A 144,179-nucleotide genomic window follows, 5' to 3' on the forward strand; every position below is an offset into this window, starting at 1 on the left:
CCCAAGTGTGAATGGGGTGAGCTCCTATAAAAGCCAACTAAACCTAATTTTTACACATTCTCTCATTTGTGCAATTGAAGAGTGCTCTTGCTCCATCTCCATCTTCTTCTTCTTCACCTCCTTGTGTGTGTGTGTGTGAGAGAAAGAGAGAGGGAGAGTGTGTGTGCGATCGAGCATTACGAAGGCACGACAGCGGCGAAGCGGTTGAGCGCGGCACGACTGCAGCTTCTTCTTCATCGCGGCGAGGAATCCACCACGAAGGCGAGCGTAGAGCGGTGAGTGACACACCCTTTGTTTCCTTGAGCTTGCTAGTTTAGGCTTGTTGTGTGCTTGGAGCCGTTTGTGGCTCGCATACGGTGTATTGGCAAGTCCCTTGCTTCGACAGTGCGGCAAGGAGCGCACAGTGTGTGTGTGTGTGTGTGTGTGTGTGTGTGTGTGTGTGTGTGTGTGTGTGTGTGTGTGTGTGTGTGTGTGTGTGTGTGTGTGTGTGTGTGTGTGTGTGTGTGTGTGTGTGTGTGTGTGTGTGTGTGTGTGTCAGAGAGAGAGAGAGAGAGAGAGAGATGTAGGAGCCCATTCTATTGTCCAAACTTAGGGCACGCATTCTTCTCCATGCTCTTTCTCACACACACCCCTCCCCCATCAGCAGCAATGGCACTTCCTTGTACTTTAGAGCACTGTGGGGGCTGACATATTGAGAGTTATCTATCTGTAGGTTATGATGGTGATGTAGTAATTAAAGAAAAAATTTAAGATGGGTCCTTTTCTTGCAATGATAAATACAAAAAAAGACCTTAATTGGGGATGCAAGGATGCTTAGCATCTTTTTTTTTAACTCACAATTGTGAGTGGATTGTATTAAGAACATCAGAAATATACACCAACCTCGAGCTCAGATCGAGCCTTGAGGGTTAAATGATTACAAGTTTTCTGCTCGACGGAGCAACCACAACTACTCCTAGGCTTTACTTATTACAAGATGTTATCATGACATGTATTGTTATAGACCAGTCCTCTAGGGCTTGTTTGTCTCCAATCATGTGGATCGTCACTCTGCTCTCTTGTATGATTTCCCAAAATCTTGCCATAGCCAGATCCCCCTCAAACACGCGGCGGTTCCTTGCTTGCCAAATCTGGTGAAAGAAGTAGTACCTGATTATTTGGGTGCAGACAAGAAGAGCAAGACTTCCCAACCTGTTACTACCAAAGAACAGATCAGTCTTGAAGAACTTAATTTGCCATGTCCTTTGAATTCACTTGCATATTTTCCCAGCCATGCCACTGATTGCCTGGCATCCCATGAAAAGGTGGGCTAGGTCTTCACTAGCTATTATGCACCCCGAGCAACAATTGGACCCGATTCCTAGCATTAGATGCCTTTGGGCTTCTTCTATGATTAGAAATGTTGTTTAAGCTTCTAGGAGCCATTGCCGTCGACTACTTTAGCTTCACATATTTGGAGAATTTGTAGATGTTTTACATCTATCCCAAGGAATGTGTGAGTGTGTGTGTGTGTGTGTGTGTGTGTGTATGTGTGTGTGTGTGTGTGTGCGTTTGCGCATGCGCACGTGTGTGTGTGTGTGTGTGTGTGTGTGTGTGTGTGTGTGTGTGTGTGTGTGTGTGTGTGTGAGAGAGAGAGAGAGAGAGAGAGAGAGAGAGAGAATAGTTTTAAACAACATAGGAACAATCCAAAAAGGGACAACTCTGTGTGTGTGTGTGTGTGTGTGTGTGTGTGTGTGTGTGTGTGTGTGTGTGTGTGTGTGAGAGAGAGAGAGAGAGAGAGAGAGAGAGACATTGTTATCTTCCTAGAGTGATTTCAAGGGTTGCAGTTTCATTCTCCTCACATGTGGACACGCAGATACACCACACACACCTACCTATATATGACTTCGCGTGCGTGTGTGTGTGTGTGTGTGTGTGTGTGTGTGTGTGTGTGAGAGAGAGAGAGAGAGAGAGAGAGAGAGAGATCCAATAACTATGGTTTTCTTGGCCGTAACAGTGCGCAGGTCAGATACTAGTACTATATATAATGCAGCTTAAAATTGTCAAGTAAGGAGAGGGCCTCCATGTGTCACTCCCTGGTTCACTTTAAAAAAACCTTACAAAACATCTTATCTAAAATGCAAATTTTAAGGGTAAGATTGTAAGAAAGGACAGCCAACCTTACAAAACATCTAATCTAAAATACAAAAGTAAAGTGTAAGATTGTAAGAAATGGCCGCCTTAGCCTTTACACAATGTAACAAATGACAAGCTTTTTTAGATGTAAAAGTCAATATATTTTCTATTCTATATAGAAAATAAATATTCCACATGACAAAAACAGCATAATTTTAGTAGAAGCTTTGCTACTTAATGCAAATGTACTTTTTAAAGATATAACAGAAAAGGGAGAATTTTAGTAGGGATTTTGCTATTTGATGGAAATTTAATTTTTAAAGATATATTTGGCTTTATCTTTTCAAGAAGATTTTATCAAGACCAACATTGATATTTTTTATAAAAAATTGGAAGTGTATTTCTTTAAAGAGCCTGAGAAAAAGAAAAAAACTCGCCTAACTTCTTGGGGCTGTCTTGCATTGAGGACATGCATGACATGCAAATATAGAGGTAGTTATGCACATTATTGACCATGACAGAGAGAGAGAGAGAGAGAGAGAGAGAGAGAGAGAGAGAGAGAGAGACCACTGCATTGCCTTTGTGTGTGTCATCTATACTTTTCATTTCAAAAAAATGAGAAAAAGGAGTTCGTTTCTCCTTTTGTAATGTCCACTTGGGATCATCACTTCAACTAGAACGCCAATTTGTCAAATACTATGCCACGATGACAAGTCGTTTGTGTATGCACACATGAGCTCCAAGAAAATTGTTATCCACCCAACATGTGTGTGTGTGTGTGTGTGTGTGTGTGTGTGTGTGTGTGAGAGAGAGAGAGAGAGAGAGAGAGAGAGAGAGAGAATTTGGGGAGGGGGGCCGAGGGGAGCAGAGAAATTTTGAATGTCATAGTTAGTGTATTGGAACAATAGGAAGGTGCCTCAAGACCTATGTGATATATATATGTGCGTGTTGGGGTATAAAGCCCAATGTGGTCGCCCAGGTAAGTGGGTGGGCCGCAAGGTATGTACACATATTCTTTTGTAAAAACCTAATAAGAATTCACTATACTCTACACATTACAATAGAGCGAATTCACCATATCGTCGTGCTCTTCTTCTCGCACTCTCTCTCGCGTCGCACTTCCGCTCGTACTCCTTCAACTGGTATCAGATCTCAGATCGAGGCTCGGGGCAGCACTGCAGGAGGCTAGAGTCACCAACTCATATTGGAGTGAAATTCGACAGGCGAAGACACGGCCCCAAATCTCGTGGGAAAGCGCGAGGGGCTTGGTGTTGTCAGAATTTCATTTTGAGGTCATCTCGGCCACCGTTCGGCTTCGACAAAGGTCTGCGCAGGCCATTTTCGACTACGTGGTCTCGACGGGTGCAAATCCGACTCTGCAAATTTGGGGTTTTTGGCCTACGACTGCAGGTGCTGAGGATATCGACACTCCCAGAGTGTTTATTTGTGGCTGTCTACACATCGAAGGACGGCCCACAGTTCTTGGAGGCGTATCACATACGACACGGGCGCATCTACACACAGACTATAGGCGACATCCACTAGTTCATCAGGTAGCTTGTGTTTGCTGCTTGATATTCCAGATTTCATCCTGACATTGCAGGTACTTCCACATGGGATGTATTGTCAGAGATGATGTATGTCTGTTGAGGGTTTGCTGGCTGTGAGTCACGCAGCAAACAATCGCCGCAGCGGTTACAGCATACAGTGGGAAATTTGTGGATGTATGACTTTGTGGGAAGTCTATGTACTGTCAGATTTACTGCAGCCTTTGTTGAGGGTTGAGTGAGGTTTTATTGAGCTAGGGGATTCTCAAATGTTGAGATCCTTTCGGTGATACAGGTCTTGGAGCGATCCCTTGAGCACCCTTAGATAGGCAGCTAGGATGTATTGACTGTGAGTTAGACAGTCGGGATTGCATCTTTGCTTTACTGCCGTTGAGGCATTGTCGCAGTCTATGCTTATAGGACAGTGACAGGACAGTGAGAGACAGTGCAGGTGCAGGACAGGTTTACCCACAGCTTACAGTGTCAGAGAGACACTGTTTTTGAGCTGTTTTTGAGTACACCAGAGCCATTTTACAAAGGAGACTCTGCCGAAATTTATGCAGAATCTAAAGCTTTCTTGGTTCATTTGACAGGTTGATATTGGTTCAGGAGGTTAGTTTACAGGGGAAACTCTGCCGAACTTTTCCCAAGAAAGTAAACTACTGTGAAGCGTAGTTATGACTAGATCACAGGACACTGCTCTTTACAATATCAAGAAGCTGGATGGAACCAATTTCCCATTGTGGAAGAAGCAGATTTGGCACGTGTTGGTACAAAAGAAGCAGATAAAACCTATAAAGCTCAAAGGGATAAAACCAGAAGATATGGACGAAGATGAATGGAGAGAAATGGATGAATTGGCACTTTCTACCATTATGCTGACTTTGGCAGAAAGCGTTTACTTCAATGTAGCAGACGAGATGTCGGCTTATCAAGCATGGTTAAAGCTGAGTGATCTTTATGAGAAGCAGAGTGCAGCTTCACAGGTATACTGGCTTAAGAAGCTTGTTGACTTGAAGATGAAAGAAGGGACACCTATGTCCAATCATCTGAATGAATTCAACACAATCTACAGTCAGTTGTCAGCTCAAGGTGTCAAGTTTGATGAACCTGTTAGAGCTATGTTCCTGTTGATCACATTGCTGGAAAGTTGGGACACTTTTTGCACAGCTTTGAGTAATTATGCACCTCCAGATGGTTTGAACATAGCAGGTGTAGAAGGAAGTCTGCTTACTGAAGAAACCAATAGAAATACAATGGACAAAGGCAAAGGAACATCCTTAGTGGTCAAGGGAAGGACCAAAGAAAAGTACAAAGGTGGAAAGAGGAATCAGTCTCGTAGCAAGTCCCGCAGTGCTAAAGGCAAGAGTGACATAGAATGCTACCATTGTGGCAAGAAGGGTCACATGAAAAGAGACTGCAGAGAATGGAAAGCAGAAAAAGGCAAAGAGAAAGCTGAAGACCATGGTGAGAAGAACAAGTCCTCAGTGAAGATTCAAGAAATAAATGTGACAAACACTGTTGCAGAGGATGACAGTCTAGTGTCAGGAGACATCTACTTCTTGAAGAATACAATGGACTCATCTCTTCTTACAGCATCTGATGGAAATGCATTGAGTGACTGGATTATAGACTCAGGGGCATCACTTCATGTGTCTCCAAAAAAGGAGTGGTTTACTTCTTATGTGACCACTAAAGATCATGTTCGGCTAGGCAATGGACAGACATGTAAGATCTTAGGTGTTGGAGATGTTCAATTGAAGTTTCAGAATGGCTCTTCTTTCACGCTAAAGAATGTGAGACATGTTCCCGCAATTACAAAGAGCTTGATCAGCACAGGTTTACTTGATGATGCTGGCTACGTCACCACTTTTGGACAGAACATGTGGAAGATATCCAAAGGTTCTATGACAGTAGCACATGGAGTAAAGTCTGGAGGACTTTACGTGATTTATGTATCAAATGTCTCTAAAAATGTAATCAATATAACCGAGCAGCCGAACGTTTCTTTGTGGCATAGCCGGTTAGGACATATGTCCAAGAAGGGAATGGAAATCTTGTCTTGTTCTGGTTATTTGCCTGGCTTTTCATTTAATGATTTTGAATTCTGTGAACATTGTCTGTATGGTAAGCAACCACAACAGCCACATAAGCATAGAAGCAGTAGAAGAGATACACAATTGGCACTTGTTCATAGTGATTTGTGTGGACCTATGCCTAACCTATCTCTAGGGGGAGCTTCTTACTTTATGACATTTATAGATGATTACTCGAGGAAAGTATGGGTTTACTTTCTCAAGCACAAGGATGAAGCGTTTAGTGTTTTCAAAACGTTTGTGACACTTGTGGAGAATCAGAGTGGCAAGAAGCTTAAATGCTTACGCACTGACAGCCTTTCACAACTTTTGTGAGTCAAAAGGTATAAAACGTGAACTTACTGCTCCTTACAATCCTCCTCAAAATGGTGTTGCTGAGAGGATGAATAGGACCATACAAGAGAAGGTCAGAAGTATGTTGTCTAATGCACAGCTGCCAAATGGGTTTTGGGCTGAAGCTGTATCAACAGCTGTTCATCTTGTAAATAGATCTCCTAGCAAGGTTTTGCAGAAGGATTCAGTGCCAGAGATGGTATGGTCAAGCAAAATGCCCTCATACAAGCATCTCAGAGTCCTTGGCTGTGAGGCATATACTCACGTTCCAAAGGAATTTAGGAACAAACTTGATCCAAAGAGTAGAAAGTGCATCTTTCTAGGCTATGGTAATTTTGGTGAGATAAGGTACAGACTTTGGGATCCCGAATCCAGAAAGGTTGTCCGCAGCAATGATGTTCACTTTAATGAATCCAAATATCATTCTAAACCAGAGAGGGTTGAGGAGATTAGAAGAGTTGTCTTCCAAGAAGATGGACCTGCACGTGCAAGACAAAATGTCAGGGCTCAAGAGGAGCAAGGACAGGATAGAGTGGAACCACAGGTTGTGGCTGAGGCTGAGCCACCTATTGTGCGTAGATCTGGACGTGTCACGCGACCTCCTGATAGGTTTGTTCCATCTATGAACTATGTCATGTTGACTGATTGCAATGAGCCTTCATGTTACAAGGAAGCAGTGCAAATGAAGGACCCCGGGAATTGGCAATTGGCCATGCAATCAGAGATGACAGCTCTGCATAAAAACCAGACATGGAAGCTAGTTAAATTACCACGGGGCAAAAAGGATCTACCCTGTAAATGGGTTTACAGGTATAAGATCACCACTCATGATAGTCAGCCAAAGTACAAAGCAAGGCTTGTTGCCAAGGGCTTTAAGCAAGAACAAGGCATTGACTTTGAGGAAGTCTTCTCTCCGGTGGTCAAGATGACTACATTGAGATTCTTTCTTGCATTGGTTGCCATATTAGATTTGGTGTTGCACCAAATGGATGTCAAGACCGCGTTCTTGCATGGTGATTTAGATGTGGAAATTTACATGCAGCAGCCAGAAGGGTTTGTTGAGAAAGGCAAGGAAGATTGGGTATGCCAGTTGTTAAAGAGTCTTTATGGCTTAAAACAATCACCGAGGGCATGGTACCATAAATTCCACAAGTTTATGCTTTCTCAAGGCTACAAACGTAGTGAGTTCGATCACTGTCTATATACAAAGAAGGCTAAGGATGGCAGTTGGCTGATCCTTATTTTGTATGTGGATGACATGTTGATTGCTGGCAAGCACTTGGAAGAAATTTCAGCTTTGAAGTCAAAGATGGAAAAATCGTCTGACATGAAAGACATGGGTGAGGCAAGTCATATACTTGGTATGCGCATTGAGAGAGACAGATCAAAGAAGTTGATTTGGTTATCTCAAACAGAGTATATTGACAAGGTTTTGCAACGTTTCAATATGGAGAAGGGAAAGGCATTGAGTGTTCCATTGCCACCATATGTGAAACTTAGCAAACAAGATTGTCCTGTGTCTAAGGAAGAACAGGCTGAAATGGATAAGATTCCATATGCGTCTGCAGTGGGTAGTTTGATGTATGCAATGATTGCTACTTGCCCAGACATTGCATTTGCAGTGGGAGTAGTAAGTCGATACATGTCAAACCCAGGCAAGAAACATTGGGAGGCAGTGAAAGGAATATTGAGATACCTGAAAGCTACAAAGAGTATGCGTATATGCTATGGGAGTCAGGAGCTAAGTGTAAAGGGTTTTACAGACTCAGATTATTCAGGTGACTTAGACAACCGAAGGTCTACGTCAGGGTATGTCTTTACATTGGCTGGTGGAGCAGTATCATGGCATTCTAGATTACAAGATTGTGTTACTCAGTCTACTACAGAGGCTGAATATGTTGCAACATCAGAGACATGCAAAGAATCAATTTGGCTTAATCGACTAGTAACAGATTTGGGAATCAAAGAAGAGATGCCGGTGTTATATTGTGATAGTCAAAGTGCTATACAATTGGCTCGCAATCCAGTTTATCACTCAAAGACAAAGCATGTGGATGTGAAGCATCATTTCATCAGGGAAATGCTCGAGGATAAGCAACTTCAGCTTGTCAAAGTTCACACCACAGAAAATCCTGCTGATCTACTTACAAAAGGACTTCCCTCAGAGAGCTTTGCGCATTTTCGCAAGCAGTAGGTGTAGGGTAGTACATCACTTCTCTACATCTCTTGTATATTAGCTTGTATAGTAGCTTCTCTCACACTTAAAGTACCACATTGGACTTTAAGTGGGAGGTTGTTGGGGTATAAAGCCAATGTGGTCACCCAGGTAAGTGGGTGGGCCGCCAGGTATGTACACATATTCTTTTGTAAAAACCTAATAAGAACTCACTATACTCTACACATTACAGTAGAGCGAGTTCACCATATCGTCGTGCTCTTCTTCTCGCACTCTCTCTCGCGTCGCACTTCCGCTCGTACTCCTTCAGTGCGTGTGTGTGTGTGTGTACTATGTGTACATATAGATATATATGTATACACACACACACACACATATGTATGTGTGTGTGTGTATGTATATATATATATATATATATATATATATATATGTATGTATGTATGTATGTATGTATGTATATGTATCTCTCTCTCTCTCTCTCTCTCTCTCTATATATATATATATATATATATATATATATATATATATATATATATATATATATATATATATATATATATACACACACACATACACACATACATAAATATATATATATATATGTGTGTGTGTGTGGGTGGGTGTGTGTGTCTAAATACACCCATATACATACACATATGTATGTACATACATAAATAAATACATACGTGTATGTGTATGGGTCTATTTAGACACACAAAACACACGCATATGTGTGTGTGTATAGAGAGAGAGAGACACACACACACATACATATATATATATATATATATAGAGAGAGAGAGAGAGAGAGAGAGAAAGAGAAGAGAGCTTAACTTATGTGAGTCATCTCTATATCATTCCAATTTTATCAGATGCTTCAAATCTTTGAAATAATTTGAGACTTTTTCTATGATGTCAGAATATTCTATAGCTTATTTATTGACTTGAAAAGTTTCCTAATCTTACCTTCTCCGCAAGTAACCCTCCCCTTCTACTATTGCATAGTGTTGACGAGAGAAGACGCTCGCACCCCAGTGTATCAACAAATAGCGGTGGCCACATGTGTGCCTCCCTTGACTAGGTTATGTCCCCCCCCCCCCCTCCGACATTCTCTCTCTCTCTCTCTCTCTCTCTCTCTCTCTCTCTCCCCATAACCTCTTGGTACCTTCCTTTTTGTAGCCAAAATGGCCTTCACTTTGTTGATGTATCTACCATTCACATCTCCCTTCCATTAAGATGCACACCAAAAGTACTAATAATCTTTAAAATCTCCAATCTTAGAGCATTTTTGAATATTTTTACTCAGTTTACTTCCTACTAACTCGGTTTGAGACCAGTTAAATTAAACTAAAGAGACAGCTTTCTACTCTTAGAATAGAGACGATGTTTACTTTGCCGAAGCAATGTGCGGGTAACATACTAGTGTGAAGTATTGTTTCAATAATTTTATTTCACATACTTTCACTTGTAAAGAGTCCTTTTATTTGAAGACTCCATAAAGATTCATTTTATTAAATTACTAAATTGATTTTTTATTTTTTAAGCTTATTAAATCTATCTTTTTTAATGAAAGCGTTAGTATATTCTTTTGTTTTAGTTTTTAGTGTGTTTTTTATTTTATTGCTTCTATTTTATTTTATTTCATTTTATTTTGTTTTCAAGTTAATGTGTAATGTGCACCTTTAGTATTAAGTAGAGCCTTTGTAATATATAAACCATTCAAGATTATGGTTGGGTTCACAAGAGCCAATGAGAGACTTTCAAAAAGGAATGGTTGTACATTGACACAAAAAAAAAATTACACTTCTTTGGACCCACAAAAAATAGCAACCCTTTCCCCCTTGCAAGAGCAGTTCTATCGTCCACTTTTCAGCACAAAATGTGGATCGGTGTGATTGAACTGAATCCAACATCTACGTACTGAACAACACTACCACTACACTACAGTTCATTGGATGGCAAAATCGTACATAATAAATTTTATAGAACTACCCCATCCCTTGTGAAAGAAGAGAGAGATGGAAGAAAGAGTCCGAGGGTTTTTGCCATCGACTGTTGTGAATTTAACTTGTGTATGTATAATGAATAATAAACTATATTTTTAATTTTTTTTAAAATCTATTTATTTTTCAAATGATAATGTGCAATTTGTATCTTTCACCTTATTATTTAAGTGGGGTCTTTTTTAATATATAAACCATTTGTGATTATACATTTTTATGAATAATATAATTTTATTTTAAAACACAATAAAAGTTTCATGTGACTATAGACACTCATCTATACTTACTTTCCAAAAAATCTCATTCCCCCTTTAACTTAGCAAGCCTTAGTGCCTCTTTACCTTGTTTTCTTTACAATGCATAAAGAAAATCATTGTGTGGATGCCAAAATATACACACACACACACACACACACTAAATGTTCAAACCCCTTCTCCATCTCTTTTAATTTCAAAGAGAAGAAAGAAAGGGGACTAGAAGGAGAGGGAGGAGGAGGCTTGTTTATTTTGGGGGGAGGGGGTTTGTCTTGTTTATTTTGATTTAAGGGATGGGATGGGGCTTGTTTTTCATGTTAGAGAAAGGGTGAGGGGGTTGGTTATTTTCTTCGTTTGTGTTTTTTTGGGGACATTTGTGACGATTAAAAGGATAGAAAAATTCTTATTTCAATTAAAAATGTATGTGGCACATATATATTGCATTGCGGGTTGCCATTCTTGATCAGAATCTTAAAGTCATAGTGAAAGATATTTTTACATAGACATGTACACACATAAGAGTACGTGAGGAGAGAGAGTATTAATTTTCAACCACCTCTCCATCCCTTTTAATTTCAAGAAAGAAAGAGAGGAGACCTAGGAAAGGGAGGGTGGGAGGCTCTTTTAAATTGTGACTTAAATTTTTATCATTTTTTTTCCTTTGTTTTTTTTTTGTAGGAAGGAGGGGGGGGGGGGGGGGGGGGGGGGGGGGGGGGGGGAGGGTGATAATTGAAAGGATAGGACAGAAGTTTATTTTAATGAAAGGGTGTGGATAATCATGTACCCGCCCTGTATAGAGCCTCTCTCTCTCTTTTACCTTTCACATAAAATGTTTGCTTTCTTCTACTTTCTTTTACTCTTGGAATCCTCTACATCCCTTAAAGAATTGTCCTCTTTTTTTTTGGGATCAAGTGGTGAATGTAGGATACACTAGCTCTTTTAAAACATGTTTAGAATATCCAAGAAGTGGATCTAAGATCTCACCCTCACAAAACTTGGTGAAAATGGGCAAGTGATAGATCTTTGATACACACAAACTTTGACACCTTGATGAGAATGGCCAATTTATAGAGCTGGGATGATCCATTCTTACAAAACTTATTTGCAGTGGGCAATTACTAGATGTAGTTTGCACTCACTTTTTCACAACTTGTGTAGAATGGTGCATCACCCTTTTATGAACTTGTTTAGAATGGCTATGTGGCGGATCTAGGATATGCTTGATCTTCCATAGCTATTGTAGAATTGCTAACTGATGGATTTATGATGCTCTTCTTATTTAAAAGATTTTTGAAAATTACCAAATGGTGGATCTTAGAGACACTCTCTTAAACAACTTGTTTAGAATAGCCAAGTGGTGGATGTGGGATGCACCCACATTTTCATAGCTTTTTTATAATGGTCGTGGTTGATTTAAATACATCACCCTTCTAGGAAGTTTTTTAAAATGGCAATGTGGAGGATCTATATCCATTTGATATTCCATTAAAATGACTAAATGGTGAATTTAAGATGCTTCTTCTATTCAACAACTTGTTGAAAATGGCCAAATGGTCGATTTAAAATGTGATCACTCTTATATAACCTGTTTTTAAGGCAAAGTGGTGGATCTAAGATACACAAGCTCTTTCATAACTTGTTTACAATGGCCAAATGGTGGATCTAAGATGCAGCGACCCTTTCACAACTTATTGAAAACGGCCAGATGATTTATCTAAATGTGTTGCCCTTAACTTGTTTATATTGTCCATGTGGTCAATCTAAGATACACTTGATATCCCATAGCTTGTTTGGAATAGCTAAGGAATTTGGATGAGGAAACGTAACTCTAATTTAGTTGCAAGGATGCTCTGTCAATTTTTTTATAAAAAAAAGAATAGCCAAAATGTTGGATCTAGGATGCGCTTGATTTTTATACTAGCCATGTGGTGGATTTGAAATGTGCTTAATCTCCCATAGCTTCTTTGGAAAAGCTATGCATCGAATCTAGGATGGTCTTCCAAATCAAAAAACAAAAAAGTGAATGGCCAAATGGTGGATCTAGGATGCACTCGATCTTCAAAAACTTGTTTAGAATGGAAAAATAATATATATGGGATTCACCCACCCTTTTTCACCACTTATTGAGAATGCTCAAGGAGTTGATCTAAATGCATATCCTTCTATTGATTTTTTTAGAATAGCCATGTGGTGGATGTAGAATACACTTGATCCTCCATAGTTTGTTTAGAATACTTAAGTGGTGGATTTAGGATGCCTGTCCAAAAAAAATCTTGTTGAAAATGACAAAATGTTGGATCTATAATATGCTCGCTCTTTAAAAACTTGTTTATAATGGCCAAGTGGTGAATGTAAGAAGCTTTCACCCTTTCAGAACTTATCGAGAATGTAAGTGGTCAATCTAAATGCATCACCCTTTTAGAACTTGTTTATAATGGCCATGTGGTGGATCTAGGATACATTTGATCTTTCATAGATTGTCTAGAACGGCTAAGTGGTAGGTTTAGGATGCTCCATCCATTCAATAATATATTTTTTATGGAAAAGTGGTGGATTCAAGATGCACATGCTCTTCCACAACTTCTTTAGGATGGCCAAGTGGTGGATCTAGAATACACCCTCTCTTTCACAACTTGTTAAGAATGGCCTAGTGGTAGATCTTGATACATTATCCTTCTATGACCATGTTTATAATGGCCATGTGATGGATCTAAGATACACTTGATCTTCCATAGCTGGTTTAAAATGATCAAGTGATGAATTTGGGATAGTCCATCTTGAAAATGGCCAAGTGGTGAATCTATAATGCACTCACTCTTCCACAACTTTTTTATGATGGCAAAGTAACGGATTTAGGATACACACACTTGTCCACAAGTTGTTAAATTGTGAATTTAGGGTGAAAACCTTTTGTGATGGCTTATTGGCATTGGACATTTTGTGGGACATGTGGTGGATTAGGATGCACTACATATTAAAAACACATGGATGCTCAAAGAGGCACCTTCTCCTAAAATTTGTAATAGGAATACAGTGACAGGAGTAGCTTTAATAAAATAAAATTAATTTGGTTTTGATATGATTCGTTTCTATATTGAGATTAATTAACTCAAATTGGTTCATTCGTAATGGATCTTCAATATGGAGCAAAGGTGGTTATGATTTTTGAGAATAAAGTAGTTGGTATGGGTGGCATTTTCAAAACACATCTCCAGATTATAGTTATGGTGGCACAAAGAGTGGGCATGGAAATGTTTCAGTGCTGGTGGAAGAATGTTTTAAGGGTGTGGCATTTCCATTTTTCCTACATCTCTTCAATTTTCATTATGGGGCAATGTTTGTGGGCCAAAGAATCTATTGAGACCTTATGCGAGGGAAGCGCACTTAGGAGAAGCAAGTGAATGTAAAATGATGTCCACGAGGAAGATAATGTGAGTCCTATGATTATAGATGCAACACCAACAACATCTCCAAATTTTGAGAGGTTAATTCAAGAATCTTGAAAAAATCAAAGATAATGCACATTATCAATGACAGAGTCATTTTATATTTGTTTCCTTTAGAATGTGCTAACTTCCAAGAACTTGGCGATGATTGTGTGAGGGTGGGTATTGAGAGGGAAAATGAAAGTGCAGAATCTAAAACCATGTGTCATGCGGATAGTATCACTCTAGTTAAGTGGCCCATTAAACATATAGCAATGTTGGATGGCAGTCTGTTATAGTGCTATATTCCCTCAATGGAATACACACCAAATTTAAAAATACTTCTAATGATGGAGATAATGGACAAAAAAAGAATCAAGCTACAACTACTTCTTTGTCTAAAAAGAGGTGTTATACCTTATAAATAGGAAGCAAAATATATATATATATATATATATATATACATATATATATATATACATATATATATATATATATACATATATATATATATATATATATATCGGCCATTTATATTCTCTATTTAGCAATTAAATCAGTTCAAAGTGTTTCTCACATTGATTGTTGTGCAAAAAATATTGTCAGTTTGCAGATCGTGACATGTTGATGAGGTTACATCAAGATTATTGGGAATAGTCTCACAAAACACTCACAATTTATATTTATAATGTTCTTTCTATATGTAATCATCGTGATGGATCTAGTTAGAAAATGTAATATCACTTTTGGCTAAATGGGATGTCAGAAGTTCCTTTTATCGCTACAAGGAGAAGTTTGTCTGGTGTATGCCAATATGTGCATGGAAACACAACCACATTTAGAAGAAACCTCGAACATACTAGTTTGGCAAGAGCATCCCTTGGTGAGTTTGTAGATAACAACTCCGACCGGATGCCACACAAAAGTAGAACACTAAAAGATGTCTCAAGGGAACTTAATTAGTGATTCCATCAATGTATAAACAAGTTGATATTCTAGTTGAAATCAACTCAACACTTGACCAGAGGGATATGAGAAAATGTTATGCAAGTCCTCTTTTTGTAGGATCTAGAAAAACTAGTATGCACATGTATCCCTAACTATGAAGAGTGATTTCTCTTAAGTGAAACTTGTGTAGCTCACTCAACGCAGAAGCAAAACCAAGCTTACAAGAAAGAACTATGCTTCTCAAGGAAAGAGAAATTCACATGGCACAACAAAAAAATTGCAAGAACTTATATTATGCATGGCACACTTTTTTAAAACAAAGCCACAAAAGTATGTATGCATCACCGATGATAAGATGGACCAAAAGAAAACATCCATTTCAAGACTACGTGTTACTCCTAAGGGCATAGATTCAAGGTATAACTTGTAGGTGGCATTGATTGGTATGATCACTCATGGATATGCATAATTATAGGCACTTTGTTTTAAATGGTTTTTGGCCATCTGATCCAAACCTTACAATTGGTTCAATTGCAAAATATTTACTTAACTTAGAGAGAACAGACAAGCATCCTCTTGGTGACCTTGTAAAAATGAGCTTCCAAGGAGCAATGTATCACTTCTTAATGCTTTAAACTCAAAGGATGCATTGGACCATCATATATTAAGTAATGGTAAACAATCCATTATTAGTGGACCATCTTCACTTATAGAGGAGAATCCAAGTACACCATTTTGTCGATTTCTAGAAAACTTGTTTCTTCAATCAGATAATTGTGTGGGAGAAACAAGCCTAATCGGTTCTTGTTTGCATATTTGTCATTCCTTGTTTGCAAGGGGTGTTTCCAAACTATGCACTTGGGGTTTCTAATGATTGGGCATACACATGAGGATATAGATGCAATGTTTAGCAGATTCCTAGAGAAACTAAGAGTTTCACAAACATATATGCCACATTTGATGCATACATTGAGAACAAGCTTAGCTTTTTCTCTAGCTCCCTTCTTGCTCACAGAGGTGCCTGACTTCAAAAAATTGATGGCTATATTTGTGATGGGCAAGAAACACTTGTGGGTCGCTCAAAACCACTACAATTCAGGTTCTTGATGCAAGATGACACACCAATGATGCAATAAATCACATGTTGGTGTTCCTACTTGGAGTAGAAGCTTCCATATTTGAAAGTGTGATGCTAAAGGTAAACCAATGCTATCATAAGAAAATCCACATCTAGTACTGGGCACTATTTGTAAAGGCGCATGAGAAACTAAAATCACGATTGAAGAACTACATACGGTTCTGGCAAGGTTTGAGTAGTACTAGCTTAAATGTGCCAAAGTACTATAAACGTATAATAGATTATTGGAATAGTGTAATCCAAGAGCTTGGAAAGGCAATTATTTAGAGGAAATATTCTACACAAATGTTTGGCCAAAATCTCAAGGATCTCATTAACTCAATGGGAGTACGGTGACATCTGAACAAGATGCAGATAGATTCATTGGTTTTGAAGTACAATGGTCGTTATTGTGGTCCTCATGGTGTAACAAAACAAAGTCTCCTGGCCCAACATCTATCAAGGGATTGTATCTATCCGGTTGATAATGATACTGTCACTTAACTGCAAGAGAACATTGATACAATATTGGGCACCTTGTCCAAGAAAGAGTGGTATGACAGATGCCCAAGTGTATGCTAACTATTAGAATGGGTTTTGGACCATCAATGAGAAAGATCTACAAGCGTGGGAAATGCAGATGCAATTGTTTGGACTGAAATAAACGTCCTTATATTAGAATCAAGATACCAAAAAGGCATGCAATAAAGAAAAAGCTTGCTTAGGTCTCTTTGGTGGAAAACAAATCTGATAATGTTGACTCTATTAAAGAGTAGAGTCGTGCAGCTTGAGTCTTTTCAAGGCTTTAGTTACATTTATCATAGTATTTCTAGTATTAGATTTCTTTATCGAACCTATTTAAGTTTGGATTATGTCATAAACCAATTTTTTTTTGTTGTTTTCAGACTTAATAATCATCTCTCTTTTTTAAAGTTACATTTTGCTCCTTAAATTCATTCCTTGGTACATGTCCTTAAACAGAGATCTTAAATTGCTTGTTTACTACTGGTGTTTATAAACACTACCATTCTACATGTTATCAATCTCCCTTCAAGTTATTACAACAGAGAAAATACTTTAAGTTTCGTAATAACATGGACATTGAGCACTAACTCGTCTTGGGAACTTCAACCTTCTCACAAAAATTGCTCAAACATGATTCCTTAATTTTCCCCATAACGATCAAGAAATTCTATCGTGGTGCTTGAGCAATGTCCAACCAATGTGAACGAGCCCCGAGTGTGAACGAGCCCCGAGTGTGAACGAGCCCTTGATTAAAGTGAGGTTAAGAAATTCCATTAAAGGATTCTATAAATAGGATCCTCGGCTCATTTGTGAGCTATCTTGTGTGATTGCCACAAGTGGACTATAGACCCTTTTTAGTGCTTGCGCAGACATCCAAGATAGTCCAGGGCTTCAATGCAAAATATACAAAAGCAGGACTTTTAAAAACTCTCAAAGTTCCACAAGATGACAAACATTTGTCAAGGCAAAGTTGACAACTTTTATTCACCAGGCTACAATGGGTTTTCATCTTTAAATTTGAAAGTTCTCCCTATACGTAAGTGTTCTATAGAATTTACCCTGATCACACCTTAAACCTCAGCATTAATTCCTCTGACACTAGTCAGTAAATCTGTAGTGTTATCATTCCAAGGTGTAAATAGATCTTTTTTGCTTTATTTTTACACATTGAAGCTAAAACCCTGCTAGTTAGCTGGGTAGTATGCCATTTTTCATAAATGCAGGACTCCCCTAATTTCTCATTTACACCAGAAATTCCCCTTCTGCTCCAATAATCTAAAAGGAATTTTAGCGGAAGGCTTCAATTTAACAGCCAAAAGCTGGAAACCACACCCCAATCTCCCACAAGTACCTACATCTGGCATTGATCCTATAATTAAGTCATACTTCCGTACACCCTAGTAATATATTCAGGGAATGGGTAGAATAAAATGCTGAACAAGACACCATTCAATTAATAGACAACATCTTTACAGCTTGAGTTGATAATACAACCACTTCAACCAGATTGCCTCAAAATGGCAGATGCCAGCCTTCCCAAGCTCTCAATGGCAACATCTAGAGTGTGACCTTTTATACATATCTATACAACAAAAGATTATTTTACATATGATTTAACAGAGCTAGAACTTAGGTTCTACCCCAGACTGTTGCTCATTGTAGCGGAAGTTTTGTGGGATGGGTTAATCGTACATCTGGAAATAGCAGACGAGATCTTGGTGGATCAAGAATAGGACTCATTAGAATGCGCAACACATAGATGTATACCAATCATGAACTGCTCATGTGCTTAGCATTGGCATCCCCTGGCAAAGTAAATGTGGCAGTAAGGGCAGCATGATCTGACAAAGAATATTCATCTGGCCACACCCCCGCTTCGACTGCTTGAGGAAAAAGAAATGCGTCCTTGATAGTGAAGCTTTGACTTCTGCTGAGTTTCCTACATCTGTCTTGCAGAGAAGCGTCACTGCCTTCTAAAAACTTCTCTGATTGCAATCTCAACATCAGTTCTCTCATTGTGCCTATCGATGCATTGCAAAACAAGCTTGAAATTGATTCCCTTGAGGGTATCAAAGAGACCTCTTCCTCAGCAAGTAGGGCCTGCGTAGAAAACAGTACATCAGAACATGGGAATCCAAGTGGAACTGATGTTCTCCTCCTTGATACATGCCTCAAACTCGTTGTAATCAATGACACCGTTTCCGTTAATGTCGATCACCTGCATCACCTGATCAATCTCTTTTCTGGTTAAACCTTCTGAACATGCATCTGACCAGGTTTCTGTAAGGCCGAGCTGTAGGAAAATATACTCTCTCTCTCTCTCTCTCTCTCTCTCTCTCTCTCTCTCTCTCTCTCTCTCTCTCTCTCTCTCTCTCTTTTAGAGTCTTTCTTTCTCTCTTGGAAGAGTTTCCTACGACGTTAAAACTCCCTTCTTCTCGGGTGTGTGTGTGGGTGTGAGTGTGTGCGCTAATAAAAAGAGGAAAATGGGATAACCTTTCTATCACTCAAGTGTGGTAGATTGGTTATGCCATTTCCCTCTTGAATAACAGGTCTTGAGTTCAACTCTCCTCGTCGGCTAGATCTTTAAGGTCTCTTGGGATAGTTTCCTACGACGTTAAAACTCTCTTCTTCTTCTTCTTCTCTCTCTCTCTCTCTCTCTCTCTCTCTCTCAATATGGAGACCAAGAGCAGCTCACCCGTGTGCAAGTCTCCCTCGACGGTAACAAAGGAAACATTCATGGTCACGAACAAGAGAATAACACAAGTGAAAAAAGAGATGAAAGAGTGAAAAACGGAGATGGAAGGATGGTGGAAAGAAAAGGCCAACCTCATCCAAAGTGCTCCGGGAATGGGTCTCAACCCTCAAGTGAGAGCTTGCCGAAACTAGAGCGGGGAGTGGACTTGGAGGAGAAATCCAGACCTCGATGATAGAGGAACTCAAAATCATCAAAGAAGAAGTGCGGAAGATCAAAGACGAAGAGAAGGAACATGAGGCCAAGACGTCATCGTGGGTAGATGTAATCACGAAAACATAGAAGAAGGTAGATGAGGCCAAAAAATGGATAGAAATCGCCAAGAAAGCGAAAGGGAAAGAACCAATAGCCATCCCCACTCCCACAATCATCAACATGACCCTAGAGGAAGAGCAAAGGAGGAAGGCTAGAGCTTTACATGTAGGAGTGACCGGTCTAAAAGACCGTGATGATATGGAGGGGAAAGTCAAAGAACTTCTAATTATGATGAGTAGTGAGGCCACTCATTGTAAGGTGCAGCGGAATGAATGTTGTATTTTCTCAAGATTAGTGATCTTTATTGCTCAAGGTTCCTTTTAGTTCTTAGGGAAGGAGAGAGCCTTCCGTCTTGTAGAGTGCTATGATCACGAACAAAGTGAGTGGATATTGTGTGTGCAAGTGAATGAGACTGAGAGAGGAGAGAGCCTTCCGTCTTGTAGAGTGCTATGATCACGAACAAAGTGAGTGGATATTGTTCGTCGCGCTCGTGGTCCTTGGCTGCTTGATCTGCGGCCATTCTTGCAATTCTGTCGTCGCACTCACAGTCCTGAGCAAGGCGATTTTCTTCTTGTTTTGCGGCAAGAGCAATGCGCTCACGCTCCTGAGCAAGGCGCTCGCGTTCTAAAGCAAGGCCCTTGTCTTCCTGTCTATCCATCATGGCCATCATCTACTTAACCATTGCCTCCATAGGGTCTGGCGTAGATGGCGAAGGGGAGGGTTGGAAAAATCTCTGGGTGGGGAGAATCCTTCGTCGCCTCTCTCATGCTCATCACCTGAATGCGAAGTATCCATGCCGCTTCGGGTGACGACCATGCACTATGATCTTGGGGTCTTAAGCTCGCGAGGAACTTGGGTTCTTGAGGGTCTTGAGGTTCTTGAGGTCCTTGGTTCGTGAGAATCTTGGGTTCTTGAAGTTCTTGAGTCTTGAGGGTCTTGGGTTCTTGTGGTTCTTGAGGTTTTCTTTCGCTTGCAAATCGCGTTGGAGAAGGATCTTCTCTTCACCCGAGTTCTACCCTTTTCTGCGGGCGCACCCCTTGGCCGCCTTGCGCTCACACCAAGGTTGCTTTTTCCCACCTCACGTCGATTGGCCGGCAGCTAAGTGCACGGTCCGCTCTCAATGAGTGAAAAGAGACACAAGAGGAGACTGGACAAGCCCTTCTTTCTTGGGATTCCCGTCACTCTTCAACAAAACACGATTAGGAATCGCCACGCCCAAGTAAACTTGGGTTCATGCGATCGCAACAAGCAAAAAAAATTCTTGTGTTCTTGTGGTTCTTTCCTTTAGTAATGCAGAACACTTCCAAAGCTCTGATACCAATGAAAGGTGCAGCGGAATGAATGTTGTATTTTCTCAAGATTAGTGATCTTTATTGCTCAAGGTTCCTTTTAGTTCTTAGGGAAGGAGAGAGCCTTCCGTCTTGTAGAGTGCTATGATCACGAACAAAGTGAGTGGATATTGTGCGTGCAAGTGAATGAAACTGAGAGAAGGAGAGAGAAGAGATACGACACCGAGAGGTTGTAAAACCCTCCTCCGAAGGCCCCACTCTCGTCGGCGAGAGTGGTCTACTTTGATTGCACGAAGGTGTACAATGCGAATGCAATGGACTGATGCAAATTGGACTATGCCGATGACGACGACGGTGGTGACGACGACGACTTGATGACTGAAATCTGAGATCTTCTAACTGCTGTTTTTCAGGGCTGTTTCGCTGGCTGAAAATGACTGTTTTGGTTGCGTTTTGATGGCTGAAAATGGGGGAGCATCTGCAACCAACTTGGGGGGAATTTGCTACTGTGTCATGGCTGAAAAACTGTGTGGATCTGCTGTAGATGAAGGCTGAAAGCAAAAACGCTGACCTGCTGCAAAAACGCTAGCAAAAGCTGAGGTCTGCTGACTTATCCTAGCGTTAGCAAAACGCTGATGGGCTGAAGTGATGATGAGGCTAAAATCGTTGACGAAGATCAGCCTGTTGAGGCATAAACGCTAGCAAGGCTGATTTGCTGGGGTACTAACGCCAGAAGGAGGAACTCCAAGGCGAGGGCTGATGCTGAGGAAAGAAAACGCCAGGTATGGGGGACTGATGGCGATGCTTACTGCTTGGAGTGCTGAGGGGGGGGTACTGCTGAGAAGTTGCATGTTGAGCGGAAAGCTCCTGCTCCCTCTTCTGCCAGAAAGTGCTAACTTGGGTTTGCTTATATATTAACTTAGCAAAATTGCCCTACCTACTTTCATTGGAAAGTCACTTAAAAATAATAAGTGAAAATAACCAATAAATAGGAAAATAGGCTAAATGCATTGGAAAATTCCCCTAACTGATGCTAATGAATTCTGATGGGAATTCCGATGGTCATGCTGTGTGCAATTGGAGGATATGCATCTATGCTAAGTGACTGGGCATGCACGGTCTACGAATAGACTCACAAAAGTGCTAGATCACTGCTAATCTAGACTTGACTGAACTGAGTGAACCCTGCTGTGGTGTAGCTTGTCTACGGACACATAGGGTTGGGATGTGTCACGTGACATCCCCTCCTTTTCAAAGTGAGGTACTGGTACCGAACTGTATGGCGTCGAGGGAGATCGCCAACAGCATCCGGAATCCTGGAAGGGACTCTTCGCCGGCCCACTCTGATGTGTGGGTCGTGCGGTACTTGGAACTTCATAAAGGTCTGCAACGCTTGCTTCTTTGGGCCGCGCCGAAAGCGACTCAAAGTCTTCTGTGGCTCCTTCGATGCTTCAACTTTGTCTAGAGACCTGCTTCCTTTGACTTCAAGAATCTCCATGGCTGAAAATTCCTGAAACCATCTCCAACACAAAACCATGAACATACCCATTCCATGTAAAGTGAAGGAAAAAAATCTTGTCTTCTCTAAAGACTGTGTATGCAATGTAGATGAACAAATAGATGGAGTGACAACCCGTTCATCAAACACATGCAAACAATGAGGTCGAATCTTTTCTGTTTGATCGAAATCAATCAATTGTGGCAAATCACAATGGAAATGCCCATGCTTGGTGCTCATACTTTCATGAGCTCGTTCGGAAACTGTGTCATGCCAAGGAAGAGACATGAAATGCAACTTCCTGACATACAAACTTTTTAGCTTTTCACGAAAAATCCGCATACATTCGTGCTCATCCATGAGAGAAACGTGCTCAACATACAATATGTCATGCCTAGGAAAAGGGATCACATAACGATGTTGACTAAAATACAGGAAACTTTCACGAATGAAACACTCGAACAATGCGTGCATATCAATCATGCGAACACATAATACTTCCTGTGAGGGTTCTTTGGACCAAGGCTCGAGAGCCAATATCGGTTCGTCCTGAATGATCGAATCGTCTTGTGAGGGTTCTTTGGACCTCGACTCGAAATCCAAGATCGGATCTTCGTAATTGATCGAATCTACAACGAGGTTAGCTTCGCTAGGAAAAGCATCCACTAACACATCATCCTTGTGAACAATCGCATCATCTTCATGCAATTCATCATGTTTGTCTTTTTCATCCAAATCATTATCATTCAAATCATCATGCTTCTCATAATCATGCAAATCCTGTGTGTCATGCTGTGGAGAAAAAGAGACTGAGAGAGTCTCCTTATCTCGAATCCTTTCAACCTTGTCCTGCATATTAGCAATGAGAGATGGAGAAGGATTTCTTGAAGAAGCGTCCTACACGAAAGAAAACAAAGTAAGGAATCTATTTGTATGAAATATCGAGCTCGCTGCTGCTGCCCACACACCCCCCTTTCGCCCCTCCCCCCCCCCCCCCCCCCCTTTCGCCATCGCTGCCTGCCCCCCTCACCCTGCGCAACACCCTCACCCTCACCTCCCCCGCGCAGCCCACCTGCCCGCCCCTTGCGCAGTCCTCCCTACCCACCCGCTGCCCCGCCCGCTTCCCAGCCAGCCCCGCCTATAACCCTCCCCGCTGTCCGCCCGTCCCGTATTTTTGCCCAGCCCGCCTGCCTTTCCATTCACTCACCTGCGCCTGCACATTGCCTTTAGCCCTCTCCCTCTCCCTTCCTGCTTGTCGGGCTTCGCCAATACCATCGACGTGTTCGGTCCAGCAAGGTCCCTTCCGTTCATCGACGCTCCTTCGCTTCTACGTCACAGCAGCAGACACAGATGGAGGCTCAAGCTCCACCGCAGAGGGACTCCAATGAAGCCCCCTCGCCCGACCCCGTTGAGCCCACCATTCAACTTGCTCTCTCATCGACAGAGCAAGCGAGCCTAGCCGCAGAGGTGGAACGCCTGCACGCGACTTCCGTCATCTGCAAGATTCTCGATACCAGACCTAGCAGAGGAGAGTTGTATGATCTTCTCCAAGCCCGCCTTCTCGCAGAGGTGGGCAAGATCTTGGACGTTCAGTTCCTCGGACGAGACTACTATCAGATCGAGTTTGAGACCTCAGAGATGGCGTCCAAGGTCATCGCCATGAGCCCCATGACCATCCAAGCAGCTTGAGCCCACTTTCGACAGTGGAGACATGGTTTTGACCCTGCTTCAAATGTTATGGTAGAGGAGGCAAACCTTCCCATTTCCGTCTGCTTTCCTGGTTTTAGGAGGGAGTACCTACCACTTTTGTCCAGGATAGGCTCAGCGATTGGGACTATCCTAGAGACACTTCGCACGGAAGCTATAGTAGCTGCCAAGGTGGCCTGTATTCCCTCAGTTCGCGTTCTGGTTAGGGACACCCACACTCTCCCGAAGGTTGTCCTACTTCCTCGGGTGAGTGGGGGTTGGTTTAGACAGAGCGTGGAGTATTCGGGCCTCCCGAATCAATGCTTCATTTGTCGACAGATGGGCCATCTTACGAAGGCCTGTCCACGGAGGAGGCCCCGACCTACACCACATGCCCAGCCCGAGCCCCAGCCTTCAAGGACTGGCTAGCAACAGGAGGCAGAGACACAGAGCACACAGGCAAAGCCACCCTCCAAGCCTGGGGCTCCAGCGGAGGAGGGATGGCAGCAGGTTCGTGATCGACAACAGCAGGGGCCACAGCGACAGCCTGGCACTCAGAGTGGTCCTCAGGCGCCTGTCCAGTAGCAGTGGGTTCCCACAGGGAACCAATTCGGTCCTCTTAAGCAAGACGAGGTCCTTGTCCTAGCCTCCACCTCAGCTTCACCCTCGACAGCCCCCCCTCCCCTTCAAGATGGCGTCTAAGGTCATCGCCATGAGCCCCATGACCATCCGAGCAGTTCGAGCCCACTTTCGACAGTGGAGACATGGTTTTGACCCTAGCTTCAAATGTTCTGGTAGAGGAGGCAGACCTTCCCATTTCCGTCTACTTTCCTGGTTTGAGGAGGGAGTACCTACCACTTTTGTCTAGGATAGGCTCAGCGATTGGGACTGTCCTCGAGACACCTCGCACGGAAGCTATAGTAGCTGCCAAGGTGGCCGGCACTCCCTCCGTTCGCGTTCTGGTTAGGGACACCCACACTCTCGCGAAGGTCGTCCTACTTCCTCGGGTGAGTGGAGGTTGGTTTAGATAGAGCGTGGAGTATTCGGGCCTCCCGAATCAGTGCTTCATTTGTCGACAGATGGGCCATCTTGCGAAGGCCTGTCCACGGAGGAGGCCCTGACCTACACCAGAGGCCCAGCCCCAGCCTTCAAGGGCTGGCCAGCAGCAGGCAGGCAGAGACACAGAGCACACAAGCAAAGCCACCCTCCGAGCCTGGGGCTCCAACGTAGGAGGGATGGCAGCAGGTTCGTGGTCGACAACGGCAGGGGTCACAACGACAGCCTGGCACTCAGAGTGGTCCTCAGGCGCCTGTCCAGCAGCAGTGGGTTCCCACAAGGGAACCGATTCGGTCCTCTTAAGCAGGACGAGGTCCCTGCCCTAGCCTCCACCTCAACTTCCCTCCTCCCATTTCTTGATTTAGCCTCATTGTACATATGCTGTTTTTTCATTGGGAGAGTCTCCCCATTATGTTTGTTGTAGCCCTCTCTTGAAGAGGTGGGAGATATGGCTTAGTGGCTGAGCACTTCATACATGCCAAGGATCTGCTCTCAGAGCTTCTAGCAGTGATGTTCAATCGTGCCATGTGTGAGGGTTTGCCTGACACTTGGAGTTTATCTACTATTGTACCTATCTTGAAGTCAGGAGACCCTATGGAGCTTGGGAATTATCCCACTATCATGATTGGACACACATTGGTACGGTTGTACGTATCCATTCTTGAGCAACAGCTGAGTAGATGGGCAAAGAGGGAGGGTATATGCGTAGCCAGGCAGGCAAGGTTCAAGAGAGGTTTTTCTACTCTTGACCACATTCTGACACTCAGAGCCACGGCAGGGACATGGATTCCACTATTGTTATATGCTGATGATATTGTGTTGATCTCCGACTCTCCGAGGGGATGCAGCGTCACTTGGATGCTTTGCATAGGTTTGCCCATGACAGTGGTTTGTCTGTCAACCTTGGTAAACCAAGGTTATGGTGTTTAACACCACCTCACAGTGGACCAGGAGATCAGCACCCGCATTCACATACGGCCATAAGACAGTGGAGTATACAGAGTACACCTATCTTGGGGTGGTCTTTAGTGGACCAGCATTTTCATTGAGGAGAGCAACAAACACTAGGCTGACTAGAGCACATGCAGCATTGGGTTGCATGGAGAGGATGTGTTCACATATTCAGTTTCAAGAGCCTCGGACGAAGCTCTGGCTTTTTGACACTCTAGTGGCTTCCACACTGCTCCATGGAGTTCAGAATGGGGCCTTCATTAGACCATCACGGGAGGTCTGGTCGCACTGATGGATAGGGAGACATGGAGAATCCTCTAGTCTCTATGATCTCGCAGTTTATTAGAGCCAAGGCTTCAGTACCACATGACATTATTCGGGCAAAGCTAGCTGCCCTCCCACTAGTGGTTGAGGCGCTTACCAGATCAGTCTCCTTTATACACCGCTTGTGGGACATCCCAAAGACAGATATGCCCGCCTATCACTTGAGTCCTCTGGACAATTAGCTATGCAAGGAGATACAAGATGTTGGTATGGGGAGATGACATTATGATTTCAGGTACATGGCTTCAGCATGGACAGATTGCCCCCCTTCCGGTACTCATTGGATGCACCCTTTTTGACTTTTACACAGTCCGAGATCACCAGGCTCATCTGCAAGGACCTGACTCGGCTAGATACTAGGAGGACTTGGATACAGCCGGCACAGGAGTTGGACACAGAGATGGCTTTCTATAGAGAGCATCTTCTCCAGCTTACTGAGGATGGTTTTGTGACGATGCCCAGATACATGGACACGATGTGCTATTGACCAGATACGCACATCTTCACACCAGCTTCGGATCGAGACTGGTAGATACAACAGAGTACCAACAGAGGCCAAGACATGTCCCCTATGTCACATGGAGCTTGAGACAGAGTTGCACTACACATGTCACTGCCCAGTTTACTATGAGATACGAGGCCGCTTTCACTGCCTGTTCAGAGATGGCTTTGGACCACTCTCTAGAGTCATGGGGTATGAGGACCAGAGATGTCTAGGTCTGTTTTTGTTGGAGCTGCGCAGACATAGAGAGAGCCTAATGAGAGGAGAGGCTAGCCAGTCTCAGAGATAGATCACAAACTTCTTTAGAGCGGACACTGGGCAGCCGAAGGAGCAGCTACCACAGCATAGCTCACATTCTCCTCACACAAGAGGCACGTTGATCGATCGAGCGACCGAGCTAGGGAGATCCAAACGCCCATGACCACGGAGGACTAGACACAATCGACAGAGGCTGCATCAGAGGATTCCGATCACTTTGGCACGACATGCACGACGCCCGGTCAAACTACTGACCATGGAGGAGATTGATGAGATCCAGCAACGACCGATGATGGATCTCCTGTGATTTAGCTCTTTTGAGGATTGTACACCCTGCTCATCTTGTATCAGCCTTTGTATCAGTTCTCACCCATTATATTCCCACACGCACACCCACAGTGTGTTGTATTATCCCCTAGTTACTACTTCAACCCCCGCCCCCCTCCCTCCCCCCCTTCTTCTCATATCCTACACAGATTTCTAGCTAGCTACTTAGTTCACGTCTAGCAGTTAAGATTTTAGTTTTTCACTTTATTCATTTTATTTTTGTACCCAGACATTGTATTAGATCCACCAAGATTGTATAACTTTGGTCTCATAGGTCATTTTGGCCTTTTAAAGACGTTTAATATAACATCTCTCTCTCTCTCTCTCTCTCTCTCTCTCTCTCTCTCTCTCTCTCTCTCTCTCTCTCTCTCAGGGCAGCCCTTGCTTCTGACCCTCCCATGTACTACATTCTACATCCCAGTACACGATGGAGCTAGCTAGATTGATGCATTTGAATGGTTGTACTACCCTGAGCATATAGACATGCACATACCCCTAGTACTAGAGCTCCACACGGTGCCCATAGATCCCATCATCCACCAAAAGTCCTTTTCTTTTATTTTGTACCAGTTTGAACTATTTTGTCTTTTTTGATAGACGGAGGATATACATGTATACTTGATTTGTCTCATAGGCTGACTTCGGCCTCATATAGACATTAAAAAGCTCTCTCTCTCTCTCTCTCTCTCTCTCTCTCTCTCTCTCTCTCTCTCTCTCTCTCTCTCTCTCTCTCTCTCTCTCTCTCTCTCTCTCTCTCTCTCTATGAGAGGGTGACGGGTCGGGTTCGTTGCCCAGGCGGTTTTTCAGAGACCATTGCTAGCACCATTGGTGTTAAGCAAGGATGCCCACTCTCCCCGACACTCTTTGGGCTATACATCGACGAGATCTCCGACTACATACTGCGAGCAGGGGGAGAGGGGAGCAACTTAGCAGGTACTCCGGTCCACATCATGTTATATGCTGATGATATTGTGTTGATTTCAGAGTCACCCGAGGGCTTGCAACGCCATCTTGAGGCCTTGGACGAATTCAGCACACACAGGGGGTTGACTGTGAACCTTGGCAAAACCAAGGTTATGATCTTTCACACATCCAGTGCAGTGAGGAGCGCCGCCACCTTCACAGCAGCAGGAGGACAGGTTGATGTAGTCACCTCTTATGTCTACCTTGGCATCACATTCACCAGCCTACCAGGACCCTTCACTATGAGGCAGGCTGCTGTTGACAGGCTCACCCGAGGATATGCAGCTCTGGCCATGCTAGAGCGGAGGTGCCACCAGGCACACTTTCAGGAGCCCCGCACGAAGGGGTGGCTTTTCGACACCTTAGTCACCCCGGCCTTGATGTACTCGGCGGCAGTATGGGCACCAGGATTGACAGCTGACCAGTGGACACAACTTGAGAGACCACAGGTATATAGGATCTCACGCTTGCTCCGCAGCAAGAAGACAGTGCCACACGACATTATTAGAGCCGAGCTCGCCACACCACCTATGGTTGTAGAGGCACTATTCCAGACAGTTTGCTTCATCCAGAGGATGAGAGAGCTACCTCCTGACAGACTTACCCGTAGAGCATTTGAGGCAGCTATACAGCTATCAGAGAGTGGGCATGAGAGAGCATGGTACTCACAGGTCAGAGCATGGTTTGAGGGACACGGTCTTGACATGGAGAGCCTACCACCATTCCAGTACGACCCCCACTCACCATATGTTCACCTCTCTCGCAGTGAGAGGAACTTGGTATTGAGACAGGATCTGTGGCAGCTATACACTAGGAGAGTCTGGGAGGCACCTAGCTTGGGGACGAGGATGTCAGATTACAGAGACCAGTTTCTCACCATATTGTCTGGGGGGTTCATACAGAGACCACGCTACATGGACATATATATGCCACATAGCTCACGGGTGGCGATTGGTCAGCTGAGAGTGGCTTCACACAGGTTAGAGATTGAGATCGGGAGACATACTGGTGTTCCCAGGGGGGAGCGTATCTGCAGAGCCTGCATAGAGGAGGTGGAGAGTGAGGAGCACTTTGTATGTAGATGCAGAGCATACACTGAGATCAGAGGCAGGTATGAGGCCCTATTTAGAGGACAGCCCACTCTCCGAGAGATCATGGAATCTCGAGATCAGAGACAGCTCGGACGTTTCTTACTAGAGATACAGAGCCATCGGGACACACTACTACAGCCACACACAGCTACACAGACAGAGGGGAGACAGTCGCAGCTCACAGACTTCTTTCAGAGGATTTCCGCCCCCCCCTCACCAGACACTCAGAGGGGAGTGACACTCCCACAGGCGGAGGTGAACCGAGCTAGACGACGACCACGAGTCACAGGCTACAGGGGCGCGAGCTCCCACCACCGACAGATCGAGGAGATCCGAGCCCAGGAGCGCCGTGCCACTGAGGAGCGAGTGGCTCAGATGAGGGCTGACCCGACAGCTTTCATCCGGGTAGCCTTGACACCAGACCCACCCATGTACCACATCTTACATCCCCCCATTAGTACAGGATGGAGCTAGATAGCTTGATGCATTCTCATGATTGTACTACCTTGAGCATACAGACATGCATATACCCCTAGAGATAGAGCTCCATCCCTCCTCAGATACTCCACTACCTACATTCAGTTCAGTTTTGTATCAATTTTGTTTCATGTGTCTTTCCGATAGACGGATGACATACACACAATGTACATTTGATTTGTCTCATAAGCCGATTTCGGCCTGACATAGACGTTAAAAATCTTTCTTTCTTTCTTTCTTTCTCTCTCTCTCTCTCTCTCTCTCTCTCAGCGTGTGCACCCTCTCTGCTCTCTGCTGGTCCGCCCACCCTCGCTTTGCCAACCCGCCATCCCACTGATGTCCCTGTGCTCATCCCTTCTGCCCACCATCGCCCTCTCTCTTCCCTGTGCCTCTCACGTGTTGCCAGCTTCTAGCTCTGTTCCCACCAAGTGGAGTGGGCTGCTACTGTTCAGCCCGCTACCCACTATCACCTAAGGTAATGGGCTGACCAACCCTTTTGCACTGCACCAGGGTCAGCAATGGAAACCACACCAGCTTGCAGGTCTTCCCTGCCGGTCACGAAGGCAACTTTCATGGTCACGAACAAACGAATAACGCGAATGGAAAAAGACATGAAGGAGTGGAAAGCGGAGACGGAAGGATGGTGGAAGGAGAAGGCTAGCCTTCCCAAATGCTTTTCAGTGAAGGCAAGCAATGGCAAAAGGAGAAAGAGGACTTACACGCACATCCAGGAGCATCATTTGTGTGAGAGCCATATCAGGCAATGTGAACAAATCTTGTGTGGTTGCTATGAGACCTTTTAATCAACTACTTTGGGCCTTGTAGCATTCACGGAGGTGTACGTATCACTGTTGCGGACTCATGGAAGCATGCTATTAGGCATCAGTGGGCTAGGCAAGGTCTAGTGAGTCACTATGCAGGTCCATGGCTGCCTTGTGGACTTTCTGCACATCTATGCGCCCAACCATGCGAGTGCACGGATTGAGTTTTGGTCACATTTGGTGGAGTCCTTACCTCATGCAGAGCAGTGGTGCAATGGGGGGAATTTCAACATGCTTGAGGACCCTTTGGACAAGATTGGGGGCCAGGGTTGTCCACGTTCGACGTACGGGACGTTCCGTACATGACTCGTCCATTTTTTATTTTTATTTTTCCGGGGGCGATTTTTGGTGTGGAAATGTTTTGCATCTCGACTGCATTTGAACAAGAGCCCAATGGCTGCATTGGCTCAAACAACCATGACCTATGTGCAACGAGGCTCGGGTAGCGGATCTACTATGGCCGCCACCACTTTGGAGCTCATGTGTTAGGTGCAGCGGAATGATTGTTTGCGCTTTGCTCAAGATGAGTGCTCCAAACTGTGCTCAAGGGTTCCTTTTAGTTCTTATGGAAGGTAGAGCCTTCCGATCTTAATGGAAAATTCTATAATCACGAACAAAGTGAATGGACACTGTGCGTGCCAGTGTATGAGACTGAGAGATAGAGAGAGAAGAGAGATACGACACCAGAGACGACGTAAAACCCTCCTCCGAAGGCCCCACTCTCGTCGGCGAGAGTGGTCTACTTATGATTGCACAAAGTGGTACAATGCGTATGCAATGGACTCATGCAACTTGGACTATGCCGATGACGACGACGGTGGTGACAACGATGACTTGATGGCTGAAATCTGAGATCTTCTAACTGCTGAATTTCGGGACTGTTTCGGTGGTTGAAAATGACTGTTTTGGCTGCGTTTTCATGGCTGAAAATGGGGGATCTTCTGCATCCAATTTGGGCTGATTCTACTGCTGTCCCATATGCTGGAAACGCTGTGGTTCCGATGCGGTAAGGGGCTGAAACCACTAACGCTGATCTGTTGCTCTGATGGCTGGAAACGCTGCCTCTTCTGCTGCGTTTATGGCTTAAATAGCAAATGCTGGCAGATCTTGATAGCCCTAGCAAAAATGTTGGGCTTTTGGTATGCTGGCGATGAAGACAAGGCTGAAAATCATTAACGCTGGGCTGCCTTTTCCCTTGCCAAAAAGGCTGGGCTTGTGGAGACCAAAAACGCTAATAGGCTGAAATGGAAAAACGCTAGCAAACTGGGAGTTGCTTGCGATGGGAGGGAATCTGCAATGGCTAGGTGATGCTGGTGATGCTGGCGATCTTGCAACGGAAGGAAGCGCCAGATATGAGGGTAGGCGAGGCTGGGAAATCCAAAAACGCCAAAGGGTCTTGATGGTCCTTGATGGGTTCTACTGAGAAGTTTCCTGTTGAGCGTGAAGCTCCTGCTGCCTCTTCTGCCGAAAGTGCTAACTTGGGTTTGCTTATATATTAACTTAGCAAAATTGTCCTACCTACTTTTGTTGGAAAGTCGCTTTAAAATAATAAGTGAAAATACTAAAAATAGGGAAAATAGGCTAAATGCACTGGAAAATTCCCTGACTGAATCTGATGGATTTTGAAGGGAATACTGATGATCATGCTATGTGCAACCGGAGGATATGCATCTACACTAAGTGACTGGGCATGCACGGTCTACGAATAGACTCACAAAAGTGCCAGATCACTACTAATCTAGACTGGCTGGACTGACTGAACCCTACTGTGGTGTAGCTTGTCCACGGACACATAGGGTTGGGATGTGTCACGTGACATCATGATTCTTCTTTCTTCAGACATTGCCGTTTCCAATGTCCATGGACAGATCTTTCATGTTCTAACTTGTAAGACTTAAGTTACAAGTATTTAGTAATAACTTCTAAGTACTAAGGTCGATGTCATGACTCATATGATCTATCATGTGTAAGACGCATGATTTTTTTTTGCATCGTACGTTACGTCACCGTACGTCTAATTTTTTTTAGTTCGATTAGTACCGCACGTCTTCGTATGTGTACCCGTCGTACGTGACCGTACGTGTCAACTATGTTGGGGGCAGCCATGCTACTGTAGATGGGGCTGAATTGGTTGGGAAGGACTATGTATGACTTTGAGATCTCGGATGTATGGCAGCATGCTAGCTTTGCATGGTCCTCAGACAGCTACTCACTTCTCGGGCTAACCAAACTTCACAGGGTAGTAGAAATGAATCTATCTAGGATAGATCGATTCTATGCAAGTGACCACTTATGTGACTTGGGTGGTACAGTATGGATCTTGGCGGGGACTACATTTTTTTATCACGAGCCAATGATCCTTACTGTATCCAACAGGCAGAGAAGTGGTGGTGTCGGATACGCATCCCTAAGAGGATCTTGCTAGATACAAAGCTTAGAGAGCAGGTGGTTGTGCTTTGGACCGAGAGTCTGGATACACAGGGGGACACTGCTGCTAGAGTTGCCAACGGCCTCAGAGAGCTTGGTCGCTTCTTTCTCCAGGAGTCGACAGCATGTTTAGCTGCGACCCGAGAGGAGGAGAAACGGCTACGTCGGGGCAGTGCCTCCTTACAGAGTATGCAGGAGTGGCACCCCGGTAGTCCTTGGATAGAGGACCAGATGCAACATGCTCGACGGGCACTAATCACCATTGAGGAGCGGCATCATGAGTTTGCCTACCACCGTCAGGCATCTCAGTAAACCCAGGTGGGCGATAGTTACTAGAGAGTTTTTTGAGATCGTGGTTCCTCGCCATGCGCATACCAGTGTTCGCCAATTGAGAAGACTGGATGGGTCAATTGCCACAAAGCCTGGGCACATACGGGCAGTAGCAGGCAGTAGCTACTGACTTTTACAATGAGCTGCTCTCTGGCAAGCCACAGTCAGAGCGCACAGATGCATGCAGAGAGCATGTGTGGGCACAGATGCCTTGCCTCGTCACCGAGGAGATATGACAAATGCTTGAGAGTTCTCTCCTGCCAGAGGAGCTACACGAGGCTCTCGGGGCACTCCCTCGTGGTAGTTTCCCAAGAAAAAATGGTTTGAATAATGGTATATGGACCATTATTTGCACGTTCAACAAGCAAGCCCATTTTAATCCTGTCAGGAAGAAGATAAAATTTCATCAGATGGCAAGATTGTTTATGTACAATGTGTTCAAGTACCATGGTATGCCACAGTCGATTGTCAGTAATCGTGGTCCTTGCATGACGAGCCTGTTTTGGAGAGGCTTATTTAAAAACATGGGCACTACGCTCAAGTTTCCCTCCTCATTTCATCAACAAACTGATGGATAGTCAGACGAGGCTAATTCTATTGTCTTAGATCTGTTGAAATGTTGTGTCAGATAATAAGGGCAAGTGGGAACAATATCTCCTCATGCTTAAGTATGCGTACAACAATACGGTGCATTCGTCAACAGGCAAGGCACCTTTCGAAATTGTTGAGGGTGGCAAAAAAGTTCCTCCTATTTTGCATACATGAAATGCATAAGAAAACAAGCTTTCCTTGGAGAAGTCCTAGCCAGATCTAGATCTCGATCTGGAGCTTGGGTGAGAAACTCTCCCACTGCACAATCACAAAGCCTATGTTAGGTTGCCCTGAGGAGGATACTACACCGGAAGAGGGCCTCCATACATTGCCTCTGCTACCCACCAAAAAAAATGTTGGGGCTGATCTGAAAATTGCAAGAAGTGCTGACCAAAAACACTAGGAATGGAACCTACACTGACTGCCAACTCGAGCCACATCTGCACCCGAGGGGCTGCTATATAGGGTCTCCACCAGGCTGGCCGACCCAGTCCCCTGCATCCCACTACTTGGTTGTCACGTGCGCACTTCACTTGCACCACGTGGACAAGTTTCTACTACAGTCTAGCGTCAGTCTTAGCATAGGACCTAGCCTGACACCCTTGTGAGCCTCTAACAGGACGTGCATGTCGAGGCCAGTCATAGTTGCATACCCTCACTTGCACAGTTAAGGCACTTAAGCATATAAGCATATGAACAGTCACTTAAGTCATTTGTTAATAGGTGACTTTGACATGACTTTTATTAAAAGTAGGTAGGACAAATGGCTAAAGGACCTATAAAAGAAGCACTTTGGGCACCAATAGAAGGCAAAGGAGCAATAGAAGAGCCTCTCAGCAATACCAGCGCTTGGGAAGCTATCAGCCAGCGTTCTCTCGAGTAGCCATCAGCCCTACAATCGCCATCAGATTTCAGCCCTCGGTGTTCTCAACTGAGCCTCGTCGTTGTTGCAGCCCTTGCCGCATTACCACCAGCATTTTCAGATTTCAGCCATCTTCATCTTCAGCATTTTCAGTTTCAGCCATCGCCACTCTTGGCGATAGCAGATCAGCCCACAGTCTCGTCGTCATCGTCGGCGTCGACCCCGTAGCAACAAGTACCAAGAACCCGCAATACCAAGCACCAAGTACCCGTAGTACCCTTCAGTATCTCGGCAGTACCAAGCATCTGCATCAAGTACCCATTAGCATCTCTTAGCATCATTGTATCAGCATTGTGCAAGTAATAGAGCAAGTACTTGCTCTGGCAACAGAGCAAGGGGGCCCTTGAGGGTTGTTGGGATGTCGTGTCGTCTCTTTGCCTCTCTCTTTTGTTCATTGAGTTCAGTTTAGTTTATCTTTTCAAGTGAAGTAAATTAACCTTGTGTTTGTGCGGAGTACTAGATCCGAGCTAAATCCTTAAACCCTTCTGCAGCACCTGACATTGGTATCAGAGCTCTGTGCGTGCTTCGGCTTCACGAACTCAAGCGAAGAACCACCAAGAACCCAAGCAGAACCAAGAACCCAAAGAACCTCTCTCAGTTTTTTTCCTCTTGAGAGATCTTCGTGTCCCGATCCCCAACTTACTCACCCTTAGTCCATCGAGCATCGGGCACGCTCCCGTCTCGCTATGCCTTTGAGCAAAGATCGACATCGGATGTAACGTGCAGCGGAAGTGAATGTTGAACTTTGCTCAAGATGAGTGCTCCGAACTATGCTCAAGGTTCCTTTTACTTACGGAAGGGAGAGCCTTCCGTTCCTTTAGTGCGAAAGTGCAATGGACACAAACAGGAACGCTCGCTGCTGCTGCACGCTCCCCCCCCTGCGCCATCGTTGCCCCTCACCCCCCCTCTCTCTCTCGCCCTCGCGCCGCCCCCCTCGCCCTTGCGCTGCCTCCCTTGCCCCCCCCTCTCGCCCTCGCACTGTCTCCCTCGCCCAGCCCAGCCCAGCCCAGCCCGCCCCAGCTGCCCGCCGCTCTCGCCCCTAGCTGCCCTTTAACCCGCCCGCTGCCCCCCCATTCCCTGGCTGTTTTCTCTCCCCCCCCCCCCCCCCCGCTCCCCTCAGCCTTTTGTTCCTCCGCTCGCCACTGTATCCTTCCCTCCATCCCCCCCCTGTCCGCATTGCCCCCGAAGGTTTTCTGCACCTGGCTCTGCATCGCTTTTTCTTCGGACTAGTGTTCGGCGTACTCGGTTGCAGTTCTTCTTCACCATCCGCTTCTTCGACTCAGCAGTAGACACAGATGGAGGCTCCAGCTCCGCCACAGAGGGACTCGCCTGAAGCCCCCTCGCCCGACCCCGCTGAGCCCACCATTCGACTTGCTCTTTCGCCAACAGAGCAAGCGAGCCTTGCCGCAGAGGTAGAGCGCTTACAGGCGACTTCTGTCATCTGCAAGGTTCTCAGCACCCGTCCTAGCAGAGGAGAGCTGCGAGACCTTCTCCAGGCCCGCCTTCTCGCAGAGGTGGGCAAGATTTTGGATGTCCAGATCCTCGGACGGGGGTACTACCAGATCGAGTTCGAGACTTCCGAGATGGCCTCCAAGGTCATAGCTATGAGTCCACTGGCCATCCGAGCATCATGATCCCACTTTCGACAGTGGCGACATGGTTTTGACCGGACTTCGGATGTGCTAGTAGAGGAGGCAGACATCCCCATCTCAGTCTGCTTTCCGGGTTTACGGAGGGAGTACCTTCCACTTCTCTCCAGGATTGGCTCCGCCATCGGGACTGTCCTGGAGACACCTCGTACGGCAGCCTCAGTAGCTGCCAAGGCGGCTGGCATCCCTTCAGTTCGAGTTTTGGTCAGAGATACCCACATGCTCCCGAAGGTCATCCTTCTGCCTCGAGTGAGTGGGGGCTGGTTTAGACAGAGTGTGGAGTACTCGGGTCTCCCGAACCAGTGCTTCATTTGCAGACAGATGGGCCATCTAGCGAAGGCCTGTCCACAGAGGAGGCCACGACCTGCACCTCAGCCTCAGCCCTAGCCTGCCAAGGCTGGGCCGCAGCCACAGCCAGCGGCACAGCGCACAGATTCTGAGCCACCCTCCGAGCCTGGGGCTCCAGCGGAGGAGGGATGGCAGCAGGCCCGTGGCCGTCGACGCCAGGGGCCACACCGGCAGCCTGGCACTCAGAGTGGCCCTCAGGTGCCTACTCAGCAGCAGTGGATTCCCACGGGGAACCGCTTTGGTCCTCTTGAGCAGGAGGAGCCCCCTACGCCAGCCTCCACTTCCGCTTCACCCTCGCCAGCCACCCCACCTTCAGATTTCCCCTCTTCCTCCTCATCCCCTCCCCGGCCCTCTGCTCCCGCCCACTCCCCACCTCGCCCCCCTGTCTTTGTCACCCCACCCCGCTTCTCTTCTCCTCCACCCCCCCCCCCCCCCCCCCCCCCGAGCTCCTTCTCCCCCTCCTCCTGCTTCAGTACCACAGTCGACTCAGGAGACTGGTCCCTCGCCGGCGGCTAGGAGATCTCTTGGCAATGCCTTTGCCACGAGTCGCCTAGCGAGAGAGGGTCAGCCCTTCTTGCGGCCCCCTCTGCAGATTCAGACATCTTCCCTTGCAGCTATCCCTCGTGGTCTGACGAGCATTGACCTCCGACGCCGCTGGGATTTCTTCGATTACGGATTCACTCGCTTTCTCGGCGATTCCGCAGCAGACCACGAGGCAGCCTGCTTCAGGGTCCATGCTCTGTTCCTCGCCGCTAGGGGGACAGAGGCCTTGGACTCAGCAGTTGGTTTCTCCTTTCCCCTCTGTGGTCGGACCGAGACAGAGTGGTCCCTAGACTCACTGGTGGGATGGTTGCATACACAGGTTCTCAAGTTCTCTCACCACATGGGAGAACTTGGAGTTACAGATTTGCTGCAGACTTTGTGGCCACTGGCCAAGTTTGCGGTGACACCCCCAGACTCAGCAGGATGTAGGCACATTGTGGTGTACTTTTTTGCTGATACGCAATGTTTGCCTTGCTATGTATACATTCATGAGGACTCCTGGACAGAGGAGGTTGCTTTGCGCACGGCTCGCTTTGCTTGGGCTTGGGCCAGGCACTCACTACAGGCTCGCCTATCTAGAGGACGCTCGGATGCGGATTACTCCCCATCCAAGCCTGCCTCGAAGATAGCCCATCTTGCTGCTGCGGCAGCATCTGTTCTCTCTCGCTTCCCATGAGGATCATCTCGTGGAACGTGCAAGGATTAGGTGGGCCCCAGTTTCAGCGACAACGGGGCCGATTGCGTCAGGAGCTTCAGCGTTGCCTTGTGGGAGGAGAGATTGATCTCCTTATGCTTCAGGAGCACCATTTGTCTGAGAGCCGCATTCAGCTAGTGGTCAGATTTTGCGGGGACGTTATGATACCTTTTGGTCAGCTGCTTTTGGACCTGGAGGCATCCAGGGTGAGGTATGTATGACTATTGCGGACTCATTGCAGCAGGCCATTGTGGGCAGAGAGATTATTGTGCCAGGCAAGGCTCAGTGGATTACTTTGCAGGTTCAGGGTGTCCTTGTGGGCTTCCTGAACATCTATGCGCCCAATGTGGCGAGTGCTCGTGCAGAGTTTTGGTCACAGATTGTTGAGTCTTTGCCACAGGTTCACCATTGGTGTGTAGGAGGGGACTTCAACATGTTGGAGGACCCCTCTGACAGGATCGGAGGCAGCCATGCTACTGTACATGGAGTCGAGTTAGCAGCTTGGGAGAGGTTGTGTATGACTTTGAGGGTCTCGGATACATGGCAGCATTCTGGCTTTGTGAGGCCTCCAGAGAGTCTTGCCTTCTCTAGATCGGACCGCAGAGTGGGAGGAGTGAATCTATCGCGGATAGATCGCTTCTACACTAGTGACCACTTCAGTGACTTGGGGGGATCAATGGGCATCCTGGCAGGGACATCCTTCTCGGACCATGGTCCAGTGATCCTCACAGTGGCAGACAGGCAGAGGAGTGGGAGCACGATGCTTCGCATCCCAGAGCGGGTCTTGTTGGACTCAGCACTCAGAGAGAGGGTAGAGGCTCTCTGGACGGAGGGCATGGACAGCCAGGCTCTACCTGCAGACAGAGTGGCCTTAGACCTACCTCAGCTTAGCCACTTTTTTCTCCAGGAGTCTTTGGCTCGACGGGCTGCAGCGAGAGAGGAGGAGCAACGTCTCAGACGAGGCATTGCTTCACTACAGAGGATGCAGGAGCAGCATCCAGACAGTCCATGGTTGGAGGAGCAGTTACAGCAGGCTCGACAGGAGCTTGCTTGCACAGAGGAGAGGCGCCATGAGTTTGCCTTTCACCGACAGGCATCTCAATGGACTCAGGTGGGTGACAGAGTGACAGGTGCTTTTTTTGAGACAGTGGGACCTCGGCACTCGCATGCCAAGCTCAATCAGCTGAGGAGACCCAATGGGTCAGTTGTTTGTGATCCTGAGGATATGCGTGCAGTTGCTACTGACTTTTACCATGAGCTACTGTTGGCTGAGCCCCAGTCAGAGAGACAGGATGCATGCAGGGAGCAGGTTTGGGCGCAGATGCCTTGTCTTGTGACTGAGGAGATGCGCCAGAGGCTAGAGATACCTCTTCAGCTTGAGGAGCTGCACACGGCTCTTAGGGCCCTCCCTCATGGTAGCTGTCCAGGTGAGGATGCGCTGACTCCCAGCTTCTTCTTGGAGTACTGGGACCTGATTGGCCCAGATCTTTGTAGTGCCTTTCAGTACATTCTGTACACAGGAGTGATGCCGGATAGCATGAGTGAGGGCCTGATTTACCTCATTCCGAAGGAGGGTGGCTCCTTGGATGAGATTCGACAGTGGCGCCCCATCACCATCCTCAACTCAGCCTACAAAATTCTTGCCAAGGCTCTGAGTTTGAGGATTCAGCCACTTTTGGACAGCCTTATACATGGGACTCAGACAGGTTTTGTCAAGGAACGCAGTATCCTTGACAACATCTTCACTTTCTGGGAGGCTTCTGCCCTGGCATGTCTCCGTGGGGAGGACCTTGTGATTCTTCTTCTCGATTTTGAGAAGGCATACGACAGAGTTGACTTGGACTTTCTAGAGGGCATGCTTCGCAGGATGGGCTTCTCAGATGCTTGGATCAGAGGGGTGTCAGCTTTATACAGACAGGCTCACAGTCAGGTGCTTTTGGCAGGAGGTAGAGGTGAGCGCTTCATGCTCACACGATCGGTCAGACAGGGTTGTCCTCTTGCCCCCTTTCTCTTTCTGTTCTATGCGGAGGCGTTGAGCAGATTTTTGGTGTCATAGCAGGTTGGTTTGAGGGGCTTAGCACTCCCTATATGGGGAGATGAGCTTCTGGACGCTGAGTTTGCAGACGACTCGGCCTTGTACTTAGAGGACCAGGAGGCCAATTTACACAGATGTGGGCAGGCTTTGGAGACCTTCTGCTGTGCATCGGGCGCACTGATCAACTGGAGAAAGACAGTGGCTTTCTCGGTTGGTAGTGCTCCTGTGCCAGATTGGATGCCAGGAGAGGGTTTCAGGTGGATTCCTCCAGGGACTGCAGTTCGGTACTTGGGTTGTTAGGTTGGTTTGGACTTGTCCCCCGAGCAGCAGATTGCTCCTCTTCTCCTGTCCATCAGGAGAAAGCTGTTACATTGGAGCTCAGCACGACTTTCGCTGGCTGGTAGAGTAGTAGTTGCCAACCAGGTGTTGTTGGCGACTATGTGGTACATCACTTCTTGCTGGATCTTCTCGAGTTCTTGCATCAGCCAGGTAGAGAGGCTGAGCAGGAACTTCCTTTGGTCAGGTCGCGACACTCAAATTGCCCGAGCCAAGGTGGCTTGGTCGGTCATCACACTTCCTTGTTCGCAGGGAGGGCTTGGGATCATTGATCCAGCACAGCAGAGCAGAGCCCTTCTTGGGAAGTTCTCCGTCAGAGGACTTCTTCCAGGCGAGGAGCCCTGGAAGGAGTTCTTGCTGCAGAGGCTTCGTGCCAGGGTGCCTCAGTCAGGAGGCCCTTGGCAACCTTCGACCAGATGGATCTTTACAGAGTTGCGCCAAGTTGGTTTGAGCAGGAGACTGGAGGACCGATTCGCTGTGAGTTTGCTGCGTTCTTAGGAGCTATTACGGCGTGGCCTAGAGCAGAGACAGCCGACGTGCACGGAGGAGCGCCTACGGCAGCCCCTCGTCTGGAACCCCATGGTTAGCACTCAGAGAGGCCACTTGGTTGGGAGTAGGCCTCATGTTTCTTGGGGTCCCATGGCAACAGGTCCAACGCGCTCTCTAGGTGACTGGCTAGAGTTCACATGTTTGTCAGAGGAGGTGCAGGCTGTCCAGCTACAGGGCATGAGAGGGATTCAGAGCATGTGTCAGGAAATCTCAGAGTCAGTTCGAGCTGAGTGGCTCACGCCTCTCGAGCCAGTAGCACCCCGGTGGATGGGAGCCTTCACACGACTGGAGGTTCTCATTTCAGTCAGGGCTTGCTCAGAGACTGTCCCAGCCCTGTTTTTCGAGCTTCACGGTGGGGGACGATTACAGCGAGTTGCAGTAGAGGCCCCGCAGTTAGCAGAGTGCTCTTTCCAAAGGATCCGAGTTGTGGGCATCTGTGGGAGGACCTGCGTCATAGACCCTGACCCAGCAACTCTTGAGACAGGACACTGGAGGCTATGGGCTTGGGAGTGTTGTCCACTAGCACGAGTACAGTGGGATCCTGGTGAGTGGCTTTGGAGGGACCCCTTCTCTTCTGTAGACCGCCCACGAGTCCCTTTCTTTCAGTACACTGTTCGGCTTGGACGTCATATACTTGCAGCACAGAGAGAGGCCCGCCCCGCTGCAGCACGTCATTCGCAGGAGGAGGGCCTCACAGTTGAGTTCTTGGCAGCTTTTTGGCAGAGGCTATGGGACTCCAGACAACCGAGGCACGTCACTTTGTTCCAGTGGTTGGTTGCACACAGAGCCACAACAGTAGGGAGCTAGCTTGTGCATAGTGGTCTCTCGGCCGCATGTACAGCATGTGACCAGTTGGTGGAGAGTCAGCGACACTGTCTTTGGGACTGCCCCTCGGCCCAGCAGGTGTGGCTACGAGTTCTTCGGCTGATGCCTGCCCTCTCCATGGCTCGACAGTACACTTGGGGGGCAGCGGCTTGGTCCACCCTCACGGGCCCGGCACTTCAGTTTGAGCTATCTTCCACCAGCAGGATGATAGTGATACAGGGGGGGCGACCTACACTCCAGCCTGCTACAGACCTTACTCCACAGGAGTGGTGCAGTGAGAGAGAGGAGTGTTGGGAGCTCATCAGCGGCCTAGCTCTCTGGTTCATCTGGCAGGCCCGTTGTTTCCGCATCTTTGAGGCTCGCCCTGTGCCACCAGCATAGACTGTTCGTGACTTTTGGCTAGAGCTGATCCATACTCTCAGAGGACAGCTTGAGGGACTAGAGGGCCGCTCCGACCGCATGCGGGAGCGCCGCGAGGCTTTCCTTCGCCTCTAGCACCCTGGGCCTTTCTACACCATGGTCCAGGGGGTGCTCAGATGGCACTACTGTCCACCTGTGTGGCTCTTCCCTCCTCCCATCTCTTGATTTAGCCCCATTGTATATATGCTGTTTTTTCATTGGGAGAGTCTCCCCATCATGCTTGTTGTAGCCCTCTCTTGCAGAGGTGGATGTAGCCCTATGGGCAGTTTTCATTGACTAATAGAAGGATCTTTTTCTCGGGAAAAAAAAAATGGACACAAACAAAGTGATGAACACTCTCAATGAAGGTGCTGAGACTGAGAGATAGAGAGAGAAGAATACGACACCAGAATGTTGTCAAACCCTCCTCCGAAGGCCCCACTCTCTATGGCGAGAGCAGTCTACCATTGATTGCACAAATCTCTACAATGCTTTGGACTTGCTGACGATGTCGACGACGATGAGGACGACCACGAGACGGGGCTGAAATCTGAAAAGGCTAAGAGCTGAAATCTGCAAATCTTTATTTGCTGAATTCTGACTCTATGTCGATGATGACGATGCGACGATGACGCACTGAAAACGCAGATGCTGAAATCTGCGTCTTCCGGGCTGAAACTACAAACTTCGATGGATCTGACCATGTGGCGAGGACCTGCTGCAGGAAGGTGAGATCTGCGAGGTTCGGGACTTGTTCTGCTGTGTGCAAGTGCTGAAAACTGAAAACGCTGGTTCCTCTTGTGGTTCTGTTGTGGTAGATCTGCAAAACGCTGGACTGTCAGGCTGATGCAAAAACGCTAGGGCTAAAAACTGATCTTGCGGTGGAAATCTGCTAACGCTAGGGAAATCTGTTGTCTAGGGTGGACTCTGCTAACACTAGGGCTGATCTGTTGTGTCGTGTTGTCGCCGAGGCTGTTCTGCTGTGCAAAAACGACAGGCTTCTGTCTTGCTGAAAATCGTTAGCTCTGCATCTGCAAAAACGCTAGGTCTTCTATCTTGCGGGTCTTGCTGAGAAGTTGCCTGATGAACACAGGGTTCCTGCTACCTCTTCTGCCCAAAAGTGCTAGCGCTAGGTTACTAGCTTAGTGAATTTGCCCTACCTAGTTCCCAACAAAAGTCACTTAAATATAATAAGTGAAAAATGTCAAAAATAGGAAAAATAGGTCTATGCACTGTAAAAATGCTCCTGATGGGTTCTGATGGGAATCTGATGATCATGCTATGTGCAACCAGAGGATATGCATCTACTCTAAGTGCCTGGACATGCACGGTCTGCGAACAGACTCACAAAAGTGCCAAATCACTTCCTAATCTAGGCTGACTGAACTGGACTGAACCGAACCCATGTCATGAAGTAGCTTCTCCAGGTACACATAGGGTTAGATGTGCACGTGACATCGGATCCACGAAAACCCAGATCTTGAGTACCAAGATCTACTTGCCTCCTATTATGCGGATATGGAAGAAGTTGAAGAAAGGATCCCTAATCCTCTTCTGCATTTGCATTCGCATTCGCATGTAGCGTATCCACTCCCTCAACATGGAACCCTTGGAATACCTCCGAGCACCCTTACCTTTCACCCGCAATGTTTTCACGACAGGACTATTCGAGGATCGGCTGATACCAGGTGGCGCAAGTAAAAAAGCCCCTTGCGGGCAAGTGAAAGCAGCCCCCTTTTTGGGGAAAAGGCAACCTCAGCAAAACTGTCCGAACCGGCTGAATGAAAGCATAATCACCTGCTGAAAATTACCCCTCTGCATAAAGTCCAAAAGCTTCCAAAGCTCTGCATAAACTGCTGGCAGGAATGAGCAAAGCACCCAAAGGCCAAGGCATGAAACCCTGCTGTGCTGAAAACCTGCTAAATTGATGGCTGCTCGCAGCCTGCGTAAAACTGTATCTTTTGAGAGAGAGAGAGAGAGAGAGTGTCTCATGTAGAGAGCATGGAACATCTGCTCTCCGGTGCCTGCACATGGATGTGGTGCTCTGCATGTGGATGATCATATCGTCTCTGTCTAGATACTCTGAGAAGAAAAACGCAAGGAAGGTCTCCCTGCTGCCCATCAAACACCTTGTGCTATTGCTCATGGATTGGCGACTCCAAATCAGAGGGCTGGCAGCCAGCATGAAAAACGCAAGAGACTGCACTCATCTGCCCCCTAGTCACCCTAGGGCCGCCCACTAGGAGCGCCCTGCATACCAGAGCATATGCAGATACACTGACTCTCAATACCCCTGGCCACTCATATATAGCCCAAACAGCCCAGGTCGGCCAGCTGTCCACCAGCCCACGACTGGAAAAATGGGTAAAATAGAGTGCCAAGGCACCAGAGGAAAAACAGGCGAGGCTGGGAAAGTATCCCCAGCCTACAGGAGACTGATAGCCATGAAACAATGCCAAAACCCCCAGCTAAAGATGGCTAGACACATCCCAACATGAGAAAAGAACCTCACTCTGGCCGGGCACAGCCACAAAACAGCCCTCACTCCCTGACACCATTCCCTGGGAGAAACTGGTACCAACCAGATGAATTTAGAGAGAGGCCATAACTCTAACAGCAAGCATGCACCACAATGGGTGGAGAAATTAAGCAGCAACGCACGCAGGGGGGCCTGTCTGCAGCATGACAGCGACTTCAGCAGGTGACCCGTCGGCAGCAAGTAGCTGTAGCAGCTAGCCGGCAGCGTGCAGCAAGCTATAAGCAATGCGGGAGGCTGTCAGCTTGCAGGAGCATCGCCATTGCCTCTGAAACTCCCTTCAGTTGCATGTCAAAGGCTCACTTTAGCAGTGACTCAAACTACATTGGAGTCACTGGCATCAAACAAACCTCCCAAATTCACATTTCCTCCTCTTTGCGCTGGAACAGTCATCTGTCAAAAGCCTTTGTTCTACTTCACCCTTTTGCTGGTCTCCCTTCAGATGTCAATGATATCTTTCTTTGTATCAGTGCGCGCACTTAAGCATCTAGTATACTAAGGGAAGGAGGCATGTTTAAAAGTTGTGGACCATGAATCAGCCTTTGCCTTATTACTTTACTACTCTTAATACTTTTGCACCTGAACCTAACTTGAAAAGAGAACTCCTACATCCATTCAAGAGCCATAAATAAATATTAGTTACCAAAACACCCCAAAAGAACTCATCCAAAACATCCAATACTTTCTGGATCTTCAAAGTTCTATCTACCGAGTGCTTTCCAGATATGAATGTTTCCCAGCACATACATTCACCATGCAGACATGTCTAATACTTCCCATACTTCAAGTTTTGTAAGCAATTTTACTCCTACTTAAAGCATGCGTGCACATCTTTTAGCCACTGAGAAGCTTTTGCTTGAGCATCTCAAGCAGCAATGATACACTTTGTCATGAAGGAATCTCAAAACTCTGTTTAAGGTCTGCAAGTGATAATATAAAAGGGCCTACCTTTTGCAAACCCTGCTGAAACTCCTTTAAAGTCACAATATTGCTGTTGCCTTCACATTGAAAAAAACAAAAAGCGTGCTTTCCCTTTAATCCAATCTGGTGGAGCTTTGCCTGTTAAAAAACTAGAACATAAGAAAATACGCCCACACACGTACAGATTTTTAAAACAAAAATGTGCTTATGCATGTCACAACTGAGACAGAAGTAGCTAATCATAAACCTTTATTGTGCCAAGAACGGCTTCATTCCAGCTTGCAAGCAGAGACTTCTGATGAGTATCAGGATTAAGCAGCCATATGAAATCCACTTCACAGATGTTTCCCCTATGGTTTTTATGGCTGATCCACTGTCCACCACAAAATTGCTTTAAAATACAGGGAAAACACAGCATTTCTCAAAGCATGAATCAGAGCAAGGATGTCTAAGAACAAATTTTTTGTTTGATTTTGAACCTCAATTTGCATACCCGCTGGGAGTCTGCATCTGTGTAATCATGAGCAGTGTCATATGAAGATAAGTATCCTTGAGATCGTAAAAACTTATATACACGACCACGCTTGCTTCCATTCCAATCCCTGTGAATCAGTCGTTATGATCAAACATTCAAAGTCAGAGTAAGCTGAAAGTTTGTACTGGTGCAAAAATCAGACCCGCAGAGAATTACAGGAACTGTGGTAAGGCAATGCTCCCTCCTATACTGCTCTATAAACTTCAAGATTTTGTAAACCTGATCACAGAGACTACAAAATTTTAGTCGCTACCATAAAAACTATCAACGTCTGTTCATTAAAAAGATGCAAAAGACCTGCCTGTCGCAGTCTAACGAGACAGTAGTTGAAGTCGTGAGGAAAAAGCAAGTGCGTATTGACAAGCAGAAACTCCATTCCAACACCATGGCTTCGTCGTGAGCCAGAAAACTTTGTGCAAAGACGGAAGAATTGAGCTACACGATCTCCACAATCGTTGAAAAGCAGTTCTTTGTAGTCCAGTACCATCAGTTTATTACCCCTAATGGCAGTAACAAGACCTATCATAAAAGGTCAGCTGTAAGGTAAGATGATATAACATTTGAAGTGAACTGAAAACGTGTAAAATGAGGTGAAAGACAATTTTAAGAAGCTAATTTTCAGAGAGCATAAGAACATGACAAGCTCTGCAAACGGCGCTGCACCAGGGGGCAGCAGGGGGGGGAGGGGGGCGTTTACACAGGGAAAGAAAGAAAGATCTTTCTACATCTATTAGAGGCCGACAAAAGTTCTATTGGGAAAGGACAAAAGCATAGTTGCATTCAAACTCGTTTCAAATGTTTTTCACGCATTTGAAAACGTCTGATAAAGTGGAGTTTGAAATGCAGTTTCAAACTTGACCTTCTTTTTTTTAATTGGGGATTTTGGGCTTTGAATGATGACTATGATGAGGAGGAGGAGGATCAAGATGGCTCCTTGCATGAAGGAGGTGGAGGGAAAGATGGGTTTGGCTTTACGTTTAAGTTTACAGATCTATGAGCAGTAGTGTTTGCAATCTATAAACTTGTCTCTGGTGTTTGCAGTCTACATCTGTGATTACATGTTTGGGGTGTGGTAATTTCCAGCCTATCATGCTTGGTGGTTTTATTTAGGTTTAAGTCCTAAGTTCCAACTTGTGACACATAACTGTTTTGGTCATAGATCTCTTTTTTTAATGCTCAAGGCTTGTTTTGGGCTTGAATGCTGTAAGTATGTGAAAAAATCTAAAAAAATTTAGGATCGCATTTGATTCGACCAAGGGGGTAGAATCAAACTCGTTTCGTATTTTCAAACTCGTCTACATTTTTTGGCGTTCGAAAAAACTATGGACAAAAGTAGCCAAATGTGGTCCTATGGTAGAAGGGGGAGTGAGTGATTTATGGGAGGCCAAGATACAAGATACATGGTATATGGGCAGGGGAGGATGGGTGCACATTTATATGCTCGACGAAATACAATCATAAAGTGCATCAAGCTGACAAGCTCCATCCTATGTCAAAATGGGGATGTAAGATCTGGTACATGGGTGGGTGTGGTGTAAGGGCTGCACGTGTGATCGTGGTTGGGTCTGCCAGCATCTAAGCAAATCTCTCCTGAGCTGCCTGCTGGTGGCAAGCCAGGATCTCCCGAGTTTGTATGCAATGGAGTCTCGTGGCTCTATATTCTAGAGCTTGGGGGCGTCTCCTAGCTCTGACCGTCTCGGCATGTTGTATAGTGACACCTCTCTGTATCAATGTGACGGGTGGAGGTAGGGTTGTGGTCCTCCAAAAGAAGTCTATAAGCATGACTGTCTTCCACCCTCAAGTGCCACTACAAGTGCCAGCAGCATCTCTCTATGTTAATGTATCTCCACTAGAAAACGGCCAAACCTGTCATTGATCTCTAGACTCCATGATCTATCGTGGGGTGGGTTGTCCTGTGAAAAGAGCCCCATACCTGTCTCTATCTCTAATACTCTCATATGCTCTACATCTGCAAACAAAGTTCTCCTTGTCTTCCATCACCTCTTTGCACAGCTGGCAAAACCTCTCAGCTCCGGGGGTATGAGCAACTCTTCCTGTCTCTATCTCTAGCCGGCATGATGATACCCAGAACTAACCAATCACCACTCATGAGCTATGTGGCATGTATGTGCCCATGTAGTGTAGTCTCTGAATGAACCCCTCCAAGGTTTGCATGGAAATCTTCCCCTTTTTGCATCTATTTGTTCACAGATGCATTACAGGTCAAGCACAGAAGAGGGGGTGCTCGATTTATGCTGGGGGGATGCTTCATTGAGAACCTGTCCACAGGTTAAGAGCTACGGAGTGCTTTCGTTTCTTCTCTATGTACAGTGTGGTGCTAGGAGTGATGACCTGCACACTACACACTACTCTCTCTCTCTCCCCTATGAGCAGTTATGTGATGCCCCACAAGAGGGCTCTTCATTTGACTGATGTACAGTTGTGTGGGTTCATGCTTTTGTGCTGAGGCAAGAGCCTCCTTGAGCAGGAACAGGGGTAGCTAACTACTACTCCAAAGCAGGCACCGGTGAGGGTCATAACCCTCACCATACAGGTGTGTTTTCAACGTTGTGTATGCGTTGTAAATTGACTGTTTTTCAGCCATATGGACGCCAGAACCATTGGGAATAGTGCCCCACTGGCAGAGGACAGTTAGGAGACTGTTTGGGGCTGAAAACGGGGCAACAACCAGTAAATACAGCGTGCTGAATTTACTGTTTTTGGGCAGGGTTTATGCCAATGGAAGTGAGTTCCAACAAGTGAATTGGTTTCGCGCAAGTTTTGGGGCTATTATGCTGCCGAAATTTGGCCAAAAGAGGTGGTATCTAGCGGGATACTGGTAAAGGATTCCCATGACTCTACTTTGTAATTTACCCTCTCAAAGTATAAAGAAGTATCAAAAGGGGCGCCCATTTTCATGAGAACCTTCCGTCCTTTAGAGAGGGAGTGCAATGATCACAAAGTGAATGGAAGTGTTGCGCCTGAGAGAAAGAGAGAGAGAAGAATACGACACCAAGTGGTTCTCAAACCCTCCTCCAAGGGCCCCCCTCTCTATGGCGAGAGAGGTCTATGCTATAGATTGCACAAATCTGGTACAATGGTCTAGATGCAGTGGACTTGCCGACAATGTCGACAACAATGAGGACGACGGCGAGGACGGGCTGAAAACTGAAAATGCTAGGGCTTAAATGCTGAAATCTGCAAAACGCTGACTTTCTGTTGATCTCTGACATTGTGTCGGCGAGGACAGCCATGACGATGACTCGACGATTGCGCTGAAAATGCAGATGCTGAAATCTGAAAACAGCGGACTGAAACTGTCAATGCTAGCTGACTCGACAGTACAGCGAGGATCTACTGCGGGTAGGTGAGATCTGTGAGGCTAGGGGCAGGATCTGCAAAGGCCAAGTGCTGAGACCTGAAAACGCTAAAGGTCTTGGCTGATCTGGCACCGGAAACTGCAAAACACTAGGCTTGATCTGGAAACTAAAAACGCAAAGCTGATCTGCTGTTGAAAACGCTAGAGGGACTGTTGCAAAAAACACTAGAGGAATTGTGCTCCAAAATGCTGGCTGCTGCTGATGGCTGAAAATGCTAGGTTGTCTTCTATCGGTCTTGCTGAGGAGAGAACACTGCAAGTTGCTAGAACTTCTTCTGTCTCTTCTGCTAAAAATGGGCACCCCCTGTCTGCTTATATAGCTATAAAAAGTTCGGTCGAGCAGTCTTCCCAACAGCCCACGACCCTTGAGAATGGTAAATTAAATCGATAAAAATGCCAAACTACCTTGAAAATGTATTGTCCCAAAATTGGCCGTGAATTGGACCTTTTGCTTGGACAATGCATATGTTGGGTGGTACTGGGTGTGCAATCAAAGGATATGCAACTATTCTAAGTGCCTTGACATACACGGCCTGCTCACACGTTCACAAAGGTGCCATAACACTTCCTAAGCTGACCTGAACCCTAGACCTGAGATAGCTTGTCCACATGCACATAGAGTTAGATGTGTACGTGACATTCTCTAGCTCTGTATGACATAACTGACATATCCTAGCTTCTGCTGGTACTCTCCTAAATCTGCCAGTCTCGATCTCTATCTGATGCAATGATGTGCGCATCTTACCAATAGCACATCGTATCCCATCGGATAAATGAGTGTCCATACAGGCCGGTATGATCACATATCCATCCTCTGTTAGTTGAAGGAGATGCTCTCTATAGAAAGCCATCTTCGTGCCCAACTCTTGTTGCTTCTGGTATTTAGTTGAATCAAATCCTGACGTATAAGTCTAGAGGTCTCCATCCGTGTGAGAGAAAGAAAGAGAGAGAGGCCGCAACCAACCAAGAGATCTTGCATCGGTGTGTGGCCGTGGCCTGTGTGTGTGTGTGTGTGTGTGTGTATTTGCACGTGTGCACGGCACGCGCGTGTGTCTGAGAGAGAGAGAGAGAGAGAGAGAGAGAGAGAGAGAGAGAGAGAGAGAGAGAGAGAGAGAGCATTGTGAAAAGCTATTTCTTATTGTGCTGCAGGTCACCTCATGCTAGGGGTTTGAGCTTGGGCAGGCAACGACCTCAACGTCCCGTTGCATTCGTGTGAGAGATGTAGGGCATGAGGATAGTATACATAGTCTATTGGCGAAGAGCACCCTCTACCACGTGTCGATAGTTGAGAGCAGAAAGAAAAAAGCCTATTCGAATTCAAGCCGGATTCGAATGCACTTGCCGTTGCAATCTTGAGCTAACCACGCAACTTCCACAAAACATTCTCCACCTTATCATCGTCATCTTCCACTTGAGAGAGAGAGAAAAGAAAGAAAGAATGAAAGCTTTATTAACGTCTTCGAAAGGCCGAACTCGACCTATGAGACAATATCATATACATGTGTTGATGCTCTAGGCATCGGAAAATAAAAAAAAGGGTACAAACTGAAATGAGCCTATACTATGCAAAAGGGTGTGGTAGGGTGGTGCATGTGGTGTACAATGTATAGTGTGGGTCCTCGTGTCGAGGTGTGCTCACGCATCATCAAGCTCAACTAGGGGCTGCAAGGTGATACCACCATGAGATGATAGGGAGGGTATCTAAAAACAAGCAACATATGTAGGGTAGAGAATGTGGTACATCGGTGGTGGCCTGCTCAGGTATCTCTGGAATGCTGGATCCCCTGGTGCTGGTACATGACTCTGCTCTAGATACTGATGGTGTAAGGTTAGTATCCTCGAGATCTCCCTCTGGTGACACCCATGTGTCCTGTATCCTGGGAGCCTCGGTCTCCGACGTGCCCTCTGAGACTCTGCCTGCAGAAGGGTAAGCCCTCTACTCTGTGTAGGTAGTGTGGGGGGGTCTGGCCCTGCTCGTCGGAAAAACTGTGTGATGGTAGTCTGTGTCCTGCTATCCTGACTCTAGCGTGGCTGTAACAACTGCTCTCGAACCTCTAAAGCCGCAACCAAGAACTGGCCAAACCTCCTCTGCTCTCGGCCTATCATATGCTGCTGTAATGAGTCTCCAATGCCATATCTCTCTCTCAGCTCTGTATATGTTGGGCATCTCATGACAAAATGCTCCTCACTCTCCACCTCCGTCTGGCAAATCCGGCATGTACGCTCCTCTTGTGGTATGCCTCTGGCTCTGCCACTCTCAATCTCTAGCTGATGTGATGACACTCGTAGCTGGCCAATGTTGACCCGAAGTCGGTGTGGCATGTACTCTTGCATGTATAATGGAATCTCAATGAATCCCTGCTCTGAGAACCTCAGAAAATGCTCATAGTAATATAGCATTTTAGGAGGTAGGGTGTCTGTGGGCCTGCGCCATGTCCTCTGAATATATGTATGCCATATCTCCTGTCTGATGACCCTATTCTGCTCAGAGCGTGAGAGGGTATAGGTCGGGGCCTGGGTGTCATACTGGAGTGGTGGTAGTCTATCGATATCAAAACCGTGTTGAGCTAGCCAATCTCTTGTCTGGGCATACCATGAGCTAGTGTCCCCTGCATGTGCCATCTCTCTAGATGCAATGAAGGCTCTATGAGAGATCCTATCTGGATCCATATCTTTGAATCTGCGAAGAAGGCAAACAGTCTGAAAGAGTGCCTCTACCAACATCAGTGGTGCAGCCAGCTCAGCTCTAATAATGTCGTGTGGAACTGATGGCTTGCTGCGAATCATCCTGGAGATCATAATAATCTGTGGCCTCTCTATCTGTGTCCATACTGAGTCTGCCAGTCCCGGTCCCCAAATGGCCGAGGCATACATGAGTGCAGGTGTGACCAGTGTGTCGAAGAGCCACCCCTTCGTCCGGGGCTCCTGGAAGTGGGCCTGGTGGCACTGTCTCTCCATCAGAGCTAGTGATGCGTATCCTCTGGTAAGTCTATCTCTGGCTGCCTGTGTCATGGAGAAGGTCCCTGATGCTGCGGTGAATGTAACCCCCAGATATACATATGAGCCTGTCACCTCTATATCCCCTCCAGCTACTGTAAATCTACTCTGTCGGCGAATCTGAGCCGATGTATGGAATATGAGAACCTTGGTCTTGCCAAGGTTCACCGTGAGTCCTCTCTGTGAGCAGAAATCATCCAGGGCCTGCAAATGTAGTTGTAGTCCCTCTGCCGTCTCTGACATCAGGACAATATCATCTGCATATAAGAGTATGTGTACAGTAGTCCCTGCAATATCCACACCCTCTCCACCCCTGTGCAAGATGAAGTCTACAATCTCGTCAATGTATAGACCAAAGAGTGTAGGTGATAGGGGGCAACCTTGTTTCACACCAATGGTGCTCACAAGGGTGTCAGATAATCCACCCGGGCATCTCACTCTGCCAGATACATGCTCATACAATGCATAGATCCCCCATGCCATCTCCTCTCCAATCCCAAGCGCAGCCAGACATCGGAAAAGTCTCTCTCTAGGTACTGTGTCAAATGCTTTGCGGAAGTCAACGAAGCAGCAATATAATCTCCTCTTCCTCACCCGTGTCTGGTCGATCAGACAACGAAGGGTGAAGATATGATCAATAGTAGAGAAAGCTCGGCGGAAGCCTGCCTGTCCTGGTGTCCTCATGCCCTCTCCCTCTGCTAGAGAACTGAGCTCCTCCTCTAAAACCGCGCCATATAGTTTGGCCAGTATAGGACCAATCATGATAGTGCGATATGTGCTAGGATCCATGGCATCCCCAGATTTGTGGATAGGCAAGATGGTGTGCGCTGTCCACGACTCTGGGAATCCCTCTGAAAGCGCGCGGTTGAAGAGGTGGGCAATGAGTGGTGCCAATGCATCACAGCATTGGCCTGATGCTCTGCCTGTAGGCCTGCTTGATCTCTAGCCCTCCCATGCTGTAGGTGGGATATAGCTTTCTTCACCATGTGGGTGGTGAAGAAAGTAGATGATGTGGGTCGGGTAGCCGATGGCGTAGGTATGGGTGGCTGTCCTGGGATCTCGTATAAGCTCTCAGCATATCTGTGCCATGTCGCTGGGTCCTGAATAGGAGTGGATGGCCTGGGAGGTCTGATCCGACGCCATGCCTCAGCACTATTCTTGCTCATGAGTAAATGATAGATGTCCCAATACTGGTGCTCCTCCCACTCCCGTCTTTTACGACGGGTAAGTGTCTGTATCTTGCGCTGAGCCTGGCGATGTGTAATCTCCCCTCTGATCTCCAGTATATGTAGGTGTCTGTGTAGATCTCGACATTCGTCGTCGTACCACCTGTTTTGTGGCATAGTGCCAGTGCGTGGAGGGTGTGTGTGTATGCGATGTGGGAAACTTTGAGTGGCTGACTCGTGTAAGATGGATGTAATGTGTGTGGTGAGTGTGTCCAGAGGTGCTGTGGGGTCTAGGTGTATAAGGTGCTCATGCAGGTGATGTATATAAACAGGAGTGAGCTCATGAGTGAAAGAAATGGTAGTGTAAGTGTGAGGGGGGGAGGCGGGGGGGTCAGCAAGATGTGTAGCAAAAAGGGAGAATGTGAGATAAGTATGATCCGCCCCTATCGGTGTGCGTGCAATGCTGAAGGAGTCCATGCCATCCACAATCCGAAGCAAATCAACCATCGGTTTTACCTGTGCGTCTACAGAACTCAAGATCCTCTTCCTTCTCCTTGCATAGAATTCCTGCAACTGTCTTTGCATAGGGGGAGGTGATGAACTCATCACTGATGAAGACCTGCTGAATGCAAAACGGGTGTCTGAATACTTTCAAAGCACTTTGCCACCCGACCTCTTGAGGTACTCGCACCGATCGAAGTTGTGATTGTAGATGAAATTAACAATCTTGACTGCATCGGCAATGAGTGGTGGGATCTATTCTAGCTTGTCAATGTCTTTTAGAAGGTTGTTCAAGCAGTGTGCCATGCAAAAGCACACCGTCACATGCGGATAGTGGCCCCTCTACAATGGTTGTTGCTACCTTGTTTGATGCCTCCCCATATGTGACAAAGGCCATCACATGTTGCTCACCGATCGTTTCTATGGACGTTGTCCACTTTGCAACGAGGACAACGGCGGACTTGCCACTCTCGGTGGCATCATGAGAGTGCACATAGTACATCTCTCCACTCGAGTATGTGACGAGGCGATGGATAGATCTCTTCCTTGTATCGCTCCACCCGTCGGCAACGAGGGAAACGCCATGTTTTGCCCAAAGTCATCAATATTAAGTCATGCTTGCTCCACGATCGCCTTCTCTCGATCGAGCAAAGTGGTTCGGAGAGCCTCTGAAGATGGCGGCACATAGCCGGTGTTGTACTCTGCTATCCGCTGCACCATAACTTTCCAATACTCCAACCTACTTCGATCACACATAGAAGAGGCTAGTATGATTATTCATAGTTTAAACTTTAAACTTTAGAGATCATAGTGGCCAAAATGACAATAACAAAAGAAATGAGAGAGAAGATCGATAAAGCTTATCGAGCCGCGACAATGGGATATGGTCGTGGGAGAAGAATCAGGCCACGGCGGCATTTACCTCTTCCTTCTTCTTTGGGTCCCAAGAGGTGGCAAGGGTCCTTTGGTGACGAATCGGACCCGATGAAGATCCACCGCCATCGGCACTGGGTAGAGAAGAAGGGAAAATGAGGGTCTTTGGGTCGATACCTTTGCGTGCGGGCTTGGCTTTATGGTTGAATTGACGATCCTTGTCCTCAAGCTCCTTCCTCTTCTCGATGGTTGCGTTGGTGCAAAATCTCACCTCATGTCTCGACACTCGAAGAAAGTGTGCCCTCACTTTGTCATGCCCCCCTTTCCACGTGTAAGAGCATAGCTTGCATGCCCATGCACGAGAACCTCCCGCCGCCGACAAGGTGCCCTCCGAGGTCACTTCATCCCACCATGACCATTCCTTCACCTTTTGAGTGTTGCTCGCATGAACGAAGGGAGTTGTACGAGAATAAGCGACCATGGATAATGGATTATCCGAGAGAGAGAGAGAGAGAGAGAGAGAGAGAGAGAGAGAGAGAGAGAGAGAGAGAGAGAGAGGGGGGGGGGCTTGAGAGAGAGGCTTGACTCCATGAGAGCTTCAGATAGAGAGCTTGAGAGAGAGGCTCTCACTTTTTGAGACCAAGGGAAAGACTCGAGAGTGCTTGAAGCCTTGAGGGCAAGCCCAAGGGAGAGAGCTTGAGAGCTTGAGGGTAGAGCTTGAGAGCAAGGGGGGGAGAGAGAGCTTGAGAGCTTGTTGCATTTGTGAAGGAAAAGGGGTGAGGGGGGGCAATTTATAAGGGCTGCCAGAAACAATAACACCCAAAATCTGGCCGTTTTTTACCATTGGAGGCTGCCAATTTTTTGACCGTTGCTGCCGTTCCGATCTATTCCCCACCCGCCATTCCAGTACCAACCTGTCTGTTGAAACGACATGCCTTCCGGGACATTCCCTGCACTAACAACCTATCGGAACGCTGTTCTGGCGTTCCACGCCCTGGAAGAGGCGTCCCCTAGTACCTCTGACCCCATCCATCAGTGCAACCCGACCTCCCATGATGATCCAATGAGGGTCCCCAAATCTCAGCTCCATAGAGCAATGCGGAAGCCACCAAAGTGTCAAAAAGAAAGAGCTTCGACCGAGGCTCCTGAAACTGAACTTGTGAACACACCAATCTACCCAATGTTGCATGCGCTCTGGTCAGTCTATCCTCTCCTGCTCTCAATGAAAAAGCTGGTCCATGAAAGACCACCCCAAGGTAAGTGTAAGCATTTGTATACTCCACTGTGTCCTGGCCGTATGTGAATGCGGGTGCTGACCTCCTGATCCACTGTGAGGTGGTATTTAACACCATACCTTGGTTTTACCAAGGTTGACAAACAAACCACTTTCATGGGCAAACCTATGCAAAGCATCCAAGTGACGTTGCATACCCTCCCGAGAGTCGGAGATTGTAGATGGCGGAGACAGTCTCACTGGGTGGGAACTGGCTCCTATGAGACGAACAGCGGATCAGTCAGTAATTGCCAAGGCAGTTACCACAGTAACTCCCAAGGCATATAAATAGGACCCATTACATTGTAATCGGGTTGGTATTTGTCGGCTGTACTTCTGCTTAGCTTTTGATTCATAATCCTTAGTTCCCGAGCTGTTCTTGAGCTACATCATCTTTATCTGTAATCTTTCATCTGTAATCCTAAATACAGCAGTCGAGTGTACTTCAGCCATACATACTTTGTACTCATTCTCTCTGAATCTGAATCTGAACATCATTCTCAGTACTTCAGTCTGTTTCTCATTTCAGTAGACGTATTCCAGTTCAGTTTCTATCTCCTTTTCCAGTTCTACTGCTTGAACTAACACATCACCAGTAGTTGTAAACTTCTAACACTGGAGTCAGCTATCTAAAGAGATCAGGTCCAATTCCATTTTGGCGATCACGGTGGCTAGAGTTGTTGCTCATTGACTAGAAAACTCATCTCCTAGTTTGAATTTTTTCAACTGCAATAATGGCACCAAAACCTAGGCGTGGCCGGAAACCATCCTACCGCGTTGACCTTGGCCTTGAGGAGTCAGAAAGGGACTCTGACCCCAAGCATGAGCTAGTGACTGACACTGAGGCTCAGGAGGAGCATAGTCATGCTGATGAGACGCAGGACTCACAGCATTCTAGTTAGTCCAGACGCAAAAGGACAAAAAGGGAAGCATGCAAGGCTAAAAGTTCTAGGTCCAAGCAGGGGGACGAGAGCGCCAAAGGCAGTAAAGGAAGTCGCCATACTTCTAGTAGACAAGCCAGGGAGGACAGATAATAATCGGGATGCAGATACAGACAATTGTAAGAAAGCTCCAAAGAGGCGTCCAGACTCCAAGATAAGAAGAGGACGGACCAACGGTGATCGGCATGATTACACATCCTCGTTGAAAATCTCTTTTCCCGTGTTCAAAGGGGGTAAGAAGGATGATCCGGATGTTCACATCCAAGCCTTTGAGCAGTATGCCGAGCTGAAAAATATTGATGAGAATGACTAGGGTGAATACTTTCCACAAACGCTGAAGGAGGCAGCGAGGAAGTGGTACTACCATTACCCGGCTTGCCAGCTCAGATCCTATAATAAACTACTTAAAGCCTTCAAACTGGAATATTCTGACAATAGAGGTGATGAGGATATTCTCTGTGAACTGGATAAGATTAAGCAGAGGAAATTGTCAGTCCGAAGCTATGTTGAGAAAATCAAGGAGCTGACAAGGCAGCTACAGGAACCACCATCGGAAAAGCGATGGCGAGCATGGTTCTTGAATGGCTTTCGCAGCAAGAAGCTTAGGGAGCAAGAGGTGCCAGCACCGACGAAGAAATTCAATGATTTGGTGCAGTGCGCCCTGAAGCTGGAACAACAAGCTAAGAAGGAAAAGGGTCATAAGAAGAGGAGGTCCAATAGTAGTAGTCCTTCTACTGATGACTCTGATTCAAGCGAAGCTTCCAGTAATTCTGAGAGTATCTCCGATGAGAAGACCAAGGATAACCTAAAAAGGGGTCTTGGGCTAGGAAGATTGAAAAGATGGCTCGGCAAATTGCTGAGATTAGCCAGACCAAACAACCGGTGAGAAGAATGGAGACTTGGTGTTCAAAATGCAAATCTAAGGACCATGTTTCCAATGAGTGCCCACAGTGTACTTATTGTAAAGCCTATGGCCATCTATGGAATAACTCTGGCATTAGGATTCATCATTTCAAAAAGGGCAAAGACTTGTCAGTGGTGGCATTTACCAATGCCGAACCAGTAAGAGCGGGAACTGCCAACGCTTCTCAAGAGGAGAAACCAGGTACCAGTGGTACTGGTACATGGCACGGCAGATACCAAGAAGGTACTGGCCGGGCCGGGGACGTGGTAATTTCCAGAGCCGAAGTCTGAATTGCTATACTTGTGGAAAGTATGGGCATTTCGCGGCTCAATGTCCAAAAACACATGTGACTGCGGCTACTGAGGTGACGGTTCCAGAGCCAGTCCCAGTACGAGCAGTAACACGAAGCAAAGGGGTAGTGATTGAGGAAATCCCAGAGATTCCAGAAAAACCAGTCACTATTGAAAGCAGCAAATGGGCTCAACAGAGAGAGGTATGGAAGGCCAAGAGTAAAGAAAAGGTGGTTGATGAATGGCAGGAGCAGAGAGAACTAGCGGCGAAAATCACAAAGGATTTAGCCAAGAAGCTGCCAGAGCAGCCAGAGAGTTCTGAAGCACGGGTCATTCAAAAGATACCAGCCCAATCTACTGAGACAGATCAGTCAAAGCTCGGCATGCCTGAGACCATGTTGGCTGCAGTACAAGGGTTGATTGAAGAGTTGGGAGCTGATAGAAGAGCTGAAAGCACTAAAATGAAGGAATGGCATTGTGAAGATATTACGAGTTCTTCAAGCTCCGACAACAACTCTGACCATGAGAAAGAGGAAATTCATGTCAAAATCTGTGACAGAATCCAAAAACTTACTATGGAGTTGGAAGACATTAGAAGAACTTCGCCTGAAGCAGCAAAATTCATCAGACAGCAAAGGAAGGCTGAGGCGGAGGCCAGGACAGTTGACTTGACGGCTATCAGAGATGATGAAGTGCCGCTAATTCAAGTAGATTATAACGTTCGGAAACAATGGGAACCACTTTCGAGTGTCATTCTGGATGGAGGAGTAGGAGTAAACATCATGGGAGTACATCTTCAAAAGAGGATGGGCATCACAAACCTGAAGCCAGCACCTTTCAAAGTGCGGATGGCAGATCATCGAGTAGTGCAAGCTACTGGTATGATCGAAAATATGCAAATACAAGTGGGCAAGGAGAAGTTCAAGGCCAGTTTTCTAGTTCTCGATGTGCAAGGAGCATATGGAATGCTACTAGGGTGCCAATGGTTGCGAACGGTACTGAACAAGGAGCAAATTGACAAACAGAAGAAGTAGTTTCCAGGCCAGTTTACTGAACTCAATACAGGAGAACGTTCAGTTCAGTTAACTGGAAGGCCGGAAGAATCAATTGAATCCAGCATGCCAGATGAGCCAGCACATTCTGGGGAAGACATGGTAAATCAGAATAGTGATTCGGAACTCAAAGGGCCGTCTTGGGATTACGCCGAAGAGTCAACCAAGAGAAAAGGAGGCGGACCTAACTGGTTACTCCCATATGACCAAGAGATCGAGGAATGGAATCTAAGCTCTGAAGACAACCCTAGAATGATCAAAGTTAGCAAACATCTCAACCCTACAATGAAGGAGAAAGCACGCACAATGTTCCAGCATTACAAAGATGTCTTTGTCTGGGAACACACTGATCTGAAAGGGGTGGATCCAGAGGTCTGCCAGCACAGGATACCACTGAAGCCAGATGCCAGGCAAGTGAGACTGCAGCGGTACCGAATGAATCCCAATTATGCTAAGAAGATCAAAGAAGAGATTGACAACCTTCTCAAAGCTGGGTTCATCACTGAAGTAGCCAATAGCGATTGGTTGTTTCCTATTGTAGTTATTCCCAAGAAGAATGGGAAGTTGAGAGTATGTGTAGATTATAGGAAACTCAACGCTCAAACCATCAAGGATCCATTCCCATTACCCTTCACAGATATGTTGCTTGATGAGATTGCAGGGTATGAGATGTACAGTTTTTATGGATGGATATAGTGGCTACAACCAATTACAAATTGCTCTTGAGGATCGGGGGAAGACCACTTTTATTACAGAGTGGGGAGCATTTATGTATCTGGTAATGCCATTTGGCCTATGCAATGCACTAGCCACTTTCCAGTGGTGCATGATGGAGATATTCAATGAGTTTCTTCATCGGTTCCTCGCCATATTCATGGACGATTTCACTGTATATTCAGCCGAGGAACAGCATTTACTATTCCTGGAAATGGTTTTTAAGCGTTGTCAGGAGAAGCGGATTTGTCTGAATCCATTCAAATCTGTTTTCCTAGTCTGGAAAGGACAGCTACTGGGACATGTGGTATCCTGCAATGGAATAGAAATAGCCAACGACAAGATCCAATGCGTTCAGCAGGTCAAGTCGCCCAGGAATGCATCTGAGTTAAGTTCTTTCTTGGGATATATTAACTTTTAAAGAAGATTTGTGCATAAATTTGCCTCCCAAGCTTTACCACTGTATGAGCTCACAAAGAAAACCAGCAAGTTCAATTGGACTGTTGAGTGTGAGGAAAGTTTCCAAAACTTAAAAAGTGTCATTATCAGTAAACCAGTCCTTCGACAACCAAATTGGGATGTTATCTTCCATGTATATGTGGATGCTTCGGGGCTGGCGATGGGGGTGATACTAGCCCAGCCAGATGGAAGGATTGACTATCCTGTCTACTTTGCCAGTCGCAGATTCAGCAAGGCTGAACAGGGTTATACAACCACTGAACGAGAAGCTCTAGGGATGGTTTTCAGTGCTATGAAATTCAGGCATTATTTGCTAGGCAAATTGTTTCATTTCTATGTGGATCATCAAGCCCTATTATTCTTGATTAATAAAGTCATTATTCAAGGCAGGCTAATACAGTGGATGATGTTCCTTATGGAATTTGAATTCCGAATTTTCCATAAACCTGGCAAGAACCACTATGGCATTGATTTCCTCTCTAAGAGTATGGATGGCTGTTCTGAAGCGTCTTTAAGAAACGAACCAGTGGATGTTGGATTATTTCAGCTGGAAGCGGCAGAATCAGTCGACCCTGAATTATATGAATTATGTCAGTTTCTGTCTCAGGGTGGTTTCCCAGATGACTGGAAGCAAAACCAGAAGAAGGCTCTGGTTATGAAAAGCTTAAAGTTTACCATCATTGGGGGCTCACTCTACAAATTAGGTGTCGATGGGATTCTTCGCCGATGTGTGCCTATGGAGGGGCGAATGCAAGTTATCTCAAAGGCGCATAATGGAGAATCTCGTGGATACTTTTCTACTAATGTTACTTACAAGAAGATTTTGCACGCTAGTTTATGGTGGCAAACCTTGATATCCGATGTCAAAAGTTTTTGCAAAACCTGTGACATATGTCAAAGAATGGGTAGACCCACAGCTGCAGACACGACTCCCTTAACACCAGTTCAACCACTGGGTGTTTTTATGAAATGGGGTCTGGATTTCATGGGACCATTCAAGAAGGTTACCCCCAGGAAGAATAGGTATATAGTGATGGCTACCTGCTATGTAACCAAGTGGGTAGAAGCTAAAGCTATTCTTGACAACACAGCCAAATCCACTGCCAGATCTTTATTTGAGAATATTGTCTGCCGCTATGGCTGTCCTGTGGAGATTGTGTCAGTCCAAGGGACACACTTCATCAATGACACTATGGAGATCCTTATGGATATGCTTTCAGTCAAGCATCGGAAATCCACACCTTATTATCCTAGATGCAATGGACAAGCCGAAAGCAGTAACAAGACCATTAAGACTATTCTCACTAAGATTATGCAGAAAAAGCAAGACCAGTGGGATTTGAAGCTTCAGACTGCTTTATGGGCATACAGGACAGCTTATAAGGTCACTACAGCATTAACACCATTCAAAATGGTATATGGCACTGAAGTTATTGTCCCTATGGAGTTTGTTATTCCAAGTCTCAGAATGGCTGTAGAATATGGATTAGATTTTAATAACAATCTTAAGAAGCGATTGGAAAAGCTTAACCAGTTAGATGAACTGAGACAACGGGCTATGCTGGAACATGAGATTGTTCAGCAAAGAAGGAAACACTGGCATTACCGAAGGATTAAAGTCCGGGAGTTTCAGAAAGGGGATTTGGTACTCCTATATCAGTCCAAATTGGGTGCTAAGAAGCCGAATCTAAAGATAGCCTGGGCAAGACCATTCGAAATGGACTGGGTTTTCTCCAACAGCACGGTAAGATTGAAAGACCTATCTGGATTACTGCTGCCAGGGGTGTATAATGGAGCTAAAATCAAGCTCTACTATTTAGAAGCCAGAGAACCTTGCCAGGAACAGGATACTGAGGATCTGGGCGCTGAAGACCAAGAAATTCCAGAATCAGCTATCTTGGGACTTTTTCATGTGCAGCCAGTTCCAGAACCAGTTCCAGAGCCAATTTCAAACCAGTATAGCACGACCAAGCCAGGCTTATATCAGGACCAGAAAAGTGGAGACAAAGTTAACAGTTTTTAGGGGACCAACGGTCAGCTGGAATATCAGTGGTAACCATTTCAATGACGGGCGAAATTCTTGTCCAATGCATGTCTGCCACGTCATTTGCGGTGCACAGAAGTCTAGGAACGGTAAGTGGTGGAGCTTTTATGGCGCGAACGCGTATAACAGTAAGGCGAGTAGGCGTTTTTCCTCGCAAATCTCCTGCGCAACGCTTACCTTCTGTTGTCCACTCATCATCGCCGAGCTCTGAAGTTTCTTCACTGCAGCCACAAACCTCGTCCTCTGAGGAGACCGTGGATTGTCGTCTGTCTTTGCCAACCACACCTGGATACGGTTTCGAAGAATCAAGTAAGTCATCTTCTTCTTCTCCTGCTTCATCATCTTCACGGTGCATGGGTAGAAAGAAACTGTCAGAAAAGATGCAGGAGACTATCGACGAAACCCAAGCCCTTATTACTGCTACAAAGGCAACTCTTCCACTCATCCCGCACAGCAAAATTCAGCGCTATGTGTTTACTAAGCAAGCTAAGGCTCTACTCGAACTGTGGGATTTGCATGTGGTTTTGCAAGCCACGAGGATTGAGTTTGACACAGCCATCATAAGGCAAGTCCTGGACTCTTTTAATGCTGAAGATGACACTGTTGTGGTTTATGGCAAGAAGGTGTCTGTCACACCAAAAAGTTTGCTTATGCATTCCACATGCCAAACGGGCCCAAGCCATTTGTGGCAACTGCAAAGCAGATCAGTGCAGCTCTGCAAGAAGATGATGCTGCCAAGAGGAAAAGGAAAGCCAGTGCGCAAGGGATTCCAGTAGCAAGACTGGAAGCTCCCACTGCCTCCCGATTTGTGGCTGAAGCTGTGAGCTTAAAGAATAATCCGACATATGTGTCAGAGAAACTTTTTGCTATGCTTTTAACAAAAAGACTGGATTCCAAAGTCTCTATCAACCTCTCCCAGATATTGTCACATAATGTGCTTCAGCAAGCTGAAATCTCAAAGTGTATTCAAGGCTTGGTATGTTTGGCAGTTTTTGTTATGGGCAACTACTCCAAACGCCCATGATCAGGTGAGAATGAGTTGGAGCCAGAAGCCGTTCCCATTATCCAGGAATATAGACTTGTCATTGGATGAAGAAGAGCCCGAAAGCCAGTCAACCCCCACTGGACAGGAAAGGAAGGCTAAACAAGATGAAGCTGGCAGTTCAAAGAAGCCAAGGACGACACTGACTAAAAACATTGCTCTCCTGAAGCAGTTGGAAAGTCAAATCAAAACAGTGTCTATCGAAAGGATTCCAATTAGCCAGACTGAACAACATACTGACCAGACCACTCGCGGAATCAACCAGTCAACAAGCCAGATTTCAGTAACCACCAATACTGGACAAGATCAGTCAGAAAGGGCCAGTCCTGAGCAGTCAGCAGACCAGATTGATAAGGGCAAAGGCCCAGCTTCTCCAAATCCACTTGGCAGAGTTTCCATCCCATACAATGAAGAAGCCCTACACTTGACAAAGAAAGACAGGTTACAACAACTGCAAACTCATCCACTCAAGGGACGTCTCTTATTGCAGAAATCTGATTATGCTGCATTACCTTATCTGGCTCTTGTCACAGTCTATGAGCCAACTGACTCTGACCCAGCAACAGTTATGATGGTTGTTCAGTACTCATTCAGTCATCATGGAATACTATTGTCAATTGCATGGGACAAATGTTGGATACTGCAGGGTCAGAAGATGAGTTGAACAAAGTAAAAACTGAACTAAAGGAAGTTGAGGAGCAGATTGAAAAGCTAGAGCAAGGGAAAACAGCCCAAAACCTGTGCCACAGTATCCTTGAGGCTCACTCAGATAGGACTATTCAGCAGTTACAAAGTAAGCTAGCCAAGGTAGAGTCTGAGATGCAAACCATGCGGGAAGAAAAGGCAGAAGCTGAACGAGCTGCTGATCGGTTTGAAACCATGCTGAGAATGAAGCGGTTGAGTTCAACTCTTTACTGATCCGCCACAATGCTCTGAAGGCCACATTAACAGAAAGATATATCTATAATAATATGGCCGAGATCTTGAATCCAGCAGACAATGCTGTTTTCAACATAGATAACTTGAAGTCTCTTATGGAGACAATGCAGAGTGATTTGCAGGATAAAGTTACTGAATATAACAGTGCTCTGACAAATCAAGCTATCCTTGATTACATTGAACAGCAGAACACCATTGAGGAAGACAAGGACAAGGAGGAAGAAGAAGGCGAGAAGGATGAACAAGACGAAGGACATAATGATGATGATGATGCCTCTCCTCCATCTCCACCTTCAAAACCTGGTACTGGTGGTACAGGGCCAACTGGAGGAAATCAATCACAGGCAGACCAGCCAGACCAGCATGAAGGACAGCCGTCGAGTAGCTAGGAGAGCAACAACCCAGCAACACTGGGAATCCACTGGCACACCAATCACAACACAGTCGGGATGTTAAAGGGAAAGGCAAAGCTGTGACTGAGGGACCAGCACGTGATGAGCAACATTCATTACAGCTCATCACGCTGAACAAGAGATTGAGACATCAGCAGGCTCCTATAACCAGGCGGTATCTGGAGGATGATGATCTTATCTCTGATTTGGAGCGCTTTCAGCGACTGTATGTCGGCGCCAGGGAAATGGTTGAGCATTGGAAATCAACTGCTTTCCATGATCAAGAGGACTGCCAATTTGTTAGGTGCAGCGTAATGATTGTTTGCGCTTTGCTCAAGATGAGTGTTCCGAACTGTGCTCAAGGTTCCTTTTAGTTCTTATGGAAGGGAGAGCCTTCTGTTCTTAATGGAAAGTGCTATGACCACGAACAAAGTGAATGGACAATGTGCGTGCAAGTGTATGAGACTGAGAGATAGAGAGAGAAGAGAGATACGACACCAGAGACGTTGTAAAACCCTCCTCCAAAGGCCCCACTCTCGCCGACGAGAGTGGTCTACTATTGATTGCACAAAGTGGTACAATGCGTATGCAATGGATTGATGCAACTTGGACTATGCCAATGACGACAACGGTGATGACGACAATGACTTTAGGGCTGAAATCTGTGGTCTTCTATCTGCTGAATTTCGGGGCTGTTTCGGTGGCTGAAAATGACTGTTTTGGCTGCGTTTTTATGGCCGAAAATGGGGGAACTTCTGCAACCAATGGGGCTGAATTTGCTATCTCCTATGCATGCTGAAAACGCTGAGTCTTTTGCTGCAAAACCGGCTGAAAATGAAAACGCTGGGCTGGTCTGCTATAGGTTGGCTGCAAACCAAAAACGCTGGCTCTTCTAGCGTTAGTGAAAAACGCTAGGCTGCCTAGCATCTGTTGGCAACTGGGGGAGGTTGGCGATCATGGGAGGAAACGCCAAGGATCTGGATTTGCTGGCGGTGACTGCAAACTGAAAACGCTGGCAAATACGTGGCGAGGATGAGGATCCAAAAACGCTAGGGGTACTGAGGGGTTCCTGCTAAGAAGGTGCCTGTTGAGCAGGAAGCTCCTGCAGCCTCTTCTGCCAGAAAGTGCTAACTTGGGTTTGCTTATATATTAACTCAGCAAAATTACCCTACCTACTTTTGTTGGAACGTCGCTTAAAAATAATAAGTGGAAAATACCAAAAATAGGAAAAATAGGCTAAATGCACTAGAAAATTTCCCTAACTCATTCTAATGGATTCTGAAGGGAAAACTGATGATCATGCTGTGTGCAACCAGAGGATATGCATCTACACTAAGTGACTGGGCATGCACGGTCTACGAATAGACTCACAAAAGTGCCAAATCACTTCTAATCTAGATTTGACTGGATTGACTGAACCCTGATCATGTTGTAGCTTGTCCACGGACACATAGGGTTGGATGTGTCACGTGACATCCCCTCCTTTTCAAAGTGAGGTACTGGTACCGAACAGTATGGCGTCGAGGGAGATCCCCAATAGCATCCAGAATCCTGGAAGGGACTCGTCGCCGGCCCACTCTGAGGTGTGGGTCGTGCGGTACTTGAACTTCATAAAGGTCTGCAACGCTTGTTTCTTTGGGCCGCGCCGAAAGCGACACAAAGTCTTCTGTGGCTCCTTCAATGCTTCAACTTCATCGAGAGTCATGCTTCTTTCGTCTTCAAGAATCTCTATGGCTGAAAATTCCTGAACCCATTTCCAACACAAAAACATGAACATACCCATTCCCTGTAAAGTGAATGGAAAAAATCTTGTCTTCCTCAAAGACTGTGCATGCAATGTGGATGAACAAAGAAACGGAGTGCTAAACCGTTCACCACATACACGCAAACAATGAGATCGAATCTTTTTCTTGTGATCTAGAGCAATCAACTGTGGCAATTCACAACGGAAATGCCCATGCTTGGTGCTCATACTTTCATGTGTTCTTTCTACGAATGTGTCATGCCAAGGAAGAGACATGAAATGTGACTTCCTTACATACATACTTTTCAGCTTTTCATGAAAAATCCGCATACATTCGTGCTCATCCATGAGAGAAACGTACTCAACATACAATATGTCATGCCTAGGAAAAGGGATCACATAACGATGCTGACTAAAATACAGGAAACGATCACGAATGAAACATTCGAACAATGCGTGCGTATCAATCATGCAAACACATAATACTTCCTCTGAGGGTTCTTTGGACCTAGGCTCGAGAGCCAAGATCGATCCTTCATGACTGATCGAATCTGCAACGAAGTTAGCTTCGCTAGAAAAGGCATCCGCTAACACCTCATCCTGGTGAACAATCACATCTTCTTCATGCAACTTATCATGCTCGTGAGAAATCACATCTTGATCATGCAAATCATCATGCTTGTGAGTAATCACATCTTGATCATGCAAATCATCCTGCTTGTCATTGGCATCCAAATCATCATGCTTAGCAATATCATTCAAATCATCATGCTTATCTTTGTCAATCAAATCATCATCATGCTTCTCATAATCATGCAAATTCTGTGTGTCATGTTGTGGAGAAAAAGAGACTGAGAGAGTCTCCTTCTCTTGAATCCTTTCACTCTTGTCCTGCATATTAGCAATGAGAGATGGAGAATGAGCAATGTCCTCTCCATGAATGACAATAGGAGAATCACTCTTAGCATTGAGAGTTAAAGTGCTAGCCTCAAAATCAATGAGAGAGTTAGTATCATGAAACCATCGAATGTCCAAAATCATATCACATCCTGAGAGAGGAGAAACAACAAATCTTCTAGTGAAGGCAGTCTATTGAATTGCAAACAACACATCAAGGCACTCCTCCGTGATGAGAGCGTCTATACCGGGACGAAAGCCAGAGACCTCGATAGGAGATCTCGGACTAACTTCGAGGCGGGCTCTCTCAACAAGAGAGGAACTGATCACATCATGCATACTACCTGGGTCAAACAATATGACAAAACGGTGTCCCGACGTACGACCATATCCTTTAATGAGAGAATCATCAATGGGAGGGTCCTGAAAAACTTGGGACACACTCGTGTTATCATTCATTGCATTGACAGAGGAAGTGGGTGTTGTGGGTTCTTTAGATTCATTCGATTCAAGCTTAGGACATGTTCTTTTTATGTGACCCTTAATGTGACAATGAAAACAACGACCTTCCTTAGAATAAGTGCTTTGCTCTTCCGACGTGATGTATCCTCCTACAATTCCTTGTGCTACCTTTTCATCTGGAGTAAGCTTAGGTTTAGCAATTGTGTTAGCCTTACCCTTATATTCATTGGAAGAATTCTTTGCTGAGAGACTATTGGAAGATTGGTTAGAAGAGTTATCGTTCTTACCGTTCTGAGGGTTCTGAGAAGTCTGCGAGGTAATTGTGGAAGTCTTGTTCTCCTTAGGCTTTCCCTTGTTGTGCTTCATCTCCTATGCGAGAGCAATCGCTACCGCCTTATTGAGATCGATTGGATCGAGTACCTCGACATCGTACTTGATATACTCGTCCAATCCAAAGAGAAAAGCCTCTTTGCGCTCATCATCCGATTTTCGTAATTGAGTACCTAGCTGCAAACCACGATTAGAAAAAGACACGACTGGCATACCATTTTGCTTGAGAGAGCGCCAATCGTCCTTCAATCGTGCGAGGTACTGAGGTGGCATAAACCGCGCCTTGAGGTTGTCTTGGATAAGCCCAATTGAAGGAAAGGGACGTGAATCCGTCGGCTTCCTCTAGGTGCGCGGCTAACTGTGCCTCTTGCCATGCGTGGTACCAATTAATGGCATCACCGGCAAGGTACATAGCTGCAGTCAAAACTTTGCTATTTCCTGTCTTCTTAGTTGTCGCAAAATAAGCATTAAATTGATGCAACCAAGAATAAATAACCGTAGCATCCATCTTACCGTCATACTTACTGAAAGTCAACTTCTCTGTGACTGGATGGTTGGAATCCGCGTCGTGGCTTGCGCCACTTGATGAACTCCTATGATCTTTGGGTGGTTCAGTCTTCGAGGGCAAGTACCTGTGAACCAATTCTTGAATTCGTAGTTCTCTTTGAGCTTCACGCTCGGTCTCCAAGGCCGCGCTTCGTGCTGCCACATCCTCTTTTCTTAGTTCTTTTCGTGCGTTGCGTTCGCGTTCTAAGTCAAGGTGAATTTCTTCTTCTTGTGCGGCAAATCTTGCGTTTCTTTCGTCGCACTCGCGGTCCTTAGCTGCTTGCTCACGGTCCTTAGCTGCTTGTTATGCGGCAAGTCTTGCAATTCTTTCGTCGCGCTCACGGTCCTTAGCTTCTTGTTGTTCTGCTTTGCTTGCGAGTTATGCAAACGCAACTCGATTCGTTTCTTGTTGTTGTGCCATCATGTCCAACATCGACTTGACCATCATCTCCATAGGAGTTAGTACAACTCGTGGCGTAGATGGCGAAGGGGGAGGGTCGAAAAAATCTCCTGGTGGAGAAAAATCTTCGCCGCCTCTCTCATGCTCATCACCTGTATGCGAAGTATTCATTCCGCTTCGGGTGACGACCATGCACTATGATCTTTGGTTCTTAAGTTCACGAGGAACTTGGGTTCTTGAGGGTCTTGGTTCTTGGGTTCTTGGGTTCTTGAGGATCTTGAGGTTCTTGAGGTTTTCTTTCGCTTGCAAATCGCGTTTGAGAAGGATCTTCTCTTCACCCGAGTTCTACTCTTTTCAGCGGGCGCACCCCTTGGCGGCCTTGCGCTCACACCAAGGTTGTTTTTTCCCACCTCACGTCGATTGGCCGGCCACTAAGTGCACGGTCCGCTCTCAATGAGTGAAAAGAGACACAAGGGGAGGTTGGACAAGCCCTTCTTTCTTGAAATTCCTGTCACTCTTCAACAAAACACGATTAGGAATCGACAGCCCAAGCGAACTTGGGTTCGTGCGACCTCAACAAGCAAAAAAATTCTTGTGGTTCTTTCCTTGAGTGATACAGAACACTGCCAAAGCTCTGATACCAATGTTAGGTGCAGCTAAATGATTGTTTGCGCTTTGCTCAAGATGAGTGCTCCGAACTGTGCTCAAGGTTCCTTTTAGTTCTTATGGAAGGGAGAGCCTTCCGTTCTTAATGGAAAGTGCTATGACCACGAACAAAGTGAATGGACAATGCGCGTGCAAGTGTATGAGATTGAGAGATAGAGAGAGAAGAGAGATACGACACCAGAGACGTTGTAAAACCCTCCTCCGAAGGCCCCACTCTCGTCGGCGAGAATGGTCTACTATTGATTGCACAAAGTGGTACAATGCGTATGCAATGGACTGATGCAACTTGGACTATGCCGATGACGACGACGACTTTAGGGCTGAAATATGTGGTCTTCTATCTGCTGAATTTCGGGGCTGTTTTAGTGGCTGAAAATGAATGTTTTGGCTGCGTTTTTATGGCTGAAAATGGGGGAGCTTCTGCAACCAATGGGGCTGAATCTACTACCTCCTATGCATGCTGAAAACGCTCAGTCTTCTGCTGCAAAACCGGCTGAAAATGAAAACGCTGGCCTGGTCTACTATAGGTTGGCTGCAAACCAAAAACGTTGGCTCTTCTAGTGTTAGTGAAAAACGCTAGGCTGCCTAGCATCTGCTGGCTACTGGGGGAGGTTGGCGATCATGGGAGGAAACGCCAAGGATCTGGATTTGCTGGAGGTGACTGCAAACTGAAAACGCTGGCAAATGTGTGGCAAGGATGAGGATCCAAAAACGCTAGGGGTGCTGAGGGGTTCCTGCTGAGAAGGTGCCTGTTGGGCGGGAAGCTCCTGCTGCCTCTTCTGCCAGAAAGTGCTAACTTGGGTTTGCTTATATATTAACTTAGCAAAATTGCCCTACCTACTTTTGTTGGAACGTCGCTTAAAAATAATAAGTGAAAAATACCAAAAATAGGGAAAATAGGCTAAATGCACTGGAAAATTCCCATGACTGAATCTGATGGATTCTCAAGGGAATACTGATGCTGTGTGCAACCAGAGGATATGCATCTACACTAAGTGACTGGGCATGCACGCTCTACGAATAGAATCACAAAAGTACCAGATCACTTCTAACCTAGACTTGACTGGACTGACTGAACCCTGATCATGTTGTAGCTTGTCCACGGACACATAGGGTTGAATGTGTCACGTGACACAATTGCCTGCGCATCCCAGTACAATACAACTGTTAGAAAGGGTGCCTGAATGGATACTAACTGCTGAAGAGAGAATAACCAATCAGCCGGTCTTCAAATCAGACGGTGGATTTTTCTAGCAGTTTCCGCAGCAGACGCTGGATTTTTCCACTCAGGGGTTGGTGTCACTTGGCTGGACAACCCTTGGAATTACAATTACCAGGATGTCAAGCACTCAACAACCTAGCACTAGAAGAATCAGATGGTGGATTTTTTCAGTCCAACTGGGTGTCTGTTGGCTGGATGCCCCTGGAACTACAACTATAGGGGTGTCAAGCACTTAACGAGCAAAATTCCAGAAGAATCAGACGGTGGATTTTTTTCTCAGAAATTTTGGAATCTTGCCAAAATTCAAGAAAGAAGGAAAGGATGTAGATGGCGAAGACAGTCTCACTGGGTGGGAACCGGCTCCTGTGAGACGAATAGCGGATCAATCAGTAATTACCAAGGCAGTTATCACAGAAACTCCCAAGGCATATAAATAGGACCCATTATTGTAATCGGGTTGGCATTTGTAGGTTGTACTTCTGCTTAGCTTTTGATTCATAATCCTTAGTTCCCGAGCTGTTCTTGAGCTACATCATGTTTATCTGTAATCTTTCATCTATAATCCTAAATACAGCAGTCCAGTGTACTTCAGTCATACATACTTTGTACTCATTCTCTCTGAATCTGAATTTGAATCTCAATACTTCAGTCTATTTCTCGTTTCAGCTTTTCCAGTTCTACTGCTTGAACTAACACATCACCAGTAGCTGTAAACTTCGAACACTGGAATCAGCTATCTAAAGAGATCAGCTCCAATTCCAGAGATCAACACAATATCATCAATAAATACCAATAGTGGAATTCATGTCCCTGCCAGTAGCTGTGCACCTCTATCACTACCTCTCTCAATATAGTCAAAAACCTAATCCACATACATACCAAATAGAGTAGGAGAGAGCAGGCAGCCCTGCTTCACCCCAATAGTGGAGTGAACCAATGTAGATAGACCCTCTAAGGTGCGTACTTGCCCTACTACTGACCTGTATAATGCCATGATCCCCCAAATGAGCTTTGTGGGTACTCCCATCTCCTGTAGTCTGCGCATCAATCTAGCTCTCGCTACTGTGTCAAATGCTTTACGGAAATCCACAAAGCTACAATAGATCCGTCTCCCATGTGATCTGCCCTTCTCAATAATGACTCTGAGTGCCATGATATAATCAAGAGTAGAAAAAACTCTCCTGAACCCTGATTGCACAACTGCACGTATCCCCTCCCTCTCTGCCCATCTACTCGACTCCTGCTCAAGAATGGATGCATACAACCATGCCAATGTGTGTACAATCATGATAGTGCGATAATTCCCATGCTCCATGGGGTCTCCTGACTTGAAGATAGGTACAATAGTAGATAAGCTCCAAGTATCAAGCAAGCCCTCACATGGCACGGTTGAACATAACTATTAGAAGCTCTGCTATTAAATCTCTCGCATGCATGAAATGCTTAGCCAATAAGCCATCATGATCATATGCTCTCCCAGTCCTCATCCTGTCAATGGCCTTCTTCACCATCTCACTGGTGAAAAACGCACATGTATGTGGGCATGGATCATGCGGGTGGGGAAGGGGCGGCTATCTAGGGACTAATGCCCCAGATCTCTGTAGAAGTAATGACCGAGGGGCGCGGGGGGGGGGGGCTCATGAAAGAGCTGACATGTCTCGCGCAAGTCCTGACTCAAGAATAGCTGGTATAGATCTTTAGTTGGTATAGATCTTGCTCTAGTCGAGCCAAAAATGCCCTCTTCTTCTGCGGCCTTGTCGGAACGCCTTCTCTGCTCAGGCTTGGTGTGTGGATATGCCTCTGCTACTACATCATGTAATGTTTGTGTCAGTATAGTAGTAAGCTCCTCCAGAGGTCGCCCTGGTTCCTCAGTGCATAGGTGTCTGTAGATCTTATCTATGTATACAGAGTCCGTCTCCCTCGTGAAGGTGTAGCGAGTAGGGGCTACGACATGTGGCCTGTGTGCTACCCTAAACTAGAAAGAGATGGTCATCTACACAAGGACATGATCCACTGCCACACCAACAGATCTCGATCCAACTGTGAGATCCTGGATACTAGAGACAAAGTTCGGTTGTGCCATGACATAATCCACTCTGCTGGCTCCATGTCTGTGTGGAAAGCATGTAAAACCTCCTGCAGCGAGAAATCTCTGTAGGCCATTCAAGATGGCTAGTCCATGTGCAGTCCCCATGTCTATCAAGTGTGGTCCATACTCAATATGTTCCACATCCTGTGATAGTCTAGACAAGCCCGTCTCTGTAGACTGTAACATCTAGCTCTCTCAGCATCTCCTCTGAAGTATCATAAAATATCGTCTAGCGATGTGCAGTCCTAGCATTGAATGATTGAAGTCCCCTAGGATGATAATGTCACCATCTCTAGAGAACTCCCATATGTCATCATCCAAAAAAGAAAAGGGGGATTGTCCTCTAGGTGGTGCATATACTGACGTACTCGGGGGCAAGTAGCAAATAGCAATGGAAAGATGCCTTCCTATCTCTGCTCTCAATCTTACCACATGTACCTAGCTTGCTCATCCCTACGGGCTATATGTATCAACGGCTGCAACTCCTCCCTGAATAACATTGTCACTCCCCTTGAGCCCCGCCCTCTGTGCTCTAATCGTGTCTCGTGTCTGCACGCCGTCTCCCATTTGTCTCCACTGATGTGAGGCATAGACTGCCCAAGGGCCTCCTGATATGTCTCAGAGTAGAAGACGATGTCTCTCCCAATAAAACGATCCTCAAAAGCACCCACATCAAGGCACATAGATCCATTACAATTCCAGGAAGCAACTTTGAGTGTGGTCCCATAGATCTCGCACCGTCATTATCAAGTGTACCAAAAAAAAACTCACAAAAATTTTAACAATGTCTATATAGCTCTTTTAAGCTTCATGCAACCACTAAATCTAACCACTCAAACGGCTAACACTCAACCAATAGTGCATGCTCTGCATGCTTTAGTAGATCTATCCCACCATAATCGAATGTCTTATACCAACAATAAACTCAAGGATAATCCAAGATCCTTATTTATGTCAACTTCAAATAGATAGATATTGTTGTGTCTGAATTGTATAACTATAGCAAGTCATTGAAATTTCTTGCAAAAGGAAGCATAAAAATTGGTAAAATCTGAAAGAGCAATAAACAATACCATCTCCTCTGCCATTGGTTCGGGCCAGCTTATAAGTGAGATAATCAGCCTGACTTAAGTTATCGTCATACAATTGTGTCAACTCTTCATTACCAAGCCAAAACTCCTGGAGTACAAGTGGACGCAGAGACATAAGCACGACTATAAACACATAATTTTGCTGAAGCAGAGATAACCAGCGTTCCAGAAAAATGACAATTCAGGCAAACAACCATTCACACCTGCAAGCAGATGATAGATGAGTTACTGAGCAAAAGCAAATCTATTATCTTCTGGTTTCGAGCCAACCACGAGTCACGAATTTCACTCTCCCGACAACCCTGAAATGATGACAAAATCACACGCACAATGCACTATTTTATAACCGTTTTCCCTTGGTAGCACCACCAATGGTGCCACTCATTGTGACGTAGTTAGAAAACCCACAAAATGGCTATATTAATTATAGACTTCTGCAGAGAATAAAAAATGTAGACAAGTGAATAACATACCTCTCCATTGACACGTTTGTAAATGGGGGCTAGAATGTTAAAAGTGGTGCAGGATATAGAAGACTCTGAAGGAGCAACAAGAGAGGAATCATCGTTGACACTAGAGGTATCAGAATTGTATGAGATCACTTCGTCTTTGAAGCAAACTGCGTGAAAACCATTGCGTCTAGGGGGGGTTCTAGTGAACTGCAAGTCCAGAACTTTGAGCTGATGAGGGGTGTACAGCGATGCTTGCCTGCCATTGTGCTGGAAGAGGGGGCCATAAATGGAAGAAGCGATGGCATGGGATGAGGTATCGAGTGCGCAGATAGAGGCGTGCGAGCGCAGCATTATGAGGCTGCACCGCACCTCCTTTCTGCTGACTGTGTTTTTTTGAAAAGTGCGTTGAGGCTACCAGAAAATCTACACTATCTAGTGTAACGCCCGTCCTATGAACTGGGCTCTCCTTCGATGCCTTTCTGTGAACCGGACTCCTGTCCAAAGGGCTAAGGCCATAGTGATCTGTTCCCTTTTGGTTACTGAAAAATGTCATATGTAATTTTAAAGGAAAAAATTACCAAAATACCCCTCTAATTTGTGGAAATTCCCAAAGTACCCCTCAAATTTCAAAAATTCCCAAAATACCTTTGTTTCTATTTTGGTTGGATTGTTCAAGATTTTTTAATCTTTATTCCTTTTTGACAATTGAGATCCATTTTGCGTGCTTAGCACGTAATTTGTCACAAGTTACCTCGCAAAAAAAGGCAATTATGTCTAAAGATAATGAAACAATTCATCTCCATAGCCTACATAATCAACTCAGATTTTGGGTCTTGCATCTTATATTAAAAAGCTACAAATTTTTTAATCTTTGGAGAAATTTAATTTCACAACCAAGGGTATTTTGGGAATTTTGGAAAATTTGAAGGGCATTTTGGGAATTTATGACATAATATGGAGGGTATTTTGGAAATTTCCACAAATTACAACGGTATTTTGGTAATTTTTCCAATTTTAATTGTACAATTTTTGGATTACATAAGTAGTCCTTAGTGAAGGGTAGATTTTTGGTGCAACTCTGGACCATTGACAAAAACTTGTCGATTAATGCCACATGACAAGCTAATGATAATTTTAAATTATTATTTTTAGACCCTTGTGAGAGGGTGTTGACATTTTTGGTGCAACTCTGGACCATTGACAAAAACTTGTCGATTAATGCCACATGAAAGGCTAATGATAATTTTAAATTATTATTTTTAGACCCTTGTGAGAGGGTGTTGACATTTGTGTACCTCTCTCTTTAAAGAGGGCCATTGAGTATTGTGTCAAGCGTTATTGGCGTTCTAAAAGAAGCTTTAGAGAAGTGTTGGGTTAGGCATACTTTCAATGTTTGATTGGTAGAAAAGTTAGTAGACACTCAATGTGAGAAGAACGCTATCAAGAAAATGACGAAGCACCATTTAACATCTTGTTATTCTTAAAATTGCTTAATTGTAATTGGTGAGTGGAGTTAGTGGCCATTTATTCATGGAAGGAAAATGACGAAATAGACATTGTGTTAATAATGATGCATTTTTTTCTAATTCAGATGATGATGGGTTTCTCTGGCTCTTTCTTCCTTATCGGTTTGTTTGCTTGATGCTGATGACTCTCTCTCTCTCTCTCTCTCTCTCTCTCTCTCTCTCTCTCTCTCTCTCTCTCTCTCTCTCCGCTTGTTGCCAGTACTAATTTCAACCCCCACCCCCATCACATGCGGCCTCGGGCGCTATCTTGCATACCCTCCCTCACCTGCAACCCTCTCGGTAGATTGGAATGCCGCTGGTTCGGGGCAGTAGGTGGTGGACTCGGCATGGCCATTCTCCTTGCAATAGTAGCCAATGAGCATCTAGTGCATACAAATTTCATGGTGATGCACCCCGCGGGCCGTCGTTTGGTGTACGTCTGCTACATCTATGAGTTGAGACCCATTGGGCCATGTATCACTCTGCCAACATCTTCGTCCTACCACAGCCTCGCAACTTGGCTTGCCTTACATTCCTCCATCTTTAATATGTTTCTTTTAAGGACCTGGAGTGGGTGAGCGTCCTCATTCTGGCTTGCCCTGCCCTTAGACATCTACATCTCCACTTTCTCCAATCAGTCATGATTGTGAAGAGATTACTGATGCACACCTCACCACTCCATCTCTCGATTGTCCGCATCTTTCCTCCTTCCATCTGGGAATTTTCTACTTGCATGAACGTGTCACAGACAGCACCGACATCGCTACTCTATCTCTCGGCCGTTCGTGTATTTCCTCCTTCCATCTTGGACTTTTTTACTTACATGAACGTGCCACATACAGCAACATCGACTTCTTAGCGATCAATTGTACAGCCATGAGCCAACTTTCTTTGGACGAGCTCAGCATCTGCAGATGGGGACTTCACCAGAGTACCATGCTCAGCTCACCTCATTATCCCTTGCAAATGGCGTCATCAAAGAGCTCAACGAGCTGGAGCATAGCCTACGTGAATGTCCGAGAGCCAACCTACTGTATGTCTCTTTCACGAGCACGTCGTGGATGCTACTTGGATTTGATACCCCCCATCTGGAACCTCTCACCCTAAACTACAACAACTTGCAGACGCTTCGTTTCTATAGATGTGGCAGTCGACCGTTGTTGGACGAAGATATGACGTTCATCAGCACGTGCACATTCCCTCGCTTACAATCCTTGCTTCTTCTCTGAATCTCATAGCAACTGTTTGGATTAGTATGGCAACGTGGGAGACAATGGTTCATTCGTTTCCCTTAATGCTGGAGGTGTAATGGAAATGGCCTATGAACTTAGAGAATAGCGGAATTAGGAGAATTAAAGAGAGCATTTTTATGAGATTACTTTGAGAACATAGAAGGTGAACATAATTGAAGGTAGCAACATAATCATAGTACTTAATTAACTCGGCATGAACTATACTTTTGCAAGAGAGAGAGTTTAGAGAACTTGACAAGAGTTGAGGACTGGACTTATGTGGAGTTGGTCCCCCCTCCAAAAATAGGCTTTTGTATTATAATCAAGAGAGACTTGGTACAATACAATCTTTGTGTTCCTTGTGACTTACGTGATGCACTAAAGATGGAAAGCTTCATGCATCATGATCATAACATAAACTTTGCAAAAATCATTAACTATCCCAAGCCTCAGTCCCAAGGCCTCAAACACCTTCAAAGGTGGAGAAAGCTAGCGGCGGGGAATGAGGGTAGAGAAGAGGAAGAAGAAACATTCATAGGAGAAAGAAATAGTTTCTCACTTATCATCACTCTTCTTGCTAGCATACATAATATCATAGCAATGAAGATGGATAAGATGGAAAGCTTAAGCATTGAAGCATGGCTCTTGGTTGGTTTTGCACTCCATAGCCAAGAGTGTTGGTGTAGGCTCTCAACTTCTCTACTAGCTTGGAGAAGGAGATGGAGCTCTTGCACTTTGCACTTCACACAATGAGAGTGTGTGTGGGAGAGTATACCCCCCAAGCAACCCCCCTTCTTGATTTGGTTGACCCCCTCTTCTAACTTAACTTGGAAGCTCATTGGACCCCTGCAAGCCTGGCTAATCACATACAGAATGCATATCAAGCAACAAGGGTAGTCGTGGGACAAGTGTCCCCCTTTCCCCTTTGAGAAAGAGGACTTAATAAATGCAAAAACAATATATTAAATCAACTAAATTATAATTGGATCCCTTGGGAGGTTAACCAATAGGCTTTAGGCACACCACGAGGGCAACATGGGTAGGGGCTTGACATGTGTCCTTGCTGCCTCTTGAGGCTTGGCCTTACCTTGTGTGTGTGTGTGTGTGTGTGTGTGTGTGTGTGTGTGTGTGTGTGTGTGTGTGTGTGTGTGAGTGTGGGTGGGTGTTCTCTCTCATCCCCCTAGCTTTAAGGCTCGCCCCCTCCTTTGTAGAGATTTTGTTGACTTTTGGAACACAAGCACTATAATGGAAATGGCCTATGAACTTTGAGAGTAGCGGAATTAGGAAATTAGGTGAAGCACTTTTGCGAGATTACTTTGTGAGCATAGCGGGTGAATTTAATTGATGGTAGCAACATAAACATGGCACTTAGTTAACTCGGCATGAACAATACTTTTGCAAGAGAGAGAGTTTAGAGAACATGACAATAGTTGAGGACCGGATTCATACGGAGCCGGTCCCCCCTCCAATAGGAATTTGTATTATAGTTTCTCCCATCAAGAGAGACTTGGTACAATACAATCTTTGTGTTCCTTGTGACCTAGGTGATGCAATGAAGATGGAAATCTTCATGCATCACAAGCATAACATAAACTTTGAAGAAAGCATTAACTATCCCAAGCCTTAGTCCCAAGGCCTCAAACACCTTCGAAAGTGGAGAGAGCTAGCGGGGAATGAGGATAGGGAAGAGGAAGAAGAAACATTCCATAGGAGAAAGAATAGTTCCTCAGTTATCATCACTCTTCTTGCTAGCATACATAATATCATAGTAATGAAGATGGAGAAGATAGCAAGCTTAAGCATTGAAGCATGGCTCTTGGTTGGATTTGCATTCCATAGCCAAGAGTGTTGGTGTAGGCTCTTACTTCTCACAAGCTTGGAGAAGGAGGTGGAGTTCCTCAACTTTCACCAAGTGAGAATGAATCCACCAAACGAGTGTGTGTGTGTGTGTGTGTGTGTGTGTGTGTGTGTGTGTGTGTGTGTGTGTGTGTGTGTGTGTGTGGTGTATATCCCCCCAGAACTCCCCTTGCTTGCTTGGGGCAAGTTGTAGCTTTTACACATGTTTCAAGCTCATTGGACCCCTCTCCCCCCTAGCCAATCACATGCAACATGCATTCAAGTACATGGGTAGTCTTTGAACAAGTGTGCTCCTTACCCCTTAGAGAGAGAGAGAGAGAGCTTGAAAATATTTGTTGGATGGAACTAGAAGCTCATTGGACCCCTCTTTAGCCCAATCAATAGCATTCAAGCACACCATGTGGTTAAGCATAGGGAGAGTCTGATATGTGTCTCATGTGCCCTTTGAGAAAAGGGATGCCCTTTGGGTGAGTGGAAGGTTAAGTCAAAGATTCCCCTAACTTTGGGACTTTCATGCATAGTAAGCTTCTCAAGCACCTTCCTCATTAAGTTTATAGGGTCTCTTTTTTACTCAAGCACCTTACCTCCCCATGCATGGGAAGCTTCTCAAGCACCTTCTTCATTAAGTATGACAAGCACCTCAAGTACCTTGGTCATCAAGCATGACAAGCACCTCAAGCACCTTAGTCATCAAGCACGACAAGCACCTCAAGCTTAGGTCGGGTTCCCACCTCAAGCTCAGCCCTAGCTTGCCTAAGGTCAAAGGACTTTTAACACTAACCATTGGAGATCTTTAATGAAGCTAACCCAAAGGTATTTTAAACTCCATTAGATGCACGTTGCTCTTTGATAGACTATCTCCTTTTGGACCCGTATTGAGATGCAACCATCTCTCCTTTTGGTCCCCTACGGAGATAAGTCTAGAAGCACTTATTGCACATTGCTCTTTGGTAGACCATCTCCTTTTGGACCCGTATTGAGATGCAACTATCTCTCCTTTTGGTCCCCTGCTGAGATAGGTCTAGAAGCACATGTCTCTATTCTAACTCTTGTTCCCGTTTATCCTCCCACATTAAATGATCAGCTTAGTATGAGAAAATCATTTGGGTAAGTTAGATATTAGATTTTATGACATTACCTCTCTCTTGAAATCATAGTTGTCCTCGACTATGAGGTAGAGAAGATACAGCCTAGTCATTAGTCCATGTTTCTTAGCGGGTAGAGGATCCCTTTTTACCCTACGACATCATTCCAAGATGGAGGACTAATCCATTTGGTGCTTGGGAGACGTAGCTGCAAGCATGCCTGCTCTTTAGTCCATATCATACTTCCAAAGTAGAGTGACAAGTTCTACTTGGTGTTTGGGAGACATCGTCACCACAAACATGATTCTAAGCATGCATACTATTTAAATTTGTGCACAATAAAAAGAGAACTAGTCTTATAAGACAAAAAAAAAAATCATTTAAAATGAATTTTCATATGCTTACTCTAGTGCAACATTTTAAGCATTGACAAGGTTCATATTATCCTTAAGCTAGGTTCCTTGCATCCATTTAGCATCTTTAAAAGGATAATTCTTTAACTTAATAAGATGTCGTCATATAATCTTACCATTTCTTAATACCTTGTCTTCATGTCATAGGATGGACTCAAATTGAAGTAATTCTTCTTGATCTTTGATTTTTGGAGGGTCTGCAACTATTTCTTCTTTTGATGGCACTCCTTTGTAAGGCTTACGTAGGCTCTCATGGAAAGCATTGTGTATGAGCCAATGGTTGGGCAACTTTAATTGATAAGCCATCTCATTGATTGGCTTAAGAATTTAAAAAGGACCATAGTATCTTTTTGCTTGTTTAGCATAATACTCTTAGTGGCCCGAAGGATTCTTGCCCGTAGTATGCCTTAGATGAGCCTTGAGAAACTTTAGCAAGACCCAATCATTTTTCTTAAAGGCTAAGGCTCTTCTATGCTTATTAGCAATAGCCCTTTTTGCCTTTGCTTTGAGATGGATATAACCTCTTTAATCTTTGGAAAAGTTTCTTGTGAGTCTCGGCTATATTCATCAGCAGTGAAGATCTTCCCATGTATTTTAAGTAGTAAGGGACTTTTGGATCTTCCCTCTTTAACCTCGAAAGGTGCTTTCCCCATAGAAGTATGTACAATGTCATTGTACGCATACTCCATAAGAGGTAGGTACTTCTATCATTGAGAACATTGATCTACTTCCATGACATAGGCTTTTAGTAGATTCAAGAATCATTAGATTAGTTATTTCACTTTGGTCATCCGTTTGTGGATGATAGACCGAAAGAGAAATTTAATCTACTTCCTAGATTCTCAAAGAGACCCTTCCAGAAATTACTAGTCATTCTAAGATCTTTGTCTGACACTGTGGATGTTGGAAAGCCATGATACTTGAAAATTTGAGATCTAAAGAGGGTTGCCATTTGATGTGCCTTAATAGTCCTTTTGACAGGCATAGAGTGTGTTTTCTTGTTAAGGGTGTCAACTGAAACAATACAAGTTGCTTCCCTCGATCAAATTTCAACTTTTGGTATACCACACATTTTGAAACATACTCTTGTATGTTTACTTTTCATGGTAGACCAATAAAAATACATTTCTACTCCTTGAAGAGTAGATTATGGATTCCCTCTTTGCCCCGCATTAGGAAAAGTATGGGATTCATACATGACTTTCTTATTGTATGGGTGAGTAACACATAGCCTATTGCCATTTGAAAGATAACCATCCTTTAAGGTGAATGGTTCTTTTTTCTTCCCTAATGCAAAGGTTGTAATCACATACTTAAATTCTTGGTCAGTAGCATACTCGTCTATCATAAAAGATAGATCATTATGAGTTGCTATAGACACCACATTTACCCTTGGTCATTGTGAAAGTGCATCAACCACTTGATTGTGCTTGTTAGAAATGTGAGCAATTTTAAATTTAAATTGAAAAAGAAAATTTGCCCACCTCATTTGTTTGTCGGAGAGCTTGGTTTGCGTCATGAAGTTCTTGAGGCTTTGTGATCCATTTGTAGGATGAATGGAGTCCCCAAAAGATAGTGTTTCCACATGTTTAGGGCATATAGAATAGCTAGTAGCTCTTTTTTGTATTTGCCCAATACTCACTTATCAAAGTTGAGTCTTTGACTCTTATATGCTATGGCATGCCCTTCTTGAAGCAAAATAGCTCCAAGGCAATTACCACAAGCATCACAAAATGGCTTTGAGAGATCTAGTAGTGTGAGCACACGTTGAGAGATAAGCTTCTTCAAAAGCTTCTTGCACTTTTGCAGTCCATGAATACTTAACTTTCTTTTTTGTTAAGTCATGTAATGGGCTTGCTATTAGCGATAATTTTTTTTAAAGAAGCATCTATAGTATGCACACATACTTATGAAGCTTCGAACCTCCTGTAGATTCTTTGGATTAGGCCATCCTTTTATTATCTCTAACTTTGTTGGATCCATACGGGTGCCATCTTTAGAGATAATGTGACCTAAATATTGAATCTCTTGTACAAAAAATTCACTTTTTTTTTTTAATTGATGAAAAGCTTATTCTCTCTCACAACTTGAAAGATTACCTGGAGGTGTCGCTTGTACTCTTCAAGAGAATTTGAATGGCCTGAAGATTTTTGTCCATCATGAGTTTGAATGCGTCTGGGGGATTTGTCAGGCCAAAACTTGTAAAGTATCAAATAGATCTTCTACCCGCGGCACGGGAAATATATTTTTGATAGTGATCTTATTTAGTGCTCTATAGTCGACACACATGTGATATGTGTCATATTTCTTTTGCACTAAAAGAAATGGTGAACAAAATGGAGAGGAGCTAGACCTCACCATCCCTTTTTCCACCAATTCATGCACTTGCCTCATGATCTCCTCTTGTTGAACTTGTGAAACTCGATAAAGAGGCTTGTTAGGCACAGAGCTTCTTGGTAGGAGCTCAATTGTATGGTCATCATCCCTCACTATGGATATCATCAATGAAAACATCTTGGGATCCATTTAGGAATTTAGACAACTCTAATTCCTCTTGATTCCATTTATTGCAAGGATATGGTGTTCCCCGACTCATTAGCATCTATGTACATGCTCTTTTCCCTGTAGTAGGTGAAGTAGATTCTCCTTTCAAGGAAATTCATGTTGGAAGCCATGCGGTTAAACCATGGTGTCCCAACAATAACATTCACATGTTTGAGAGGGGAGATGAAGAAATCCTTTTTGTCCACATAGCTTTGAGCATGAAGCCTTAATTTTCCAATTAAGAAAGTAACTGAGACGTCTTGTCCCTTGATAGCTCCATTGGCTTTCAATGCATCTCCCATCCCGTGGGCTTGTATGCCTAGCTTGGTGGTCAACTCCGTGGATATGAAGTTGTGAGTTGAACCAGGGTCAAACAAAATAAAGGCATCATGATCTTGCATCTTTCCCCAAGCATAGGAAAGGAGAAATCCTTGGAAATGAGCATCGTCTTTTGGAGCTTCAAACATAGAGGCTCTAGGAGTCTCATTGCGGGCAATTCTCTTGGGGCAAGGACGATAGCCATGGCCTTGCTTCGCACACTTAAAACATTTGTGGTCCTTATGAAAAGATTCTAGCTCTTTAGGAGAGAGTTTATATTTACCTTTGTAAATTGCCTTCTCCTTGGACCGATTGTTATTGTTGTTGGAATAGCCTTGGTAAGAATTTTGGGCATTGGTTTTTCTCTTGATATCACTTTTGTCTTTATTTTCTATGGGCTTGACATTCCGTCTAGTCTCTTGTTGGAAATGGTGTGTGAAGCAACCATGGTATGGTGGATTACTTCGTTGATAGAACCAGGCCGTTGAGAGTTGACATACTCGGCCATCTCTTCAGATAATCCTACACAGAATTGTTACTTTTGCTCAACAAAGTCTATCTTTTGAAAGACAGTACCTTTGAGATGTAAATCCCAAAACTTGTCCACATATTTGTGGATAGACTCATGAGAGAGAAGCATCAAACTCCGCCATTCGGTGAGCACTTTGTCCTTCACATCGCTTGCAAGGAATTGCTTCATGATGGAAACTCATATAGTTTTCCATGTCTTTGGGTTTTCGCCGTTGCCACGAAGGCTAGCCCACCATTGAGGAGCCAATTTTTGGAAGTGCATAGCTACATGGTGTAGCTTGGAGGACTCCGTGAAGCCCTCGTCTCCAAAGGCCGCATCAAATTGTTGGATGAAGGCCAATACTTTGTCGGTAGCACCAAAGGTGCCATCATAGGCGAGAAAGAGATACTCTTTCCTCCCTCATTGAACTTCTTGAGCTTTTGGGACTTTCGCCATGCAGAGTAAGCTTTGCGATGTCCTCCCTCTTGTATTCTCTAGGAGAATAGCCATAGCTTTCATCGGTAGAGGAGGAAGGTGAAGAAGAAGGAGAAGAGGAAGACCTCTTTCTTGCCCTTTGCTTCCTTTGTTTCCTCTCTTCCCTTTTGGAGTGTCAAGGAGAAGGACTATGGGTTAATCCTTTCCTTTTGGGAGAAGTTGGCGATCGTTTAGTACGCCTTCTTTGTGGAGCCACATCTTTGGAGGATTTTAGGGATTCATTATTTTCTTGATCTTTGGATTCCTCCTCTCGTATGGGAGAGAGTCTTCTTTTGGGGGTCTCAGTAAGAGGCCTTCTAAGCTCTCTCTCCTCTTGGAGAGGAAAGGAATTCCCATAAGCACGAAGTTGTTGAGTAACTTTGGCTTGCAAAGCGGGGTTGCCCATAGCTTGTTGCAACCTAGTGACAAGATAATTAACAAACATGGGGGCATCATCATTAGCACCTTCGTGTGCAAAATCAAAGTTATCAATGTTCATTCTACTCTCTTGATTATTGTCACTCATGTTAATTAAACTTATGTGTTTACTTAGTGTATATTTTGGCAATTCAAAACCTTAGTTGTTACTCCTCTTCGCCTTTGAAAATAGGCACTTAAGTATCTACACCCACGGCTCGAATTGGTTAATTATAGAGAGTAGTGGAGTGAGTCTAACATAGCGGAGTTGTCGAGGGATAGCTCCTTTTGGATTTCTTATGGATCAATAATGGTAAAGCCGTATAAAAGTCTAAAAAAACTCCATTATTAAGACCAAAGCTTCAAAGGTGTGCACCATATCCTACATACTAGGCTCAACAAAACTGATAATAGATGCCAGTCCCACTTACCCTAATATAATTAACAAAAACAACCATTAATAGGCTACTTAAGGACCTCTCTTCTTAAGAAAGAAAAGAGAAACCAAATGCTCTGATACCAATGTAATGGAAATGACCTATGAACTTTGAGAGTAGCGGAATTAGGAAATTGGGTGAAGCACTTTCGTGAGATTACTTTGTGAGCATAGCGGGTGAGCTTAATTGATGGTAGCAACATAAACATGGTACTTAGTTAACTTGGCATGAGAAATACTTTTGCAAGAGAGAGAGTTTAGAGAACATGACAATAGTTGAGGACCCGATTCATACGGAGCCGGTCCCCCCTCCAATAGGCATTTGTATTATAGTTTCTCCCATCAAGAGAGAATTGGTACAATACAATCTTTGTGTTCCTTGTGACCTAAGTGATGCAATGAAGATGGAAATCTTCATGCATCACAAGCATAACATAAACTTAGAAAGAGTTAACTATCCCAAGCCTCATTCCCAAGGCGTCAAACACCTTTGAAGGTGGAGAGAGCTAGCGGGGAATGAGGATAGGGAAGAGGAAGAAGAAACATTCCATAGGAGAAAGAAATAGTTTCTCACTTATCATCACTCTTCTTGCTAGCATACGTAATAGCATAGCAATGAAGATGGAGAAGATAGCAAGCTTAAGCATTGAAGCATGGCTCTTGGTTGGATTTGCATTCCATAGCCAAGAGTGTTGGTGTAGGCTCTCACTTCTCACAAGCTTGGAGAAGGAGGTGGAGTTCCTCAACTTTTACCAAGCAGAATGAATCCACAAAATGAGTGTGTGTGTTTGTGGTGTATATCCCCCCAGCACCCCCCTTGCTTGCTTGGGACGAGTTGTAGCTTTTACACATGTTTCAAGCTCATTGGACCCCTCTCCCCCCTAGTCAATCACATGCAACATGCATTCAAGTACATGGGTAGTCTTTGGACAAGTGTCCTCCTTACCCCTTAGAGAGAGAGAGAGCTTGAAAATATCTAGATATTTGTTGGATGGAACTAGAATCTCATTGTGCCCCTCTTTAGCCCAACCAATAGCATTCAAGCACACCATGTGTTTAAGCATAGGGAGAGTCTGACATGTGTCCCATGTGCCCTTTGAGAAAAGGGGTGCCCTTTGGGTGAGTGGAAGGTTAAGTCAAAGATTCCCCTAACTTTGGGACTTTCATGCATAGGAAGCTTCTCAAGCACCATTGTCATTAAGTTTGTAAAGTCTCTTTTCTACTCAAGCACCTTACCCCCCCATGCACGGGAAGCTTCTCAAGCACCTTCCTCATTAAGTATGACAAGCACCTCAAGTACCTTAGTCATCAAGCATGACAAGCACCTCAAGCACCTTGGTCATGAAGCACGCACCTTAGTCATCAACCACGACAAGCACCTCAAGCTTAGGTCGGGTTCCCACATCAAGCTCAGCCCTAGCTTGCCTAAGGTCAAAGGACTTTTGACACTAACCATTGGAGGTCTTTAATGAAGCTAACCCTAAGGTCTTTTAGGCTCCATTAGATGCACGTTACTCTTTGATAGACTACCTCCTTTTGAACCCGTATTGAGATGCAACCATATCTCCTTTTGGTCCCCTGTTGAAATAAGTCTAGAAGCACTTATTGCACATTGCTCTTTGGTAGACCATCTCCTTTTGGACCCATATTGAGATGCAACCATCTCTCCTTTTGGTCCCCTGCTGAGATAGGTCTAGACGCACATGTCTCTATTCTAACTCTTGTTCCTATTTATCCTCCCACATTAAATGATCAGTTTAGTATGAGAAAATCATTTGGGTAAGTTAGATATTAGATTTTATGACAAGCACCTTAGTCAGCAAGCACGACAAAGCACCTCTAGCTTGGGTAGTGTTCCCACAAGCACCTCAAGCTCCGTAGTCGGCAAGCATGACAAGCGCCTCAAGCATCCTAGTCAACAAGCACGACAAGCACCTCAAGCATCTTAGTCAGCAAGCACGACAAGCACCTCAAGCTTGGGCCGGGTTCCCACCTCAAGCACAACCCTAGCTTACCTAAGGTCAAAGGACTTTTAACACTAACCTTTGGAAGTTTCAATGAAGCTTACCCTAAGGTCTTTAAGCTCCATTGGCTAGCCTTGATCTTTGACAGACCATCTCTCATTTGGACCCCTTTACCATTGGCCCTGGAATGAAGCTAACCCTAAGGTCTTTAAGCTCCATTGGCTAGCCTTGCTCTTTGACATACCATCTCTCATTTCGACCCCTTTACCATTGGCCCTGTGTTGAGATAGATCTGTAAGCACATGTCTATATTCTTACCCTTGTTCCCGTTTATTCTCCCACATTAAATGATTAGTTTAATATGAGAAAATCATTTGGGTTGGTTAGACATTAGATTTTATGACATTACCTCTCTCTTGAAATCATAGTCGTCTTCTACTATGAGGTAGAATTGATAAAGCTTTAGTCAATAGTCAATATTCCTTAGCGGGTAGAGGATCTCTTTCTACCCTACAACATCATTCCAAGATGGATGACTAATCCATTTGGTGCTTGGGAGACGTAGCTGCCGCAAGCATGTCTGCTCTTTAGTCCATTTTATTCTCCCAAGTAGAGTGACAAGTTTTACTTGGTGTTTGAGAGACGTCATCATCACAAACATGATTCTAAGTATTCTTCTACTTAAAGTTGTGCACGATAAAAAGAGAACTAGTCTTATAAGACAAAAACATTGGTCATTTAAAAGAAATCTATACATTTGCTTACTCTAATGTAGCATTGTAAGCATTGACAAGGTTCATACTATCGTTAAGCTGTATTCCTTGCATCCATCTAGCATGTTCAAAAGGATAATTTTTGAACTTAATAAGAAACTGTTGGATAATCTTACCATGTCGTAGTACCTTGTCTTCATGCGGAAGGATAGCTTTGGGTTGTAGCACCTCTTGTTGGTCTTCGATTTCGGGACGGTCTTCAATAATTGGTTCACTTGGTGGCTCTCCTTTGTAGGGCTTAAGTAGGCTCACATGAAAAGCATTGTGTATGAGCCAATGGTTTGGAAATTTGAGTTGTGAGTAGCTATAGACACCACATTAACTTTTGGTCGTCGTGAAAGTGCATCGGCCACTTGATTGTGCTTACCAGCAATGTGAGCAATATGAAAATAAAAATGCGAAAGAAAATTTGCCCACCTCATTTGTTTGTTGGAAAGCTTGGTTTGCGTCATGAAGTTTTTGAGACTTTGATGGTCTGTTCGTAAAATAAATGGAGTCCCCAATAGATAGTGCTTCCATGTGTCTAGGACATGTAGAACATCTAAAAGCTCTTTCTCATAAATGCCTAAGACCCGTTCATCCGTATTGAGCCTTCGGCTCTCTTATGCTATGGCATGCCCTTCTTGAAGCAAGATTGCTCCAAGGCAATCACCACAAGCATCAGATTGGACCTCAAATGACTTTGAGAGATCCGGAAGCATGGGGATTGGTTGGGAGGTAAGCTTCTGTTTGAGCTTGTCGAAAGCATTTTTCTCCTTAGCAGTCCATGAATACTTAATGTTCTTCTTTGTTAAGTCATGTAATGGTCATGCTATTTGAGAAAATTTTGCAATGAAGCGTCTATAGTATGCACACATACCAATAAAGCTTCTTAGTTCATGTAGATTCTTTGGATTAGGCCATGCTTTTATTACCTCTAACTTCGATGGATCCATACGGATACCATCTCGAGAGATAATATGACCTAAATATTGAATCTCTTGAAGGAAAAATTCTTTTTTTTTTGTTCTTGAAAAAAAGCTTGTTCTCCCTTAATGCTTGAAAAATCACTTGGAGATGTTGCTTGTGCTCCTCGAAGGACTTGGAGTAGATATTGATATCATCAAAGAACACTCCAATAAGTTTGCGGTAGGGTCTAAATATTTTCTCCGTTAGACAATTGAACGTGGTTGGTGTATTGGTCAAGCCAAAAGGCATGACTAGATTTTCATAAAGATGAAACGTTGTACGAAATGCAATCTTTAGGATATCTTCATCCACTATCTTGATTTGATGATAGCCACTTTTAAGATAAATCCTACTGAAGTAGGTAGAGCCTTGTAGCTTATCAAACAGATCTTCTACTCGAGGCACAGGAAATTTGTTTTTGATAGTGATATGGTTTAGGGCTCGACAGTCCACACACATACGGTATGTACCATCTTTCTTTTGCACTAAAAGGATTGGAGAACAAAAAGGAGAGGAGCTAGGCCTCACCATCCCTTTGTCTACCAATTCTTGTACTTGCCTCATGATCTCCGCTTGTTGAGCTTGGGAAACTCGATGAGGAGGCTTTTTAGGCGGTAGGAGCTCAATTTGATGGTCATCATCCTCTCGTTTTGGAGGTAAGTCCATAGGGACATCATCGATGAACACATCTTGGAATCCTTTTAGAAAATTAAACAAGTCTAACTCTTCTCGATTCCTACCATTCACATTTGATAAACATTAGGATCTTTTAGAGACTCTTTGACAAAAATCATGTACGCAAAAACTAAGCTCTTCATTGATTTATCAAAAGCGGGAGGATTTACAAGTTGTATAGTACGACCCGACTCACTAGCATCTATATAGATGTGCTTTCCCCTATAGGTGAAGTAGATTCTTTTTTCATGGAACTTCATGTTGGCAGCCATGCGGTTGAACCATAGTGTCCCTAGGATAGCATCCTCATGCTGGAGAGGAGAGATGAAAAAGTCTTCTTTGTCAACAGAGCTTTGGACATGAAGCCTCAACTTCCCAATCAAGGGAGTAACGGAGGCTTGCTATCCCTTGAAAGCCATGTCAGCCGTTACAGTATCTCCCATCTTGAAAGCTTGAATACCCAACTTGGTGGCCAACTCCATTGATATGAAATTGTGTGTAGAGCCAGTGTCAAACAAGATGAAGGCATCATGCTCCCTTACCTTTCTCCAAGCATAGGAGAGAGGTGATCCTTTGCAATGAGCATCCTTTTTTGGAGCTTCAATGGTGGAAGCTGTAGGAGTCTCATTGCGGGCATTTCTCTTGGGGCAAGAACGATAGCCATGTCCTTGCTCCCCACACTTAAAAAATTTGTGGTCCTTGCAAAAAGCTTCAAGCTCTTCATGAGAGAGTTTATTTTTACCTTTGTAGACTCCCTTCTCCTTGGACTGATTGTTGTTGTTGTTGTTATTGTTGGAATTGCCTTGGGAAGAATTTTGGGCATTGATTTTCCCCTTTGCATCACTCTTGTCTTTGTTTTCCATGGGCTTGACATTTCGTCTAGCCCCTTGTTGAAAATTAATGTGCGAAGCAACCATGGTGTGGTGGATTACTTCAATGATATAACCAGGCCGTTGAGTTGACGTACTCCGCCATCTCTTGAGGTAATCCCGCACAGAATTATTGCTTTTACTCGGCAAAGTCTATCTTTTGAAAGACAATAGCCTTGAGATGTAAATCCCAAAACTTGTCCACATATTTGTAAATAGACATATTCATGGGAGAGAAGCTTCAAACTCCGCCATTCGGTAAGCACTTTGTCCTTTGCATTGCTTGCAAGGAATTGCTTCATGATGGAAATTGTATAGTTTTCCATGTCTTTGGGGCTTCATCATTGCCATGAAGGCTAGCCCACCATTGACGAGCCGATTTTAAGAAGTGCATAGCTACATGGTGTAGCTTGGAGGACTCATGAAGCCCTCGTCTCCAAAGGCCGCATCAAATTGCTGGATGAAGGCCAATACTTTGTCGATGGTGCCAAAGGTGCCATCATAGGTGAGAAAAGGTATACTCTTTCCTTCCTCTTTAAACTTCTTGGGCTTTTGTAATCTTCACCATGCAGGGTAAGATTTGTGATGTTCTCCCCTCTTGTATTCTCTAGGAGAAACGCCATAGCTTTCGTCGGAAGAGGAGGAAGGTGAAGAAGAAGGAGAAGAGGGTGACCTCTTTCTTGCCCTTTCTTCCTTTGTTTCCTCTCTTCCCTTTTGGAGTGACGAGGAGAAGGACTATGGGTTGACTGTTTCCTCTTGGGAGGAGTTGGCAATCGTGTAGACCGCCGTCTTCGTGGAGCCACATCTTCAGAGCAACTTAGGGATTCATTACTTTTCCGTTCTTTGGATTCCTCCTTTAGTATGGGAGAAAGTCTTCTTTTGGGGGTCTCATCAAGTTGCCTTCTAAGCTCTCTCTCCTCTTGCAGAGGAAAGGAAATCCCATAAGCACGAAGTTGTTGAAGTCAGCGAAGCGTAGATCGACTCACACACACACACACACACACATAGATACACAGAGAGCTTACACACTACGCAGAGAATCGTTTGAAGGGTTATCTCCCAAACCTTATTATCCACAAAAGTATATGTGAGTATATACAAAGAGTTAGTGATAAGTGAGTTAGGCGGGCGGCCGGCCATATCCGTGTAAGAGGCCTCTTGGGCTTTAATCCCAACAACCTCCCACTTAAAGTCCAATGTGGCACTTTAAGTACCTATAAATCTATGAACATAAATGTACAAAGATTTACATGGCTGCCATCTATCCAATGCCCAATAACTCACGACAATGCACGAAGCCCTCTCCTGGAAGTCCCTTTGTGAGTAGATCAGCAGGATTGTCCTTGGTGTGGATCTTCAGCAGTTGTATCTGCTTGTCTTCAAGTAATTCCCTAATGAAGTGATATTTCACATCAATATGCTTAGTCTTCGAATGGAACACTGGATTCTTTGCCAATTGTATAGCACTTTGACTATCACAATATAACTCTGGCATATCTACTTTGATTCCCAAGTCTGCTACCAATCTACCAAGGCAAATAGCTTCTTTGCATGCCTTATTTGCTGCAACATACCCAGCTTCTGTAGTAGACTTCGTAATACAATCTTGTAATCGAGATCGCCATGATATGGCACCTCCAGCCAATGTAAAGACATAGCCTGATGTAGATCTCCTCTTATCCAAGTCTCCTGCATAATCTGAGTTAGTGTATCCTCTAACACTCAAATCCTGACTACCATAGCATATGCGCATACTCTTTGTATATTTTAAGTATCTCATGATACCTTTCACTGCCTCCCAATGTTTCTTGCCGGGATTTGACATATGTCTGCTAACCACTCCCACTGCAAATGCAATATCTGGACGTGTAGCAATCATTCCATACATCAAACTACCCACTGCAGACGCATATGGAATCTTATCCATTTCAGCCTTTTCTTCCTCAGACATAGGACAATCTTGTTTGCTAAGTTTCACATATGGTGGCAATGGAACACTCAATGCCTTTCCCTTCTCCATATTGAAACGTTGCAAAACCTTGTCAATATACTCTGTTTGAGATAATCAAATCAACTTCTTTGATCTGTCTCTCTCAATGCGCATACCAAGTATAAGACTTGCCTCACCCATGTCTTTCATGTCAAACGATTTTGCCATCTTTGACTCAAAGCTGAAATTTCTTCCAAGTGTTTGCCAACAATCAACATGTCATCCACATACAAAATAAGGATCAGCCAACTGCCATCCTTAGCCTTCTTTGTATATAGACAATGATCGAACTCACTACGTTTGTAGCCTTGAGAAAGCATAAACTTGTGGAACTTATGGTACCATGCCCTCAGTGATTGTTTTAAGCCATAAAGACTCTTTAACAATTGGCATATCAAATCTTCCTTGCCTTTCTCAACAAACCCTTCTGGCTGCTGCATGTAAATTTCCACATCTAAATCACCATGCAAGAACGTTGTCTTGACATCCATTTGGTGCAACACCAAATCCAATATGGCAACCAATGCAAGAAAGCATCTCAATGTAGTCATCTTGACCACTGGAGAGAAGAATTCATCAAAGTCAATGCCTTGTTCTTGCCTAAAGCCCTTGGCAACAATCCTTGCTTTGTACGTTGGCTGACTATCATGAGTGGTGATCTTATACCTGTAAACCCATTTACAAGGTAGAGCCTTTTTGCCCTTTAGTAATTTAACTAGCTTCCATGTCTGGTTTTTATGCAGAGCTGTCATCTCTGATTGCATGGCCAACTGCCATTTTTTCAAGTCAACCACTTGTAATGCTTCCTTGTAACAAGATGGTTCTCCGCAATCTGTGAGCATGACATAATTTAGAGATGGCACATAACGATCTGGTGGTTTGGAGGCACGCTCAGAACGTCTCACCACAACTGATTCTGCCTCTCTAGCCACTATAGGATGTTCCTGAGCCTGACCATGCTGTCTTGATGTGCTAGCACTAGGTCCATCTTCCCTGAAGACAACTCTTCTGATCTCCTCTGTCTTCTCTGGCTTAGCATGAAACTTGGCTTCATTGAAATGCACATCATTGCTACGAATAACGTTTTTGGACTCAGGATCCCAAAGCTGGTAACCCATCTCGCCCGATTCTCCATAGCGAAGAAATATACACTTCTTGCTCTTTGGTTCTAACTTATTCCTGAACTCCTTAGGAATATGGCTATAAGCTTCACAACCAAAGACTCTAAGATGCTTATACGAAGGTGCCTTGCCTATCCATAGCATCTCGGCCACTTCACTCTTATCCAGAACCTTACTAGGAGACCTGTTGATCAAATGGACTGCTGTAGCTACTGCTTCCGTCGAAAATCCATCAGGCAACTCAGCATTTGACAGCATGCTTCTGACCTTCTCTTGTATGGTCCTATTCATACGTTCTGCAACCCCATTCTATGAAGGATTATATGGTGCAGTAAGTTCCCGCTTAATCCCTTTTGCTTCACAAAAGTCTTGAAAAGCTTTGGAAACGTACTCTCCACCATTGTCAGTTCTCAAGCACTTCAGCTTCTGACCACTTTGATTCTCCACAAGCTGCAAGAATGTCTTAAAGACCTTGAGCACCTCATCCTTGTGCTTCAAGGAGTAAACCCACACTTTGCGAGAATAGTCATCTATGAATGTACAAAAGCACGCTACTCCCCCTAGTGACAAACTAGGTATTGGTCCGCATAGATCACTGTGCACAAGATCTAACCGTTCGTCCCTACGATTCCTCTTTGATCTGTGCGGTTCTTGTGTTTGCTTACCATAAACACAATGCTCACAAAACTCAAAATCTTGAAATGAAAAACCAGGAACATAACCATAATGAGAAAGTATTTCCATTCCTCTTTTTGACATATGTCTCAGCCTACGATGCCACAGTGACACACTTGGCTGCTCAATCACATTAATTACATGGTTTTTAACCTCTGAAACATGCAAAGTGTAGAGAGTTCCTGACTTGTTGCCATGTGCTACAGTCATCGAACCTTTGGAGATCTTCCAATCGTTGTTACCAAAAACTGTCACATAACCCGCATTATCCAACTTCCCTGTACTGATCAAGCTCTTTCGGATTGCTGGAACATGTCTGACTTTCTTGAGCCATAAAGAAAAGCCATTCTGAAACTTCAACTGCACATCTCCCACTCCAAGTATGACACAAACCTGCTCATTACCAAGTCTGACATAATCTTTAGTAGCCACATATGATGTAAACCACTCTTTGTGCGGAGAAACATGTAAAGATCCCCCTGAGTCGATAATCCAATCACTCATAGCATGTCCATCCTTTGCAGTCAAGAAAACAAAATCAGGATTGATTGTGAGGAAGATGTCACCAACTGCTATACCAGAATCACTGTTTGAACAAGCTCCTGTGACATTCACCTCTTCAATATTCATTGAAATCTTCTTTTCATCTTGCTCAGAACTCTTTGTTTTGCCTTTTTCTTGTTTCCACTTCGTACAGTCTCGCTCCATGTGACCCTTCTTGCCACAATGGTAGCATTCTATGTCATCCTTTGACTTCGAGTCACGAGACTTACTTCGGTTTTGTGCCTTCTTACCCTTCTTCTCTTTAGACTGTTGTCTCCCTCGAACAACCAAAGCACTATTGCCTTTGCCTTTGTCAATGTTCTTCTTGTTCACTTCCTCTGTGAGCAAGCTGCCTTCTACATTGGCACTTGTAAGACCTTTTGGCACGACAGAATTACTTAACGCTGTACGAAAAGTATCCCAACTGTCTGGCAAAGTGATTAAGAGAAACATAGCCTTCACTGAATCTGGAAAGACTATCTCCTGTGCTGTTAATTGGTTGAAAATTGTGTGAAATTCATTGAGATGATTTGACATGGTTGTCCCTTCCTTCATCTTCAAATCCACCAATTTCTTGAGCCAGTAAATTTGAGAAGCAGCACTTTGTTTCTCGTACATACCACATAGCTTTTGCCATACGCCATATGTTGTAGTCTCTTCTGCTACGTTGAAATAAATATTTTCTGCCAGTGTCAGCATGATTGTGGAACAAGCTAACTCATCAAGCTCTTCCCACTCATCTTCAGCCATACCTTCTGGTCTCTTTCCTTTGAGCTTCAGTGGCTTCACTTGTTTTTTCTGCACCAAAATCTGCCAAATCTGCTTCTTCCAGAATGGAAAGTTTGTGCCATCCAGCTTCTTTATATTGTAAAGAGTCTCACTTTGAGAAGATGCCATATCTGCCAAACTGTTTACTTCTGGGAAAAATCCGACAGAGTTTCCCCTGTAAACTAGTCTCTGTACACAACAAACAAGTTGTAAACAACAAGCTGAACACCTCTCCTCAAGAACTGTCAGTATTTTGAAAATTTTTGACAGAGTCTCCCCTGTAAACTGAGCTCTGGAAACCAAAAGATAGCTCAAAAACAACCATAAATAGTTGACCACTGAAAAATCTAAGAATCTCTGTAATATGCTATCCTATAAGCATACACTGTCTCCTGTCTGGGCGATCACAAAACCTATATCTGTCTCAAGACTGAACCCTGAACAATGCCTCAATGGCCTGACGCATAAGATGCAATCCAGTGTTTACACAAAGTCATACATCCTATGGGATAAAATTCATCGAAGAGGATGTGTGTAGAGGGGAACTCCAACAACCTAGTCCACCTCACACTGGGCAACCCAGCCCCCAGTGCTTGGCTTCAAAAAACCTCACACACGACCCTCACAGATGGTTCAGCAAACTGCCCAGAACTAGAATACATCCTACAATAGACCAATCACTATCCTATGACCGCTGCGGCGGTTTGTCTGCTAGCGTGACTCACAACTAGCAGACCCACAATCACAGTACATCAATCTGCAATACATGCTAGTGGTATCAAGTTGTCGTATGGCCACACCTCCCCTAGAACCTAACAAGCACAACAAGTAGCAATGCAGACTGCAATATATATATCTGATGATACATATGTGTACCTGGTCTATAGATGATGCTTTGAAGACGAATGAGTGATGTATGTCGATGCCGATATTGATGCTGGCCACCTCCTGCTTGCCAATCTACACAAGACGGGTTTCTTTGCGGTGGCTGAAACCTATCTTCTGATGTAGTGCTCAGAATGAAATTCTGAGGGCATAAACAGCTTCACAAGGGGGGTAAAACCCCAGGCCACCTCTTGGAAATGCTGCCGGAATTCCGAGTGTGAATTTCCAAGCTCCGGATCCAGAATCTGCCTGAAAAGTGCCCGCGCGCGATTACGCAAAACCGCATTGAACCAAGCTCTGATACCAATTGAAGTCGCGGAGCGGAGCGTAGATCGACTCTCTCACACACACAGAGATACACAGAGCGCTTCCACAGTACACAGAGAATCGTTTGAAGGGTTATCTCCCAAACCTTATTATCCACAAAAGTCTATGTGAGTAGATACAAAGAGTTAGTGATAAGTGAGTTAGGCGGGCGGCCGGCCATATCCGTGTAAGAGGCCACTTGGGCTTTAATCCCAACAGTTGTTGAGTAACTTCGGCTTGGAAAGCAGGGTTGCCTATAACTTGTTGCAACCTAGTAACAAGATAATTGACAAACATGGGGACATCATCATGTGCAAAATCAAAGTTATCAATGTTCATTCTACTTTCTTGGTTATTGTCAGCCATGCTGATTATACTTATGTATAGAATACTTAGTGTGTTTACTTAATGTATTCTTTGGCAATTCAAAACCTTAGTTGATATTCCTCTTAGCCTTTGAAAATCAGCAACACTTAAGCATCTACACCCACGGCTCGAATTTGTTAAGTATAGAGAGTAGTGGAGTGGGTCTAATATTGCAAAATTGGCGAGGGATAGCTCCTTTCAAATTTCTTATGGCTCAATAATGGTAAAGTCGTAGGCAAGTCCAAAAAGACCCCATTAATAAGACCAAAGCTCCCGAGGTGTGCACCATATCCCACATAGTGGGATATGGTGCACACATAGGGGGCTCAACAAAACCAATAATAGATCCCAGTCCCACTTACCCTAATATAATTAACAAAATCAATCATTAATAGGCTACTTAAGGACCTCTCTTCTTAAGCAAGAAAAGAGAAACCAAATACTCTGATACCAATGTAATGGAAATGGCCTATAAACTTTGAGAATAGTGGAATTAGGAGAATTAAAGAAAGAATTTTTGTGAGATTACTTTGAGAACATACAGGGTGAACTTAATTGACGGTAGCAACATAATCATAGTACTTAATTAGCTCGGGCATGAACCATACTTTTGCAAGAGACAGTTTAGAGAACTTGACAACAGTTAAGGACCGGATTTATGTGGAGCCGGTCCTTCCTCCAATAGGCTTTTGTATTATAGGTTCTCCCATCAAGAGAGACTTGGTACAATACAATCTTTGTGTTCCTTGTGACCTAACTGGTACAATGAAGATGGAAAGCTTCATGTATCATGATCATAACATAAACTTTGCAAAAAGCATTAACTATCCCAAGCCTCAGTCCCAAGGCCTCAAACATCTTCAAAGGTAGAGAGAGCTAGCGGGGAATGAGGGTAGAGAAGAGGAAGAAAAAACATTCATAGGAGAAAGAAATAGTTCCTCACTTATCATCACTCTTCTTGCTAGCATACATAATATCATAGTAATGAAGATGGAGAAGATGGAAATCTTATGCATTGAAGCATGGCTCTTGGTTGGATTTGCATTCCATAGCCAAGAGTGTTGGTGTAGGCTCTCAACTTCTCTACTAGCTTGGAGAAGGAGATGGAGCTCTTGCACTTTGCACTTCACACAATGAGAGTGTGTGTGGGAGATTTGATTTGATTTGATTTGATATTCACATCCATGGGGGGCCAAAACGACCCATGGGACCTTTTAGACATTCTCCTCTTTCAAGGGTGTGTTACTCGTGTGACTTTTTTGTGTCTTCTGTGAGTGTTTTGTGGTGTTCTAGTATGCGGGCAAGATATGTCCTGAGAGCTGTAGGGGAGGGGTCCGTTTTTGCGAGCAACTCGGCGAGAGTATGGCATCCGTGTATGAGCTGCTGAAAATCAGCTCGAATATGTGCATATGCAGGGCATTCTAATGTCACATGTGCTTCATCTTCAAGGGCTCGCATAGTACATGATGTGCATACTCTTTTCTGAGCATTAATTTTCAGCCAGCGGCCTGTTTCTATCTTAAGCAATTGTGATCTTGTACGCATTAGAGTTATGGATTTTCTTGCCATATGGGGCATAGGCGTTTGGATGTGTACTTGGGCTTCCGGCTTGCTTGTGCTGTAGAGCTCCCAGTATTTTGTGTTGACATGTTTGCAATAATATTCGAACTTGGACCGATGTGTGGTCGTTCACCATTTATTGTGAAGGCATTCAAGTAGTGCTATTTCAAAATTCAGCATACATTCCCCTTCTTCCCCCTTGACAATGGGCATGTCCACATATACCCCCCAAGCAACCCCACTTCTTGCTTTGGTTGACCCCTCTTCTAGCTCAACTTGGAAGCTCATTGGACCCCTGCAAGCCTGGCCAATCACATGCAAAATGCATATCAAGCAACAAGGGTAGTCTTGGGACAAGTGTCCCCCTTTCCCCTTTGAGAGAGAGGACTTGATAAATGCAAAAACAATTAAATAAATCAACTAAATTATCATTGGACCCCTTGGGAGGTTAACCAATAGGCTTTAGGCACACCATGAGGGCAACATGGGTAGGGGCTTGACATGTGTCCTTGTTGCCTTTTGAGGCTTGGGCTTACGTTGTGTGTGTGTGTGTGTGTGTGTGTGTGTGTTTGTGTGTGGGTGTTCTCTCTCAACCCCCTAGCTTTAGGGCTCGCCCCCTCCTTTGTAGGGATTTTTTTGAGTTTTGGAACACAAGCACCTTAGTCAGCAAGCACGAAAAAGCACCTCAAGCTCCCTAGTCGGCAAGCATGACAAGCACCTCAAGCATCTTAGTCAGCAAGCACGACAAGCACCTCGAGCTTGGGCCGGGTTCCCACCTCAAGCACAACCCTAGCGTACCTAAGGTCAAAGGACTTTTAACACTTACCTTTGGAGGTCTTCAATGAAGTTAACCTTATGGTATTTAAGCTCCTTTGGCTAGCCTTGCTCTTTGACAGACCATCTCTCATTTGGACCCCTTTACCATTGGCCAAATATTGAGATAGATTGTTGAGATAGATCTATAAGCACATGTCTATATTCTAACCCTTGTTCTCGTTTATTCTCCCACATTAAATGATCAACTTAATATGAGAAAATCATTTGGGTTGGTTAGATATTAGATTTTATGACAAGAGGAGTTCTATCGTGGGGTTGAATTAAAGGTTCGTTGCATGCAAGCATGGCAAAACCCAAGCAGGTTACCAGTCAACAGCAACTGGCTACCAATAGTTGACTAAAAAGTTCAACGTGGTCTCTATGTGCAATGCTTGAAGGAGAGACGCTCCACTCAAGAGGCACATGTCTTACCACTGCGCCACGTGCAAGCATTTGAAAGTGAGATGGGGCGTGTGCGTGATAAGTTATAAGAACTTGCTACCCTCCCAAAAAGCATCATGACTAGTTATGCTAGTCATGCCCACCTACACGTACACTATCAGGCCAATATTTATCCATTGTCGAATTAAAGGATAAAAAATATGCATTGAGATGGGAAGGGATGCTTGACTTGCACGTATTGTTCTTCCATGCACGATGTGATCGAGTGTGACACTGGGCTTTTAGAAGCACCAATTCAAGTTTTTTGACTGGTTGTGATGAGAGATCGAGTCTCTTCTCCTCTTCTCTACATAACCATGTAATTTTCACACCAATGAGCATTACAGCTAATTGATCTCTAAGGACTTTCTGATTATATTTACATTGTTGTGTGTGTGTGTGTGTGTGTGTGTGTGTGTGTGTGTGTCCGCACGTGCAAGGGATTGGATAAGTGCATACAATACGAAGGCTATCACTTTTCCAAGAAGACTAGAATGTTCATAACTTATGGTTCTTTGTTACAAGGGATTGCACCATGTGGGAAAAAATGGGGACAATTTTTTCCCATACAAATTCTAGTATGATGACTTGCTTGGCGTGTATGGACAACACAATGAGTTTTTGCCATTTGGGACATGGAGAGGGTATCTTGGTATGAGTATGTCCTTGACTCTAATGCCTTTTGTTTTGGAAAACCTTGTGCTCATTTTTGGGTCTCAAGAGCTTCCCAAAGGCCTCTAATACCCTTGTTGGTGTACCTAGTTCTAGACAAAGACAAGGATTTGGATAAGGGCACACATGTGGTTCATAAATTTATGGTTCTTCACAAGGAATTGTGCTATGGTGTTTCTTGATTCTTTGTCAAACCAGTTGAGTGCCCAGACTTTGCACTTTTCTTGTGAAAGCCTACAACAATCTTATTGTAACATATGATTCCCTAGTATATGTCATGGAATAGTAGGGTAAAGTATTGCTTTTTTTTTGTGTGCAAAACTCACGAACGTGAGTATATTATATTAGTAACCCAAAAGAATTACAAATACTAGTCATGCTCGATGAAGCATGACATCTTCCAGTAGACAATAGTACATTGGCTTAAAGGGGGGCCACCCCACGACAATGGTGAAAATCTAGAGACATATCCTTACCCACACAGTTTTGCCAATGCTGTAGTCACCACTGTGTCCCACTCTTCACAATTTCTCCTTTTCCCAATGGCAATAATTGCTACCTTGCTTTCCTGAATAATCTCCGTAAACCTTGCTGTTTCAATGAGGTTCTCAAAAATTCGATCGTTCTTGGCCTTCCAGACGTGTTTAAAGTAACAAATCCTGACGATTTGAGTACTGATGAGGAGTGGTTGGCTCGTGATCACTTCCCCACCCAAAAAAGATCGTTCTTGTAGAACTCAATCTTCCATATCTTTTGAATCCACTTGCAAATCTTCCCTGCCATGCCACATATCCTCAGATAGTCTTCAAATAGGTGAGGGAGGTTCTCACGTGCAAATCTGGATTGTGGGAATCTATATGACCCAATACCTCTAGGTAGGACCTTCACCCCAGTCGGAAAGGCCCCCCAGATCACTTTCCAAATAAAGACCTTCATCCTAAGCAGCCAACTTGGGCACAAGATGTTCTCAACTATGACACCCATATTGCCTCTAGCCATTGCTTGCCCCATTGTTTGTTGAGGGGTGGAACCAATCCGGCAAAGACATGACGGTGTTGTACACTGCCCTGGTGTGCGGTTTAAGAAAATTTCTATCTATAGGCCATCACCAAGCTTTCCAATCAAACCTAGATTCAAAAGATGGTAGGCAATAGCTATTCAGTCGTTCTAACACTCTATTTACCAGCAATCTCTCCATTCCATTGAGCATGAAATCGAAGGCTATTTGGTTCGATCCAATCGCTGCTATTGAAGTCCCAAAATTGGACCAATCAAAGAAGTCCTTTGTTGTTCATCTTTTTGGCCACCTCCCTCTAGGCAGGGTTAAGCAATACACTTCCCACCTTAGACATCCAAGGGGACCAATGAGACATCGAGTTGTGGAAGTATCTAGTTACCTCTCCCCATTCCAAGGCCTCTGCCACCGCTTTGTTGCACTTTCGAGCCAGCTCGCCAGCTAAGCCCCCAAGCTTCAGGTTAGACCATCGAGGGGCAAGTAACTTGTCATGTAGATCTAGTCCTTTCCATTGACAACCTTGCTGTTGGGGTATAAAGCCCAATGTGGTCGCCGAGGTAAGTGGGCGGGCCGCCAGGTATGTACACATATTCTTTTGTAAAAACCTAATAAGAACTCACTATGCTCTACACATTACAGTAGAGCGAGTTCACCATATCGTCGTGCTCTTCTTCTCGCACTCTCTCTCGCGTCGCACTTCCGCTCGTACTCCTTCAACTGGTATTAGGGCTCAGATCGAGGCTCGGGGTAGCACTGCAGGAGGCTAGAGTCACCAGCTCAGATTGGAGTGAAATTCGACAGGCGAAGACACGGCCACCGTTCGGCTTCGACAAAGGTCATCTCGGCCACCGTTCGGCTTCGACAAAGGTCTGCGCAGGCCATTTTCGATTACGTGGTCTCAGCGGGTGCAGATCCGACTCTGCAAATTTGGGTTTTTTGGCCTACGACTGCAGGTGCTGAGGATTTCGACACTCCCAGAGTGTTGATTTGTGGCTGTCTACACATCGAAGGACGGCTCACAGTTCTTGGAGGCGTGTCACATACGACACGGGCGCATCTACACACAGACTGTAGGCGACATCCACTAGTTCATCAGGTAGCTTGTGTTTGCTGCTTGATATTCCAGATTTCATCCTGACATTGCAGGTACTTCCACATGGGATGTATTGTCAAAGATGATGTATGTCTGTTGAGGGTTTGCTGGCTGTGAGTCACGCAGCAAACAACCGCCGCAATGGTTACAACATACAGTGGGAAATTTGTGGATGTATGACTTTGTGGGAAGTCTATGTACTGTCAGATTTACTGCAGCCTTTGTTGAGGGTCGAGTGAGGTTTTATTGAGCTGGGGGATTCTCGAATGTTGAGATCCTTTCGGTGATACAGGTCTTGGAGCAACCCCTCGAGCACCCTTAGATAGGCAGCTAGGATGTATTGACTGTGAGTTAGACAGTTGGGATTGCATCTTTGCTTTACTGCCGTTGAGGCATTGTCGCAGTCTATGCTTACAGGATAGTGACAGGACAGTCAGAGACAGTACAGGTGCAGGACAGGTTTACCCACAACTTACAGTGTTAGAGAGATAGTGGTTTTTTGAGCTATTTTTTGGTCTGTTTTTAGTACACCAGAGCCATTTTACAAAGGAGAATCTGCCAAAATTTCTGCAGAAAAAAAAGCTTTCTTGGTTCATTTGACAGGATGATATTGGTTCAGAGGTCAGTTTACAAGGGAAACTCTGCCGAATTTTTCCCAGGAAAGTAAACTACTGTGAAGCGTAGCTATGGCTGGATCACAGGACACTGCTCTTTACAATATCAAGAAGCTGAATGGAACCAATTTCCCATTGTGGAAGAAGCAGATTTGGCACGTGTTGGTACAAAAGAAGAAGATAAAACCTATAAAGCTCAAGGGGATAAAACCAGAAGATATGGACGAAGATGAATGGAGCGAAATGGATGAATTGGCACTTTCTACCATTATGCTGACTTTGGCAGAAAGCGTTTACTTCAATGTAGCAGACGAGATGTCGGCTTATCAAGCATGGTTAAAGCTGAGTGATCTTTATGAGAAGCAGAGTGCAGCTTCACAAGTATACTGGCTTAAGAAGCTTGTTGACTTGAAGATGAAAGAAGGGACACCTATGTCCAATCATTTGAATGAATTCAACACAATCTACAGTCAGTTGTTAGCTCAAGGTGTCAAGTTTGATGAACCTGTTAGAGCTATGTTCCTATTGATCACATTGCCGGAAGGTTGGGACACTTTTCGCACAGCTTTGAGTAATCCTGCACCTCCAGATGGTTTGAACATAGCAGGTGTAGAAGGAAGTCTGCTTACTGAAGAAACCAATAGAAAGACAATGGACAAAGGCAAAGGAACAGCCTTAGTTGTCAGGGGAAGGACCAAAGAAAAGTACAAAGGTGGAAAGAGGAATCAGTCTCGTAGCAAGTCCCGCAGTGCTAAAGGCAAGAGTGACATAGAATGCTACCATTGTGGCAAGAAGGGTCACATGAAAAGAGACTGCAGAGAATGGAAAGCAGAAAAAGGCAAAGAGAAAGCTGAAGACCATGGTGAGAAGAACAAGTCCTCAGTGAAGATTCAAGAAATAAATGTGACAAACACTATTGCAAAGGATGACAGTCTAGTGTCAGGAGACATCTACTTCTTGAAGAATACAATGGACTCAGCTCTTCTTACAGCATCTGATGGAAATGCACTGAGTGACTGGATTATAGACTCAGGGGCATCACTTCATGTGTCTCCAAACAAGGAGTGGTTTACCTCTTATGTGACCACTAAAGATCATGTTCGGCTAGGCAATGGGCAGACATGTGAGATCTTAGGTGTTGGAGATGTTCAATTGAAGTTTTAGAATGGCTCTTCTTTCACGCTGAAGAATGTGAGACATGTTCCCGCAATTACAAAGATCTTGATCAGCACAAGTTTACTTGATGATGCTGGCTACATCACCACTTTTGGACAGAACATGTGGAAGATATCCAAGGGTTCTATGACAGTAGCACATGGAGTAAAGTCTGGAGGACTTTACATGATTTATGTATCAAATGTCTCTAAAAATGTAATCAATGTAACCAAGCAGCCAAACGTTTCTTTGTGGCATAGCCGGTTAGGACATATGTCCAAGAAGGGAATGGAAATCTTGTCTCGTTCCGGTTATTTGCCTGGCTTTTCATTTAATGATTTTGAATTCTGTGAACATTGTCTGTATGGTAAGCAAACACAGCAGCCACATAAGCATAGAAGCAGTAGAAGAGACACACAGTTGGCACTTGTTCATAGTGATTTGTGTGGACCTATGCCTAACCTATCTCTAGGGGGAGCTTCTTACTTTATGACATTTATAGATGATTACTCGAGGAAAGTATGGGTTTACTTTCTCAAGCACAAGGATGAAGCGTTTAGTGCTTTCAAAATGTTTGTGACACTTGTGGGGAATCAGAGTGGCAAGAAGCTTAAATGCTTACGCACTGACAATGGTGGAGAGTATGTTTCAAAGGCCTTTCAGGACTTTTGTGAGTCAAAAGGTATAAAACGTGAACTTACTGCTCCTTACAATCCTCCTCAAAATGGTGTTGCTGAGAGGATGAATAGGACCATACAAGAGAAGGTCAGAAGTATGTTGTCTAATGCACAACTGCCTAATGGGTTTTGGGCTGAAGCTGTATCAACAACTGTTCATCTTGTAAATAGATCTCCTAGCAAGGTTTTGCAGAAGGATTCAGTGCCAGAGATGGTATGGTCAGGCAAAATGCCCTGATACAAGCATCTCAGAGTCTTTGGCTGTGAGGCATATACTCACGTTCCAAAGGAATTTAGGAACAAACTTGAGCCAAAGAGTAGAAAGTGCATCTTTCTAGGCTATGGTAATTCTGGTGAGATGGGGTACAGACTTTGGGATCCCGAATCCAAAAAGGTTGTCCACAGCAATGATGTTCACTTTAATGAATCCAAATATCATTCTAAACCAGAGAGGGTTGAGGAGATTAGAAGAGTTTTCTTCCAAGAAGATGGACCTGCACGTGTAAGACAAAATGTCAGGGCTCAAGAGGAGCAAGGACAGGATAGAGTGGAACCACAGGTTGTGGCTGAGCCTGAGCCTGAGCCACCTATTGTGCGTAGATCTGGACGTGTCACGCGACCTCCTGATAGCTTTGTTCTATCTATGAACTATGTCATGTTGACTGATTGGAATGAGCCTTCATGTTACAAGGAAGCAGTGCAAATGAAGGACTCCGGGAATTGGCAATTGGCCATGTAGTCAGAGATGACAGCTCTTCATAAAAACAAGACATGGAAGCTAGTTAAATTACCACAGGGCAAAAAGGCTCTACCTTGTAAATGTGTTTACAGGTATAAGATCACCGCTCATGATAGTCAGCCAAAGTACAAAGCAAGGATTGTTGCCAAGGGCTTTAAGGAAGAACAAGGCATTGACTTTGATGAAGTCTTCTCTCCGGTGGTCAAGATGACTACATTGAGATGCTTTCTTGCATTGGTTGCCATATTAGATTTGGTGTTGCACCAAATGGATGTCAAGACCGCGTTCTTGCATGGTGATTTAGATGTGGAAATTTACATGCAGAAGCCAGAAGGGTTTGTTGAGAAAGGCAAGGAAGATTGGGTATGCCAGTTGTTAAAGAGTCTTTATGGCTTAAAACAATCACCGAGGGCATGGTACCATAAATTCCACAAGTTTATGCTTTCTCAAGGCTACAAACGTAGTGAGTTCGATCACTGTCTATATACAAAGAAGGCTAAGGATGGTAGTTGGCTGATCCTTATTTTGTATGTGGATGACATGTTGATTGCTGGCAAGCACTTGGAAGAAATTTCAGCTTTGAAGTCAAAGATGGAAAAATCGTTTGACGTGAAAGACATGGGTGAGGCAAGTCATATACTTGGTATGCGCATTGAGAGAGACAGATCAAAGAAGTTGATTTGGTTATCTCAAACAGAGTATATTGACAAGGTTTTGCGACGTTTCAATATGGAGAAGGGAAAGGCACTGAGTGTTCCATTGCCACCATATGTGAAACTTAGCAAACAAGATTGTCCTGTGTCTGATGAAGAACATGCTGAAATGGATAAGATTCCATATGTGTCTGCAGTGGGTAGTTTGATGTATGCAATGATTGCTACTCGCCCAGACATTGCATTTGTAGTGGGAGTAGTAAGTCGATACATGTCAAACCCAGGCAAGAAACATTGGGACGCAGTGAAAGGAATATTGAGATACCTGAAAGCTACAAAGAGTATGCGTATATGCTATGGGAGTCAGGAGCTAAGTGTAAAGGGTTTTACAGACTCAGATTATGCAGGTGACTTAGACAACCGAAGGTCTACGTCAGGGTATGTCTTTACATTGGCTGGTGGAGCAGTATCATGGCGTTCTAGATTACAAGATTGTGTTACTCAGTCTACTACAGAGGCTGAATATGTTGCAGCATCAGAGGCATGCAAAGAATCAATTTGGCTTAATCGACTAGTAACAGATTTGGGAATCAAAGAAGAGATGCATGTGTTATATTGTGATAGTCAAAGTGCTATACAATTGGCTCGCAATCCAGTTTATCACTCAAAGACAAAGCATGTGGATGTGAAGTATCATTTCATCAGGGAAATGCTCGAGGATAAGAAACTTCAGCTTGTCAAAGTTCACACCACAGAAAATCCTGCTGATCTACTTACAAAAGGACTTCCCTCAGAGAGCTTTGCGCATTTTCGCAAGCAGTTAGGTGTAGGGTAGTACATCACTTATCTACATCTCTTGTATATTAGCTTGTATAGTAGATTCTCTCACACTTAAAGTACCACATTGGACTTTAAGTGGGAGGTTGTTGGGGTATAAAGCCCAATGTGGTCGCCTAGGTAAGTGGGCGGGCTGCTAGGTATGTACACATATTCTTTTGTAAAAACCTAATAAGAACTCACTATGCTTTACACATTACAGTAGAGCGAGTCCACCATATCGTCATGCTCTTCTTCTCGCACTCTATCTCGCGTCGCACTTCCGCTCGTACTCCTTCACTTGCGAGTACAATTTGGCATTGTCCATCATGGCCTTAGTCATCACCGCCCATGCTTGATCTTGCTTCGTGATTGCAGCGACAAACTTGGCACAATAGGCCTTCGTGTGAGTACTAGGGTTAAGAATTCCAAGACCCCTCGTCCCACCGACCTCACTATGGCCTCCTAGCTTGCTCATTGCCAAGGCTTTGAGCCTTTCTTATTGTTTTTTTGCAAGAATCTCTTCACTAGTTAAAGAAACTCCTTCCAGTTGCATTTGGCTATCTTGAGCAGCGTGCCATTGAATGATAAGTATGGAATCATATACGAGCTGATCACTTTCAATTTGCTCTCAAAAGGGAGGAGTACATACTCCCACCTTCGGAGCTTGCTCATGGGAATCTTTGCTTGTGGGTTATATCCACCCCCATAGGGGCTCCTAGGTGTCTAAACAATGTCCCTTTGGTCACAATCTACCTAGACCACATTGCTGGATCGGCTGAGTCATGTTCTGAGAGGGAGATCAATCTTGATTTTTCAATATTTCACTTTGACCCTGACATTGTTGCAAACGTTTGCACAATCTCTAGAGACTTTCTGATCACTTGAGGACAGGCTTTGAGGAAGAGAAGTGAATCATGTGCAAACAACTTCACCAGAAGTTGGTAATTATTGGGAAGGGATAGCCCTTGAATCTCCCCTCTTGTAGCATTGTCTTGAAGCATTGCCACCAGGGGATGGGATCAGATGGCAAACAGGAGGGGAGCTAGTGGGCAGACTTGCTTAATAGATCTTTTTACCTCAAAAGTCCCAACAATTTGCTCATTAAATAGAAGCTTAGATTGGCTACCAGCACCCAAAGTGCTAACCAACCAACAGATCCTCTGTCCAAAGACCAGTGATTTCATGAACTCTTTGATAAAAGAGCATGTGATCCTATCATATGCTTTATCCAAATCTAATTGTAGTAAAATACACTTTTTCTTAGTGAAAGATGTATACTCTATGCTGATCATTGCTGCGAGAATATTTTTGTAGATAGACCTTCCTTTAATAAATCCATGTTGGTGCGGAGTGATGACCTTGTCCAAAAGAGGAGCGAGCCTAAGAGCATCACCTTTGGTGATTATCTTATAGGCCACTGGCATCATAGTTATTGGGCACCAGTGATTCAGTTGGGAGCAACAAACTTGTTTAGGAATTGGTTTGATAAGGCTGCTTTTGATGCTCAAGTCTAGAGCACCATTGACCAGAGCTTGGTTAGCCATACGCATTGAGAGACAGAAGTGAAAAAATAGACCCGGTGGCCTCTACACCAAGACTATGCACAATGGCCTCATCATGGGGGATACACAATAGGGGCACCACCTAGCAAGATATGCGGCTAGGACGCATACATATACACAATGAAGCATGCCATGGAAAACAATTTCAAGATCCACGCCCAAATGTGGAATGGGGTGGTCGGAGAATAAACTCAGAGGAGTGGTGAGTGAGAATGGGCTTGCTACTCGTGCATGTTAGTAAGGAAGATAATGAGGTAGGGGAAACTTGCGAGTATGCTCACTTATCATACAAGAGGTGGCGAATCCGCACACCTCAAGATGGAAGTAGCAAGATGATAGGAATATGAGAGGGAGAGAGAGAGTGTGTGTGTATGGTGGCGAATCCGCACACCTTTACATAAGCAGAAAAAAAAGGCAAGGAACAAGCATATACCATACTCACAATGAGATGTATCCAAAGCGACACAAAGTATGGCACCAAGATGGAGTGTGTTGATTGCTTGCAAAAGATGAATACAATAGGTAGCGTATGGCAGGAAAATGAGAAGGGGACAAGATCGTAGGAGGCATAATGGAGAGATGGAAGTTGATGGCGAGGAATATCGTGAGTGTGTCCACCCTTCTTCTTCTTGAAATTGTGCCTTCAACCCTTAATTACAAGTGGTGTGGAGGTGTGGTGCTCATCTTTTGTGCATGGTGATGGTGATGATGATGGTGTTGTGATTATGTGATTAGGGTTCATGCTACAAGCATGTAGCACAAGAGTGTGTATGGACAGGTGTGTGTGTGTGTGTGTGTGTGTGTGTGTGTGTATGTTTTTTTAAGTGAGCTCTCATGGCCTCCTTATATAGGGAAGGAGGGGAGGATTTAGCAATATTTCTATTTGAGGTGAGTGTCCCACTTTGGTGACTAGGAAAATGGGGTGCATGTGACTGTGGCTCCCATCTTGTCTCCTCGTTATTTAAAATACCAGAGTCAATAGAGAGAGAAGATGAGAGAATGTGGGTAGGATGTAGAGGATAGGTGATATTTACAATAGTCTAGCTTTGGCTAGACATAAGCTTATTAGGGAGAGAAGAGAGAGGTAAGAAATTTACAAGAGAGATTGTCAAAGGTGGATAGTTGTTGATGAGGATGGATCCTCCAAAATGGTGATAGAATCACTCTAGACTTGCCAAGACCTCATTAAAAGAGCCTTGTCTCTTGTAATCATGCTTGAAGACTTGTAGAACCATAGCCATTCTAGAGGGAAGAAAATTGGGGATGGCCTGTGTCACCATTACACGAGAAAACTGGGGTCCACTACAAAAATCATATCTCCATGTTCATAACTCCAAAAATTCTGAAAAAAATTCTTTAGGAGGTTTTTCCCCCCGTGCATTGTATATACGCCCATCACTCTAGGGCTATCCATCTTTCCATTGCACACTAGGTAACATACTCTCTATTGTGTGCCTTGAGCTTCCTTCGTCTTCTCCAAGCTGTGTGCATTTCTCTACAACCCTAATTCCAACAATTGGTATCAGAGCAGGTCACGTCCTCCCGGGCTTAGTCACAAGCTACTCCAGCACACGCTTGCCCACTTTCTCCGATTTCAGTGAGCTTTGGCAAGCGTTCGCAGGTCGACAAAAATTTTGGGCAAGCTCGTAGAGCTTGGTCTGCTCAGAATTTTGATTTGGGCTCATTTCGGCCTCTGTTTCCACTACACGCAGTACTGCACAGGCTATTTCGTCATTTTGTGCAGAATTTCTGTCAGTGCCGTTTTCTGCATAACAGGTGCCTTATAGTCTTCTACAGTTTGTGCTATATAGCACAGGTTGTTCTCGCTCCGTTTCTCCTATTTTCGGGCAGTTTTCACATCAGGTGCAGCATTTACCATGGCTGACAACAACAACACAGATGTGTTCACGATGTTTGCTGTTGAGGACAGGTTGGATGGGGACAACTACCGTATGTGGGCTTATATTATGCAACATGTTCTTGTGTCAAAGGGTGTCTGGAACATTGTGCGGGGCATTGATGTACGTCGTGGTTCTGAGGATGTAGGCGATGTTGAGGATGTTGCAGGTCTTGCTGCAAGGATTGCTGTTGTTAGAGTTGTTTTGCCTACCACAGAACAAGGTCGTTGGGATGTTAAGGATGCGCAGGCTCATGCATTGATTGTGTTGTCTGTTAAGCGCACCATTGTGCCTCACATCCGTTCAGCAAAATCTGCAAAACAGGCTTGGGATATTCTAGCAGGTCTTTATGCAAGCCGCAATAATTGCTTTGCTACGTAAAGAGCTGGAGTCGAAGATTATGCTAGAGGAAGATGATATGGACACTTTCCTTGCTAGTGTCAAAGATATCAATGAGCCACTTATTTCTGCAGGTGAAGTTATTTCAGACAATTCCCTTGTACAGACTGTTCTTGATGCCTTACCAGATTCTTACCAGACTTTTGCTAGTACTTGGAGACTTATGACCCAAGGAAATCCAGAAGTTGTCAAGTTTGATGCATTATGCACATCGCTATTGCAAGAGTCACTTTCCAGAAAAAACAGGACTAGACAACGTGCAATTGAAGAGGCTTTTATTGCTTCTCAAAGAAAGGGTGGTAACAGCAATGCAGCCGCTTCTTATGGTTCTGCTGCGAGTGGCAGAAACTCTGTTCCTAATGCTTTTGCTGACAGCAATTCGTCTGGAAATTCTGGTGATAAGGGCAAAAAGAAAATGCGTTGCCATTACTGTAAAGCCAATGATCACTTGATCAAGTCGTGTACAAAATTGAAGGCCAAAGAGGCTAAGAAGAAAGAGGGTGGTTCCACTGCAAATGTTGGTTCCACTACAAATGCAGCCATTGTTGAGTCTTCTGTGAAAGGAGACTGTGTTGCTGATGTTGATGCAGAATGGGCTTTTAGCGTAGAGTGCACTTACAATCCTGCTGTCCATGATGCATGCTTATCAGTTGCTGCAGATTCACATGTGTGATTTCGACAGTGGTGCTACAAAGCACATTACCTCACATCGTGAATTGTTTACCTCTCTCGAGTCTGTCCCTCATGGGAATTCAGTCACTTCTCAAAGAAAGGGTGGTAACAACAATGCAACCACTTCTTATGGTTCTGTTGCGAGTGGCAAAAATACTATTCCTATTGCTTTTGCTAGCAACACTTCGTCTGGCAATTCTGGTGATAAGGGTAAAAAGAAGATTCGTTGCCGTTGTTGTAAATCTAATGATCACTTGATCAAGCAGTGTCCTAAGTTGAAGGCAAATGAGGCTAAGAAGAAAGAGGGTGGTTCCACTGCAAATGTTGGTTCCACTACAAATGCAGCCAATGTTGAGTCTTCTATAAAAGGAGACTGTAATGCTGATGTTGATGCAGAATGGGCTTTTAGCGCAGAGTGCACTTACAATCCTGTTGTCCATGATGCATGCTTGTCAGTTGCTGCAGATTCACATGTGTGGTATTTTGGCAGTGGTGCTACAAAGCACATTACCTCACATCGTGAATTGTTTACCTCTCTCGAGTCTGTCCCTCATGGGAATTCAGTCACTTGTGCCAACAATGCTCACTGCTGCTAATGGCAGTTCTTTCACACTTGTTGATGTACTTTATGTACCTGGAATCAAGAAGAATCTCTTGTCTGTATCCGCACTTGCTAGAGTTGGACTTGTAGTCAAATTTGTGGATGACAGATGTACAGTTCCTGATCTCAGTTTTGGTGATGAAATTGTCGCATCTGGGCTTTTGTGCCGTGGACTGTATAAGCTCACTTTGTATGACAAGTGTAGACAAAATTTTGCAAATGCTGTTGCAAATTCAAGGGCTATTGTAGATGCAAAACTTTGGCATGCACGTTTTGGTCATCTGAATTTTGCCAGTTTGCTCCGTTTGCAGAAAAATCTAATATAGTTGCTTCTTTGCCGCCTCTTGAAGCACCTGTCAAACATGTTTGTGAAGGCTGTATTTTGGGTAAGATGCAACGTTCTAAATTTCCAAAGGATGGTTCAGTTCGGGCCACATGCAGGTTGCAGCTTGTGCATAGTGATGTTTGTGGGCCCATGCAAACTCCGTCCTTGGGCAATTACCTGTACTTCGTGACTTTCATTGATGATTACTCCAGGCATGCATGGGTATTTCCGCTTAAAGCAAAGTCCGAATTTTTTATGTGCTTCAAACTATTTCTGGCTATGGCTGAAAATGTCTCGAAATGTACTATGGGCACCCTCCGTTCCGATCGAGGGGGGGAGTATATGTCTCATGAATTTAATGCATTTCTGGCTAGTCGTGGGATAAAACACCAATGTACAGTGCCTTATACACCTCAGCAAAATGGTGTTGTTGAGAGGAAAAACAGGTCACTGACGAAAATGGCACGATGTATGGTCAAATTTCAAGCTTTGCTGCATTCTTTTTGGCTTGAGGCCATCATGTGTGCCACTTATGTACTTAACAGGTGTCCTACGAAATCTTTGCAGTCTATTACTCCATATGAAGCATGGCATGATAGAAAGCCTTCTATTGAGCACATGCGTGTTTTTGGTTGTTTGGCATATGCTTTGGTGCCACAAGTGCAACGCAAAAAATTGGATGATAAGGCTGTCAAATGTATTTTTGTTGGTTATAGTGCTGAAAGCAAAGGTTACAGGTTGTATCATCCGCAAACAAAACGTATTCTGGTTTCTCGGGATGTAGTGTTTGTGGAAGATTCTGTTCAGCCCTTGCTATCATGTACTAGAGACAGTAATGTAAGCTCACAGGACATTTCTAACACTCTCTTGCCTCTTTTCACTGGTGGAAATACGAATGTAATTTCCAATGAGGCAAATGTACAGCCTATGGGGGTTTCTCAAAATGTTCTAGATCAGCCTATTACTGATGCAGATGTACATGATGTACTTGATGAAGAAAGGCCAAAAAATGAGGCGGCTAGAGGTATGCCAAAATGGCTGGTTCACACTTTGCGTGACAGTAAATTGGGTGCACCTTTGTCTAGTCGTACTCGTTCAGGCTCTCGCCATGCATCTTATGCATCAAATTGTTATGCTTTGGCTATGTCTAGCTTACATGATGTTGAGGAGCCTCTGTCTTTTGATGAAGCACAAAATTCAGAAAATTGGATGGCTGCTAGCAATCAGAATATGATGCATTTATAGAAAATGACAGCTGGACTTTATGTGATTTGCCTCCTGGAAAAAAGGCCATTGGTACGACGTGGGTATACAAGTTGAAACGCAAGCCGACGTGGGTTTACTGCTGTTGGCTGCCTCATTTATGTATGCAACACGAGGCCGGATATTCAGTTTGCAGTCTCACAGGTCAATAAATTTATGGATAGCCCAGGGTAATAGCATTGGCAGGCTGGCAAGAGGATTTTCTGCTACCTTAGTGGCACTTTACATCTTGGCTTGTTTTATCCCAAGGGGGGATCATTGCCGCTAGACTTACATGCTTTTTCGGATTCAGATTGGGCTGGTTGTTTTGACACGCGAGTGTCCACAAGTGGTTTTTGTTTCATGCGTGGCAGTTCATGTATATCATGGTTGAGAAAGAAGCAACCTACTGTGGCCACTTCGAGTTGTGAGGCCGAGTACAGGGCAGCCTTCACAACTACGGTTGAGTGTGTATGGCTCAGATGCCTTATGGCTGATTTGGGTGTTGGACAGGACACTGCCAACACTATCTACACTGACAGTCAGAGCGCATTGGTAGTTGTGAGGAACCCAGTTTTTCATGCTCACACAAAGCACATTGAGGTGCATTACCACTATGTCAGGGAGAGGCTCTCAATAGGAGAGATCAGCGTGGCTTATGTGCCAACACAGGACAACCTTGCAGATCTTCTCACAAAGGCATTGTCTCGTGAGAAGCTTGAAGCTTTCCGCAAAGCTTTGGGCTTACTCCCCTTTGTGGACTGATCATGTCCTCAGGGCATGGCACTTCCCTTTACTCATGCGCCAGCTCTCGTTCACCGCATCACTCCAGGGGGGATTTGTTACCATATACATGTGGTAGTGATGTGTGTGAACACATTAGGACCGCTGGGGCATTTTTTCCCTCTTTAGGAGGTTTTTCCCCCGTGCATTGCATATACGCCCATCACTCTAGGGCTATCCATCTTTCCATTGCACACTAAGTAACATACTCTCTATTGTGTGCCTTTAGCTTCCTTTGTCTTCTGCAAGCTGTGTGCATTTCTTTGCAACCCTAATTCCAACAGAAAGAGGTGAGAAATTGTACAGATACAAGGGTTCTGATGCTAGGATATGGCATCCAATTCAGACTAAGTGAATTCCAATAGGACACCAGCTTTCAACCATTCCTAAAAAATCTCCAGGTCTTCAAGGATATCATGTTTAAGATTGATCCGCACGCTGCATTGGACTTTGTCCATTGTAGCTTGATTATAAAGGCGCTCAATAGTTTTTAGCAAGTTTCTTCTCTTCTTGAAGAGTGTGCATTGGGTAAGCATCATTTCCTGAGTCATCAAGTGAATATCATACAAAAAGTTTCTCAAGGAAGGAACCTAACGAGAACCTTCATACAACCATATATTTCTCTGCCACCAAATAGACCACAAAAATTCAGCCCTAATGTGATACAGACAACTGTGATCACCCTTTGTCTGTCTCCCAATAGAAGGTTTTTCCAAGGGACAATGGTGTTTATATTTTGGATTATAGGGGCCAGGAAGGGTTGGTTATAAGAACAATTAATGAATAAATGAGCTATAGCCTCAATTTCGTTATTTTATCTGGGATAGTACCCTGAGCCAAGTCCTACCTTTGATAATCGTTTACCTGTCCTTAAAGGCCTTTGTGAAGAATCAACCATAACAAGGCTGATTTCTTGGGGGAAGAGGCTTTAGACCATAGGGATTTGAACTTGAAGTTCCATTGCCTTCTGTCCAGAGTGAGATCCCATTTTGCATTAAGAGATACATGTAAGGGGGGGAGATATTCATGACAGCTATCTAGGGCTGAGAGAGCCTTAATCCCCCGTGCTATTCAACAACATTAAGAGGGAACCTCGGAGAGCAATTCAACATCCAATGCAATCCTGCGGGGAAACATACAACATCTTCTTCTCAAAAATATGATTTCCCAAGTTCTTAAATTGAATATGAGAGAAAGGTTGACATTGGACAACCAATCTTGAGTAGGGGGTCCCATGTAATTTTCCATGTTCTGATACCTTTGTTATGGAGGGTGAGAGCCATTCTAGAGTGATCTACATCGAGATCTTGCGAGGAGAACTTAGGCCACTAGATAGAGTCATTAAGGACAATAGTCTAGCTTGCATTTGACTTCCAATTAGGTTTGAGCATACTTTTGTGCCTATTCCATGCTACTCACAACGATTTGAATAAGTTAGCCTGAGGTTGTGGTTTGGCGAGGGCTGAAGAAGAGAGTGACCTGGGGAATTGTTGGAATTAGGGTTGTAGAGAAACACACACAGCTTGGAGAAGATGAAGGAAGCTCAAGGCACACAATAGAGAGTGTGTTACTTAGTGTGCAATGGAAAGATAGATAGCCCTAGAGTGATGGGCGTATATACAATTCACGGAGGAAAAAACCTCCTAAAGAGGCAAAAAATGCCCCAGTGGTCCTAGTGTGTTCACACACATCACTACCACATGTATATGGTAACAAAACCCCCCTGGAGTGATGTGGTGAACGAGAGCTGGCACATGAGTAAAGGGAAGTGCCATGCCCTGAGGGCATGATCACTCCACAAATGGGAGTAACCCCAAAGCTTTGTGGAAAGCTTCAATCTTCTCACGAGACAATGCCTTTGTGAGAAGATCTGCAAGGTTGTCTTGTGTTGGCACATAAGCCATGCTGATCTCTCCTACTGAGAGCCTCTCCTTGACATAATGGTAATGCACCTCAATGTGCTTTGTGCGAGCATGAAAAACTGGGTTCCTTGCAATTGCCAATGCGCTCTGACTGTCAGTGTAGATAGTGTTGGCAGTGTCCTGTCCAACACCCAAATCAGCCATAAGGCGTCTGAGCCATACACACTCAACCGTAGCTGTGAAGACTGCCCTGTACTCAGCCTCATAAATCGAAGTGACCACAATAGGTTTCTTCTTGCTCAACCATGATATACATGAACTGCCAAGCATGAAACAAAAACCACTTGTGGACACTCGCGTGTCAAAACAACCAGCCCAATCTGAGTCCGCCAATCTGAGTCCGAAAAAGCATGTAAGTCTGGCGGCAATGATCCCCCCTTGGGATAAAACAAGCCAAGATGTAAAGTGCCACTAAGGTAGCAGAAAATCCTCTTGATAGCCTGCCAATGCTTAGACCCTGAGCTATGCATAAATCTGATGACCTGTGAGACTGCAAATTGAATATCCGGCCTTGTGTTGAATTCATAAATGAGGTAGCCAACAACAGCTTGATAAAGAGTGACATCAGCAGGATCGCCAGCATCATGTAGACTCAACTTCAAACTTGTTTCCATGGGAGTGGCAATAGGTTTGCAATCCTCAAGTCCAAACTTACATAGCAATGTCTCTATGTAACTTTTTTGACACAAGGCAATACCACCATCACACTGCTTAAACTGTATACCCAAGTAATGATGCAACAACCCCAAATCTTTCATCTTGAAAGTAGCATTCAAATCAGCCTTAAATTCAGTTATATGTCTCTCATTTGGTCCAGTGATCAACAAATCATCGACATAAAGTACCACAATGAGAAGTACATCACCCTAACGCTTTACATACAATGTGCTTTCTGTTGGACTGTTACAAAAGCCTTGTTTGACCAAATGAGTGTCAACTTTCTCATACCAAGCACGAGGAGATTGCTTCAACCCTTAAAAGCCTTGTACATTACACACTTTGTCCTCTTGTCCTTTTATGATAAAGCCGCGAGGCTACGTTACATAAATTTCCTCAAATATGTCACCATTCAAGAAAGCAGTAACAATGTCTGATTGATGTAGATCCCAACCAAAATGAGCTGCCAATGCACATAGAAAACGCATAGTAGTCATAGGACAAGTGGGAGCAAAAGTCTCTTCATAATCTATGCCTTTTTGCTGTGCATAACCCTTTGCAACAAGTCTAGCCTTATGGCGATCAATCTCACCATCCGCCTTGCGTTTCAACTTGTAAACCCACTTCGTAGCATTGGCCTTTTTGCCAGGAGGCAAATCACATAAAGTCCATGTGTCATTTTCTATGAGTGCATCATATTCTGATTGCATGGCAGCCATCCAATTTTCTAAATTTTGTGCTTCATCAAAAGACAGAGGCTCCTCAACATCATGTAAGCTAGACATAGCCAAAGCATAACAATTTGATGCATAAGATGCATGGCGAGAGCCTGAACGAGTACGACTAGACAAAGGTGCACCCAATTTACTGTCACGCAAAGTGTGAACCAGCCATTTTGCCATACCTCTAGCCTCCTCATTTTTTGGCCTTTCTTCATCAAGTACATCATGTACATCTGCATCAGTAATAGGCTGATCTAGAACATTTTAAGAAACCCCCATACGCTGTACATTTGCCTCATTGGAAATTACATTCGTATTTCCACCAGGGAAAAGAGGCAAGAGAGTGTTATAAATGTCCTGTGAGCTTACATTACTGTCTCTAGTACATGATAGCAAGGGCTGAACAGAATCTTCCACAAACACTACATCCCGAGAAACCAGAATACGTTTTGTTTGCGGATGATACAACCTGTAACCTTTGCTTTCAGCACTATAACCAACAAAAATACATTTGACAGCCTTATCATCCAATTTTTTGCGTTGCACTTGTGGCACCAAAGCATATGCCAAACAACCAAAAACACGCATGTGCTCAATAGAAGGCTTTCTATCATGCCATGCTTCATATGGAGTAATAGACTGCAAAGATTTCGTAGGACACCTGTTAAGTACATAAGTGGCACACATGATGGCCTCAAGCCAAAAAGAATGCGGCAAAGCTTGAAATTTGACCATACATCGTGCCATTTTCGTCAGTGACCTGTTTTTCCTCTCAACAACACCATTTTGCTGAGGTGTATAAGGCACTGTACATTGGTGTTTTATCCCACGACTAGCCAGAAATGCATTAAATTCATGAGACATATACTCCCCCCCTTGATCGGAACGGAGGGTGCCCATAGTACATTTCGAGACATTTTCAGCCATAGCCAGAAATAGTTTGAAGCACATAAAAAATTCGGACTTTGCTTTAAGCGGAAATACCCATGCATGCCTGGAGTAATCATCAATGAAAGTCACGAAGTACAGGTAATTGCCCAAGGACGGAGTTTGCATGGGCCCACAAACATCACTATGCACAAGCTGCAACCTGCATGTGGCCCGAACTGAACCATCCTTTGGAAATTTAGAACGTTGCATCTTACTCAAAATACAGCCTTCACAAACATGTTTGACAGGTGCTTCAAGAGGCGGCAAAGAAGCAACTATATAAGATTTCTGCAAACGGAGCAAACTGGCAAAATTCAGATGACCAAAACGTGCATGCCAAAGTTTTGCATCTACAATAGCCCTTGAATTTGCAACAGCATTTGCAAAATTTTGTCTACACTTGTCATACAAAGTGAGCTTATACAGTCCACGGCACAAAAGCCCAGATGCGACAATTTCATCACCAAAACTGAGATCAGGAACTGTACATCTGTCATCCACAAATTTGACTACAAGTCCAACTCTAGCAAGTGCGGATACAGACAAGAGATTCTTCTTGATTCCAGGTACATAAAGTACATCAACAAGTGTGAAAGAACTGCCATTAGCAGTAGTGAGCACAATCTTTCCAACTCCCTGAACTGGAGAAGAGGCATTGTTGGCACAAGTGGCTGAATTCCCATGAGGGACAGACTCGAGAGAGGTAAACAATTCACGATGTGAGGTAATGTGCTCTGTAGCACCACTGTCAAAATACCACACATGTGAATCTGCAGCAACTGACAAGCATGCATCATGGACAACAGGATTGTAAGTGCACTTTGCGCTAAAAGCCCATTCTGCATCAACATCAGCATTACAGTCTCCTTTTACAGAAGACTCAACATTGGCTGCATTTGTAGTGAAACCAACATTTGTAGTGGAACCACCCTCTTTCTTCTTAGCCTCATTTGCCTTCAACTTAGGACACTGCTTGATCAAGTGATCATTAGATTTACAATAATGGCAACGAATCTTCTTTTTGCCCTTATCACCAAAATTGCCAGACGAAGTGTTGCTAGCAAAAGCAATAGGAATAGTATTTTTGCCACTCGCAGCAGAACCATAAGAAGTGGTTGCATTGCTGTTACCACCCTTTCTTTGAGAAGCAATAAAAGCCTGTTCAACTGCACGTTGCCTAGTCCTGTTTTTCCTGGAAAGTGACTCTTGCAACAGCAATGTGCATAATGCATCAAACTTGACAACTTCAGGATTTCCTTGGGTCATAAGTCTCTGTTAGGAAATAAGACGTAGCTAAATAGATTTCTGGGTAGATTACTTAATGGAGAGAGATAGATTTCACAGACAAGAGATTATAGAGTAGAGAGAGAGAGAGAGAGAGAGAGAGAGAGAGAGAGAGAGAGAGAGAGAGAGAGAGAGAGAGAGTACACACGATATACGTGGTTCACCCAATGTGGGCTACGTCCACGGGAAAGCAGCCACTCAATGGATTTAGCACTTCAAAAGAAGAAGTAGTTTACAAAGGGATTAAATCCTCGATAGAGCTCCCTCCTTGCTTCACTCTCACCACCTCACACTCACCTTGTTGCATTAACCTCACACTATATAATGTGTGTAGAAATGGCCTCCTTTTATAGGCCAAAAGGGCTGCCCTCTCTTATGAGAGACAGCCATGTGTAGCCGCCCTTGTGCGAATAAGTCCAAATCGGACCCTCCAATCCGCCCATGTGTGGCCGCCCTTGAGAAGACAAGTCCGCTTTTGAATTCGGCCACCGGCCACCAGCCATTGACTTCCGACCACCGGCCACTGGCCATTGACTTCCGACCACCGGCCACAGGCCATTGACTACCGGCCACCGGCCAACCAACCGGTTGTTTTCCGACCACTTTCCGACCGCTGTCCGGCCATAATATGCACTAAAGTTGCCCCTGATTCTTGTCCGTGAAAATTTTGGTTTCCGGTGAGTGATTTTCCTTCACGCACGATGGCTTCTCCTCATAATGGGGGCCTTACAAATGTGCACTTTTAGCAGAGAAAATTACAAGGGTAAATCAGGCTCCATACTTAACAATCTCCCACTTGGAGACTGATCTCGAAACCAAACCTGTGACTGCTTTCCATTCTGGCTTCTTATCCTTGAATGCCGATTGAAGATGAGCAAAAGCTCAAGTTCACCTTGTTGACCACCTTTGTAAACATGTCTGCAGGATTTTCACTTGTATGCACCTTTCCTAGCTGTAGCTGTCCCTCTTCCAAAAGAGTGCGTATGAAGTGATATCTCACCTCAATGTGCTTTGTCCTTGAATGAAAGGCTGAGTTCTTCGCAAGATGGATAGCGCTTTGGCTATCACTGTACAAGACACAATTGTCTTGTTTGAATCCAAGATCTTCTAGGAATCTGTGAAGCCACATAATTTCTTTGCTTGCCTCCGTTATTGCTACATACTCTGCTTCCGTGGTAGAAAGTGAAACCACTTTCTGCAGCTTTGAAGCCCAGCTTACTGCTGTGCCTCCAACCGTGAACACATAGCCAGTAGTGCTCCTTCGAGTATCTTTGTCACCTGCCATATCTGCATCAGCATACCCTTCTAGAAAAATATCAGTTCCTCCAAAATACAAAGCATTTGTTGTTGTCCCTTTTAGATACCTAAGTATCCACTTCACAGCTTGCCAATGCTCTTTACCTGGGTTGTCCATGAACCTAATCACAAATCCCACTGCATGTGCAATGTCTGGCCTTGTCTAACCCATAGCATACATTAGAGAACCTACCGCTGCAGCATATGGAACTTTAGACATATAGGCTATCTCCTCTTGTGTCTTTGGACACATATCCTTCGCTAGTTTAAAATGACCAGCCAAAGGTGTAGAAACTGGTTTTGTATTTTGCATTGCAAACCTTTCTAGTACCTTCTTGATGTAATCTTCTTGAGATAGCTTTATTGTCTTCTTCGTCCTGTCCCTTGATATTTTCATACCAAGTATCCTCTTTGCAACACCTAAATCTTTCATTGAAAAAGATTTGGACAGTTCCTCTTTTAGGTCTTTGATGTCCTGTATGTTAGCACTTGCAATCAACATGTCATCAACATACAACATTAGGATGATGAATTTCCCATCTCCCAAATTCTTCGTGTAGACGCAGTGATCCGAGTTGCATCTTGTGAATCCATGATCCAACATCCATCGATCAAAATTCAAGTACCATTGTCTTGATGCTTGCTTTAAACCATACAACCTCTTCTTTAATCTGCAAACCATTTTCTCCTTACCTTTTACTTCATACCCCTTTGGTTGAAGCATGTAGATTTCCTCCTCTAAGTCATCATGAGGGAATGCCGTATTTACATCCATTTGCTCGAGATTTAGATCATGAGCAGCCACAAGGCTTAAGACAAGCTTAATTGAGTTCATTTTTACAACAGGAGAAAATATTTCATTGAAGTCAATACCTTTCTTTTGAGAAAAACCTTTTACCACAAGCCTAGACTTGTACCTTTTCTTCCCACCTTCTTCTTCCTTCAGCTTGTACACCCATTTGTTTTGAAGTGCCCGCTTACCTTTAGGCAACTCAACAAACTCCCATGTTTGGTTGCGATGTAGTGAGTCCATATCCACTTGCATGCTCTTCATCCATTCTTCTTTGGATTCATGTTGCATAGCTTCTTCGTATGATTCCGGCTCTCCAGAATCTGAGATCAAGAGATGGTTGAAGGAAGGAACAAACCTTTCTGGAGGTCTACTTGCTCTTGTAGATCTTCGGGGAATAGGTTGAGGCTCCTCATTTGGTTGACGTTGTTGCACATTGTCACCGTTTGCAGTCCTTGAGTCTTCACCATCCTCAAGCTCCATGTACTCATCACATGTTTCTTTTGTTTGTTTTCTTTCCAAGTAATCTTTGTACATATTTTGTTCGTTAAAAATTACATCCCTACCCCTTAAGATTTTACCATCTTCAGGATTCCATAGGCGATACCCAAAGTCTCCTTCTCCATAGCCAATGAAGAAACACTTTTTGGAGTTTGCATCTAGCTTTGATCTTAGGCTTCTATCTATGTGCATGAAAGCTTCACACCCAAACACTTTGAGAAATGTATAATTCACCGGTTTACCTGTCCATGCCTCTTTTGGAACTCCCCCATCCAATGCCGTTGAGGGTGACCGATTGATTAAGTACACAGACGTACTTACAGCTTCCGCCCAAAGCTCAAGCGGTAGGCCTGCATGTAGCCGCATGCTTCGTGCTCGGTCCATGATTGTCCTGTTCATCCTTTTCGAAATCCCATTTTGTTGAGGTGTCCTTGGGGTTGTCCTTTGCCTCCGAATGCCATTGCTAGCACAAAAGCTTTCAAAAGCTTGGCTGCAATATTCGCCTCCATTGTCGGATCTGAGGCATTTAACCTTGGTACCTGTTTCATTCTCCACAAAGGCTTTCCACCTTTGAAATATGGAAAATACATCGGATTTATTCTTCATGACATAAACCCATGTTTTTCTAGTCGCATCGTCTATGAATGTTACATAGTACAATGAGCCACCAAGTGATGGTGTACTTGCAGGACCCCAAACATCAAAATGAACCAACTCAAGTTTTTTATTTTTTCTTTCATTTCCTGATTTTTGAAATTTTATCCTCTTTTGTTTACCATAAACACAATCTTCACAGAACTCTAAGTCCACTTCTTTCAAACCTGGTAGAAGCTTCTTTGTTTGAAGGATTTGCATTCCTTTGGCACTCATATGCCCAAGTCGGTAGTGCCACACCGCACTGTCAACTTCTGTAGTTGCTACACAAGCTGAAGGTTGCGTACCAACAGTACACAAGTAAAGTGTACCGACTTTTTCTCCCTTGGCAACCACCAAAGATCCCTTTGAGATCTTCCACCGTTTGTTTCCGAATGCAATGTTGTGACCTTCATCGTCCAATTGTCCTGTAGAGATCAAGTTTTTGCGAAGAGAAGGAACATGCCTAACATCTTTAAGCTTCCATTCATTTCCGTTAGCAGTTTTGACAGAAATTGTACCTTTGCCGACAATCTCACAAGCTTCATCATCTCCCAAGTATACATACCCAAAATTACCTTTGGTGTAGTTTTGGAAATGTTGCTTGTGTGGTGTCGCATGGAATCAAGCCCCGGAATCTACTATCCAGGAATTAGACACATTGTCTAATGAGAGAATTAGAGCATCTTGCTCTACTTTACCTGCCACATTGGCCTCCGATGTTGGCTTGTTGTCTTGAGACTCTGTCTCCGTCTTCTTCTTGGACAACAATCCTTCTTGACGTGGCCCTTCTTGCCGCAGTTCCAACATTCAAGAACTGACTTTGTGCCTGACTTGCTCCGCCTTGAGCGATCACGACCCTTTTGGTTTTTGAACCTCTCCTTAGGCCTTCCTCTTGTTTCCACTGATAGTGCAGCACTTGATGATTCTCGTGTGCTTCTCCTTCGCATTTCCTCGCTTAGGAGAACACCCACAACATCATCAAACTTAAGATTATTTGTGCCAGAGATAGAATTACTTACAGCCATCACAAGGCTGTCCCAACTATCCGGTAGAGATGATAGTATAAGGAGAGCTCGCACTTTGTCATCGAAATTGATTGTCACTGATCGAAGTTGACTTATATTTGTGTTAAAGTCATTCAGGTGTTCTGCAACTGAACCATTCTCTGCCATCTTTAGATTGAACAAGCGCTTCATAAGAAATACCTTATTGGATGCCGATGGTTTCTCGTAGAAGTCGTCAAGTGACTTCATCAAGTCCTCCGTGGTCTTCATCTCCGAAACATTGAAGGCCACCGTTGACGCCAAGCTTAACCGGATTGTCCCCAGTGCCTTTCGATCAAGGACAATCCATGCTTCATATGCCATTGTTGCGGGCTTCTTCGCAAGACCGCCTAGTGGAAAATAGAGGTTCTTCTGGTAGAGATAGTCTTCAGTTTGCATCTTCCAATGTTGGTAGTTTTTGCCGTTGAACTTCTCAATCTTGAGCTTCCCTTCCTCCGCCATAACTCCCACTCAATTCAAGGAATCCTTTGCTTGAGATAATTTAGCTACGAGCAAACCTTGCTCTGATACCAGTTGTTAGGAAATAAGACGTAGCTAAATAGAGTTTTGAGTAGATTACTTAATGGAGAGAGATAGATTTCACACACAAGAGATTATAGAGTAGAGAGAGAGAGAGAGAGTACACACGATATACGTGGTTCACCCAATGTGGGCTACGTCCACGGGAAAGCAGCCACTCAATGGCTTTAGCACTTCAAAAGAAGAAGTAGTTTGCAAAGGGATTAAATCCTTGATAGAGCTCCCGCCTTGCTTCACTCTCACCACCTCACACTCACCTTGTTGCATGAACTTCACACTATATAATGTGTGTAGAAATGGCCTCCTTTTATAGGCCAAAAGGGCTGCCCTCTCTTATGAGAGACAGCCATGTGTAGCCGCCCTTGTGCGAATAAGTCCAAATCGGACCCTCCAATCCGCCCATGTGTGGCCGCCCTTGAGAAGACAAGTCCGCTTTTGAATTCGGCCATTGGCCACCGGCCATTGACTTCTGACCATCGGCCACCGGCCATTGACTTCCGACCACCGGCCATCGGCCATTGACTACCGGCCACCGGCCAACCAAACGGTTGTTTTCTGACCACTTTCGGGCCGCCGTCCGGCCATAATATTCCGGTGAAAAGGAATATTCCGGAGAAAAAAAAAGTCTCGGGGGCCTCCGTCCCCGAGGCCTCTAAAGTTGCCCCTGATTCTTGTCCGTGAAAATTTTGGTTTCCGGTGAGTGATTTTCCTTCACGCACGATGGCTTCTCCTCATTATGGGGGCCTTACAAATGTGCACTTTTACCACAGAAAATTACAAGGGTAAATCAGGCTCCATACTTAACAATCTCCAAGTACTAGCAAATGTCTGGTAAGAATCTGCTAAGGCATCAAGAATAGTCTGCACAAGGGAACTGTCTGAAATGACTTCACCGCAGAAATAAGTTGCTCATTGATATCCTTGAGACTAGCAAGGAAAGTTTCCATACCATGTTCCTGATGCATAATCTTCGACTCCAGCTCTTTACGTAGCAAAGCAATTTTAGCCTCATTGCGACTTGCATAAAGACCACATAGGGTAGTTGTCCCCATCCAACCTGTCCTCAACAGCAAACAAATTGAACACATCTGTGTTGTTGTTGTCAGCCATGGTAAATGCTGCACCTGATGTGAAAATTGCCCGAAAATAGGAGAAACGGTGTGGGAACAACACGTGCTATATAGCACAAACTATAGAAGACTATAAGGCACCTGTTATGCAAAAAACGGCACTGACAAAAATTTTGCACAAAATGACGAAATAGCATGAGCAGTACTGCCTGTAGTGGAAACGGAGGCCGAAATTAGCCCAAGTAAAAAATATGAGTAGAACAAGCTCTATGAGCTTGCCCGAAGTATTTGTCGACCTGCGAACGCTCGCCAAAGCTCGCTGAAATCGGAGAAAGTGAGTAGGCGTGTACCGGAGCTGCTGGCGACTAAGCCTGGGAGGACGCAACCTGCTCTGATACCAATTGTTGGAATTAGGGTTGCAGAGAAACACACACAGCTTGGAGAAGATGAAGGAATATCAAGGCACACAATAGAGAGTGTGTTACTTAGTGTGCAATGGAAAGATAGATAGCCCTGGAGTGATGGGCGTATATATAATGCACGGGGGAAAAAACCTCCTAAAGAGGGAAAAAATGCCCCGGCGGTCCTAGTGTGTTCACACACATCACTACCACATGTATATGGTAACAGGAATGTCTTTCCAACCTCTGACTTGGGTCATGTGAAATCTTGCTAAATTTGGAAATAACAAGTTGGACCACTCTGCCTTGGGTTGTATCAAGGATTTAGAGATGGTTTTGAGAGTCATTTTATCAGCCAGACTGACAATGTCTATGATGCCCAACCCACCTTTGTCTTTAGGTAGAGACATATTGACCACTTCATTTTAGCACTTTTTTGGATGTAGGGATTCCCTGACCATAGAAACAATTTGCAAATCTTAGTAATCTCCTTGAGGTGGGAGTCGGGAGGATGCCAACAAGATAGAAAGAACACAATATAGGAATTCAAAAAATGATTAATGACCATAACTCTCGCCATAAGGGACCCTTGAAATCATGTCCACTTGGTGAGTTTAGACCAATTTGTTTGAATAATCTTGTTCCACCGCTCCTTGAGTATGAGCCCAAAGCCCATAGGAATCCCCAAAGCCTGAAGGGAACACCTGCATCGAAAAGCTTGCAGCCGGAAGCCAGTAGCCATTGAGAGAGGGGCATGTCACTTTGTCTCACTCTTGTTGGAATGATTGATTTTGGAGGCTGAAGCCTGAAGCTGAGCAAAAAATCTCAAGACAGTCCCAAAATTCCCACAATGTTTCCTCCTCATTGAAGAGAAAAGCATTTCTGGCGTCGGTAAATTGGAATAAATATTGTTGAGTTATTGCATCCGACATTCTGATGCCTTTGATCTTGCCCTCGTATATTCTGTTCTTAACTAGACAAGTAAGGCCAATTTGCAACTATGGAAAACAAGAGCGGAGCGAGGGGACAACCATGTTTGACTGAGCGGTTGAGAGAGAAATAATTGGAGGGAATCCTATTGAAAGATATTCTTGCTCGAGCATTTCCAAATAAGGTCCTTACAAAATTCATAAGGATAGGTCCAAAGCCCATTTTCTCCATGCTTAGTATGATAAATGACCATTCCAGCCTGTCATCATAGGCTTTGTCAAAGTCTACTTTAACAAAGACATAATCTTGATTCGATTCTTGAGCCCATTTGATTCCTTCCCACATAGCAATCACAGCTTCCATGATATTTCTCCCAATGATGAAACCTTTTTGCTCTACAAAAATCCATTTCATGAGAAAAGGTGTGATCGTATTGGAAATGGCTCGGGCAAAGATCTTGTAAGCGGTGTTCAGCATGGTTAACAACCTCCAATTAGAAAGGGAATCCCTCGGCCCCTTCTTGTGCAACAACTTATGTTGGTTATCCATAGATCGTACAGATCCTTGGTCTCCCCAGTACGATTGCACTTCTAGATTTATTTGGGATCCAACCTCAAATTCCTCTATTGGTGGAAGAAACATTCCCTTTCTATTACCGGTTTGGTTTACACGTTTTCTTAGCTCAATGGCTTCATTGGCCTCTCTGACTTGCTTCCACAGTTTGTCAAGACCCTCTATTTCCCTGCAACTCTCTAGTATAGCTAAGTGAAATCCCTCGAAAGAGTGATTTGTGGTATTCAATACTATCCTTCGTTCTAATATTGGGTCTTTGAGCTCTGATCCGTGCCCATGACTAGGATCTAGCTCTATTTACTCCTAGTTTGGTGGGATTATTGGTGTTGCTGGAACGAGGACCACATCCTTATGTTTCCCAACTGGTGGTTCGAGCAAAGCTTTGGCTGTTTGAATCATTTTTTGACACATTTTAAGCCTTTTCTTTTCAAGTTCCACGTAGGGATATGTCATCCACCTTTGCTCTTAGGTTGATTGTGTTTGAGCCGTGCTTCATAAGCTCTAAGTAGTGCGTCTAGTGGCTCATTGACTTTTTCTACTAGTATGGATCCTCTTGAACTAGCACTCTTGGGTTTTTCAACTATATTTGGCAATGGTGCTACCTTAGGGGTTCCGTTTGCTTCTCCTTCTAGTTTTCTCAAGTTTTCCTTGGTTTGTTTCAACTCGTCTACTAAGGAAATTTTTTCTTCTTCCTTCGTAGCTTTCATTCTAGCTTTCTTGGCTTTCCATGGCTTTTGTTGACTTTTTTTCTCAGTGCTAGGTGCATCGGTTTTTGAGTCTTTAATGATGGATTATTCTATTGATTTTTGAGCTTGGGCTCTCGTGATCACGTGGATTGGTATCACTGCTTCTTTTTCTAACCCACTGCTAGATGGTATTGCCTCTAGTATATTCAATGTTACCTTTGCTCATTTGTTTGGGTTCTTTGGGCAATCAAGGATCAAGTGAGTGATTCCACACTCTAGGAAATATGCATTTACCCTAATGATTTTGTCCTGAGGACAATCTCTCATGAAGTGGTCTCCGCCACACTTATAGCATGGTCCTTTGGGTTGTTGAGGTGCTCCTTGAGCATCTCTTTGCTGACAAGCATGTCTTCATCCTGCTAATCCTCCATTTGCTATGAACAAAAATGTGCATTTGTCCAAGTTGTATCTACCTTCTCTTGTTGCATGCGCAGTAGTTGGTGGTCCAACTGATCCACCATGTTGCATGATTCCGACACTTTAACTTTGGGGGGTCATATTGCACTGTTACCCTCCACAGGCTCATATCAATAGTAAACTCCGTTTATAATAGTTAAACTAAAGGTCAATAGGGATTAAGCCAACTAGAAAGCACTAGTACATTGCACACAATGCTGGCTAAATCGGATTTAGAACCTAAAGTAACCTTTGACAATTAGGAAGGAATTTCCCATGGTATTAAGAGAAGATCTCTAACGCCTATCTTGGTCAAACTAGCTTAGTCAAACTGCTTGATTCTTAAACCTATAGAAGGGATTATAATAAAAAATTATATTGAATCTAATGTTTAATACTAAGCAAAGGTGCTAAATATTATGCTACCAATCACAATTAAAGCAGAAAAACATGGATGCTAAAAAAACAAGAGGCAATGCTAATGGTCAAGAAACACCTGTTCGTGTTGATGATCGCGCTTGATTCAAAGAGTGAACAAGACAAGGTTTCCATGAAGTTCAAAATTGCAATTACTGGAATGCGTTCCTGTACACACTAGAAACCACAAGGAATACCTCTAGGAGGCACATCAGTGGGAAGAGGCACCAACCTTTATTTAACAAAATCAAAACACATCAAGAACCCTAACCTAATTATTTGCACCCCCCCTAGAGAGTCAAGGGAACACGATATTGAATAGATGGGCGGGTAGCCCTAGGTCTAAACCCCTATCCTTGTCATCATCGAGAAAACAAAGTCATCATCCGTGAGACCATACGTGCCATCCGTGTAATCATGTAACTCTTCCTCATCATTAGAGGCACAAATGTTCACTAAGGACGTCACTAGATGTCTATAGTCATCTTGGTCAAGAGGGTAAGATTGTGCAATCAGAGAGACGTCCTCTACTAGGTATGGATCAGTCATGGTCAAGAGACGTATCAACCATTCTAATTCCTCAAAATTCTTCTCATACGCTAGCGTTGCCGGGGGATATTTGTTCGCTACGTGAGCCAGATAGGCACCGGGCCTCTGGCTGTGGAAGGTGTGAAAGAGAGAAAACAAGAACAACTGATGCAACTGACTCTGGCAATCATCGTAATCATCAATTAATTGATTAATACGTTTGAGTCCAACTTAAACTTTAGCCAAGGCGGGCTGTTAACAGCACCGTCACTTGGATCGTCTGCGACTAGGAGTTTAAGCTCCCACTTTACAGAATTAACCGAGCCGTTAACGACACCGGGTTTAACAGAATGATTAATCAATCTTTAGCTGATGACGGTGATGAAAAATTCCTCCTTTCGTTTTATCTACTTTATCTACCCTTGGATTCTGCAACCTTAAATTCTGCTCACTGCTTCAATTACCATCAGTAAGTTCCAGACTTCTGCTTATATCTTTGCTTAGACTCCGGTTCCAGCTTCAACTACTACAACTTCTACTCCAACTCCTCCTTGAATTGCCTGTTGTGCCGTCAAAGAGGGATAAAGAGAGATATTTCTCTTTTTGCTTGATGTCGAGAGTGAGAGAGATAGCCTTTGCCTTGCCTCTCGATGCTTTGTAATAGCCGACGATGAGCCGAGAGCGAGAGAAATAGAAAGAGTTCTCGCTTTGATTCTCCAACACGAGAGTGAGATCGAGAGCCAAGATGGCGAGCCTCTGCTTCCTCCAACTTCTTTGCATGCCCTATTCTCGTAGAGTAGTCCGCCTCCGGTCTCCTTCGTCAAGCCGAGGTTACTTCCTTCTCCTCCTCGACTTGCTCTCAAGCATGAGAGAGACAGAGAGCGAGCTGTTCTCTTTGTCCAAGCTCCGAGAGAGAGAGAGAGAGCTTGTGAGTCCTTCCCAGCTTCGAGCACCCTCTTCCCTTCTTCGTTCCCCCCTTTTCTTCTATTCTTGATTCCCTCCTATAATAGCTCAAGTTTTTCTCCCACCACGCAGTCACGGTGCCGTGACTGACGTGGCGTGGGAGTGGGGTTGATGATGTGGCAGTCGGCAAGGTCGAGCAACACGAAATCCGGCGATTGGGGCACCAAACTTGAGTGTGCTGGCGAGCTACGCATTTCCTCCTTCTTGGTCGTGCTCAACCGAGCTCTCTATAGCCCAGCGTGATCTCCTTTCTCCGCCTGCATTGCTCGCTTCCTGCCGTCCCCGCCATCTCCCCTTATTTTCTTCTTTTTCGTTTGCTTACACACTAAAAACCTTTTTTTGTTTTTTCTTATGGGCGGCCCTTAGTGGGCGGCCATTGAGTGGGCGGCTGGTTCCCCCTAGGTCAACCCATTTAGCATACATATTAACTTAGGCTTTAAAGCACCACTTTCTCTGGTAGCCCAAGCCGGCAAGGTGCAAGCACATGCAAATGCATTGGAGAAAGGCCTTCCCTTCACATTCTGCGAAAATGACCCGGAGCCTCTTTGTCGTAGCCTTTCTAGGCATATCTCTTTGAAAGGCACCTTTTTAACTGAACGCTCATCGAAAACATCGTGCTTTCGTACGAGCATCGCCTTTGGCATACATATTGGCTAAGGAATTGCCCATTACGGCATTTAGCATGCACACCGATCAAAGAATTGCTTAGTGCAGCTCTCAATTGTCAGCAGCAATATCATCCGGATTCCAAAATTCATCCTGCTCAGCTGTGCCTGCAGTTGACACTTACATCAAGCTATATTGTCTCATGAACCCGGATTCGGTATGACAAGCCATTAATTCCTTTAGACTTTTCAAAATGCATAGAATGCATACAAACCCTGCAGAGGCTGTGAAATTCTAGACGGCGCTCCGACCGAGGCGACCGGCCTAGCACGGAACCGGCCCCCGGGGAATGTTAAACGGCTAATATCTTGGCAATGGGAACTCTGATCACTAATATGAAAAGATAGATGCGCTGAGCACTTCAAGCCCGTGCATTCAGTCCATTTTTGTCACCTCAGCTGCTGCAGTTGCCCAATCCGGTACGGATCTGCAATCGACTCAAACTTCGAATTGCCATAACTTCTTCACCGTAGCTCTAATCAACGAGCCGTAAAGACAAGCCGGTAGAGCACTTCAAGCACTGCAGTTCTAGATTATAATTTTCCATTTGTGCTCACTTCAATCATACTCATTTTTGGCATCATGAAGGCATCTGTTTGTTAAGTATGGAGCCTGATTTACCCTTGTAATTTTTTGTGGTAAAAGCTCACATTTGTAAGGCCCCCATTATGAGGAGAAGCCATCGTGCGTGAAGGAAAATCACTCACCGGAAACCAAAATTTTCACGGACAAGAATCGAGGGCAACTTTAGAGGCCTCGGGGGCGGAGGCCCCTAAGACTTTTTTTTTCTCGCCAGAATATTCCTTTTCGCCGGAATATTACGGCCGGACGGCGGCCGAAAAGTGGTCGGAAAACAACCGCTCGGTTGGCCGATGGCCGGTAGTCAATGGCCGATGGCCGGTGGTCGGAAGTCAATGGCCGATGGCCGGTGGCCGAATTCAAAAGCGGACTTGTCTTCTCAAGGGCGGCCACACATGGGCGGATTGGAGGGTCCGATTTGGACTTATTCGCACAAGGGCGGCTACACATGGCTGTCTCTCATAAGAGAGGGCAGCCCTTTTGGCCTATAAAAGGAGGCCATTTCTACACACATTTCATAGTGTGAAGTTGATGCAACAAGGTGAGTGTGAGGTGGTGAGAGTGAAGCAAGGCGGGAGCTCCATTAAGGGTATAATCCCTTTGTAAATTACTTCTTGTTTTGAAGTACTAAAGCCATTGAGCGGCTGCTTTCCCGTGGACGTAGCCCACATTGGATGAACCACATATATCATGTGTACTCTCTCTCTCTCTCTCTCTCTACTCTATAATCTCGTGTATGTAAATCTGTCTCTCTCCATTAAGTAATCTACTCAATTATCTATTTAGCTACGTCTTATTTCCTAACAACTAGTATCAGAGCAAGGTTTGCTCGTAGCTAAATTATCTCAAGGAAAGAATTCCTTGAATTGAGTGGGATTTATGGCAGAGGAAGGGAAGCTCAAGATTGAGAAGTTCAACGGCAAAAACTACCAACATTGGAAGATGCAGATTGAAGACTATCTCTACCAGAAGGACCTCTATTTGCCACTAGGCGGTCTTGCGAAGAAGCCCGCAACAATGGCAGATGAAGCATGGATTGTCCTTGATCGAAAGGCACTGGGAACAATCCGGTTAAGCTTGGCGTCAACGGTGGCCTTCAATGTTTCGGAGATGAAGACCACGGAGGACTTGATGAAGTCACTTGACGACTTCTACGAGAAACCATCGGCATCCAATAAGGTATTTCTTATGAAGCGCTTGTTCAATCTAAAGATGGCAGAGAATGGTTCAGTTGCAGAACACCTAAATGACTTTAACACAAACATAAGTCAACTTCGATCAGTGAAAATCAATTTCGATGACGAAGTGTGACCTCTCCTTATACTATCATCTCTACCGGATAGTTGGGACAGCCTTGTGATGGCTGTAAGTAATTCTATCTCTGGCACAAATACTCTTAAGTTTGATGATGTTGTGGGTGTTCTCCTAAGCGAGGAAATGCGAAGGAGAAGCACAGGAGAATCATCAAGTGTTGCACTATCAGTGGAAACAAGAGGAAGGCCTAAGGAGAGGTTCAAAAACCAAAAGGGTCGTGATCACTCAAGGCGGAGCAAGTCACGCACAAAGTCAGTTCTTGAATGTTGGAACTGCGGCAAGAAAGGCCACGTCAAGAAGGATTGCTGGTCCAAGAAGAAGAAGGAGACAGAGTCTCAAGACAACAAGCCAACATCGGAGGCCAATGTGGCAGGTAAAGTAGAGCAAGATGCTCTAATTCTCTCATTAGACAATGTGTCTAATTCCTGGATAGTAGATTCCGGGGCTTCATTCCATGCGACACCACACAAGCAACATTTCCAAGACTACACCAAAGGTAATTTTGGGTATGTATACTTGGGAGATGATGAAGCTTGTGAGATTGTCGGCAAAGGTACAGTTTCTGTCAAAACTGCTAACGGAAATGAATGGAAACTTAAAGATGTTAGGCATGTTCCTTCTCTTCGCAAAAATTTGATCTCTACAGGACAATTGGACGATGACGGTCACAACATTGCATTCGGAAACAAACGGTGGAAGATCTCAAAGGGATCTTTGGTGGTTGCCAAGGGTGAAAAAGTCGGTACACTTTACTTGTGTACTGTTAGCACGCAACCTTCAGCTTGTGCAGCAACTACAGAGGTTGACAGTGCGGTGTGGCACTACCGACTTGGGCATATGAGTGCCAAAGGAATGCAAATCCCTTAAACAAAGAAGCTTCTACCAGGTTTGAAAGAAGTGGACTTAGAGTTCTGTGAAGATTGTGTTTATGGTAAACAAAAGAGGGTAAAATTTCAAAAATCAGGAAATGAAAGAAAAAATAAAAAACTTGAGTTGGTTCATTTTGATGTTTGGTGTCCTGCAAGTACACCATCACTTGGTGGCTCATTGTACTATGTAACATTCATAGACGATGCAACTAGAAAAACATGGGTTTATGTCATGAAGAATAAATCCGATGTATTTTCCATATTTCAAAGGTGGAAAGCCTTTGTGGAGAATGAAACAGGTACCAAGGTTAAATGCCTCAGATCCGACAATGGAGGCGAATATTGCAGCCAAGCTTTTGAAAGCTTTTGTGCTAGCAATGGCATTCGGAGGCAAAGGACAACCCCAAGGACACCTCAACAAAATGGGATTTCGGAAAGGATGAACAGGACAATCATGGAACAAGCACGAAGCATGCGGCTACATGTAGGCCTACCGCTTGAGCTTTGGGCAGAAGCTGTAAGTACGTCTGTGTACTTAATCAATCGGTCACCCTCAACGGCATTGGATGGGGGAGTTCTAGAAGAGGCATGGACAGGTAAACCGGTGAATTATGCATTTCTCAAAGTGTTTGGGTGTGAGGCTTTCATGCACATAGATAGAAGCCTAAGATCAAAGTTAGATGCAAAGTCCAAAAAGTGTTTCTTCATTGGCTATGGAGAAGGAGACTTTGGGTATCGCCTATGCAATCCTGAAGATGGTAAAATCTTAAGGAGTAGGGATGTAATTTTTAACGAACAAAATATGTACAAAGATTACTTGGAAAGAAAATAAACAAAAGAAACAGGTGATGAGTACATGGAGCTTGAGGACGGTGAAGACTCAAGGACTGCAAACGGTGACAATGTGCAACAACGTCAACCAAATGAGGAGCCTCAACCTATTCCCCGAAGATCTACAAGAGCAAGTAGACCTCCAGAAAGGTTTGTTCCTTCCTTCAACCATCTCTTGATCTCAGATTCTGGAGAGCCCGAATCATAGGAAGAAGCTATCCAACATGAATCCAAAGAAGAATGGACGAAGAGCATGCAAGTGGAGATGGACTCACTACATCGCAACCAAACATGGGAGTTGGTTGAGTTGCCTAAAGGTAAGCGGGCACTTCAAAACAAATGGGTGTACAAGCTAAAGGAAGAAGAAGGTGGGAAGAAAAGGTACAAGTCTAGGCTTGTGGTAAAAGGTTTTTCTCAAAAGAAAGGTATTGACTTCAATGAAATATTTTCTCCAGTTGTAAAAATGAACTCAATTAGGCTTGTCTTAAGCTTTGTGGCTGCTCATGATCTAAATCTCGAGCAAATGGATGTAAATACGGCATTCCCTCACGGTGACTTAGAGGAGGAAATCTACATGCTTCAACCAATGGGATATGAAGTAAAAGGTAAGGAGAAAATGGTTTGCAGATTAAAGAAGAGGTTGTATGGTTTAAAGCAAGCATCAAGACAATGGTACTTGAAGTTTGATCGATGGATGTTGGATCATGGATTCACAAGATGCAACTCGGATCACTGCGTCTACACGAAGAATTTGGGAGATGGGAAATTCATTATCCTAATGTTGTATGTTGATGACATGTTGATTGCAAGTGCTAACATGCAGGACATAAAAGAGCTAAAAGAGGAGCTGTCCAAATCTTTTTCAATGAAAGATTTAGGTTCTGCAAAGAGGATACTTGGTATGAAAATATCAAGGGACAGGATGAAGAAGACAATAAAGCTATCTCAAGAAGATTACATCAAGAAGGTACTAGAAAGGTTTGCAATGCAAAATGCAAAACCAGTTTCTACACCTTTGGCTGGTCATTTTAAACTAACGAAGGATATGTGTCCAAAGACACAAGAGGAGATAGCCTATATGTCTAAAGTTCCATATGTTGCAGCGGTAGGTTCTCTAATGTATGCTATGGTCTGGACAAGGCCAGACATTGCACATGCAGTGGGAGTTGTGAGTAGGTTCATGGACAACCCAGGTAAAGAGCATTGGCAAGCTGTGAAGTGGATACTTAGGTATCTAAAAGGGACAACAACAAATGCTTTTTATTTTGGAGTAACTGATATTTTTCTAGAAGGATATGCTGATGCAGATATGGCAGGTGACAAAGATACTCGAAGGAGCACTACTGGCTATGTGTTCACGATTGGAGGCATAGCAGTAAGCTGGGCTTCAAAGCTGTAGAAAGTGGTTTCACTTTCTACGACAAAAGCAGAGTATGTAGCAATGACGGAGGCAAGAAAAGAAATTCAGTGGCTTCACAGATTCTTAGAAGAGCTTGGATTCAAACAAGACAATTGTGTCTTGTACAGTGATAGCCAAAGCGCTATCCATCTTGCGAAGAACTCAGCCTTTCATTCAAGGACAAAGCACATTGAGGTGAGATATCACTTCATACGCACTCTTTTGGAAGAGGGACAACTAAAGCTAGGAAAGGTGCATACAAGTGAAAATCCTGCAGACATGTTTACAAAGGTGGTCAACAAGGAGAAGTTGAGCTTTTGCTCATCTTCGATCGGCATTCAAGGATAAAAAGCCAGAATGAAAAGGAGTCACAGGTTTGGTTTGGAGATCAGTCTCCAAGTGGGAGATTGTTAAGTATGGAGCCTGATTTACCCTTGTAATTTTTTGTGGTAAAAGCTCACATTTGTAAGGCCCCCATTATGAGGAGAAGCCATCGTGCGTGAAGGAAAATCACTCACCGAAAACCAAAATTTTCACGGACAAGAATCAGGGGCAACTTTAGAGGGGCCCCTAAGAGTTTTTTTTTCTCGCCGGAATATTCCTTTTCGCCGAAATATTATGGCCGGACGGCGGCCGGAAAGTGGTCGGAAAACAACCGGTCGGTTGGCCGGTGGCCGGTAGTCAATGGCCGATGGCCGGTGGTCGGAAGTCAATGGCCGGTGGCCGAATTCAAAAGCGGATTTGTCTTCTCAGGGGCGGCCACACATGGGCGGATTGGAGGGTCCGATTCTGACTTATTCGCACAAGGGCGGCTACACATGGCTGTCTCTCATAAGAGAGGGCAGCCCTTTTGGCCTATAAAAGGAGGCCATTTCTACACACATTTCATAGTGTGAAGTTGATGCAACAAGGTGAGTGTGAGGTGGTGAGAGTGAAGCAAGGCGGGAGCTCCATTAAGGGTATAATCCCTTTGTAAATTACTTCTTGTTTTGAAGTACTAAAGCCATTGAGTGGCTGCTTTCCCGTGGACGCAGCCCACATTGGGTGAACCATGTATATCGTGTGTACTCTCTCTCTCTCTCTCTCTCTCTACTCTATAATCTCGTGTATGTAAATCTGTCTCTCTCCATTAAGTAATCTACTCAATTATCTATTTAGCTACGTCTTATTTCCTAACACTGTTGGCCCCTTTAAGCCTCATCTGGCATACATTAATCATTAAGCTTGGCCTGTTACCAAGCCCCGATCACTGCTCACTAAAGGATTAGGCTTTAAAGAAGCTTATCTTGCATTTCTCTGCTCTGTTTCTCTACATGGCAGTGGAGCTGCACGACCTCCACCCTCTCTGAACCTGCACAGCCTCCGGTCTGTGCCAACTTCACTTCAATCTGCATCTGCTATAGGTACCTTAAGCTCTTTGCCATCATCAGACTCACGTAACTGGTAAACATATAAAAAATGAAATAAGGCTTATACCCTATTATCAATGTTCTAGCTTAATCATTAGGTAGCTGCCCATCAAAAATCTTTGAAGTCTATCTGCCGTATCTTCAAAGCATGCAATCATGGATAACTTGTTTAGTGTACCCCGCCAGGCTCAAGTGCTCCAGTTAATCATGCACACGGCTTGACCATTAAGCTCTCTTTAAGGAACCTTGTCAAGCTCAAGTATGCCTTACTCTGTCTGCACACGGAATGGCCGTCAAGTCCTTTACCTGAAGTTCTGGTAGCAGAACCAACTCAAAAGATGTGAAGATACTTGATCAATTATTCAAAGAAGTCAGCTAGAAGCTAGCCACATATCTTATTGAATGCATAACCAAAGCTATTCTGACTTAGCATAATCTAGAAAAAAAAACCTTGTACCATGCAACCTGCTACATCAGATAGCTTGTACTCTTCAAATCTGCAACTGGCACTTTAATAGCCCCTGGGATCAAACGGGAAACTAATCATCTGTCCCACTGTGAGAATTCCTTTAAAAAATTTGCACCATCCTCCAGGATCATAGGGAAAATACAAGAAATTCCAATCAGTATAGCATAAACATAAAATAGCCCACAAATCTTCATACAAACCGCCTGGATCATATGGCATATAAGTCAGTTGCCCAGTATCATGTATATATTTGTCACCTCCTGGGTCAAAAGCTAGCTCAACATCCCCTACATAATAGGGTAACATCAGATCCCATATAGCATCGGGTAGCATCAGATACTGCCATATCCCCTGTGCAATTGGCTCATCCAATTGTCGATCATCAATCACAGGTAGAAGCATTGGTAGTACACCTTCACTCTCACTAGTATTGGAATCCGAATCATGCATATCTGAATACATCAAGTTTCTGGTAAAATCCTCTTCATTAGGCTCAAAAGATGCATTTGAAAAAAATTCTCTATCTTGTAGAGGCTCAAAATCGAGTAAGGCATCATCCAACTGAAGGAGTACGAGCGGAAGTGCGACGCGAGAGAGAGTGCGATAAGAAGAGCATGACGATATGGTGAACTCGCTCTACTGTAATGTGTAGAGCATAGTGAGTTCTTATTAGGTTTTTACAAAAGAATATGTGTACATACCTGGCGGCCCGCCCACTTACCTGGGCGACCACATTGGGCTTTATACCCCAACAACCTCCCACTTAAAGTCCAATGTGGTACTTTAAGTGTGAGAGAAGCTACTATACAAGCTAATATACAAGAGATGTAGAGAAGTGATGTACTACCCTACACCTAATTGCTTGCGAAAATGCGCAAAGCTCTCTGAGGGAAGTCCTTTTGTAAGTAGATCAGCAGGATTTTCTGTGGTGTGAACTTTGACAAGCTGAAGTTGCTTATCCTCGAGCATTTCCCTGATGAAATGATACTTCACATCCACATGCTTTGTCTTTGAGTGATAAACTGGATTGCGAGCCAATTGTATAACACTTTGACTATCACAATATAACACAGGCATATCTTCTTTGATTCCCAAATCTATTACTAGTCGATTAAGCCAAATTGATTCTTTGCATGCCTCTGATGCTGCAACATATTCAGCCTCTGTAGTAGACTGAGTAACACAATCTTGTAATCTAGAACGCCATGATACTGCTCCACCAGCCAATGTAAAGACATACCCTGACGTAGACCTTCGGTTGTCTAAGTCACCTGCATAATCTAAGTCTGTAAAACACTTTACACTGAGCTCATGACTCCCATAGCATATACGCATACTCTTTGTAGCTTAAGACTACATCTCTGCTCACTCGTAATTCTCGTGTAGTAGGATTGTAGCACCTGTACCCCTTTTGTTCAAGGGAATATCCCACAAGAATACATTTCTCTGCTTTAGGATCCAATTTCCTACGCAACTCATCTGGTACATGCACGTAATCAGGCTTTGTACCTGTAAACTTTTCCTCAGGTGTTACATCATGCACCGCAGCTGTAGGTGTCCTGTTCATAATGTACACAACTGTATTTACGGCTTCAGCCCAAAAATGATGAGGCATGTTCTTCTCATTCATCAATGCACGTGCAACCTTTGCAATGTGCCTGTTTTTCCTTTCTGCGACCCCATTTTGTTGTGGAGTATATCTGCATGTAAACTGCCTGCGTATACCATGCATTCGCAGAAAATCTGAAAAATCATTGGAGAAGTACTCTCCCCCTCCATCTGACCTCAATGTCTTGATTTGCATATCTGTCTCCTTCTCAATCATGACTTTGAAGTCTTGAAAGTGACCAAACACTTCACTTTTGTTACGCATGAAGTAGACCCATACTTTCCTTGTATGGTCATCAATGAAAGAGACATAATACCTGCAACCATGTATACTTGCAGTATCGGTTGGACCCCAAACATCTGTGTGCACCACCTCAAGTGGCTTTTTACATACATTGCGCTCATGTGGAAATGAGCCCTTTGACTGTTTTCCAAATTGGCATGCTGCACACACTTTATGCATACCATCCACCTTGAATTTGGGCAAACCTTTTACAATCTGTTTTGATTGCATGCTGCGCAATCTCTACTCATTAACATGGCCAATGCGTTTGTGCCAAATGTCAACATCAGCCACAACACCTGTGCCCTGTGCAAATAATGCAGCTTTTACCTCAGGCATGTCTACATTCAGCGTAAACATTCTGCCCACACATTTGCCCTCTGTGATCAGCTTACAGCAATTCTGGAGATCTTCTACATAACAGCCATTTGGATTGAAGCGAACCTGCAAACCCTGCTCAACCATTTGTCCAACAGAAACAAGATTCTTTGTAATGTTTGGGACATGAAGTACATCTGCTAAGTACTTTGATTTCCTACTCTTCGTATTTAGAGGTATGTCCCCTACATGAGCAATGGGGTGAGCTGTGTCATCTCCTGTCTGCACATAGCCTGACACATCTGGTTTGCGCATATCTCTAAACCACTCTCCACGAGACGTCATGTGATTAGAGGCACCTGAATCCACATACCAAACATCATCTTGGGTGGAATTCTCTGCAGCCATTGTATTCATTACATGCTGCATAACAAGCATGCGCTCATTTTTGCTGTCATCTGCATCTCTGCTAGTAGATGCATAGTTGCCCTGTTCTCTCTTTCCACTTGCTTTTCCCTTTGGACGGTCACGTGACATGTGACCTCTTTCACCACAAGTCCAACATTCTCTGCTATCTGGAGTATGTTGCTGCCTGCTTGATCCTGCACCACGACCTCTTTGACTCCCCCTGCCTTGAGATTGGTTTCCCCTGCCACCTGTATTGTTTTAATTTGATTGACCTTCCAGAAATTGGCCCCTGCAACCCCTTGGGCCTCGACCACGACCTCTACCTCTACCTCTATTGGAGTTAGAATAGAAGGCCTGTTCAGAATTATTTCTGCCATGAGAAGAAGATGTGTCAAGGTTCTTCTCATGGCAGAACCTTGGTCAAGGTCGTGGTCGAGGCCCAAGGGCCCCTGCAACCCCTTGGGCCTCGACCACGACCTCTACCTCTACCTCTATTGGAGTTAGAATAGAAGGACTGTTCAGAATTATTTCTTCCATGAGAAGAAGATGTGTCAAGGTTCTTCTCCTCCAGAATAAGCATAGAAATCAAATCTTGGAACACGGGGATGTCCTCTCTTGTATTCATGGAAGACCTGAAATGTACATACTCATCTCCTAGACCATCCAAGCATGCACGGACAATGTCATCATCTTCCACTGAGACTTTAATAGATCCAAGAGCCTCAATGATACTCTTGATCTTCAAAGCATAATCATTGATGGAGAGGTTGTTCCTCTTAACCTGATTTAGCTCCGACTTTAGTTGAACCTTCCTGGCCTTGGTGTTCACCTCGAACACTCTGCCTAAGTTTTTCCATGCAATGGCGGGGGTTTCAGCATCCTGTAGATAGCCCATCATGCCATCTCTGATGCTCATAGAAAGACAATACATCACTTTGCTCTGGCCTTGTTGCCAGTTCCTCAAAGCTTTCCTTTGTTCTGCTGTAGCATTTGCCTCGGGAATCTCTGGTTCCTTTTCATTGTCTCCTTCTACATAGTCCCAATAACCTTTTCCTTTTAGAAAATTTGTTGTTCTGAACTTCCATGCAGGGTAGTTATTTTTCTCAAGCTTCTCAGTAACAATCTGACTGAAACCGTCAGACATCTTGAAGCACTAAGACAAAATAGCTACAATAACCCTAAACCTGCAAATCTGCTGAACCTGCTATCGTGGTACCTGTAACGCTTCCTACAGTCAACGAGTGTCCACAATCAAGCGTACATACAACCACTGTACTTGTACAGTAAATCTCTGTATACTGCACTTTGGAGACCTGTTTAGAAACTTGGCATCTGGTCGTGGATTGCGAATGAAGGGATTGTGATGCTCTTGCTCTCTTAGCCTCTCTTGCCTGCACGAGGCTCTGATACCATGTAAAGAATGAGGATGCAAGAGAGATACACAAGACAAGCACAAAGCACACAGAGATGGAAAGCTTCTTCTTCTTCTTCATAGAAAAGAGAGTACAAAAATGACTAAGTGCTAAAGTTGAAAAATAGCACATATGTACATGCGGTCACTAAGTGTAAACTCGCTAGAAGCGTACTAGGCTGGCACTATAAGTGTAGTCCAGCTGTAGAATCACTGGCAGAGATCCTCCGTGTCGGTCACCTAACGCGCCAGTGAGTAAATGCCGTAAGCGGCCAAGACCCGTAGTGGATGCCAGCTCAAGGTGTAGAGCTCGACATCTCAACATAGTAGAACACCCACAACATCATCAAACTTAAGAGTATTTATGCCAGAGATAGAGTTACTTTATAGCCATCACAAGGCTATCCCAACTATTTGATAGAGACGATAGTATAAGGAGAGCTCGCACTTTGTCATAGAATTTGATTTTCACCAATTGAAGTTTACTTATGTTGGTGTTAAAGTCATTTAGGTGTTCTGCAACAGAACCATTCTTTGCCATCTTTAGATTGAACAAGCACTTCAT

The 144,179-nt window shown here is 44.4% G+C and overlaps 1 protein-coding gene across 2 annotated transcripts; it reads right to left on the reverse strand.

Annotated features, from left to right (window-relative positions):
• Nucleotides 1-17,970: 17,970 nt before the first annotated feature.
• On the reverse strand, nt 17,971-75,771 carry LOC147464222 (putative calcium-binding protein At1g02270). 2 transcript variants are annotated; one of them, XM_086513723.1, is made up of 10 exons: nt 75,316-75,771; nt 75,046-75,144; nt 74,825-74,930; nt 46,731-46,948; nt 46,572-46,648; nt 46,388-46,496; nt 46,142-46,267; nt 45,922-46,032; nt 18,758-18,832; nt 17,971-18,639 (listed from the first exon to the last, which is right to left on the reverse strand). In XM_086513723.1, the coding sequence occupies exons 1-10, from the start codon at nt 75,643-75,645 to the stop codon at nt 18,310-18,312; spliced, it is 1,581 nt and encodes a 526-aa protein (XP_086369849.1). In that variant the 5' UTR covers nt 75,646-75,771; the 3' UTR covers nt 17,971-18,309. The 2 variants fall into 2 exon arrangements, with proteins under 2 accessions (XP_086369849.1, XP_086369845.1); XM_086513719.1 differs by having other exon boundaries at nt 18,710-18,832; nt 75,316-75,768.
• Nucleotides 75,772-144,179: the final 68,408 nt, after the last annotated feature.

The sequence above is a fragment of the Adiantum capillus-veneris genome, chromosome 1 (assembly GCF_014529385.1).
Source record: "Adiantum capillus-veneris isolate H3 chromosome 1, ASM1452938v2, whole genome shotgun sequence".
Taxonomy (NCBI): domain Eukaryota; kingdom Viridiplantae; phylum Streptophyta; class Polypodiopsida; order Polypodiales; family Pteridaceae; genus Adiantum; species Adiantum capillus-veneris.

Excerpts from the sequence above, each read along its gene's own strand:
- LOC147464222 (XM_086513719.1), bottom strand. The coding sequence starts at position 75,645 with ATGCTGCGCTCGCACGCCTCTATCTGCGCACTCGATACCTCATCCCAT. Across the intron at positions 75,145-75,315 it reads ACAAACGTGTCAATGGAGAG|GGTTGTCGGGAGAGTGAAAT; the intron begins GTATGTTATTCA and ends TCATCATTTCAG. Across the intron at positions 18,833-45,921 it reads TTCAGCAGGGTTTGCAAAAG|CTCGGCCTTACAGAAACCTG; the intron begins GTAGGCCCTTTT and ends ATTTTCCTACAG.